Here is a 132363-nt window from a genome sequence, read left to right as displayed (position 1 = left end):
TGTAGCAGCTAGCGTGGAAGCTAACGGGGGCCTAACGCAGCTTAACATCCAAGATTCTATATACTGTGTTTTCATGCATGCTACATTCAGATTTCAAATAGGGATATGTTCTGTGTTTGTTGAAATATTGTTGAAAATGTTAATTTTCTAAAGGATAAAGTATATGCGATTAAAATGCGATTAATTTCGATTAAGTAATTTCAAAGCCTGTAGTTAACTCGATTAAAAATTTTAATCGAGTCACAGCCCTAATTAATATACATGTCAAGTGCATCTCTTATATGTGCGGTGCACTTTCATTCGGTGCACGTGCTATATCAGTTTTCCTTTTCAACAAGAATTTGTGTGCAGACAAGTTTGTTTGGAGTTGACTGGCACTGTGGATGTCTTTAAATCATTATATCATCCAGCATAAACTGGAACCAAAATTCTGACTAAAATGTCCCCACAGTAAATGACTTTGTTGCGTTTTCAGACATGAAACAAGTGTGACCTCTTTAGTAGAAAAAATATTCATAGAATTGGAAATGAAAAATTCAAATAACCCAAACAGCCAGTAAATTAACATTCAGTGTGAAACAGTGCAAAATTATATTAAAATGTATGAGTTAGTTCTCTTTTCCATTGTTTCCACTGACCACTCTTGTTGGGACCGTGTTTCCTGTCCCATCAGCCCACTGCAACAGTTCATTAAAGCTGCTGTCGGCAACTTTTTTTTAGTCATATTAGCTTGAACTCTCATGGGATTCTGGAAGTAGAATATTAAATAGGCTGTTTAGGAAAAATCCCGAATTCTGTAGCTCCCTCTAAAGCCTGTAATCATGCTTGCAAAAATCGAGCGCTCCCGGCTGTTTTTAACCAATCACGTTAGGGTGGAGGAATCGCTACCTGTCAATCACAGCTTGTGCACACGCTGCTGAGCATGAGTCTGCCCCAGCTTGTGTGCGCGCACACTGGTGTGAACTCATGTGCACAACCTCGTCCACAGAGGGGGAGGGACCTGAAAGTTGTATCAGTTCGAATTTTCCGACTTTAGACTCGGAATTTTGAAAACCTGCCGACGGCAGCTTTAAGCTCTGCAGACCCATTGACATGTTTAGACTTGTGAAATAGGTGGTTCCATCATTTTTTTACTCTTATACTCTTTAAAAAAAAGAAAAAGCAAAATATATAATTGTAATATTTTTCATAGCCGAAAGAAGGTTCAGCTGTCGAATAAAAGATTTTTGTGTCTGAATAGCTGAGTGAACATTCTCAAAGTGTGAAGATTCCATTATTTTTGCCAATTGTTTGTGTTTCTGTGCTTCTTTTTCCTCTCACACGAGGTGTGTTTGGCTTCCAATATTTTTCTAACTGTGATTTTGCAAATGATTGTGTGTGAATTGGACCGAAAGCAGCAGCTAACTGGCTCTGTTTGATATCCATTCAGAGTATAAAAACCAAAAAAATGTCAAATAGAATTGTGTTGGGTCACAAAACAAGCGGTTGAGAGAGCCTTGAGGTGTTGGCAGACTTTATAAAGTCACATGCAGGCCGTCTCTACGCTCTCTGTGGCATCCAATTTGCGATTCTGGCATAATGTACGAAAATCTTTTTCTTTTTCTCCTAAAACTCAAAGAAAAGTAGGCACATTCCCAAATAAATGATTCTGGAGCCGTTTTCACAAGTTGAAGGTGTAATGTGCAAACTTAGAAAGTCCCTGAGTGTAACTCCACAACAAACACAGCTGAGGATGGGCAGAGATTTTTCATGAGAAATCAACTATTGTCTTGATTTAAGACTTATGTTAACCAGAACCTTGTTGTTATGACATACACATCCCAAAACAAAGCCAAAACCCAAAAGATAAACCTCAGAGGCCACTTAAAAACGGTGCTAAGTGTATATTTTGGCTGAAGAAGCTTACCTGTAAAGACACGGATCGTATCATTATTTATAATAGTAGTTGTTTCTTGAATGCAACTGCTAAAGAGTCTGAATGTGGATGAAAACAATAACATCTTCTTGCCAGCTGAGGTGCAAATCGTCCCTCAGGTGCTTACTTACTGTGCTTCGTCCAAACGGGTGTCTGAACGCTTCCAGCACTTCACAATCCTGTGTCCCTTGACGGCTCCTCGGTCTGTCTGCGCCCTTCTCGCAGCTATGGCCACAGAGCTGTGCTCATCACCAGCCCTGAATGAGACTCAGTACACCTGGCTGATTCCTTCCGTTTTCCCTCCAACCCTTTGAACACACCTCACACCAAATCTTGCCAAACTTCATTTTGAAGTGTTGTCTTCCTGTAATTTCCACTCTCACCCATCTCATCGTCTTATACGTCGGCTTATTAAGGAGTAATATGCCTCTTTAACACGATCCACCTTTCCGTTGCTCACACATAAGCTTACATGAGAGGAACTGGCTGCGCTCCCTGGTCCAGACAAAGGACAAAGAGGTGAGGCGGGCGCAGCATGGAAAGCCTCTCTCATCAGGTGACTTTAAGCACGGGACTTCCACGGGAAGTTCCCTTTAAAGTTGAAGCCACAGAGAGTCGAGGTTGGTTTTGTGAAAATACTTGATTTTTTATTGATGATGTGAGCGAGAACAAAATACACAAAAGACTCGGATGTAAACAGACACATATCACCACACTGATGACACTTTTTTGTGTGCTCGTTTGCCCTTTTGAGTTTAACTAGAAGTTGCTTCAGGGGAAGATTGTGTCACAGACAGAATGAAGACCAGTAAAGCAGACTCAACTCTCGACTCCAAACACTTAAAAAGGCAGAAACAATACTGAATATCATTGTTCTGATCTTATTTCAGGCTAAAATGAACAGCTTTGGTTAATAATAATTAAATCTGGATAATATCCCTTAGTCATCATCACCTGTCACAGCAGCAGTCATGTGACATTTGAATCATATTAAATCATGATAAAAAATGTAAAAAATACTACCTTTTATCACAGTGGACCCTGGTGTGCAAACAGCTAGAAATGTCAGTCAAGCTTACAGTAGCTGGGACATCATGCAGGGACATTTCTCTGCCTCATCCCTGCAGGGCCGGAAGGAGGTCTGCGATGCTCTCCACGTAATAAAGCGGCACCATCCCCTGCCTCTCCACACACCCGCTACTCTGATGGCCCTCGGCCTCGGCGCTGACCCCCTCAGGGTGAGGAGGGTCTTCAGGCCACAGTTGGAGCCCAGCATGATGTCCGCGTCCAGACGGTCTCCGACCATCAGGCAGCGCTCCCGTTTCACGTCGAACTGAGGGGCCACGCAGTCGAACACGGCCTGCAGCAGGAAGCCCGTACCTGAGGGGCAGAAGGCTTTTATTTTTGATAATTAAGATTGGACCATGTTTAAAACACTGTATTAATAAGGTTATTTCTTTTAAAGATTGACTAAACTCCTCCAGAGCCACAGAACACAGGGCTTAAGTAAATAATTTGCATGACAACAAGAGTAAAGGATTGGTGACATTTATACAGACACATTAACTTTATAATACTGACTCTCGTTTCATTTCTTGATGTGAAAAAGTCACATATAAGGTCTTTAGTTCAGTTTGCTGCAGTGTATTAACCAGCTTAAAGTGAAAGAATTGTACATCCTTGCCTGGGACAGCCTTTCCTCCCTCCAGAGGCAGCCTGCTGTCTCTGTTGGTTCCCACAAACAGACAGTCCTGCTGGATCAGCTACTGCAAGGCTCGGTTCAGCTTCGTGGAACTGAAGTGTTCGTCGAAGCCGACCACCACCGCCTTCACCTCGGGATCCAGAGGCACGCTGCTTTCTGGAGATGTGCTCAGGTCCCACCCCGGTGTGCTGGATCCCCACGACCTCCAGCTCCTGCTTCATGGTGTTGCGTCCTATCAGGTACACTTTGCCCTCCAGGTTGCAGACCATCTTCAGGTACATGGCGGAGGATTACGCGGTCCCGAACACCATTGTATCCACATACATCTTCCTCGTTTTGCTGCTGTTGTTAGTGACGAAGAAGACATTTTTACCGTGCTCCTTGAGCAGTTTTATAACTCGGGGAGCGCCGGGGAGGCTTCGTCCCCTCCAGATGACCCCGTCGCAGTCAAACAGGATGCTGTCCACCGACTCCAGCAGCTGTTTCACCAGCTCACCCCTGTGCTTTTTGACCCGGGCATCGGGGAGTTAAAAGAGATGTTGAGCGCTGTTTGAGTTAAAAACCTAAACTAAATGAAATGCTTTCAGCACCCGAACGTTACGGTTAGTGTACCGCGAGGAGACGAGCTCTCTGTGATTCGTGGCAGTTTAAAAACAGTTGAGACAACACTTTGGGGAGTGTATGAGTGGTGTGTTGACACTCTCCGGATGGCCAACCTGACCTTACGCAACGGCTTAAAGCGACAGGAGCAGGAGCCGGTGACGTAACACGTAATCCGCGTGAATTCGATAAACGTGTGAACCATTCTATCTCAACGGGTCACGTTTTGTGTGGCGTAGCATTTGCGTCACAAACATCATAGAATTGACGTTACAGGCACAACTAACTAAGGCTAATATATTAACTGGCTTCTCTATGGTCCAGTGTAAAGTATTCACATTACAGAAGAGCCAAATTGTCTTCAAGTGTGAGAACCATGGACAATACCGTCCTGGATGAAAACCCAAGCACAGACAAGCTGTGAGCACAGCTGTTTATTTTTTTGTTGCTCAAGCCTACTCAGAATCAAATTTGGAACCAAATCTAGAAAAAATTCACAACATCGAGGATCATTTGATCCAAAGTGTTTGGGCTGAAGTTAAGGACTATACATTTGATACATCCCCTGAAAGGATGATAAAAGTTGGCGAAAAAAACTTTTGAGAAGTTTTGCTCCAAAGGGGGCTGTCAAAAAAAAGATGTTCCGAAATTAATATATTCAGAACATGAAGAGATAGACTGCCAGCTTATCTCCCGTTTTAAAAAGAACCTTTTGAAATCGCCATGGACGCTCAGCCGTTTGGGAGGTTTCTTTTCAAAAGCAGGCAGAGCTTTCTGCCATTTAATAAAACCTACCTGTCTGGTGTCCCAAGATACAGCTTCAGAAGAAGCTGTGGTTACGAAAAAGAAAAGAAAAAGAAAAAATCAGGTCGCACCTATGGAAGACTTTGAACCAGATGAGCAGCCCACACCTGAGAATTTTTTTTTATCCAATCAATCGCTGCCAGAAGATAACAAGACGATTATTGAGGACACACTGAAAGCAGTGATAAATCGAGCTGGTTTAAAGCATACCGGGAAATACCACCTGAATTATTCGACAGAATCTATAATCATTATTTTGATCAAATCTGGCCTCTCATTGAGGGAAAGGATTTCGACAAGTCCCCAGAAAAAATGATGAGACTCCATAAAACCATTTTTAGACGCTTTGATTGGAAAGCTGGACAGCGACAGGAACACGTGTTATATTTAATGCAGTTACACTACGTAAGAGTAGACAGCTGGTTCATCTCCGTTTTCGTTGAGGAAGTTATGAAACCCTACGTAAAACTAAGCCCAGTCAAAGCTTTTTTCAGGTCTATCGGAGTTTCAATCATTAAAGCTGCAGTCTGCAAGATTTGTTGTTGTCATACGTAAAGTCCTACTTTTTGGCATTTTAAGAGTTTACATGATCTATCAGAACGCTTGAAGTTGAAAACGGTGACCTCCGTAGTCGCAAAATGCAAGAAATGCTTATTTTTTAACCGAAAAATAAAAAGTTATTCAGCTTCCTGTCCCGCCCCATCAAAACACATGAGAACTCGTGCATGTCTACGTGCACGCCAGATGCGCCTACACGACTCCTCATTCATCAACTCACCTGTCATTTGCGATCATGGAAGACACAGTAAGTAGACTAGCCCGAAATGAAGTTCAATAGTCCAGATAAATAAGCGTGGGGACGAGCCTACCTTGTATCGCGCGTGCACAATCGGTGATTGACAGGCAGCAGAGCCCAGCTCGTAACCTGATTGGTTACCTTTTACCGGTCCGGTCTGCAATTTTGTAAACAAACCTGCTGGCTTTGGAGGGACCTAGCGGGACATATAGGGGACCTAGAGAACTCTTTTTTTTTTGTATTGGGGTATTTAATGTACTACTTTCAGAATCCCCGGACAGTTCCAGGCATTATGCTTGAAAAAGAGTTGCAGACTGCAGCTTTAAGTGGCTAGACGTGCACAACCTCGTCCACAGAGGGGGAGGGACCTGAAAGTTGTATCAGTTCGAATTTTCCGACTTTAGACTCGGAATTTTGAAAACCTGTCAATATATATAATATATAATCTAAATATATATATATATATATATATATATATATATATATCAATAAACACTGGGTAATAAAATGACTAATATTAGATTTTATGTTTTAGTAGAAAAAAAAAAGGCTCTTTTGGTAAAACACTTCATTATATCTACTTCAACTTGTGTCAAAAGAAAAAAAAAGATTTTAAAAAAGAAAGTAACCACTGCAGATGAAAAAATAACAAAGGAATGAATATGTTGGTAAAAATGAGTTCAGACTGACATCTTCGGTGGAAGGTGAACAGTTCACTCTCAAACCGAATTAAAAATTCAATATTAAAAGGTGAAAACAAAAAAAAAACTAAACAAAAAAGTCATTAAAAACACTTTTAAAATGACACAAAAAAAACACATCATAAAATACAAAACGGACGTCTACTGTTGCTAAACAGCCAGAAGCTGCAACTGAGGAAAGACTGAATTCAGTATCTACACCGCAGGCACATGACGCATTTTCCCCCTTTAAGGCGAGACACGGCAGGAAAAAAAAGTGATTTTTTATGCAGTGGTCAATTTTGAGATTTTTGGCCAGTCTACTCCTTCTATATGTGTTCTTTCAACCTGCTATAAAGAAAACATAAATTAAAATGTTTATTTTATTACTTTTTGTTTACTCGCGGCAGTACTTTTCGCCCGAATTTACCAAAAAGTTAGCATTCCAACGCGCCATGCCGAGCTTCGTCTATTTACTGAAGTCTGTCAAGATTCAAGATTCAAGATTCAAGATTTATTGTCATTTGTACAGAGAGACACTGGGTCATGCTGTGCATTGAAATTCTTGGTGACAAGGCGTCGCCAACAGCATTAAATAAAGATAGGTAGAAAAAAAAATGTGCATAAAAAAGACATAAAAAAAAAAGACAAAACAAGTATAACTGTGCAAAAAGAGCTAAAGTGGCTGAGTGCCAATGAGTTACTGGTTGAGTAGCCTGATGGCCTGGGGGAAGAAACTGTTCTTTAGTCTGCTAGTCCGAGCCCGGATGCTCCGGTAGCGTCTACCAGATGGCAGAAGCTTGAACAGTCCATATGAGGGGTGGCTATGGTCCTTGGTGATTTTCCGTGCTTTTCTCAGGCATCTAGTGTGGTAGATGCCTTGCACGGGGGGGAGGGAGGAGCTGGTGATGCGCTCGGCTGTCTTCACCACCCTCTGGAGGGCCTTACGGTTTTCAGCAGAGCAGCTGCCGAACCATGCAGTGATGCAGCCAGAGAGGATGCTCTCGATGGTGCATCTATAAAAGTTAGTGAGAGTTTTTGTAGACATGCCAAACTTCTTGAGTCTCCTCAGGAAATAAAGGCGCTTCTGGGCAGTTTTCACTGTCATGTCAGAATGTCTACTCCAGGTTAGGTCATCGCTGATGTGCACACCGAGGAATTTGAAGTGGGAAACCCTCTCCACCTCAGCCCCGTTGATGTGAATAGGGGCGTGCCCCTCCTGCTGTTTCCTGTAGTCCACAATCATCTCCTTCGTCTTGCTGACGTTGAGAGAGAGGTTGTTCTCTTGGCACCAGGTAGCTAAGGTACTGACCTCCTCCCTGTAGGCAGTCTCGTCGTTGTTGGAGATGAGACCCAGGACGGTGGTGTCATCAGCAAATTTGATGATGACGTTGGAGCTTAAAGTGGCCACACAATCATGTGTGAACAGGGTATAGAGGAGGGGGCTGAGCACACAGCCTTGGGGGGCTCCAGTGCTCAGGGTAAGTTTGGAGGAGGTGAGGTTCCCCATTCTCACCACTTGGGGCCTGCCCGTCAGGAAGTTCAGGATCCAGTTACAGATGGAGTTGTTAAGGCCCAGGATCTTGAGCTTGGGGACGAGCTTGGCAGGCACAATCGTGTTGAATGCAGAGCTATAATCCACAAACAGCATCCTCACGTATGTGCCCACTTTATCCAAGTGGGAGAGGGCGGTGTGCACCGTCAGTGCGATGGCGTCATCAGTTGATCTGTTTCGCCTGTAGGCGAATTGAAGAGGGTCCAGGGTGTCGGGGAGGGAGGAGCAGATGTGTGTCCTGACTAGCCGCTCGAAGCACTTCATGATGGTAGAGGTCAGTGCTACAGGACGGTAGTCATTCAGGCAGGAGATGGAGGGTTGCTTGGGGACAGGAACAATGGTGGTCTGTTTGAAGCTGGTGGGAACCACAGACAGACTCAGGGAGAGGTTGAAGATGGAGGTGAATACCCCCCCTAGCTGGTCGGCGCACGCTCTGAGGACTCGGCCTGGGATGCCATCCGGCCCTGCTGCCTTCTGTGGGTTAACTCTTTTGAAGGCTCTCCTCACGTCGGTCGTGGACAGGGTCAGAGTGTGGTCGTCCTGGTCCTCAGCTAGCCTCACTGCAGGGTGTCGTTGCTCGCCTCAAACCGAGCGTAGAAGGTGTTGAGCTCGTCTGGGAGAGAGGCGGCGGGCGGGGCATCACTGCCATTCCTTCCTCTGTAGCCTGTGATGGTGCGTAGTCCATTCCACATGCGTCTGGGGTCAGGGTTGTGGTAGACAGACTCCAGCTTGTCCCTGTAGGCTCTTTTGGCATCTCTGATGGTCTTCTGGAGGTCGTATCTGGATCTCCTCAAGGCCTCCAGGTCTCCTGAGCTGTAGGCAGACGACCGTGCCAGAAGTTTGGCACGTACTTTGCCGTTTACCCAGGGTTTCTGGTTGGGGAAACACCTGACGGTGACCTTCGGAACGACATCATCAATGCACTTGGAGATGTAGGCAGAGACAGAGTCTGTATATTCGTCGATGTCTCCATCGGCTGCATCACAGAACATCTGCCAGTCTGTAGTCTCAAAGCAGTCCTGGAGGATGGAGGTCGATTCTTCACTCCAGCGTTGAACTACTCGAGTAACCGGTTTCTCTTGTTTGAGGCGTTGTCTGTAGGCGGGGAGAAGCAGTATGGAAATGTGGTCTGACTTTCCAAAGGCAGGGCGGGGGAGGGGTTTGTAGCTGCCCCGCAGTAGGGAGTAACAATGGTCGAGAGTCTGGTCACCGCGAGTAGGAAAGTTAATGTGCTGGTGATATTTAGGCAAAACTTTCCTCATCATAGCTCTATTGTAGTCGCCTACCACAATAAAAGCTGCCTCAGGATGAGCATTCTCAAGTCCAGTTATAATCCTATGCAGGTCCTCAAGCGCGCTGTCTTTGTCCGCCAGGGGGGGTATGTAAACAGCTGTTATGATGGCGCAGCTGAATTCTCGTGGGAGGTAGAAAGGGCGCGCTTTTACAGACAACAGCTCCAGATCTGGTGAGCAGTGTGTTGCTAAAACTGCTACATCCGTACTCCAGCGTGAATTAACCATAATACACACACCCCCACCTCTGCTTTTGCCTGATTCCGACGTCCTGTCCTGACGAAAGGTAGTAAATCCAGTCGTCGGAATCAGGCAAAAGCAGAGGTGGGGGTGTGTGTATTATGTGTGTGTATTATGGTTAATCATGCCTTGTCATGACCGGTATCGTTGTAAAGCTCTGAGGCTATGTACACACGTAGCCGGGTATTTTTAAAACCGAATATCCACCCCGTTTATAAAATAATTTGTATCCACATTACCTCGTTTTCGAAAAAAAAACCTCTCTCACATAACCGAACATCTGCGTTTTTTGAGCACACTGACAGGTGATCGCATGATAGTGGAATGCCCCTCGATATGAGGACGTAATAATTCCGACAGCGACAGGAGTGAGGACCGGGACATACGGAAATTGTCACGCCATTCCTCTGGGAGTACGACTTGCAAAGTACGGCTTTCTCAAAGTTTTCCCAACAGCTGGCAGTTCGTCCCGGTCTGATCCAAAACCGGCGTCGACGATTTCGGCGAAGAACATGCCTACGTGAAGTTGTTATGAGGGAGTAAATCACCGACCGCAATGTTGCCCGTCGCCTGTGCTCTTGGAGCAGTAGTTGGGCATGTAAAATCAAGGCAGTAAACAGCACCTGCACAATAATAACCACCACAGTTCTCAAGGCATCCATGCTTCTTCAGTAAACAAAGGTCGCACGTTTGACGTCAGAGCAGATTTGTTGTTGTTTTGGCGGATATTGTAATGTTCGAAAACGCAAAACTCCGGTTATCTCTGTCTACACGCAAATGCATAAACAGAGTTTTCAAAAATCTTCACTTTGCCCGGAGTTTTTAAAAATATTCGTTTTTAGCAGATACCCGGCTACGTGTGGATGGGGCCCCGAGTCTCCTGCACAATAGCCGCATTCGGACAGAGCAGTTGTAAGAACGCAGTTCTAAGAACGGTCCTCCTCGAATTTCGTTCTGATAACTGCCCTTCCCCAGGGGAATTGGTTCAGTTTGCATTTGCACATGAGTTGGGACCAGGTCGGGCCTGATGCGACGCAACCGTCTGCGACAGTGACGTGTTACTTTAGCACCACATTCAACAACAAAATAAAACAAAACAAAACCCGCGAAAAGTAAGGATAAAAAAGAAAAAAACACCACCAAGAAGCTAACATGGAGAGCGGGGAGGCCACCGTGTTCATGGTCTGCACGATGGTTATATTAATCATGGACAATCACATCGGGCGTCTAACATCGAGGCTGGAAGAGCACACAGAGAGAGTCAGGCTCGAGTGCAGGTGATACTTCTTCGTTTCATGGAGGAAGGAGAGCAGCAGAGCGCCACAGACAAAGGAGACGACGTTTAAGTTTAACTTGTGAAACACGCGCCGGTTGTGTCCGTGTCCTATGAGTAAATATTTCAGACATTTCATCTCTGACAAACTGCTCGCTCGAACGGCTCACTCTGCCCGCGCTCGGCTCTCTCTCTGCCAGACGTGACAACATGACAAGGGGCGTAGCTCAACTCTGACAAACTGCTCGCTCGAACGGCTCACGAGCACGAGCAGTTTGTCAGTTGAGCGCGTGTCCGAGCACTCACTCGGCTCACTCTGCTCGCGCTCAGCTCTCTCTCTGCTCGCTCGCTCGGTTCACTCTGCTCGCTCGTGTATGGAAGTTTTTCTGTGCCATCAGTTTGAATACGAATTTCTAATGTTGAATTTTTACAGCATCAAAATCAGACTTTGAATTTGAAAAACCAACAGTGTAAAAAAAAAAAAAAAAAAATCTAAAAACAAAAATCAGTGTAAAAAAATTCAACATTAAAAAAAAATTCAGTGTAAAAAAATTCAACATCTAAAAATTCAGTGGAAAAAGAACTAGGCTATGTTCGAAACCGCCTACTACATACTTGCAAACGGCATACTCATCGATGAGACAGTATGCAGAGCGTTTACACACAGTGCACTTCGCTCCTGCCCGAGCCGAAATCAGCCCGCCTGAAGCTGATTTCGGCTCGGGCTATAAACTCTGTAAATATATAACTTTAGCAACATTTGAAACATTTTCAGGCGAGAAAGTAGTCGTTTAGATCCCCAACGTGTTGAAAATCTGATAAAATACTGGCTATTTAGAATTTTCTTCCCACGAATTCGGCGCTACTAAAGCTAGCCGCAGTGAGTAACGCACTTCTGGTTATTTTCACAAAATAAAATACCCGTTGCCTTTTATCATAGGGAAAGCCATTACCATAGATTTGGTGCTTTTGTTTTGAAAACAGGAAGTGAACCTACCCTCATTGTAGCTAGCTTGAAACTGCCGTTTTGACAGGAAATGACGATCGGCGACGTCAAGTTACGTTGCATCTTGGGTAGTTTGAGTATGACAAGTAACCTCATGATGAATACTCAACATTTCGGCGAATCTAGTATGCATCTAGTATTTAACTTAAAAAAGTTAAAGTTAGTATGAGTAGTAGGAGTAGTACGAGAATGCGGTTTCAAACACAGCCCCAGACTCAACATCCGGGTAAACAGGGAGAAGCAATCGATCCCTGTCTCAATTCATCTAACAGCAGCCAATCAAGTTACGCTCCATTGGCCAATGCAGGTGATGGTGCTTCGGTGAGTGAGTTTACTTTATTTACCTCACAATAGCTTGCGTGCTGTGTAGACCGAAGTGCAGACCGAGCAGTCCCCTGCTTCCGAGCAGCAAACACCGTAACAGTTGCGGCTATCGGCAGGTGGCTGAACGCATGATATGAAGGGAGAGAAAATACTGCCAAGCGATTGTGAGATCTGACTTTGTCCTGTAGAACGATTTTGTGATGCAAATGTATTACTCTTTTGAACGCATATTGTTTTGAGAAGCAAAACGCTTTATTTTTTAAGCCCCAGGCAACTAGCCGGACTACCTTCGTCAACAACAAAACGAGGCTGCAACTCGGCTCACAGGACGCAGCGGGGGTAAGAAAATGTTCATAAATTATATTGCTAATATGGGATGTCATACAGCTTCATGTCAAAAGAGGCGAACTTTCCCTTTAAGTTTTGAGTTATGTGTTGATGTTTCAGTTCTATCAGTGAAAAGTTCAGTTAAGTGCACTTTGAACTCCTGCAGATTGTTACAAGGAATACATTAAGCTGCCAATCAAAACCTGCATGTAACTCAATTTACCACATATTTCTATGAAAACTGAGCTTGAGATGTTTTGTAGAAATTTCAACTGTTTAACACTGAAAATAAAATCAGTGTAAATCCACCTTATAGCAACTTGAATATTTTTAATCTCCCAGTACATGTTCTGAAATCTGTGGGTTACAGTTCTACAAAATACAACAACTCCATACTCTCAGATGAATCTGAACAATTGACAGCTAACAAGCATAAAAACATTTAACTTGAACAATCTTCTCTGACGAGTGTAAATACAGGCCCACTCAGACAACGCCAAATCCTGTATGGCAGGTGCCAATAAATGCCAGGATGTCATGTTTAAAAGAGGTGTAGTCATTGTAATGCCCTGGGATTCGCAAGGTCTCAAAGCAGGTGGAAGCTGTGAAGTATCTGCCCTCGACGACTTCTACAGAGAGACTCAGTGGTAGGACCTCCCATCCGGTCCAGAATTTGACCAGGTTGGTCAGTTTAGTTGGTGTTGCTATGGAGTAGATTCAAATGGATGATGATTAGTCATCAAGATAAATAGCCAACTATGGCACTAACAGTTTACATTGAATAGAAGATCAGTCAAACCCTTGAGACAAGTAAACCTACCATCAGCTATGAATTGTCGGAGATAACCTGACATGCGACATTTGGTTTCCACCGAACAATCCTCATCATCGCTGTTATCCTGACGAGGCCATTTTATGCGCTGAAGAAGTACCTGCATTGATAAAATAGCATGAGAAAGACTTTGATAATTTTTTATTCTATTGCAGACAGTAATAGATGCCGACCAGGTATGAACCATAATATTTACTATGAATGCAACGCTACAAGACCAGAGTAATTCAAATTAACCTCAGCGCTGACATTACACGCCGTGTCTTTAGGAAAAAGCAAGGCCACTGTGTCAGGTCTTTGGGACACCAGTGTCCACATTGGGGTTTCTTTAATACCTCGTCTCAGCTGCTTAATTTGTCTCGTGACACGTCCTATTACCTGTTAGTAGTAATAAGACAGAGAGAATAGAACCCATAAAATTCATTAATCTAAAAGCAAGCTTGAAGAGTAAAATATAATTAGAAGAATTCCATTTTAATACACTCATTATGCTGCATTCCACTGGTGAATGAGGAAATAATCATACTACTGTCCTAGATACTTACAGACCACCCACTAAACTTGTGAATCAAATTAATCAGGAAAAGGTGCAGCATTTTAACTTTGTCAGACATTTTTTTTAGAACCATATCAATGTGTATTTATAACCAAAACATAACCCACAGGATAAAAAAAAATTTAAAAAAATACATGAATTATAGGGATGCACCGAAATGAAAATTCTTGGCCGAAACCGAAAACCGAAAATGAGGAAACCCAAGGCCGAAAACCGAAACACCGAAATAAATTATTATTCCAGTTATTAGTACCATTGCATTTATGGCTATGACTGTGTTGCTAAAAATCAAGGCATTGCAATTCAAAGAATAAATAAATCAAGAAATTATGAAAATATTTATTTAGCACTGACATTACAACAATGCACAATATAAAATAAAATAAAATGTTTAACTTGACCACACTCATGTGTACATTAAATGATGATGTACAGGCCTGTAACTGACTGGCCTGCTGAAAGATTGTAAAATTAAATATGTTCTCTCATAAAAACACAAAGTGCATTTAAGTCAAGTGCATTGAGAACTTGAAATCTGTGTCGATCCACTGTGCAGTTAGACTGAGCATACTCGTGATGCTGACGTCTGAGCTCCATATGTCGGTCGTGAAACTGATTGCTGAAATATCAGATGCTATAAGCTCATGGACGTGAGTTGCAACAACATTGAACAGCTCAGGTAAACATACGTCTGAGAAATGTCGTCTGCTCAGTATGGCATAACGGGGCTCAATGTGCTCTATCAGCCTACGAAATCCCACGTCCTCTACGACAGAGAACGGCTGATCATCTAAGGCAATGAATTCCGTAATTTTTTGTGTAATGCCCTTTGCCTTGGCACCATCACTGGAAAACTTTTTTGCCTTTTCAAAAACGTCCGCCACAGACGGAGTCGGCGTGCTCGGATTGACTTTCCTTTTCTGTGCCACGTTCTTCTCATATTCTGAATGGCGATCAGGATGTTTAGATTTGAGGGGATAAATTAAACCCGACGTGGAGAAACTCTTTGAAGATGTACCCCCTCTAAAAATTTCAGCTTTACATGATTTGCAAATTGCTATCCGTTGGTCTTTCTCAGATACACTGAAATACGTCCACACCGCAGACATGTTGGCTGTTCGCGGTTTTTGCTTGCGTCATCACAACATTCTGTTTCGGCCTTGTTGTTTCGGTGATAAAAGTCTTTCGGCCGAAAATGCACTTTTGGGCCATTTTCGGGCGAAAATTTTCGGTGGCCGAATTTTCAGTGCATCCCTAATGAATTGTGACTTGTGTTTTAAGACAGACATTTCTCAATCTTTTACTCACTGTGTGTATCAATAGCTTTTCAAAAAGCCACCTCCTGTTTTTGTAAGTTAGGGAAGGGACGTCCCACGCATAGGCCAAGTCCTGGACACTTTGTTTATCCTTATCTGACAGTATGGCTCCCTCCTCAAGCTTCAAGACAATGAGACACATAAATGTCATTCATAAAGGACAATGGATACACAATAAAAGGGCGCCACATTGTACATAACATATTCCTGAAAGAAAAAAACCTTTTTAATCAAACATACAAGCCTGATGGTTTCTCTAATGTCCATATCTGGACAGTCTTCCAGTGTCACTGTTGCAGTTTCGGGACTTCCACCAAGCAAGACATGAATAACAGCAGGGCTGAAGGGCGGATTATACTTCTGCGTCTATCGTCTTGACGTGTTGCTTTGCTCTGGTCGCGAACCACTTTTCATGTTATGGTTCTGCAACCTCGGTCTGGAATTTCTCGGGACGCACAGCAGTTTCCCTTCGCGAGAATTTCGGTGGGCGGTGACGAGAACTTTCGGCGGCGCCGGCGGAAGTGTTTATCTTTCAAAAAAAAAAAGTGTATGCAAGATATGGATCTGGAGTTGCTCGACATCGAAGAAGAACAGCTTCTTTTATTGGAGTTGGCGAAAATGCAAAGGAGGAAGCCACACAGACAACCGGAAAGGCACACCGAGGACCAATCACAGCCGCTTTTGTCTGCGCACTTCCGTTGGTGGTCTGCGTGCGTCCGACGTGTAGTCAGGATTTTTCTGAGGTGCACGACAACGCGCGCAGAGCCTCTGCGTGGGGGAGTGGTCAAGATTTTGACGCTGGCAGAGGCTCTGCGTCCGAGCGTCAGAGGCTTTGCGCCTGAAGCATAAATCAGGCTTAAGTCCCTGCAGACATGGTCCTCCATGAAGAAAGGAGTGGCCTATCATTCTACCCGCCACCATGAACATGTCACTTTCCACGAGAAAGTGAGAGGCTGAGGGAACTAAATGGCCAGGCTCTCCTTCAAAAAGCCATGTAAGACTCCGTACACACACGTCGCTGCTATTTACTCGCTACTCGCTCACTCGCCTACTCGCCACTCGCTTGGGTGCTTTTGCTGACTTGGTTGTCATGGTTCCCGCTGTTTGCATGTAACGCCAACATACAGTTCGTTTAACGTCGGCTACAGGCAGAACATCATAGCAACAGTTAGCGGCGGTAATTCCGCAAATATTTATAACATAACATAACATTAAAAAGATATACTTACCAGGTAGACCGACAATTGCTGCCACCCGGGTCCAAGCATCGTGCTTTTTGTTTTTGTGCTTGTACGCCTCGCAGGTCTGATCGTACAAGCTTGGCTCGTTTGAGACAGCTATTATTATTACTTCATCTGACATGATGGCAATGATAATGTATGTGGGAACCAACGTGTGATGGTGTGTAGAAGTTGGGTGGCCACTGTTTGGAGAACACTGGGGGAACGTCACCTGTCAATAATCTGTATTCTGCATTTTAATTGGCTACTCGCTTTTACTCGCTTTACTCGTGTCGCTCGAAGTTGAAATATGTTCATCTCGGAATCCGCCCACATCGCATCGCTTGTACTCTCCTCGCCTCCTCGCCTCGCGTGAACACATAGACATTCTATTGATTTCACTCGCTGAGCGAGTAAATAGCAGCGACGTGTGTGTACGGGGCTTAAGACTTGAATTTGCTGTCAACATATCAAAACTGTGAATTAAGAACAACAAAGAAAAGTAATAGGCCCCTTTCCAGGGTACAAAGATCAATGTGAGAGTGAATGGTTGTCAGAAAATGCATTTTAGTTTTATGATGGACTGGAGACAGATATCATTAATACAGGCATTATACATTTAGAAGAACCCTTTGAACTTTCAGGATAAAGCAAACCTATCAAAATACCATAAACCTTTATGGACAGAATAATAAAAAAATATAGTAAAACAGTTTGCATTTCAAATGATTCCATTACATACATACCAAAATTGATGCAAAAGCCTGACCTCAGCTTATACACTACTTATTGACTGTAACGATAGCAAAAAATAATTTAACATTTAAACAGTGTATCCTTACCTATGCCACTGCTAAACCTGAACAGCACCTACCATCTTGAACAGCTGCAGAATTTCTGGATGGTCCAGGCATTGCTGCTTGCTCTTCTCAATTACAATGCTTCCATGTATCCCCTCTTTTCCTGCCCTACACTCATAAAATTATTTGTGTTAAAACTGCACAGTATGTAAAACAAAGACCATTGCTGATTAGAGAAAAAAACATTAACAATAAAAAGTTAATGGATACCTTTCAACACATGAGGAAGCATGTACCTCGATGAAGTCAGTAGGAAACATATTTGTGCAGACAGGACATTCCTGCATATCTGCGGTTAAGGGGTTACAGGTAAGGACAGTGTTATTTTATACTATTTAGTTTTTAAATACTATACAATATACTCTAAAAAGCAGAATATTATATTATATTTTATTATACTTTTTACATTTTCTCTCTTCAGGCTCACTGATATCAACATTAGCCAGGTTATCGTCACTGTCAACATCTATGACATTACAAGACTTGATGTGTTCTGTCAGGAGCGGAAGGGGAAATGCAATTTCACACTTCTGGCATGCGGCTTTTGGCATGTTACTGAATACTTCATCAGTTAGTGTTAGAGGATATGTACTCAGTTCTTCTTGAATTGGGGCTATGAATAAATTTTTAGCCCCTTTAGTTACAGACTTCAACATTATGCCTGTATAGCCAGTATCACCGGAAGCCATAAGAGACAGCTGTCGGCTACCCCATCCACCTATAGGAAAGAGGAGAGGAAAATAAGATTGTAAACTTTCAACAGTTAAATAGATATAGATTATATCTAGAAGTTAAGTCAAAGCAACTAAACTTCTTGTCTGACAACAGACCAAGCTAAATAAGTCACCTAAAGCAAAACAAGTCAAAATTTTTTTAGGTGACTTTTACAAATATAGTGACATAAGGTAAATTGGGCCACTTTTTGGTAAATCCCTTGGGACACAAAAAAACCCCACCACCCATGTATTATCAATGTGTATATGATTAATGATGACTCTTTTTTATCATTTTATGTTGAAATTATTTTATAAAGTTTCAATATGTAGGCCCTAGAAGTCTTTAAACATTCATTGTGCCAACTTTTTTGAAGATGCACCGCTTCAGGTAAAATGGGCCAGCCTATCAGGTAAAGTGGGCCAGCTATCAGGTAAAATGGGCCACTGAAATGACAAGACAAAATAGTAATTCATCATCAATTTTAATGTTTTAAAAACTTGGTTCAGACAATGAAATCAAACACAGTCTTTGCATATAAAGCCATCATCATCACAGATGCCATTTAGTTCACCACAACTCTCATGGAACCAGGCAGAACATGGTCCACACTTTATCCATTCCTATGTGACCTTTGGGTCATTGGGGTCACCGTACTGGGCTTTGCAGGCCTTGCAAAGTGATGCGCTTTTTGTCTTTTTGTTGCCTTTCAGCCGTTTGCCTCCCGGGTTGTTGGCTGGCTTTGCAGGCTTCTTGTTAGATTTTTTTGCTTTAATGTATTCAATGTGTTCTTGTCACGGTGTGTGGGTGAGTGATCCAAAAGCGACAGGAAACTCCTCGTTGTGGAAAAGGAATGTATTTTATTAATAATAATCCAAGGAAAAGGGAGCAAACATACACCGAACTGAACTTAAATACACATGAGGGTAATCAAGGGAACTCAAAACATCTGGGGCAAATTAACCAGGGAAAACCAAAAACACAGGAGAGAACAAGGTGACCAAAAACACAGATCCTGACAGTTCTTCACTGGTAAGGTGATAGGATGGTGGTTTTGCTCTCTTTCTGATGGCCCTCTCCCTTTGTGGCACTGAGATCAAGTCAGTGAAATTGATTGATCTTGCAAACTAGACAGGAATTACATAAGAAGAACATGTTAATGCAAAAATAGGATCATTACATGTGTGTGTGCGTGTGTGTGCGTGTGTATGCGTATGCGTACGTGCATGTGTGAGTGTCCGTGTACGTACATATGTGTACGTACATGTTTATACATAGGTCTACATGTGTGTGAATATTCCTGTACATGCATATGTCTGCATGAGAAAGCAATGCAAATGTAACATATATAATGTAGCATTTGAAAGTATAAAAATGACACTTACTGTGGAGGTGGAGGGTCCCTCATCCGGGGGGTGGGCTTCGTCTTGTGGTGTGAATGCACTGAAGAGGCCAGCGTCTTCCTCAGCTATGTCTTCGAACAACACCTCTTCAACCTCATCTGGGAAAAAGTACATGGGCTCCACAGGTTCCAAGGGTGTCAGTAGGTCGGTGGGCTCAGGTCTGGGCTCCACAGGTTCCAAGGTTGTCAGTAGGTCGGTGGGCTCAGGTCTGGGCTCCACAGGTTCCAAGGTTGTCAGTAGGTCGGTGGGCTCAGGTCTGGCCATCTTGACGACAGGTGATTGGAGTGTAGCTGGCAGATGGAAGGTCTGCTGCTCAGCGAGCAGGCTTGCTGGGGTCAAGGTGACATGGGGCATCACTGGTGCAGTGGGCAGTAGTGGCGGAGGTTCTCGTTCTGTGGTTTTGCTCGGGGCATACAAGGTTTCAGGGATGATGTTTTTATTGACGGGGAACATTCCTGTCGCCCGAAACCCGGCCTGTGCATTCTCCACCGTGGCAGCCTTTGCCCAAGCCCTGCTGAACACAACAAAAAACTCCATTTTGGTGAGCTTCTGTCCAGCCATCATCCTCGTCCACTTCCTCCCTTCCACATCCCAGTGATGTTTTAAGCTTTTGAAGAGAGCCTTGTCAGCTGGTGTTTCGTATGTGCAGGGTAACACATAATGTACACATTTTTCATCTTCAGCAGCTCAATGAATTCGAGGTTGTAAGTGTGGCTACTGTGGCCATCAAGGAGGAGAAGGTGGGGCATTTGACCCCAATCCAAGAAGAGGTCAGAGTTAATCCATCCATTTTCAGAGCACCTAACACTAATATTCTCCGAGCACCCACTCAGCCACTCAGCACGAATGCGCTTTCCCTTAAAAATGATCATACTCTTAATGCAGTAAGTTCCTTCTGCATTAAATGCAGCCAGACATGTTGTTGTCTCTCCCTTCTCTCCGGCGCACACCTCCACACATGGCAGGCCAACTTGCCCAATCACCTTTGATGAACTGAACTGTTCATCATATATATACACCTTACTTCAAAAGTACACTCCTTCGGGTAAGTAAAATTCTTGCGCCTTGTGCAAACCCCTGTGCCAGTGAGGATGCTCGGAACATCCTAGAATCATGAACTGATCCCGGCCATTTAGCCTCAATGCTGGAAATGAAATGACCTCCATCACAGATCATCTGTATGCACGGAGGACAAGAGTCAATGATGAGGTACTTGGTTTCACAGGGCATAAATGTAACATTGCTCAGCATTACTCAAAGGGGTTGATGTGGTATTTTTCAAAATGAGAAATCCAGTTCAGAGTCTATGGACAATTATCCCCAAGTATATCTGTACATTTGGGATATGGAAATATTTTCAGTTTACGTAGTCAGCCTCCACGGGTCCAGCAGGGGCCTGGACAATGTGACAATGTTTAAATCCAGGCTGAAAACAGTTCTATTTAGATGTGCATATGACACCTGAAAGTATTTTATCTGCACTCTTTACTTTTAAATTAATTAATTAATGATTTTTTTAGTTTTTTGGAATGATTTTATTGCCTTCTTGTGATTTTATGTAGCTGTAAAGCACTTTGAATTGCCTTGTGTACGAATTGTGCTCTACAAATAAAATTGCCTTGCCTTGGATGCGTACATGGGCACAGTGTAGTGCACCGATAACATTGGGGAAGCCTGAGGGAGATGATGAACTTAATGCAAATACTTCAGCCAGTAGGTTGTTTTACATTATCGGCTACTGTAAATGTCGAGCAGCAGCCTGAAAGGACAGAGGTCCGCCGCCCGACCCCCCACCCCCGACATTCGCAATACTGACACTCACCCTCTGTTCAAGTCTTAACTCAAAACCCATCTATTCAAGTGTGCTTACCTCCATTGATTGATCCGTTCTGTGTACTTTTAATACGGTATGATGTTTTAATTCCTGTATTTTTATCTAATATCTTGTTTGTCCTTGACTGTTTTGAAAGGAGCTTTCAATAATTTGTATCATTAACATTATTACCTGTTCTCCATTTTTCTGAGTCGGGTCCTACGTGTGTGTAGATCGGATGTTTGTTAGGTATTGATTAGTTTTAATAAATACCATGTTCCCTCTCATTTAATTTCATGTTCAATAAGTGAGTATAGTTGCGTTTCTTTAGTTGCACTGGCACCGACTGATTGATTTTTCGAGACAGTGAAAGTGGTGAAATGATAACCACTGTTTTTGTTTCGTTTTTTAGACGAGACATGAGTTGCGGGAGCGCAGAATTCTAGGTGAACATTCCTATCGGGAGTCTGTTTCAGCCGGTCGGACATTCTTTGAGATGCACCTAAGCTAAGCTTCAACTTTAGCCTGCCTGGGACCAGGCTAGTTCAGCGGCATAAGTTACCATGGTTACTCAGCGGGCATTCAAATAAGGCACGTTCGTGGAACTGAACTCTCTCTAAGTTTAGCCAGAAGAAGCGAGTAAAGACAGGCTTTCCGCTAAGCCAGCTTCGTGGAATACCCTTCTGGTCATTTCCATTTGAAGTGATTCTGTCTGTATCTGTTCTCTGCAGGATTGTATCCAAGAACATTTATCAATCATCAATACATCTACAATGTATAAGTAAAATAAGCCATATGTACATGAATTAAAGTTTAATACTAAACCTCTGATGTTGATTTGTGGTGCCACCACTGACAGCACCTTGTTGACCAGACAAACTGAGTAAATGTAATAAGCGGCAGGCTGATTGCAAAATATTATCACAGTGACTGCCCTGTCATCACAAACAACACAGAAATAGCAAGAAGGGTATTACAAATCAGCAGCAAACCAACAGCACAAATATTAAACAGCTAATGTTACTGGACTTTAATTAGGGTGACTATATTTTCATTTTCAAAAAAGAGGACAAATGAATGCCTCCTCTGTACGGATTATACAAATATTTTATACAAGATACACAACAAAATAATCTCTCTCTACAGGCAAAGACACACATTTATATATGGCTTAATCAACATGCTTGACTGTGCCTATAATCTCTCTTCAACTCTCAAGTCTCAATGGTACAAACATAAAATTAAAATAAAAACCTTTAACAAATTTGTCCCGTTAAGTGAGAACGAACTCGAATATGGACCACTGCAGGAAGCCAAACCCCAAATGACATTCCGCCCATTATAAACCCTAAATCGTCAAAATCGATATTAAAACTCATTTTAAAACTGCCATAAAAAACAAGCCACATATAGGAGCTGAATAAAAATTGAGCCGCTGGCTTCTCCAATCCCTTGTGGCGCTCACGGTTAAAGAATTATTCGGATATGACTTTTACTATTCGAACAGCGACTGTTTGTTCACGGACTACCAAAATTAAGAAAATCCTATACCCAGGGGGCAAAACCCCAGTTTTTGGGATAACAGACACGGCGCGTTGTAAAAGGTTTGACACCAGAAATAATATCTAGGACCTTCAAGGATCACAACCTGGGTGGACAACCTCGTCAACTAGCTGCTGGAAAGCTACAGGGGGCCAAAGACCCTCTTTTTGGGACATGTTCCTGGCGGAATTATGTAAATGCATATGTATATAGGCACTACAATGGCATAAATAGTCACACACCTATAAAATTTGGCAGAGAATATCCTGACACATAGGGGGAATCAGGAAAAAAAGATTATGGGGCTTGCTGCCACTCTATTTTAAGATATCACCCTCAACATCCCAAAAAAGACAAAAAAAAGTACTGTTCGTCTGACAAATTCTCATGAAAGTTATTATTTTTCAGCGCTTTATGGTGAATATCTATGCCTAATATGTATATAGAAAACTTCCCTAATTCATAAGCTTCCATTTGAGTCCAAGATAGCCTTTCTATCTCAAAGATTGCACTTAATGATGCCAAAAGTCTATATCCCAAATCGAGAATTGTACTGAAACAGAATTTCCAGTCAGTGTTCTACCAAATGGGGTTCAGTGCTATTTCTTAATTTCTTCTTCTATCATTTGTGCAAATCAATGCCTCAGTGTTTATGAAAAATATCCTATTTTGATAATGAAAGAAACAAAATTCTTGGCAGCGAAACATTTATTTTCATTTAAATTTTCATAAATTGAACATAAAATAACCATCTTCTTGGCCAGAACTAGAAAATAGGATTGTGATTAAAATAAATAAATAAATAAAAAGTAACCTGACATATACATGTCCAAATTACAGCAGGTAGAACAGGTTTTAGTATTAGCATCTAGCTCTCTGATTCACTACTGCTGTCACTTAACTCCAATGTGGCAGTGTTTAATCTGTTGTATCTGGTTGACAGTCCCTGGCAACGGCACCCTATGTAGTAGTGTTGCGTGGGTGAGGGTTTTTTTAACACCCACCCCAACCCGATCCGCGAGAATTTCCAAACCGCCCCGCCCGACCCGTGGGAAATTCTAAAGCTGCCCGCCCAACCCGCAAAATATGACCCGCAAAAAAAAAAAAAGCCAGGGCTTGTAGAGAGGGTAAATTTAACACAAACGAGAAGGATTTGCGCTAGACTCGCATTATTGTGAAACTTCAACGGCAACAACGACAGCAAAATTCGATTTTACGCCATTCTTTATTGAAGAACTGTTATGAACGACTTAGCGCAGGTTTCTCTAAAACAAAAGTGGAGCAGCCACTAACAAGTAGCCTACTCAATAGTTCACCTGACTACTATAGGTTCCTGCAAAATAAAAACTCAAAATAAAAAAGGATACATATACTGGTCGACTGTATTTAGCCTATGTCAGCTGTTTAGAAGCACTGTGGAGAAAGAGAATGGAATCCACGGTGTCTGAATTTAACCTATTTGAAACTGTCGGTCCACATATCGGTTGTGATGCCTATTCCATGGCTTTTTGAATCTGCTCTATAAGCCTCTCCTTTTCAGTTTTGGCACGCTCTTTGGCTCTGTCGCAAATGGTTTGCCTATGAGATAGGACAGAGTTAATGTGCACCTGTCCAAACCGTGCGCCTATATTTACAAGCCCCTGTGCCACCTGCATAAAGCCCTTCCCAGAGACAATGTCAAATGGGCGTAAATTCGCGCAGCAGAATTCTACTAAGTCATCCACTAATTTAGACTTCGCATGGAGTGGTACTGTGCCTTTTAGGAAAGATGACATTAAGGACTGCACTGCAGAGGCGGGTGTGGGAAACTTGTTTGCCTGCGCAGCAGACCCACGGCATGAATGTCGTAACAGATTTGATGTACCTGTCTTATGTCCATCATACTTGTACAGCGCCTCACAATGTGTAACGAACAGGCTTGGAGACTCAAGTGCAGAGATCAAACACAATTTAATAAAGGTCATACACAGGTAGGCAATCCGCGGGGCAAAAGTACAGGCAGGGGTAGGCAGAGGCAGAGTCAAAAAACAGTCCAAGTCAAAAATCCACTGGCAGAGGTAACAAACTGGGCAAGGCAAGAGCAGAGTCAAAAAACAGAAATAAGGATGACAACGGTTAACAAAATAAAACAGGAAATGAATAGAGTCCAGAAAATGTCTATAAATCCGTGAGCATGACACAATGCCAGCACATGACGTAGTCTGCAATGGTGTCATCGGACAGGACGACTTGTCCAAGTTTATCCCACACCTTGCTCTTTTGGTCGCCTTTTCGCACAACCTTTGCATCGCCTTTTTTTTTTTATCTTATCTCTTATCAAGTCAGCCATCTTCATCCGAGTCCTCCTAGAAGTTTGGCGTGTAAACAAAAACTACTGATAGCTGTTGGGATAAACAGTTCCAAACGAGCTGAAAAGCTCTTAAACTACCGTTTTAAAAGGTAACATTTTACAGAATATAAAGTATAGAATAAAATGTGAGGTGGACACCCAGGTTATGTAATTCAGAGGACAACTGCACGAGTGAGAGCTTTGAGTGCAATGACTTTGTGACAGCGGGATGTATGCAATTGATAAGTTCTGTAACTCAAAATTGCAATTTCACCCATATTTCCAAACTTCCGGGTTGCTGGTTTTGACTATTTTGACCCGCCCCGCCCGCAATACTTAGAAAAAACTGCTACCCAACCCAGTCAATGGGTGACCCACGCAACACTACTATGTACCATGGAACTCTGGCAACCTTTCACACATCCACATGAGATTGTCTAGTTCATTGACACAGGGCAGGCTGGCTTTGTAGAAGGATTGGGAACTGCTTTTCCATTATCCATATGTCAGGTTTGTGGGTTGAAGGTGAAGGTGGGGAAGGTAGGACACGGATGCGGATTTCAAAAGCAAAAACTGGGTTTATTATACAAAAACACAGTAACAACAGAAAGCGCGGCTGAGCCGGATTCGAAAATCTACTGTGGAAACAAAAGGACTTGGCATGGCAAGAATAAATAAATAAATACTTAACTTAGAAAAGACGTGGAACATGGGAAGCATGGCAGGCAGGCCAGGTAACTTGGGTAAGGAAAGGCAATAATCTCACGAAGGAACACAAAGGACTGAGAACTTAAAGGGATAATCCGGAGTAAAATGCACTTTAGATCAATTTTCGGGATGTTGGGAGTACATACGTTGAGTTGACATCAAAATCATGTCATTCGGATGTGTTTTGAGAATTTCGATTTGACCGTTTTTAGCCAAAAGTCGTTAGCCTGGAAGTGAGAGGGGCATATCATGTCACCGCTACAAAACGCTATTTTTATACCTCTTCTACAGCTCCAAACAACATAACACTTACGTGGTAGTGAGTAGAGGGTCCCTAAAGCCAAACCGAAGTGTCCCGAGGTCTTCATGTTGTCGGATATAGAGTCCAGAATGAATTTAATCAAGCCAGTACCTTTCCGGAAATGTTGCTGCTGCAGCTGCCACTTAAGACCGTGGTGAAGTTGGTTTGATATTGGATATTCGACAGATATTCACAATAAGGAAATAAGGTGTCTTTTTTTTTTCAAACCAATATCAAACCAACTTGCACATGGCAATGACGTCAGTGTCATTTGCATGTATGACAACTCTGTCAACTCCTTCATTCTGGACACTGTAGAGGGTGTGGAGTATGATCCTGGTGTCAGCCTTCTGCTGTGTAGACTCCAGAGCAGGAACATGCATAACAGACCCTTCTGCCAGCACCACACTCTAGGTCTCTTCTTTGAAACCACCACCCAGGTAGAGATGAGTTGAGCCAAGAACAGGCTCCAGTTTCTCATTCTCACACCATTTGTCACAGAGGAAGCTCAGAAGATTTGCTTTGTTAGCTGAGACTGCAAAAAACTCTTTTGGGTCTGGAGCTGCGAATTGCTCACTGACTTCATACACTTTGGCTGGTTTTGATCGGGCGTATCTCTTTTCCTGCTCAGCTGATTTAAGGCTGGGTCCACTGTACCTGTCACAACAGAAGTGTATGATCTGAGTGCCAGAAGGCACATCATTTAGCAGCAAGCTTTTGTATCGCTCAGCAATGGTTCCAAATAGTTCACCTTTTTGAAAAGACCAGTGTCGTATGGCACACATAGCATCAACTACTACTGCTGTCTTTTTGCCATCTTGAAGCAGATTAGGGATGCTGTTCACTTTGGTCTCCTCTTTCAGAATCTTTACTAGGCTTGCCTTCGTACCAGTTCTCATAGTGCCATCTTCCTGGAAGAGAGATGGGGGAAAGTCACTGCACTCATGGTAGCCGATGAAGTCCACAATGTTGAGTTTTCCACCACTGGCAATGATCTGTGTCATGCGCAGAAGGGCAGTAACTTCATTGCTCTTGCCAGATGCAGATGTTTTACTCCCAGACTTCTTTGTTCTTTGTGTTTTGTGTGTGGAAGGTGTTAAGCTTCACAATACTTGTCTTCTTCTGATCACTGGACAGTGACTCTGACAGAGCCTTCAAACCAAGTACTTTCACACTTGTCAGGTTGTCTTTGACTGTGGAATCTGCACATTGTCCATTTGATATGTTGATCAGGTGTGGTGTGGCTGTTGTGAATGGGTTGGTCTCTACTGCTGCCATGACCTTGACTACCATCTCTGCATCCCTGGTGACACGACTCCAACCAGATTCATGGTGTGGGCTGGAGGAATGGAGGTGCAACATAGACTTGAGCTCTGCAGAGATAGCTGCAGTGAGTGGTTTTGTGTAAAGCCACTTCATCCGGGCAGCAGGGTTGAGTGTAATGCCATCTAAACCGCTTCCCTCCTTGACATCTCTGCATTATCTGTCTGCTCCAGAAGCATGCCAGGGGAGACCCCATTGTGATTGCCATCTGCTCTCCTCCCAACAAAGGCACCTGCCATCAGTGCTTCATGTACCTCTGGGGCTGTTTCAGGTAGTTTCTTCATTTCGGCCAAATAAAGAGGCAAAGACTGCTGCCCATATTTATAGTGAACCACTGGCAGATTATTTCACTTATAGCTAGGCATTTTCCCATGTTAAAAGTGAAATCTGATAGTGGAACTAGTACTTTTTTTTAAATCAATATTTAAGGAATTACTGAATTAAAACAAGCTGCTATATTTTTCTGATAAGTTACTTATAAGTTAGTTTTGTCTTATTTAAGGTGTACCGAGATATTTACACTGGAAACTAGACCAAAATACATGGTAAGATTCAGTTTTTTTCAGTGTACTGCTTCCACAAAGGAAAAACAAGCTTAAATTCTGTGGAATCCATCCCCATATCGAACAGCTTCTGTCATGGTCTTTCTAAAGTCTAAAGAGTAAGTGGTCAGATGTTGTACTGGAAAAGTGACTGTACAAGTGCATGCACTCACTACTGGATAACAAGTTGAGTGATCCCCTAGACGCTCCCAGTACTCATGGTCAAACGTCAATGTTATTTTGAAATGTTGCTTTTCGTTTGGAAGAATGGGAATGTGGGCTTGCCCTGTCATCCACTGAAGCACATCCTGGACAGCAAGGGACTCCGGCTTCAGCTGTTGCACTTGTCGTTTCTCCATCTATGAAAAGAATGCATTAAAGACAATTAGTTTAAGGCAATCCAGTCTTTTACTCTTTGAATTTTTATCTAACGAGGTCTATCTTTAATTAAATAAATCATTTAATCAATACTTTATTCATGTGATGTTTAATATTATAACTGATATTTCAATCTCCTCCAAGAAATCTTGCAGAAAGTTAATAATCTTCCTTTCAGTTCTCTCTCTGGATGTTCCCTTTTCACTGTAATGTGGGTGGCAATTCATCATGATGAAGTCGGCGTCAGGCTTATGAATGAAGGGATGTTTGCAAAGAATTAGCAAAGACATGATTAAAAATACATCAAGAAATGGTCTGTTAGAGCAAAGCGAGAAAGACTAATACTAGTTACTTTGGTTATCATCCCTGGAACAAACAGGTCGGCAAGCCTCACCATATGCAATCATCTGGTTTATCAGACCATAGAGTTCCATGCCTTTTCTGAGTTGCTGCAGCATTGGAATTAGTCTTGTTGTGGAATACAAGACAATAGCACTTGGGGGAAAAAAAAAAGAAGTAACCAAAAAGTAGAATGGCAAAGCTTAACTCAAATACTCAAAATACTCAAATACATTTCTTACCGAATTATGGCTTCTTTGTTGTCCATTTTGATCAGGGCGGTGTATCCACAGCTTACTATGTCCTCAGCCAGTATCATAAGAGATTCTCCATCTGCTGCATTATCAACCTAAAAGATAGTTAAAGTAATAAATCCAACAAGTGGTAAAATTATTGTTCAGTTAAGCCCATAATTACTCAAACCCCTAGCTAATTCGCATTTAATTTCTCATTAAAGCACAAAATTTGCGACAGATTTTAAATGCCAATCAATTTTAAAAAAAGTGCATGTTAATGGGGTATAATTTCTCAAAAAATATTTTCTGATTTTCACACTTTTGTAAAATATACAGTGGCGTCAATTCAGCCAAAGCTAAGGTATGGCAAGGTCACTATAGTCACATGCATAGGCGTCGATTACGGGGGGACGGTGGGGACTTGTCCCCACCACTATTTATGATTTGAATTTTGTCCCCACCACTTTTAAAAATGTGCTCTGATGTCCAATTGCGACTGAAAAAAAATCCCCACATACTCAACCGAAATCGTCGAGTCTAAATCACGCGCACTAACATGTGAAAAACGCAATTTGGTATCTAGTCGTTTGATTTGCAGACTGTGAGCCACTGTAGAAACATGACAATGTAAAATGACAGCGGAGTCGGTGCATTCAAATGACGTCACACCAGAGGTCCGTTTCACGAACCAGGTTTAGTGAAAACTCTGAGTTGATTAACCCTGAAATGAGAGAAACTCTGAGTTTATTAACCCTGAAATGAGGGAAACTCTGAGTTTTCCGTTTCACAAAGGGAGGTAACTCAACCCCGAGAAAGAGGGGTAACTCTAGCCTGTGTCACAAAGAGAGGGAACTTAAGCTCTCGGTCAGTTACCGTAGTAACAGACTCTATGAACCTAACCTGGTCGAGACCAGGTTTTATTCAAGAAACCTTGAGTTTCTCTCTGTCTCCGCCCTCTTTAGCCACACACGCCATTTGATTTCTTCATTCATTCAGTCAGCAGAGCGAGTTCTACTTCTAGAGGTCAATTAGGCACAGGAGGAGGTGACTTTTTTCACAACATGGCATGTCCTGACTCAGTAGAAGTCTGTGTTAGTTTAAATAGGCATAATTATTTAACAGAACATGATACAGATGAGAAGACATAGTTTATGTGTGTGAAAACAGCATTATGTTGGGGATAAAATAACTGCACAGTCAAATAGCCACTTAATATTTACTTTACAGTGTAAAACATGATCAAAATGAGGTACCTCCATGCCGAGGTCTCACCTGTTTGAACAATGGGCCTCATGCAAGAACCGTTCGTACGCACAGATTTGTTCTTAAATCGTCCGTACGAGTGATTTAAGAGAATTTGCGCATTCACCAATCTTTTAGTATTTTACGTTTTCTTTCAGGTACGAACAGAATTTACGAGTGATCCAGAGCTGTCGTAGGAGTTTCGTAAAACAGTCCGCTGTTATTCAAATCAAGTTTGCTTGACTAATGGATTGTATATTTAATTACTTTCAAGAAAACATAAATAAATATACATTATACCCCATAATTATGCTGACATTATTTTGTTTGACTTAAATTGTGCACTATTGAAGGTTCATTTGAATCTGTAACGGGAAGCGCAGCGGCTGTCTTGCTACTTTTGGATGCCTTAGTGCGTCAGGCTCTTGGAAGAGACCGTGTGGAGACAGACGAATGGCTGACATCGCGATTAAGATTCCCAAGGACTGTGCTGCTACAAATATGCAGCTTCCTAGAGCCACGACTCCAGAGAGAAACACGCCGATCAAACCCAATTCCACACACACCCACCATCCTTACCGTCTTTGGATTTTTGGCCACGGGAACCTTTCAGACCGAGACTGGAGACAGATCGGGGGTGTCTCAGTCCTCTGTGAGTCGTGCGCTCCCCTTGGTCATCAAAGCGCTCATCAGTTTATCACCCATGGTACATCAAATTCCCACACACCGCTGTCCAACAAGTACAAATTAAGAGGGACTTTCATGCCGTGGCTGGACTGCCAATCATAATTGGAGCACGAGACACATATGCGCATCAAAGCACCCGTGCCGTCGGGAGCGCACTGAGCTGAAGGCCAGGTGGGTGCCAGATTTGCGCAATATTGCCATGATGAACGAGGGTCTCCTACTACCTGAACCAGCCCAGGCAGACAAGAAGCTGTGGTGCCAGAAAACCCCCATCATGGACCACCCCATCAAAGTGCCATCATGATGAGGCAACAACTGATTGCACGGCTTTAGTTGCAGTCATCAAGCGCCTGGCCATGGAGAGACGTTTTTTTAAGCCATTTTCATATCAAACCATTTATTTTTTTATTTCGGTGACATGGTATTAACCGCACTCCTAATTGCTTCCCATTTCTTCGCTTTAGCAGGTCCCGTAATTCCACTGCTGACACTGCTAAAAATGACAGATTTTCATTTTTGGATCTCTGAAAGCAGAACTTCAATCTCAGAGCCCGTAAAGTTGTTCTTTTTGCGCCTTGATGTCATTCTCATGACTCAACACTCAACACTTCCTGGCACAGGAGCGAGGAAGCACTGCCTTATATGGTGTAATTTAGGGCGTGGAGTATGCAAATCTACTATCCTCGTGCACGTGAACTTAGATACGCACAGGTGGGATTCATCATTTACGCAGGTCGTTTACACACTTTTTCCGAAGTTAAGAGCGCTTGTTGAATCTGACGTGGCGTGTTCGTACGAGACCTTCGTACGAAAAAAGTGAGAGAAATTTAGAGTAAAAATACGAAAATGTTCTTGCATGAGGCCCAATGTTTTTATATTTCATCTTAAACTGCTGCCAAGTGCGCTTCTCCCCTGCGAGATTACACCTAAATTAAATAAATGAATGGGCTACTATTCAAGCAGTTTTCCCTGTAATACTGTGATTGCAAAGGACGACATTCAAACTTACTCTTTTGTAGCTGCAGCGGTGTTGCACTTATTTCTAAAAACGTATTGAAAACCGCCGTATGAGCGCGTTAAGAGTTTGGTGAAAAACGTAGCCCCTCCTCTTCCCCGTTGCCATGGTGACTCGTTGAATTGGGGCTCCATTGATGCTGGCTTTTTTAATTTGTGGCACACACGCAAAACTCAAGGTGAAACTACTCAGAGTTGATTAAACTCACTCAACTCAGAGTTTTCTATCTCAGAGTAGATCAACTCAGAGTTCAGGAATAGACTCAGAGTATGTTGAACCTGCTTTGTGAAACGGACCCCGGGTAAACCGCTTTCCGGTGAAACTCATTTAGCGCTACTTCTACACAAACAAAAATGCAGCGTTTCTTCGCAACTTCGCTGGTGGTTCTTCCAAGGATAACTTTTGAGGATATACACAGGATCGTGGAGTCACACTCACCAACACCACAGTCCAGGCTGAGGAAAGGGTACAAGTTCTTTGTGGGGGGCATAGAATGCATTACGTTTTTTGTCCCCACCACTTCTAAAACCAAACTGACGCCCTTGGTCACATGACAACAGTATAAATCAATAAATATAAATGCCCACCACAAAAGTCTGCTATGTAGCTTATCTGTGCGCAAATGCAGTCTCACTCATACAATGGAAACAAACACTTAACTACGCACGTCTTGATCAATTCAGTCAAATGCGCCTTCACACATCCGTTTTCAGCACAATGGATAGAAACCGGCAGGGTAATAGAGCAGTAATAGCCTTTCTGGCAAACGCAATTTCACTCATTCGGTTTACTTCATTCACTATGTAACTGCAACAATTTCACGTGAACATACCAGGTTAACATAAAACTATTAAAGTCCAAATACAAAGAGGAGATGGACAGAGGGAGGGAGAAGAAAAGAGAAAGAGAAAGGAATCATATGGCGCTTTTCCACTTGCTCGCCACGGCTCGGTTTGGTTGTGTTTCCATTACAAACGAGTATACTTCGTGCCTCCTTGACGTGGGCGGGGTCGTCGTAACATGGCTGCGCGTGTTGCTGCTCACCCTGTGGCTTTTTGTCGCACAGAAGGCAAGACGACGGAGCCAGAGAAGACTCCTGGCCGCCAGACAAAACAGTATTGAAAAGTACCGGAGAGTTTTGTTACGAGCTTCAAAAAGACGACGTTTGGAGGTAAGCTAACAGTTGCTAACGCTAGCTTTTATTATCCGTGTTATGATGCTTCCAGTGACGACACTCATCGCACAATCAGTGGAAGGCAGTCGGCTGACGTCACGTTTTAGTAACGCTTCGGCCCGCTTGGAACCATGGCTGAGGTGATACGGAAAATCGTCCCGGTTGCAGGTACGGCGTGCTAGTGGAAACACGCGGGTACATGCTAATTGGAGATACTAATTAATACTGAGAGGGGGGGGGCTGGTCGCGGGGAAAATTGCCAGGGCCGATTTTTTTTTTTTTCCCAGTCCGACCCTGACAGCCCCCAACAAGTGGTATCAAGGTGTCGGAATGGTGGTATCAAAGTGTCGGAACGGTGGTATCAAAGTGTCGGAACGGTGGTATCAAAGTGTCGTAATGGTGGTATCAAAGTGTCGGAATAGTGGTACCAAGCCGAAGCGAGCTACTGGGAAAGCGCCAATATATTCATAAACAGATTTATAAGAGGTTCGGGTGATCTTACCTTACGATGAATTTGCAGACGGTAATTAATCCATAAGCGGAAAGCGCCGTGGCCTCAGTCCATCTGGGTCCAGTGATTTCACGACAGCAGGCTCAACGGCCATCAACATGAGGTGGATAAGTCCCATCGTCGTCCTCAGGTATGTTTTGACTCGTTTTAAAACAGAGAAAAACCTCTCCTTGGATGCAGTTGAGACAGGTATAGTAGCTGCAATTTGAAACACTTTGATTACCTCTGAAAAGGCAACAGACATGGTGTTGAGCTGCGTCAGAGCCAACATGATGGTTTTCTCCTCCATGTCCTTCATCTCAAGTTCAAGGAAAGCTTTTGCTGTGTGACACTGGGAACTGAGAAGGGTGGTGTCGATCAGTTTGTCATACAGTTGTGCAAATTGTTCCATTTTAACTACATCCATGAAATCGGGAGATTAACAAACAAATGCATGGATAGCATTAAGTAGCTCATCATTATCTGTAAATCGTCGATCTAACTCAGAGATGAAGCGATCCAGTGTTTCAAGGTATAGTCTTTTTTATTGGTCATCTCCTGTTTGTCTCTGACCGCTTGATGATCCGACAATAAATCCTGCCAAGGCTTTGGACACACTCCGAGCATGGACTGTGCCTTGGCTCTGCTCAGTGTGTGCTGGTACTCTTTATCTGACCTCATCTTTTCCAGCTGGGTCTTAGTACTCCGTACGAGATTGGAAGCCATCGTGATTGCAATGTCTTTTGTCTGGAGCTGTTCAGACAGTCCATAAGTGAGACTCAAGATTTTTCTCCAGGACATGAAGACGCATAATAAAAGTGACTGTCAGCATATTCGACCTAAGTCCAGCTGCTTCAGTTGAACCCTCTGCATGAGCGTCAATAGTGGCATCTAGCACAGCGAGTATAGCCTCGTAGCGCAGTTTGATTTTCTGCAGAGCCCTATACCAGTACAGCCACCGAGTCGGGCAGGTGCGCTCCAAGTGCAGTGGTTTGTTGTATCCTAAGTTCTTTTGAGCCTCAATGAAAAGCATGTGTCTGGTATTGCTATTTGCAATAAAAGTATATAGTGTTTGAACAACACTAAAAAACTCAGACATCTCAGGTATTTCAGTTATCGAGCTCACGAGCACAAGATTTAGTCTATGTGCATGACAGTGTACGTACGCTGCATGCGGCACTTTTTCACGTATTACAGCCTGCACTCCACGCACATTGCCCCGCATAACACTTGCCCCGTCATAGCATTGCGCAACATAGCTGAATATCTAGACTTGATAACTCCTTTATTATTTACTGGGCCAGGGATTCAGCTGTCAAGTCCTTCATGTGATATGTTCCAATGGCTCTTTCCTTTATGATCCCGTCATGTACATAACGGATCAAAATGGCCAGCTGCTCCTTCTTAGACAGGTCTTTCGTTTCATCCACTAAAACTGAAAAGTACTGTGCTTCTGCTACTTCACCGATGATCATATTTCTGATCTTTTCTCCAACAACTCTCACCATATCATTCTGAGCCTCTGGGGAAGAACAGTGCGCATACCTGTGTTCCTGTTTGCTTTTCACGTTCTTGTCATCTGTTGCAACAACATCCAAAAGTTCAAGGAAATTTCCTTTATTTTCAGCCTCATCTTGTTCGGTGTGGCCACGGAAAGGTTTGGGCCTGTCTTCCCAGAAACGACGTGATTTTGAACAAGGATTTGAGGTGATCCCGGTTCACCTCATCTGTCCTGTTTGCGTCAATCCGACTTGCGATGGATTCCTTTTGTTAGACCACGCTATTGCAGCCCAATTGTGTCTACTGCTCCCTTGATGATCCCGTAGATTTTTTTTCATTCCAACATGTGTATTAGGGATGTCCCGATCCAGGTTTTTGCACTTCCGATCCGATACCAATATTGTATTTGCACTTCCGATACCGATACCGGCCTATCCAAGCATGTATTAAAGTTTAAAGTTATTTAGCCTACTAACTTAGTTGTCAGACTCATGTTGAAAAGGGTTTTCCTGTTTATTCAGGGATAAACACAAAATTGACAAAATTGTAAATAACAAACAGAAATGGCATCAGTTAACAGTAAAAAGTGCAAATAATACTGTAAACTGTATTAAAAAAGCAAATCACACAAACAACCCGAGTAGAAAATACTCTATTAACTCAGCATCAGTACTCTGCTCTTGAACAAGTGTAAACCAAGGCATTCGCATTCGCTGTGTGTGAGCCTCTAAACTCACGCGCATGTAAAACAGCTCTCTTTGGGGTGAAGTCCGGCCCAATCCAATGTGCAGTTAAACTTAATAAAGATAAAGGACGGTGATCACAGCTCCATATATCAGTTGTGAAACTAAGATAATTTGCACTCTCTACTTGTTTGGCAATGTAATCTCTAACATCTTTGTGAATCTGGGGGATAGTTTTCTCAAGGATGTAATGACGGCTGGGCATGTTGTACCGTGGTTCCAGGTGCTCGATGGTGCGTCTAAATCCCACTTTACTCACGAGAGATAATGGCCCGTCATCCAGAATTCTTTCCTCGGCAATGACTCGTCTTATTCCCTGGGCTTTAGCACTGTTCAGTGGCAGCATGTCACGCTTCGCAAACGTTTCTGCTAGAGTTAGTTGTGTTGGACCTTTCTTTTTCTTGTCTTTGGTTTTCTTTAGAAACTCTTCATGTTCTTTATGTTGGTATTTCGCTAAATGCTTGATAAGATTGGTTGTATTGAAATGTCTTACAACTCTACCACCACGCTTGACTTTATTGTGGCAAGTTTTGCACTCCACCTCTTCATCTGTTTCGTCTTTTAGGGTAAAATAATCCCACACAGCTGACATTTTTACCGGTAACTTGGCCAAGAAGGAACAACACAGAAAAAAGTGGAATGGATTATTTAAATCGGTGTATCCAGTGTCTATGAACACACACAGTCCATGCCTGTCACCTGTCACAATTCAGGCGCCTCCAAAATGACGACATGCAAACCAATAGACTGCACCTTCTTGCATAGAATATTCAATCCAGTCATATTCCTGTAATTCCATAAATTTTTTCTTTTTTTTTTAAAGAAAAAAGGAAAAACGAACATTTACATTTTCCCCTGGAGCCATACCTTGCCATACCCAATTGGCACATGAAAATATATATCTTAAAATTAAAATACAGGGGCTGTCGGTGGCGTAGTGGGTTAAGCAGCCGCCCCATGTACAGAGGCTAGTCCTCGCTGCAGCGGGCCCTGGTTCGAGTCCCACACCGAATGGCCCTTTGCTGCATGTCTTCCCCCTCTCTCTGCCCCCTGCTTCCTGTCTCTCTCCAACTGTCCTATCATTAAAGGCATAAAAAAAATATTAAAAAATTTAAATACAGTTTCATTTCCAGAGAGTTGAATAATTTTGGGCTGAATCGTATTTCTCATTGTGGTTGACAGGCTTACCCTGCTGACGATTTCCCCAACAGCTCTGTATGAACACAAATGTCTCACTTAACCCATTGAAGAAAAACAGATAGTACACATACAGTTACTATGAGTAAGCACTACATCTGACCAACCTGAAGTTTTCATTGTCAAGGTCTGTCAGAGAGAATTTGGGATTTTTTCCCTTGCTTTCAGGCCCTTCGAAGAACCTTCTCTCTATACCTGAGATCATATCTTTCAGCAGAAAAACACTCATTCATTTTAAGGTTAATTGTTGCATATTTAGAATGTGAAAAATTATGGATTACTTACATGTTAAAAACTCTTTCTTTAGTGCTCCTGTGCTAATACCTGGCTCTCCAATAAAGACCACCTTGAGAGCACCTGTAGGAGGTGCATTTTTTTTCTCTTCCACTGGAGAATGCTCCTGTCTGGAAGGTCTTCTCTGGCCACACATAATTTAAACGCTTTTGTTGTGTCAACTTGTTGTTCAAGGAAGCACAATACATCTTCCATGCTTAAAGAAGCAGATGAAAACAGTACAAATTTACATTCCATAATACATTCACTGTAAACAGCCTTGTTTATCATAGCCATTTAACAAAGGGCTACGTGATAAATTACAATGTGGAGTGTCAAAATTTCAAATTTCATTGGTTACTTTGTAACTCAGAAAATGATCAATATTTCACAAGCAGTTATTTTTGCAGATTTTGACTATACATGTGAAAACATACCTTTTTGGTGTACATTCAGGAGTTTTAGCAAAACACATACCATTGCCCTAAGCTGCAGGGGCAGTAGAGACAAAGCTGTTGATGGAACACAGTTCAAAAATAAACATATATGTTTTCAAGGTTAGTATTCTTTTAGAGACCTAAACAGAACTAATATTATATTTACCTCTCCCCACACAGACTAGCATGGACTGTGATTTCCTCTTCTGGAAATTTGCTGTTGCAAATTGGACAAACCACCTGAAATTTTAAAAAAAGGTGTACAACAGAACAGGTTTTTATGGTTTCAAATATTACCTAGTAATTTTGAAATTAAGAGATTTAGGCTTTGCCTTTTTCTCTAAAATCAATGAGTCGGAGTCCTGCAAATACACAAAAGTGCTACAATTACACTCACCTCACACTCGCTTTCATCAGAATCCCCCTTCCCTGTGCATCTCTTAATATGCACTGCAAGCATATGCAGAGGCATTACTTTACTACACTGGTAGCATGTCGTCTTTGGCATCTTTGAAAAGTGCTGAGAGTCAAGAGGCAAAAGACACATGTCCAATGTCTCCTGAAGGGGTACAATGTAAAGGGTGGCTTTCCCCCCTCCTGAAACAGCTTTCACAGCCCTGACAGAATAGCCCTCTGTTTCAGGTGGAATTACTTTGAGCTTTCGTCGACCACTGCCACCTATTTTGGAAAACAAAAATATGGCCAACATACATTGGTGCAAGTTATAAAACGCCATCTTTTCAATTTGACAACTCTTCAACATACCGCTATAGCCACTGATAATAAAAATAACATATTCAAGGGATGTCTAAATCCATTCCTCAAGTGCTACCACCTTGCAACTTTTAAAGACACTTGGGATAGCTGAATTCCCTCACCGGAATTCATTCAGTTCTGCAGAGACCTGGTAACAAGCCATTAATTTGATCCAGGTGTGTTAGAGAAGGTACGCATCTAATAGTTGCAGGGTGATAGCGCTCAATGACTAGTCTTGGGCACCCTACATCACAGTATACTATAATATCAGAGTCATACGGTATACATAATTACAAAAAGATGAAATAATAAGAGTAAAAAAAAATGGCAAAAATCGATGTTTTTATGGACAGTAGATTTTGATTTCCTAGGAAATGAAAGCAGATATCCTGAAATCCCTCTGTCATTTTCTTTTCATTTTGTGTGTAAACAAAATGAAAAAAGAATTTTGCCCCTGGCTTTATCATATGTTCAGATCTATCTTCCGGAAATATATGCAAATGTGCGCATATTTAATGAGATAATGCCTCATTTGCATAATTAAACATACACATTTCTAAAACTTGTAATACATTTTTTTTTCATACTTGTATAACTAATCAACTGAGGAAGTTTCATGGTGAGATCTATTATTTGTTGTTGTCTGCACTGCAGGGCATCCTCATTGTTACTGGCCTCCGTTGAACACTTTAGGACATTAGGTCACACCCGCTTGCTGCACATCAGTCTCCAACAATACTATTAAGAAACCTGTGGATGCCCGCTATGTACCGAAGGAAACGACATTTCCTCATTGTAGAATAAATGCAATCATGTAAGTATTCTGTTTGTGTCGTCGATGTGAAAAAGAACCTGGTGATGATGACCACAGCTCAGCTTTAAGACCGGAGTCAAGATAGATAACCAAATATTGCCTCCAGCTCGATTTCTGACAAACTGAGCTGTCCTTGCTTAAGAATGTTCGCCCTTTTGCACCGCTCTGTAACTGCTATAGAACAATTACTGTTAATTGAGCTAATTATGAAGCAATTTACTGTTCCCTCAGGTTTGACCTCAGAGTCCCCCCCTCCTGTAGAGCCTGGTGTTTCTTGGCCTCCAAGCTCACCCACTCTTTAGGAGCCCCCATCCTTTATTCTCTGTGTGCCAGAGCTTCGGCCAGTCTACTCATCAACACCTCTGAAAGTGAGCTTCAATAAACATCGCGGTTTAATCAAAAATGTGAAGAAACACTGAAAACAGATGAGACTGGGCTCTGAGAGTTCTGCAGACACATTCTGATGTAACATAAAAACACCCCACATTCACCTCCTGTCTGTTTCTGACCAGCAGCGGAGGGATGTGCATCCGCTGCATGCTCCTGGATGCCATGTCGCTGGGGTCCCTCAGCAAACCCACAGCTTTTTGGATGCATGATCTCACTAAGGACAGGCTGTGGAGGTGTGCTCTTTCCACCTGGATGCAAACACACTCCAGATGTGTCATTTTCAATGCATTATCAATTAATCTCGCATTACTACCACTTCATAAAACAGCTCACGTGTCTGTCTTCCTCTGAGTCGTGTCCTGTCCTCATTGCTTCATTGTCTGACTGATTTTCCGTTGAAGACAAAGAAAACTGTTTATTTACAGCAAAACATTGCAGTCCAGAATTTTTTACTGATTTTGAATGAACAAATAGAACATTTAAATAACCTACACAATAGTGCAAAAATAATAATATTCTAACATTCAACACTGCACTATTAGAATAAAATAATTATGTACAGAATGAATGAACTCCCGCTTCCTAAAATAAAGCCGGGAGGAGGAACTGCGCTCACGCCATCTGCGCTTCGCAGAGGCACGGTCATATGAAAGTGCCCGTCTACATCGCGTCATACGGTAAAGTGTGTGAGCCCAATGCATGATGCATATGGCCAGATAAAATAATTTAAAAAAAAGAAAATCAAATTGTTTTCTGCAAACTCCACCAGATTCTTGTTTTACACGTCCCCAGCTACCTCTGTGGTGATTTTAAAGTTATTTCACCGCATCATTTTCTAATGATCTGATGGTGAAATCATCGGGGACCCCAAAACCCATGCTAGAGTGATTGCCGCATTTTTCTCTAGCAGCGTACTGTTGGATTTGTTTCGCCGTTTGTAGCGCGTTTGCACGTGTCGGCCACCGTACATCTCAGATCACACAGCAGTTGCCGAGGAACAAGCGAAAACAAATGTCACGTCTGGCAGAGTGACTCCAGGCAGAGAGTCTGTAAAAGGGCTGTGCCCCAGGCTGGCAGCATTTCGACATCCTGCTGGTTTAACAACAGACCGGGTTACACTACTTTTGGTGGCTTCGTGGTGTGCAGTTAAGTTTTCTAGCTGGAAAAGTCCAAATGTGCTCTTTCCTTGTGGTTGATGCGTCGGATAAAAAGCTGGTACGGTGTAACAGATTTACTGGCACACTAAAAACAGAACGATCCACTAAAAAACGTAAAGCCTCTGCTAAATATTTGGCTGTGTCATGGAACATCGGGTGATAATGTTGCAAACAGTTGATCTGAGGAGAAAGGTAAACCTCGGCTTTGTCTACAGTTACGGCTGCTTGGACTGCATCCTGTAACTTAAATCTCGCATCTAAGTTACACGGTCAACTCCACTGTCGTCTCTGAATACTTTTAACTACAGACCTCACCACTGTGTCCTGTGACTGTTCGGCGTGTCCTGCAAGTGGCATGGCCAAGGGAAAGAAGACCAGCGGACAGTCAAAGACTAAGAAGCTCACCTTAAAGACGGTGCAGAACTGCGTGGAACTGACGCTGGACGGGAAGCGGCGACTGGACCTCAGTTTCAAAGGCATCGACGCGGTGCCAAAGAGCGTCCAGAAGCTCTGTGACCTGAATGAAGTGGACCTGAGCAGGAACCTCATCAGAAAGATCCCAGATTTCATCGATCACTTCACTCACATCACTGTGTTGGATCTGCACAGCAATTATGTGAGTATGACAGGCAGCCGAAGTGATTACACTTTAAAGGGATAGTTCGCTGACATCCCATATTAGCAATATCATTTATTAAATTTGACTTAACCCCCGCTGCGTCCTGTGAGCCGAGTTCCAGCTGAGTTTTGGCGTTGATGAAGGTAGTCCGGCTAGTTGGCTGGGGCCACAAAAATAAAGTGTTTTGCTTCTCAAAACAATATGCATTCAAAAGAGTAATACATTTGCGTCACATAATCGTTCATCCAGAAAAAGTCAGACCTCACAATCGCTTGGCGCTATTTTCTCTCCCTTCGTATCACTACGGGCTGTGTAGACCGTGCAGACCGAAGTGCAGACTGAGCAGTCCGCTGCTTCCGAGCAGTAAACACCGTAACAGGCGCGGCTGTCGGCAGGTGGCTGAACGCATTGATATGAAGGGAAAGAAAATAGCACCAAGCGATTGTGAGGTATGACTTTTTCTGGATGAACGATTTTGTGATGCAAATGTATTACTCTTTTGAACGCATATTGTTTTGAGAAGCAAAACGCTTTATTTTTTAAGCCCCAGCCAACTAGCTGGACTACCTTCATCAACACCAAAACTCAGCTGGAACTCGGCTCACAGGACGCAGCGTCTTTAAGGTGAGCTTCTTAGTCTTTCACTGTCCGCTGGTCTTCTTTCCCTTGGCCATGCCACTTGCAGGACACGCCGAACAGTCACAGGACACAGTGGTGAGGTCTGTAGTTAAAAGTATTCAGAGACCACAGTGGAGTTGACCGTGTAACTTAGATGCGAGATTTAAGTTACAGGATGCAGTCCAAGCAGCCGTAACTGTAGACAAAGCCAAGGTTTACCTTTACCTTTGATAAATGATCTTGCTAATATGGGATGTCATACAGCTTCACCACCATGCAGCCCGCACGGTGGTGTGGTGGTTAGCACTGTTGCCTCACAGCAAGAAGGTTCCAGGTTCAACACCCAGCTGGGGCCTCTCTGTGTGGAGTTTGCATGTTCTCCCCGTGTTTGTGTGGGTTCTCTCCGGGTACTCCGGCTTCCTCCCACTGTCCAAAAAAAAACATGCATGTTAGGTTGATTGGCATCTCTAAATTGTCCTTAGGAGTGAGTGTGAGCGTGTGAGTGGTTGTTTGTCTCGTTTGTCTCTATGTGGCCCTGCGATGGACTGGCGACCTGTCCAGGGTGTACCCCGCCTCTCGCCCATTGACTGCTGGGATAGGCTCCAGCCCGCCCGCGACCCAATCGACGGATTCAGTGGTATAGATAATGGATGGATACAGCTTCATGTCAAAAGAGGGGAACTATCCCTTTAAATCAAATTGAATGGGCGGGAACCACCACATCACATTCTGAGGATCCCTCTTCCGCCACCAAAATGGAGCCGAGGTGGTGTTACGTTTTCAGCGCTGTTTTATTGTATGCCTGTAAAGAAGATCGTATGAAATGTATTTGTAAGAAACAATTCAAATGAAACGTAAGAGATTGTGTCAAAAGAATGGTTTCTGGTGAAGGATGCTCTCTGTGAGTGCCCCTCTAGTTCAAATCTGTTTGTCAAGGTGCCAGAAACGTTACAAAAACCTTTAGTTTTTTAGTAAAATATGTTGAGATGAGTTGGGATGGAATGACTCATAATGCTACTGCTACTTTTTCTTTAGCCTTCAATTTAACATCAGCCGTAAGTTTCAGAAAGTTACATTTTCCAGTCACGGCGACATGTACATTTTCCCTTATTTGGGAACAAAACGTTAATGAGGACAATATGGTTAATCCAGTAATTTGTTGTTTAGCCGTTCCTTTTACATTTAGTCGTTCCTATAACGTGAGCAATGCAAATCATGATTTCTACTCTAATAAAATGCATAATGAAAAGGAAGAGCGTTTTAACACAATGGTAAACATATCTATCCAAACTTTTGAATATGCTGCTGGTATCAAATAATGGATTTATTTAAACAATTTAAACACTTTGTAGTCGGCGGTGACGGTTAAAAGTTCAAACTAATTCTTTAAAATTCCAGGTATAAGATCTTCTTGCATTTTACGAAACATCTCAACTTTTCTAGAAATGGGATTTCTTCACATGTGCAATAATTCTATCCCATATTGGGAATGATGGGGCAATATTCAAAGTCTTTGCATTTTATGTTGCTCTTTTTGCAGACTGCCTAATCTCTGCTTATCTTCACTTCTGAGAGACTTTGCCTTACTCGGATGTTCTTTTAACACCCGATCATGTTACTGACCAGTTGTCAATCAACCTCATTAGTTGCAACGTGTTTTTTTTTTTTTTTTATAGTACCAGTTACTTTACAAGTCAGTTGTGGCCCTCATCTCAAGAGATTTAAGATTAAATACAAGATGATCCAAACGCCCAACTTCGACATTTGACTTGTTTTCTATGTTCGATTGTGATTTATTGTTTCAATTTTGGTACACGTGAGTGTTTCTTATTAAATGTGTAGCTTCTTCTGCAACAGTTGGAGGAGCTCCCCGTGAAGATCGGCCGCCTCCAGAGCCTGTTGGTTTTAAACCTGTGCAACAACCGTCTGACAAGCCTTCCCGATGAGCTCGGCCTGCTGAAGAACCTCCAAACCTTGAACCTGGGACTCAACCAGCTCGAAGCTCTTCCAGCATCCACTGGTCTATTAAAAGAGCTCCGCCACATTGGCCTCTCTGACAACCGATTCACCCGCTACCCCGGCTGCCTCTTGAAGTTGGACAAACTGGAGAGGGTCAACCTGGACAGGAACCCCATTCTTACTGAGCAGACGAGCTCACTTATGATGATGGAGAGTTTTTACCTGGTCAAAGAAAGTGCTCTGTGTGACGACTGTCTGTATAAGTGCCAAACTGAGAGGAAGAGGATGGAGAATGCAGAGAACGGGGAAGAGTATAATTTACTGGTATTGCGCTAGTTGAGGATGGAACGAGAAGGGAGATTGTGTTTGCTTTCATTTAAGTCATTCGTGCAAGGCAGATATGGACATTCAAAAACACCGACTGTAATTTGTGTTAGGTGTTTCAACTGAAGTGAGGCTTTAACTTGCACTACAGCAGCCTTTGTTGTTTTCCATTGCACACTACATTAAAAAGATTTATGTGCATAATGTAGTTTGGAACTCAGTTGAGTAACGTACCCTGTAATTGCAGCCTGGATTCTAAATAAATTGTAACACTGTTTAAGCAAACCAACCGAATAGCTAACAGCCATCTTTGATTCATTTGTCATTTCTCCCTCATATGTAAACAACTAAGCTTAAAGGGATAGTTCGCCTCTTTTGACATGAAGCTGTATGACATCCCATATTAGCAATATCATTTATGAACATTGACTTATCTCCTCCTGCGTCCTGTGAGCCGAGTTCCAGCCGAGTTTTGGCGTTGACAAAGGTAGTCCGGCTAGTTACTTCATATCAATGCGTACAGCCACCTGCCGACAGCCGCACCTGTTACGGTGTTTGCTGCTCGGAAGCAGCGGACTGCTCAGTCTGCCCTTCGGTCTGCACGGTTTACACAGCACGCAGTGATACGAAGGGAGAGAAAATAGCGCCAAGCAGTTGTGAGGTCTGACTTTTTTTGGTGAACGATTTTGTGACGCAAATGTATTACTCTTTTGAACGCATATTGTTTTGAGAAGCAAAACGCTTTATTTTTTAAGCATTATTAGCATTATTATCTAGCTTTGTCAACGCCAACACGAGGCTGGAACGCGGCTCACAGGACGCAGCAGGGGGTAAGTCAAATGTAATAAATGATATTGCTAATATGGGATGTCATACAGCTTCATGTCAAAAGAGGCGAACTATCCCTTTAACGCAGAGCCTCAATGCAATTTGAGCAGTTCTCACAGTTTACTATCCAAGAGGTCCATTGCGTTGGTTTGAACCGCAGTGTGTTCAACCAGAATTCCTCTCAATGCCAAATACTGTGTACAGCATGCATTAACAGCCGCTCTGGCCTAGAGGGCAGCAAATGCTAACAGAGGCCAGAATTGCTCTCCAAATACTTAATACAAATGCCACCTTCCTTTCTCTGAAACGAAATTTGATTTCAGGAAAAAAAAACTTCGAATGTTTCCCTGAACTATTCAAATATCTGAAAGAGTTCAATTCTGTGTTCACTGTCAAAAGTTTTTTTCTCAATCACATTTGTTATATAACCGTTGCTTGTAAATCACATGAATCGAAATTCAGGGAATGCTGATTTATTTTTTTGTGGAGGGTAAATTCACTGTGTAAAGGTTGCTAAAAACATGATTATTTTATGAAAAGGTCAAATAACAGCGTTTAATGTCAAAGAGGTCCATACAACTGTTACTACTGTAAACATGTGTGTTTTATCTGCTGGAACAAATCAAAAGTTTATTGGTGGAAAATATCCATCCATCCATTTTCTATACTCGCTGAATCCGTCGGTCGGGTCGCGGGGTGGAAAATATGCCAGTGTTATATTTACACACTTTCTGTTATATTTACAGACTTTCTGTTATATTCACTTTCACCTGAAAAAAGAGAAAATACAATCTCAGCAGAAGCAACAGAAAAAGGGGGGAAAGTAACGTTCCAACACAGCTCTTAAGACCATTTATTTAAAGAAACATTGGGGTGGTTTTGCTAACAACTAGTGTTGGCGGTATGTTGGGGTTTTTTCTGTGATTGCTTCTAAAGCGTATTGCTTGTTTAGGCTTTCAACCCAAAAGGTTTCCCGTCTTTCTCCAATATATCCATCTTAGCAAAAAATCCCATTGCTCTCGTAAGATGATCCCTCAAAACCCTGTGTCTTCGTTTCTGCTCCGGTCGGCCGTAGCTCAGTGGTTAGAGTTGGCCATCCAATAACCGGAAGGTTGGCACTGCCACTCAAAATAAGATTGGTACTGACAGCTGGAGGGGTGTCAGTCCACGTCCTTGTCACGGCCGAGGTGCCATTGAGCAAGGCAATGCTCCCCAGGTGCTGAATGGCTGCCCACCGCTCCAGGTTGGCATCTGTCTGAGTGTGTGGCCCTGTGCATGTGTGTGCCAACCTGGATGTGTTTAAAGCGGAGGACAAATTTAGTGTGTATGCATGACCAATAAATCGGATCTTAATCTTAATCTATTCTGTCTGTCAAAAGACTGAGATTTAAAGTCCTACTCCAGCGATTATTAAATCCCTTTAAAAACTCAAAATTGTACATAAAGTGTATGCCACAAAATGAAAAAAAAAATTAAAAACAGAATGGTCTTAAGATGCTTTGACGCTGACTCTTAAGCTTTTTTCTCATTCAGTGAATGTGGATATATGAAATATGATTATGTTGATTGGGCCCGCCTTCCCCCATTGTAAAGGTCGGCCAAGAACAATACAACTCCATCCTGCAAGTAGTCCCTGAAAACAGTTTACATGGAACACATGGGCTGTCTGACCTTGGCTTTCTGAGCATGTAGGTGATGTTCAGGAGATTCAAAGCAGAAATCCTTCATCGTGGTTAGCAGGTCTGACAACACTGGTCTTCTGTGGCATAGTTTGTTGGTTTGGATACACCGCTTGGATCAGACTCGTAGAACGATCGCATTTTTGGTTGAAATCCTTTTTTCGGTTTCCTCTTTTTAAGTTTAAAATACAATAATATATTCATTACCAAACAAAAGTAACATCAGGGCGAGATGAGTCGTTTAAGTGGAGGAACATTTCTAAGGCTAGAATAGTATCAGAGAAGGGGAAAAAATATCTATAGCATCTTACCTGATAATAGAAGAGAACAGCAGTCCTTGGTTTCCATAGTGATACTAACAAACATAAAGACTGCTGATAGGACGCAAGAAGCAACCCTCTAAAGTTAAATCCAGTGATTTGATGATTAATTCACTTGCAACTTCTTACCATGAAACGTCAAAATAATCCACCATCATAAAAACCTCTGGGGTTTTGGCTGGTTTTTAATGCTCAGTCTTACCATTTTGTGGTTCAGTGTACTAAAGAAGGACACTAAAGACAAGTGCTGTCCAAAAGAATACTGTTGGCGAAGAGGATGAATTGTTTAGCTCCTAAGACTTGGTTTGTTCCAAACATCTTGAGCGAAATCAATTCTCACTTTTCTCCCTCCGTTCTAACCGCCACTGTGCGTCCACGCAAACAGTCAATACCACCTGAGAATAGGGAATAACCCTCATGGGCCTGTGTCCCTCAGTTCCTATCACATCGCTGAGCCGAGGAGAGCTGAGTGGACTGAACTGAGATATCAGCAGACACGGTCATTAAGAGGCAAGCTGCATGGTATTGACTCAGCCATATAGTGATACTGTGCAAAATGACAGCAAAAATGTAGGGATTAAGTAAATAAAGGCCTTAAGATGCTTGCAGTACACTTCTGGTGCCTCCTAACGTACATCTTAACAGGTATAAGATCTATTAACTATCCGTCCGTGTTTTAGGTTTTTGCTTCCATCAACTGTAACGATGGATACCTTTTTGGTATGGCTGAAGATGACAAAGACAGAAGCAGTTTCTTTACAATGAAAGCCATGACTGTGATTAGAATAGAATAGAAAGAATAGAAAAATACTTTATTTATCCCCCAATGGGGGGAAATTCAAATTCGTCAAGTAGCTCAACATTTTTTTAAATATTTACAATGATTGAATTAACAACAATAAAACAACAATACTAATAATAATACTACTAACTAAATAAAAAAATTTAAAAAATAATAAAAAAAATTACTGGGATTTTGAAACATCTTTTTCATGCCTTTTCATGATTTCCCGTGTGCTTGTTGATGTGATCTTTATATATAACGTTAGATATATGTTAGATGGCGGCCAGTCATAACTCAACAGTCTAATGCTCTTTAGTCACACGGACGATGTCAGAGCTACAGAAAAATCAATTCGCACCCATTCTGTTTCTCTTTGCCCCCCCCACCCCCACCCCAACCTAATCCATTCCAAGCGCTTCTCCACCTCCAACCTCGGTACCTGCGTGCATCAATCAATTTAAACACACACAGACAGGCTGGTTGAATGAAAAACAACTACTGCGGAGGGGAAAAAAGCATGTGGCCTGAAAGAGAATCTAATCAATCTGTATTGCACAGCTCTGGCTCCTTTATTGGCTAAGATAGAGGGCACATGGACTTTTTTACATTATAAGAAATAAATCCATGACTTCGAATTGTCACTCAGAACTTTCTATGAGCTGAAGGTTTTTCTACAACTGACTCCTTTTTATATATGTCTTAAGAAACCTTTGTGATATATGCAATTTCTTTTTTGTAGTTTCTGTAATTTTTTTCTGTAATCTTGACATCATCACTGATGCACAAAACAAGTTTTCCCTGTCATTTTCAGATTGCAGTGTATGAGTGTGCCATGTATTGAAATCAAATTGCTTCAAATTATGTCCGCATGTTCACGTTCACGACCACATACATCTTATGAAATGTTTCGAAAACTAATTAAAATTATGGGAAAGACAAACTTGTTATTGAATTCTTCAGAGCCTGGAATTAATGGAAATTGAACATAGAGATTTGCAGTAAGCCCACTCACTGGTTTGAATTGTTTTTTTCTGTTTGTACTTAAATGCAACACTGGCTGCTTTTCAAAAGCTTTTTGCAAGAGACAGAATAAAATGGAAACATTGAATAAAATACACAATCGTAAATCATCAGTTCTACTCTTGTTCTAATGAAACAGCAGGGATATCGATGACTTTTCTTTCTGATGACAAAAACATGAACGACGAACACTAAATTTATGTGCATCAAATTAAGTACGACTCAAAGTATTAACCAGGGAAAATAAACCAAATTCTTTCTTGACAAACAACTGGTTTGACACTTATCTTTGATAATTATTTTTCAACCACGTGTATTTCACTTATTGAACACCTAACATGGATAAACTCCATGTTGAGCATCTGTCAGTGATTACTGAAGACCAATTTTTTGTTTTACATCAAACTCTTGAATATTAAAACCACAATTGGATGTGAAATGTAAAACTTGGCCAGTATAGCGGCCATGTAGATGTATCTATGTACATCTGTTCTTGTTTTTGCTGGCACTTTTAATGATTATAGGACTGTTTAGGTGAGTTTGCCTGCTGAATCTGCTAGTATGTCTTGTCCTGCCTCCACCTCTGGCACTCTCGATACTTTTATTACCCCTTACCCGAACCAGAATTGAATCCTATTCCTACTTATTTGTGGGAATAGGAACCTCTTCTATTTCTACCCCCTTCCCGGACCAGGGTTTGTATCCCCACCCCGCTATAACTATTGTGCAGTTGGTGAGAGAATGGGGTAGCTTGTGCTTGTGGAAAAAAAGATCGGTTGTTGTGGTATGAGGAGCAGTGATGGCTGGCATTAAGGGAGTGACTCTGGGACGCCAGTGATCACTGTCTAGCCTCCTGGAGGTGTCTTGGGCCCAACTAGACGAAACACTGATGTAAAGAGGTTCCTACCTGATGACCCCAATGACATGTTGGTCAGCACTGCTCACTGGTCTTTATAGGGATTATAGGGAATTATTCATTGAGTCTGGTCCATTTTTTCTTTAGCACAAGTTTCTTGTGTTCACCCTGAATGTATGTATGTGTGTGTATGCTGTTACTTTCAGTTTGCTAGAAATAAATGGCTGTGGTCAGCTGATCCAACTCCACCAGTGTAACATGAACACGTGTCTTCAGATTTGGAAAACAGAGTTGTTAGCAGAGTTGATAACCAGGGTCATAGTACTGCTTAGCAAAGATTATGTTGGTTATGTTGAACCTACTACGTAGTATGAGCCCATATTACTGAACATTCATACTGGTACAAATTATACACTATCCTTTTAAGCAAGACAGTATTGTCACCTTTGCTACTTATGCTAAGTAGCTAGTTGCTAACTTTGTCTATTACCCATTTACCATCGGCACTTCACACTGAGCTTTACCAGAATCCTATTCTCACTCATTCACTATGTATAATAGTATACATGTCAGTACTTTACATACAACTGATGACACAAAATTAGTCATTTTGTACCATTTCAACCTCTTGGAAGTATTAACATGAACGCTACTTTTTGACCAATTGTAGTTGTAATTGTTATTGCCCTGCCGCTTTCCATGACTAAAACACTGAAGGGGTGCGGTGAAGTAAATTAAGTGTGTTGTAAAATGGAGTGTTTTATGTGTGAGCCTGGATTGTTTGTGACTATTGATAGAGTTGTAACAATTATACACCAATAAATATAATGGAAAATGTCAGGAGATTTGTCCAGCTGATTCTAAAGAGAAAGTGGATTGTGATGCAAGTATCTCCACCACAGAATGATTAAAGAAGAAAGTTCAAGTTTTGGAATGACCAATTCATAGTCCTAACATTAATTCAATAGAAATGTTGCAGAAGGGGGGCTGCACGGTGGTGTGGTGGTTAGCACCGTCACCTCATAGCAAGAAGGTTCCAGGTTCAACTAACAGCTGGGGCTTTTTGTGGAGTTTGCATGTTCTCCCCGTGTATGCGTGGGTTCTCTCCGGGTACTCTGGCTTCCTCCCACTGTCCAAAAACAGTTTATGTGAGGAAACCAACAAACATTCCAAAATACAAAAGTCTTCAATCTAATTAACTTTTCACACACAAAAATGGCAGCAGGTATATTAGATAAGACAGTGACAGGTTTCGTGACACTGACACCACACGAGTAGCAGTATGTATGCCTGTATGCAACAACAAGTATTGCACAAAAGCCAGAGTAGAAAACAAGAGAGACAAAAACTCAGTTAGACAGGCAGAAGGCTGCCATCTATATTGCACACACCACAGTCTGGAGCCCTGTCTGCTCCTCTTACAACCGTTAGTGGATGAAGTCATGGCCCCATGCTAATTGTCAGTGACAGAGTGGTGAGGGAGGGTAATGGAGGGGGCAGAAAGTGGGTTAGAGAGTAAGACAGTAGCAGACAAGGGACACACCTCATGGGAAAACACCTGTCCTGTGTGTCCTCAGACATTCACATCCCTCTCTTAATGGGCACTATTTCAATATTCTGTCTTTTAATTAAAGATGTGAGATGAGCTTCAGTCACTCATCTGTTAGTTATTAGAGAGAGTGAAATTTAATGAGCTAAATTTCAGTTGAATTTGACAAGTGAACTGCTATCTATTTTGCATACAAGCCAAGGCAAAATGAAAATTTCCCAGACGTATGTATATACTTTCCTCCATAGGCATTCTCCTTCTTCCACATCATTATTTTATGGCCGCGACTGGGACAGATTAATAAGATAAATACTCAACAAAATATAAGGAGTAGAGGGGGCACTTGCCAGTCGCCCAAAGAAGACGTAGAGGAGTTGGTCCCTGCAACCTGGTCCTACATAAACAGAAAATGGATGGATGCTTGAAAGGTGATCCCATTAAAGCAGTATAACCTCAGGCAGTTGACAAAATAATATCATTTAAGGGTATGTCTTGTCATTTTGCCCAAAACGAACCCAGTTATAGGAGATGTTTTTTGAAAAACAAAATTACTTTCGCAGAGCAAAGGTCGGTGCAGCTCGTTTGTCATTGGTTGGTGGCCAACTCTCATCTCAGTCAGTTGTGATCAATAAGTAATGCAATGTCAACAGTCACACCTTCAGCAGACACCCTGCGGCTAAGTTTTAGCTCAGCCCACCGGCGCAGATATGAAATTTTAATCACGGTCAGTATCAATATTTTAAAAGGCTTTCGAAACACTGTGGATTCTGAGGGGCTTATTGGCATTCTGAGCATCATCCCTGGCGACATTACGTGACCTCAGAAAATCATAGACTGATGAGGTGGGGGTAGTTTTGTCAGCCTAACTGGTGCCAGAAGTGAAAGTTCCAATCATTGGTAAAGAAACCTTGAATTGCCAACAAGGAGCATTTCTAACAGTTGTTCTGTTTATGGTTTCTGTTCCGTTTTTTCAGGCATCCATCCATCATCTTCCGCTGGTCCGGGGATCGGGTCGCGGGGGCAGCAGCTTGAGCAAAGAGACCCAGACGTCCCTGTCCCCGGCCTCTTCCTCCAGCTCTTCTGGGGGGACCCCGAGGCGTTCCCAGGCCAGCCGAGAGACATAGTCTCTCCAACGTGTCCTGGGTCTTCCCCGGGGCCTCCTCACCGGGGAGGCGTCCAGGAGGCATTCTCACTAGATGCCCGAGCCACCTCATCTGACTTTTTTCAGGCAATGACCAGTAAAACTCCTTTAACATTAGAACCCCTTCGCAAAATAGTCTGTAGGCGACAGAGGTGACTGGATATTAAAGTGGTACGATTGCCGCCTTTCATATGGGTGACCGGGGTTTGGATCCTGAACCGAACCCACATGAAAGGTAGGGGTCCTTTGGCAAAACCTCCTTACGCTACCTGGGAAATGAGTATAAGTCTCACGGTAAGTGTCTGCCGAATGTATAAACTGTCATTTTCACATGAAGGGTGGATTAAAGAAAATGGATGCTGGACTCGAAGGTGGTGCCCAATCACTTGTGTGGTTTCTGGCTCATCCAAAAACGTTTTACAGATTCTGGGTTCGCTGTGGTGTTATGCCCCGCTACAGCTGGCTTTCAAGCTAATTCTATGTTCTCTAAACTTGGCGTGGGGCAAAATCTTTGGTTTTCGTTTCGGGTGGTTATGCATCTCCCTAATTTTGCAACCTGTCGCGCACTGTAAGGGCGGCACGCATAAGTACCAATGCAGCAAGCCTAATCGGTGCTACAGTTTCCACCACAGATCTCATCCAGTTCCCGGTTCTCGACTTCATTAAGTTATGATATCTCCAAAATAAAGCTAAGTTTTCTGAGGCAGTGGGCAAGTTTAACAAAAATATAATCAACTTTTTGCAATTGCACCCATTTATTTTAAGTGTAAAATTTGTACATTTAAACAGTGGGATGTGCTGTGGATGTAGGAGATTTTTGAACAAGGAATTGATTAGGAGGATCAAATGGATCCATTAAGTCTTTTCTACAGTCCCAGAGCCCACTGTTACCATGGACACAGATATTCTAGCAAAAATGTATCGTGTCAAACTTGTATTAGAGTAATGAGCAGCAGAAGCACTGTGGCACAACTGAGCTCGTGCTGCTAACAGTCCAAGATAATATCATGTTTTCTTTTTTCTTTTGACAGTTTTTTCTGTTGCTCCAGTTGAGGCTGTTTATGCATGAACATACGTTTTTGATTTAGATTCAGCACTTGACAGAACCAGAGGGAAGAAAAAAAAAGAAAACTTCTATCTTGAATCGAAGAATATTCCATACATGCCTGGTAGAAAAAGGAGAGGAGTAAAAGCAAATTTAAAAAAAGTACATTTCAGACATCGGTCACATTGCTGCAGCCTAATTTTCTTCATGTAAAGCAGGTGATAAACCCTGACATTTGAGCAAGCTCTAAAATAGCTCAGAATTACAGTATCAGTGAGCTGTATATAGACGGTCAGCCTGTGGATTAAGGCGAAACAAAAACAGAAAACTTTGGATGTGGGCTGCTCCGTTGGTTTGCAGCGCTGCCACTGGTCTCCCTGTGTGCACTTTCCACGTTCCCTCCTCTTCCCACCATCCTATTTCTTCCTATTTTGCCCGACATTCCATGCCCTGATAACACAACAACACGAGGACGAGCTGGGTGATAAATTTAGAGGGAACAAGGCTCAAAGCCACACCCAGCATGGTGTAGCCACAGTGCGTTCACCCAGCCTCTGTCTTAAACCAAATACAGGCACAGAAGGCTTTCTTTTTAAAAGGCTTTCTCGTACTGCCAGTATTGGTGTGTGTGTGTGCTTGTGTGTGTGCCACACCTCCTTTGCTGTGTTTCATCTATGTTTTTGTTGGTGTGTCCCCTCCTTTTCAGCTTGTGTGACCCCATCTCTGCTTCTGTCAGAATAAGTTTGACTCCATTTTGCTCTGCTCTTTGTGTGCTTGTTAAATCTATCTGTGTGCTTGCTCTATTTCAGCAGCTCGTTATCTTCTGAGTGTGTGTGACTGTATAAATGCTTATTTATCATGTGTGAACACACAGGACCCCCCCCCCCCCATTCTTTTCTCTGTAATAAGAGCAGCTGTGGTTGACGTGAGGCCAGCTCTGATTCAATTGCAGAGCAGGACTGAGGCCATTATCCTCTGTACGCTGGAGGAGGAGGGTAGAACAGCTGCTACAGCAGCGACAGGTTTTATGCTGCCTTCCAGAGATGGCTTAGAGTAGGAAATGTTATCAGCCAGAGAGCATCCAAAAGAAACAGCCATTAAGTGTCGGATATCTGCCAAATGTCCATGGATGGAATAACATTAAGTCTGAAAAGTGTTTTTTTTTTTTCCCCCATTCAGTAATCATTTTTCAATGAAAAATGAAAGAATATATGTTCCTTTAGCATTTTACTTATGTTCCTTATGTACATCTTTAGGTAAATTGTACACAGTGCACAATATAGATTATGCAATTACACGTAATACTGAGTGCAGATAATAAAATTGAATGTAGATTATGCATTATGAAGTATAGATAGACATCACACATCTGTATAAACCTTTTTTTTTTTTTTACATCTTAACACAGACATTTCAAAGCACTAAGACGTGTTCTGAGTTAGACCACAACAAATGTTTGTTACTGACCTCCCAGGCTTACAAGAATGATTCAAAAATATCACCCAGTCCATAGAATTAGGTTTCAATGACTTCATCGTAATAAATATTGTTCTCTGCCCTCATATACTGGAAGTGTGGCCTAAGCACACTGGGTTGTATCAACCACGCTAAACAGGTAAAGTGACTTGAGCTTGTTTGAAATGAGCCAAACAGCTTAGATGTGAAATCTAAAATGCACCCTGGAGGTGCAATATATTCTGTCCACTTTCCAGCTGTGGATTAAGTCACCTACAATGTCAAACTAAGCCAACAAGGCAACGTTATGTAATTACAGGGCACTTTTTATCAATGATGCAGCCAGGGATGTGAGGATGAAGGCAACGAACATACATTTGGGCATGTTCATCAGGAGTAGGCTACCAGATTATTCAATTCAATTCAATTCAATTCATTTTTATTTATATAGCGCCAAATACAACAAATGTCATCTCAAGGCACTTAGATAGTAAGTCCAATTCAAGCCAATTGGAATTCAATTAATTAATAATAATCATAATTCATAAAATAATCCAATTCGTTCATATAGAGCCAATTCAAAAACAATTTCCTAGCTAAGAAAACCAACAGATTGCACTGAAAACTTTTTGTTTTTCGGTCCAATCTCCCGGCCTGAGCGGCGTGCCTGAGGCGACTGTGGAGAGAAACGACTCCCTTTTAACAGGAAGAAACCTCTGGCAGAACCAGACTCAGGAAGGGTGGCCATCCGCCTCGACCAGCTGGGGTTTGAGAAGACAGAAAAAGGGGGGGGGGAGGGGGGCAGGGGGCCACCGCGACGGCGGCACTGTAACACCATTCAAAGGATATCTGTTGGAACAGGGAAACACGAGTTAATGACCACAATAATATCACATATACATAAAGAGAGTAAAGTGAGGAAAGGTGTGTCAGATGAGGCCCCCCAGCAGTCTAGGCCTATAGCAGCTTAACTATGGGATGTTTCAGGATCACCTGAGCCATCCCTAACTATAAGTTTTATCAAAAAGGAAAGTTTTAAGCCTGGTCTTAAAAGTGGAAAGGGTGTCTGCTTCCCAGCGGTCTCTGGTGACATGCAAAACTACCAGGATTAAATTGTTCACTGCAGTGTTGCTGATGATCATGTCTCATTTTGTGGCTTTCTAAAACATAAATTCCCTGAGAGCAGCTGTAGTGGCTCCACTTCCAAGAGTGCGTGTTGTCCTCCAGCAACTGCAGCACAAGCTCTTCATCTTGGGCCTTCTATCCACCATCTGTGACTCTGGTTCTCTGAGTATGTGAACAGTTCTCTCACATCTGCCGTTTGGCTCTTTAATCCACCTGGGTTTTTTTTCACCTCGTCACTCCCGATCAAACTGAATAAAGAGCCTGAGCTTTCATGGCAGTGGATGTAATGTCATCAGGCTTTCACTCTTTCATATCTTCATCAGTGAGAGGAATTTTTAATGATCGTTAACACGACAAATCAACCATTTAAATCTCCCTTTGTATCTGGTAAGAGGTTATCCTTGCTGGTGTTATGACATGTTGGCTTCTTGTCCAAGCTAACTCAAAATGAAATAAATAGAGGCAAAGCTGAGCTAAGCTAAGTGAACGAGAGTACTAGCATGTAGCTTAGCTGGGCTAACTGCTGAGCAGAATGGCCGCTAAACTCAAAATTTATTCCATTACAAAATACTGTCTTTTTATGAAAATAACTCATCATAATTTATCAAACCTAAATAACATATTTTATATTCAGACTGGGTTTCAGACTGGACGTGTGGATCTGGCTATTGTTCAATGTAAGATTTCTCAATTAGGTCAGCTAAGTGTTCTCTTCCTTTATTGTACTGGTACATGCCGCCTTGTCTGATGCACTGGTTGAAGGGTTGAACACTACTGAGCAGCTCACAGATCTGTAGCAATAAGAGCAGAATGTGCCTGTCCTGCCCACGGTTGACACTCTACTGTTGCTGCAGACACATGGTCTTGGAATGATTGACATTGGTTTGCCTACATCTTGCATTTCTATGGCTCAGTTCCTCTTTTAGTTCTTTAAAGGAGCCATGGCATGAAATTTTCACATTTTAAGGTTGTTTAACATTAATATGAGTTCCCCTAGCCTGCCTGCGGTCCCCCAGTGGCTAAAAATGACAATAGACCTAAACCATGCCCTGGAAATTATTCTCCGCCTTTGGTAATGTGACCATGCAGGTGGCCTGATCGGGACAACTGCCTCTTATGACGTGGCGCCTCTTATGACGTGGCGCCTCATATGACGTCGAGGTTGTTTCCCCCCAGAGCCCGTGTATGGCTATGCCAAAATTGCCTTTCCCCGGCCACAGCTCTTTGGCGAGCTCATTGCGTTGTACATGTAAAAAATCTGTTTAGAGCTCCTGCATCAGAACCTCTAAAGAGCCAGTGGACAGATTTTGTTTTTTTCTGGGAAAGTGATGACAGAACTGAAGAAATTTGTGTATGTGTGCGCCAAACATTTCACCGACGAATGTTTCCAGAACTTGGGCCAATACCGAGCTGGCCTTGCGAACGTCTGAAAATTAACCCTGGATCAGTACCAACTCTCTTTGGCCCAACTACAGACCTCGGACAAGTAAGTAATTTAACGCTCTATAATTGTGTTGCTTTCCTGTATGTACAGTATAGTTACATAGCTTGTTACCACAAGAAAGGGTCTGTATCATTAGCTATGCAGCTAATAGCATCAGTTATGCGTGTGTCATGTTAGCAAGCTCTTATCTCTGCCAACTGGGCTGTTGGAGGTGTTTGCATGCCCATGAGATGGTTAGCTCGCTCATTTTAGACCAAAACCCCCTACTTCAAGCTTCCTGAAGAACAATGAATCCGCAAATTCAGTGCATTTCATCAGGATAATGATTCATTCATGGTTCCAGCGCTAGCGCTACGTGCATCTTTGCAAACCAGAGCAATCCGATGAGAATGTCAAAATCCTCACTCCTGCTTTCCCCTTCACGCACGCCTTTGTCGTCTTGCTGTGTTTTGTGTAGCACTTGCTTGATGTTTGACTGTGTTAGAAAAGTTGTTCACTAACTCGTTCGTCATATTGTCAAAGTAAGCTCATTTAAACAGGTTTCGCTAGTTTTACGGCATAGGGCTGCCGTGCCATCTGCGTGCCATAGCGATTCACAAAACATTTACGCAAGGTACCACGGGCATAAGTAAGGCCACACCCCCACCCTCCGCTTTGCTCCGCCTTTCTCCTCCTAATTTGCATTTAAAGCTGCAGACCCTAAACAGCTCATTCTGAGGATCCTAAGGAAAGCTCGTTTTGGGGAAAAAAAGCTCAGATACAGTATTAGGGGACCACTAAAGCCTAAAAAAATATATAAAAGCCTCCATTTATTTTCATACCATGGCACCTTTAAGCCGTGGCATTGTGAAGATGCGCAAGACTGATTTCATTCTGTGGTTCTTTTATAGTCCATATATGGACCATACAATCTTATGGTCCATATATGGACTAGACATTAAAAATGTCAAGCAACTGACATTTCTATTTGCTATTTTACAAAATGTGCTGCCACTGTGTCCCCTTTATGGAGTTATTTACGTGTCAGGTAGCATAAAAACAGCTAAAATAGTGTCTGTGAACACAAATCAGTCAACAAAGTTTTGTGACACTTTCCCATTTTTCTGTGAGTGCCGGATCGTTGCCTCAAGTGGCCCACATCCGCATGCTATTTGGGCACGGAATAGATTAATAAAAAACATATAAGAGTCCGCGTGCAAGCCTAAAAAAAAAAATCCTTTAAGGCAAATTTTCTTAAAAACTAAAACCCAAATTAAAATCTAATCCTTTCTTATAGTTCATGTTAGACAAACATAATTGCCACACACTTTGATTACAGGCCGCCGCAGCTCAAGGCGACAGGACGCTGTTACAGGGAGCCCTGCATTCTCACTCCTCCTCGTCTTTCCGAGCTGCACCACTGGAATGCCTCGAGGGTGTAATTACAACCTATTGTATGAGCAGGAAATTTCACATGTTCTGAACTGAGGGCAGCGTCACCCCTACAAAGTAAAAGATACGTCAAACTTAAAAAAAGATTAATACTAGTAGTTTTTCTAAATAAAAAAAAGAGAGAGGGAGAGAGAGAGAGGCTAGAGATGGGCAGATAAGGTTGGCAAAAATTGGCTATAGTTGAAATGTAATTACTTTTCAAAACGACCATAGTGCTGTAAGCTTGATGCTGCGACCAAAATACAGACACGAGTGAGGTTGATGACATTTTTCAAGAAGAAACACGGCTTGTTCAATGTTCATTCGTTACATGAGTCTGAAGTTGTTGCCACAGTTCCAGACCACTAGGACTGGAGGATTTGCTTTCTTTTGTTTTATGCGGCCGAGGACTTCCGTTATGTGTTAGCTTAGCATGCTATGTTATTGATGGACGTGTGATTCGGGGGATTTTTTTTCCTCTTCTGTTCGCTTATGATTAAGCAATATTGAAAAATATAAAAAAAACAACCCGATTGAACTGTAAATGTACAGAGATGTTGAATAGATAGAATATGCTGAGTTTTGCATTTAAGAGAAGTGTTAGTTTTCATATGAAGAAAGGCAGTTGATCGCGTCCTTCCGGGCGCCATTTTAGATAAGGACCTGTTTTACGTGAGCTAATGGTAGCTTGATTGGTAGCTGAGCAGGGTTTAGGCTCAGGGCTCCAGATTGCCACTATATGGTCGCATTTTGCCCCTAAAATTTGAGACAGTGTAAGTAAATTTTTCATCTGCTAGTGCATTACCAGTAAATTTTCGGATTTAATTTAATCTTACACGTATGGCCATTTTCTTGGGGTAGCTTCAACTCAAACAATATAAATATAACATGCCCAGGAAAAAAAACAAAACATGTTTTCTATTTGTCAGCGAAATGGGAATGTGTCTTTCTTTTTGTTTGTATGAATTTATGTGTAATTACAACCTATTGTACGAGCAGGAAATTTCACATGTTCTGAACTGAGGGCAGCGTCACCCCTACAAAGTAAAACATTTACTTTGTCAAATTTAAAAAAAGATTAATACAAGTAGTTTTTCTAAATAAAAAAGAGAGAGAGAGAGGCTAGAGATGGGCAGATGTGTGCCACAGCAGAGTGGTGATGAAATCGAATCACGGTGAATGGGAAGAGAACACTTTAAAAAGAGGCTGAAATATTGGTACAACGTCTCCTGAGAGAAAGCAGGGGAGGGGTGGGGATAAATGAGTGATTAAGGTGAAAAGAGGTGGAGACAAGCTGAGGACCTCTGCAGCCTAATTGGGTGCAGAGGGAGGGAGACACCTGCCAGATGAGCGCCCCCCTCCATCTCTCCTCCTTATGAAAAAGCATCATTGCAGTGAAGAGAAACGCCTCAAATCTGCCCATTTGGTCAAACCTGTGTTTCGATGGTGGGGGGCCCTTCCCATCTCCCACAGGCGGATGTACCGCTATGAATAATGTAAAAAAGGGAAGGGTGGAGGGCACTGGGTGTGTGCGCAAAGAGAGAGAGAGAGAGAGGGGGAGAGAGAGATGTAGTTCCTCCCCCTCCTTCTCCCTCACTACCTCTGTTCTCTTTCCATTCTCCTCCTCTCCCATGTTCACCCAACCCCCTAGCTGCCGGCCGCACTGCAGAAGGTCAGAGGGAGAAGAAGAGGAGCGAGGCAGAGGGAGACGCAGGGGTGGGGTGCTTGGATGTACACGAACATGCCGACAGGAGAGCGCGGCGACGAGCGATGACAACCATGCTGAGCCCAAAGATCAGACAGACCAGGAGAGGTAGGTTTGTTTGCCCTCGCGTGTACAGCAGCAGCAGCAGCCAGCTGTGGCAGCCTCACCTCTGTGCCAGCACACCACGCTGACAGGATGAAGGAAAAATAACTTCTTTAAAGAAAATAATAACCTGCTTGAAAAGAAGTTTTTTTTTATTTTTTTTTATTCTGTAGGGTTCAGCATCCTGGTGCCTCTGCACTTTTTCTCCGCTCTTATTTTCCTACCACCGTCTCCCATTTCTGAATGACGCGGTGGATGTGCCCACGCAAGAAACCTTCTGCGTGCATTAGCATTTTACTACAGTGGGGGGGGGGGGGGGGGGGGGGGGGGGTTGCTACCGGTGGGAATTCTATTACGAGGAGCGATCAGCATCTCTAGTTTCAGCACCATCAGGCTGCTGTCAGCTGCTGTCCCGCATGTGCGCTCACACTCGTGTTTGAACTGTGTGTGTGCGTGTGCGCGTGTCTTTGTGGATGGATGTATTAATATGAGTGCGAGCATGTGTGTCATTTCTTCCTTCAAGTCTTGGCACTAATCTCCATGACTGCAATTATACAGCTGGATCTGATTAAGGAGAAATGAATAGGTCCAAAGAAAAGGAGCGTGATGTTCAAACCCCGTCGCTGGAGAGGCATTAAATTAATAGCAAGGTGGATTAAATCTGTATTTCCATTCATTAAAAAGCACAGAGCAGATTCAACTGGATAAATTAATAAAGAGAGATTATTTGTACAATATGGGCATCGTTACTCAACAGCTTATTTGCATTATGCTTAGATACTAATAATTTTGACTAATTTTGAAAGCAGTTAGGTCATATATTTGATTTAAAATGCATTTACAGAGGAGACCAAACAAAATAATCCAAAACTGGGCATACCACACATCCCAGCTGCATTTCCAAAAGAGTGAAAACGACAGGGATTAAAGCGCCTGTGTGATTCTCCACGGGAGGCGTTCTCTGCATACCTTCTGCAAATTGGTGCTCCGCTGCTGACAGCATCGGGTGCATGAGGCGCATGAATAAGCGGGTATGTGACAGATGTAGTGGAGTTCTACGTGCCGAGCCAGGGTCAGCGCGGGTCAAGAGGGGACAGAGCGCGAAACCACTGCGCATGTGATCGCGAGTGATTGAACCACTTGTAGTTTAATGTCAAAGGAAAAAGCAATAAAAAAAAAATAAAAAAATCACTCGGAACATGATATAATGATAATTCACACTGGGATTGATCTTATGTGGCAGTGACGGCCATGATGCCAGGCCAGTTTAACCAGCGTAAATACACCACACACATTGTTGGAACACACAAGGCCCTGCTTTAATACCAATTTTCATCCCACAGGGTAGCAAAAGGCTTTGTGGGAGTCGTTGGTCTTGAGGGACTCGTCACTGTGGTAACTAAGGAAACGGAAGAGAAACGCAAAAGGGAGTAATGGCAGATGGTCCGCACTTACAGCGCATTTTTAACGATGAGCGTTAAATGCGTTTCTTATTCACTCATCATCATCTGAGCCAAAGCCGCGCTTTATAACAAGTAATAAGTTAATAATGTCAAGTGGTGGTTGTCATCCAAAACCACAGTTTCCTTCTGCACCCCAACCAAACAGCAACTGAAAACTAAAGTAAATTCAAGTGTTAACAAACAGTCCCACAAAACTTTGGAAATCCCCCCTTTCCTGGATGAAAGTCATGGGTTTTATTACGCCGCCGCTACCCTTTAACATCTAAATGTTTGACATGTCTTTTGCCAGCTGGATTACCCTTACATTTAGTCATTTAGCAGCTCTTTTTTAATTTTATTTTTTTTTCATATCCGGTGACTTACTGGTGAGGAACAATGTTCAAGCTTCACTGATATAAGACATCCTGTGTGTTATCGGTTTCGTGTGTTAAGTAGTATTAGTAAGTGCTTAGGGTTAGGGCAGGGTTCCATTATAGGGTGTTAAGAGATGGGTCTTCAAAAAGGTTCTTTGAGTCGGGAAGCTCCACCGCTGTGGAACCACAGATGAGAACGACTGGTAGGTCTTTCTATATTTGAACGCTCTTTGCTCTGTGGAACGATTTGATATAATCCTGAAAAATGAGCACAGCACCACCAAACCTCCTTTATATTGATGGAATAAAAATAAAATAACTTGAGCTCCTTCAGTAGGGGTAATCAATGCCATCTCCCTTGGACCTTTACCAGAGTTCAGTCACATATCGTCAATCAGTGGGGTTATATGGCACTGAAAGGATTGGATTATTGGCTAAATTACAATAGGACTGAGTTGCTCCTTATTTGAGCAAGGGTAATTATCCTTGGATATATGGCGGTGAATAAATCGAATCAGAGGCACAAAGCATGTCATACTCCGATACGATAGGTGGCGCTGTACCCATTTTAACTATTGCTAATAGAGCCACTGTTGTTGTTGACCGCTTCAACAACAATAACAACAACAACAACAAACTCAGGCATTCGAGAAAATGGCGTACGAAGAGCAAGATGAAGCTACGTCCCTCTACATTTAGTTTGTGATGAGCTGCTTGTTGCACAAACGCGATGCACAACGGCGCATTCTCCATCGTGTTGTTTGTTTCTTTCCGACGGCAGCGACAACGACAGTAATATCGTCTCTTCCGACTTCCGGTTCACGACCCCGGGAAAAAATCTCGAGCAAGTCTAATTCACCACGTGCTTCACCGTCAACAGGCACGTTTAATTTGACTTTCAACCGAGTTATCTCAGGGTCTTAATCCGATCCGATCCAATTTCTTAATAACTCAGTCTTATTGTAATTTAGCCAATTATCCGATCCTTTCAGTGCCATATAACCCCACTGAGTGATAGTCGCAATTTGCTCGTTTCTTCACGCAGACATCTTTATAACGTTCCAGTGCACATTACAAGGCGATTCCGAGCTCTTTTACTGCACTTCATGTGAAAAGAAACACATCTTTTTTATCCAATTGTTTTGTAGGTACAGTATGTGTTACAAAGCCGTGCTCTGCTGTTAAATAAAGGAGTTTTGCGTCACATCTGCGATTTGTCCACGGATAAGAGAGACGATTCCGTCCTTTTTGCCAGGGGCTGTTCATGCGCCAGTTAAACCACAAGTGTAAACATGACATGTTGTCGAAAAAAAAAAAAAGATGACAACGTAACAAGAAGTTGGCAGTTGTTGATGGAAATCTGTTTTTGATATGGAAAAAATGAGGCCAGTTGTTCAACACTGCCAACCTGGTCCAATTTTCCTCTCGCTTTAGTCAGATGTTTTGGACTGAGACAAACCTGTAATTTCTCCTCATCTAATCTCCTCATCTTCCAGTTTCGGATGCTGTTCGATTCGTCCAATTCGGAACAACAGCATCAAACTGCTTTTCTTCGGTAACGACAACAGCCATCCACACATTAAAACTACACCAGCACTGGCTGTCACCAGAAGCCAGCTTTAATTGCCCACATATCGTCTGCTTCCCTGTACTCTTTTAAATCTGCGTTACCATGGTGTTATGATCAGAGCCCTGCAGTGCTGCAACACACTGACGTTCTGCCTTTTCCAAGGCAAGCGAGAGAAAAGCCCACGACTGGAAAGCGTGTACGCGAGCGAGGATAAAACACAAAGATAACGCACATGTGGAGATGATGAAGCGCACACACTCGCTGCAGCAGATCACTTCCACTGTATACGGCAGCTTTTAAATAACAGGCTTGTATGTCATTTGCCACACATCAGTCTGCCAAGGAAGGCAGACACACACGCACACACACACACACATTATTGGAAAACACATTAATCAGCCGTGAAAGGCTTGCTGGAAGTGACGCACTGCTGCACCTGTAACTCTTGCTGCCATTTTCCAAGAGCCATAAATCACTAAACAACAACCAGATTAACTAAATTGAATTCCTCCTCCGTGCCTACATATGCGCCTGTATGAACGTGTGTGTGTGCGTGTTTGCGTGAATGCCGTTTAGCCACTTTGCCGTGCCTCTCTGATGCACATGAAATCTAAATTTCTATTTGCTGCAGATGATAAATATACGTGTCCAAGCTGTTTAAAAGGGGCACCAGAGGGACCTGGAATGTGTGTTCAGGCATGTGTGTAAGAATGTAGTGTCACATTTCATAACAATTGGGTTTTGTTTTAGGTTTATAGACAACCATTTGTTCACTTTGTAACATTAGAAGTCTGACTTTAAACACGCATGTGTTCCTGCACTGCTTCCAGCACTTTATTCTACTGTTGTAGGGAACAAAGGAAGCAGACTAGAACTACGCTATTCTTGGCTATTCATCTGATAACGTGGACGTGTACAGACATTTAGTTTGGTTTCTGGCTTGTGATTGAAACGCTGTGATGTCCTGCTTTTGTTGCGGTGCTGGAGCGTGCAGCACTGCAAAGATGACACGTTTACCATTCATCAGGAGCAGAAACTTGTGTATCAAAGGCCAAGGCTGAATTTTAGATTTATTAAAAAAAAAAAGAAATAGGAAAAGGAAACAAAGCCCAAAGACATGAGAGAATCCAGTTTAGATGCTGTACCTCAGATCTCTTCAGATTTTTGTTATCTCTCCGTTGTCTCTATGCTAGAGCGGAGTGGGAACCTCAACGCGACGTGCTCGTTTTTAAGTACTCTGACCTTTGCTATGCACATTCCCAGACCTGAAACCGAGATACTGCAGTTCACAAAATCACAAAAATCTGATATTATTCTATTGCTAGAAGGAGAGCTTTGAGGGGAAAAAAAGGACGACAGATGCAGAGTTACCTTTTAGTAAGCTGTCAATAAGTAAAAACTGATTAACTATCTTGTTCTGCTTCGTGTCACGTTTGTTTTACTTGGCTTCTTCAGTCAAATTGCCGACCTGTTGGTCAACGATCGTGAAAAGAATACGACCATTTCTCCCTCTGCTCTGTGTAAGTTGTAAAGCGGATGGAACTGAAGCTGCGGTTGATTCCGATAATAAAACCAAATGTCACATATGTAACATTTTATGAAACTACGCAGTGCTGACGTATCTTTGTCAGCCTCTTCATAATGACGACAACTTAAAGTCTACTGCTGTGAATGTGCGGGGCTCACGCGGGAAATGCGTTCTTTTCAGATTCGCTGACATCTAATGGTGAAGCTGGAGGTTGCAGGAAAAGCAAATGTCCTATGCCTCGTTAAATATATCGGAGAAATGATATCAGCTGCTAAAACCGCACAAGGCAAACTCTGAAAGTTTGTGTCGCCAAAGAAAAAGGGTGAAGCAACATGGCAACCCACAAGAAAGAGGACCCACGCCATCTGTCGGCGCAAATTGCTAAGATAATGAAAGCAATTTTTATTTTTGTGATTCTACCAATAGCTAAATGGTATACACTAGAAATTAGACTTTTATTTTTTCCTTGAAACTGTATGCCAAAATTGAAGGTCTACAAAATCATCTGCAATACACAACATCATTGTACTGCACAGACCATCTTGTATTCCTGGATGTTCAGCAACATACCCAGAATTATTCACCCTGGAATAACGCATGCCCCAATTTACACAAATTACCATGGGTGTACGTCATGATAAACAAATGTGGGTGTCCATAACATCTGCAGACACACACAGGCATGATGCAGAGCCCGTGTTTGACTCAGCCCTTCCTTAACTGCTAGCTGTTCCAAATGAATGAGCTACAATTAGGGATGTATTTCACTGAACTGCAGTGACTGTGCATAAAGTCTGCCTTTACAGAAAAAAACTGCCTCCTTTCAGAGTTGTAGTTTGATTGTTGAAAGAAGCGACCACAGAGCGGCTCCACCCAAAACCAAGGAAGGTCTGAATCACTCTTAATAGAAGGTCCAAATTGGTGCAGTGGGCAGTCTTTCTTGGCACAAATGGACACAAAGACATACACACAGAGTCAAAAATCCGTTGTTGTGAGTCAGGCGTGAATCATCCAGTATGTTCCACTCGGTCTACGATCCAGGCAAGTGATGTGTAGAGCAGCCACCATTTTATACAAACACTTGACAGGGTGAGGAGAGATGGAAAGGCACGAGAGGCGTGATGTGGTGAAGAGAAACCGAAGGGTGAAGCGGGACGGTGAGTGCCTCGATCAACGGCATCACCACTGAAAGGGCAGATGCCATCCAGCAACTTTAACGATTCTGTTCCCACTGCTGCCGCTAGACACAAGAGAGTCCTGTTTACATGAAACATCAGATGGTTACTGACTTCAAACAAGGAAAAAATTCGGAATCAACCCTAGAATTCATTTGAAGGAACAGTTTTAAAGAGAAAGCAGTTGCAGAACACTGGGAAATTAGAGGGAGTGCATCCTGAATTCATTGGAAAGTTTTAGAGTTGAAAACGAATGAAAAGACCCCAGATGTCTACGCGTCTACAATCTAGATAAGATAAATGAAGTTATAGTATCCAAACTGAATTATTACAATAACTAGTGCTTGTTAGCATCAGCAAATACAGCTGTCCATGGAAAAAGCCACCCCCCCCCCTCTTTTTCTTGATTTTTACCCTAATGCCACGTGTGGTTTCCGATGACACACTCAAACCTCCTCGGCATGAAGGGCAAAGATGTTGCACATATTCCTGGAGAAATTCCTCAGCAACAGCTTCTTTCTGCAGTTTGATTCCACTACGGTACACCGGGGTTTCTGTTGTTCTACTCCAAAGGTGTTCTATTGGACCGAGGCGTTTTTTTTCCCCCCATAGGCTCGTGCATTTAGCCCTGAGCTGAATAAATCTCTTTGTATTGTATTTGGAGTATCGTGCCTCATCAGGCTTCTTTTCATGTTTTGAACTAAAGTTTTAATCCCTGCAGACTTGCTTTCAGTTTTTCTCTGTTCCTCTGGTGACTTCTGCCCTTGTGGAGCACCGGTGCAGACCCCGAGTTTATCCAATACTGGCGTTCTTGCTGTTATTCCGATTGGAAATCTCACATGTATTCAGATTTGGATCACAGGTGTACTGACTCATCTTCGACTTTGAGCCAGTATTTTCAATGCGGCCTTTCTGAAGTATTTGTTTTTGATTGTTCATTAAAGGAAACTCGTTAACGCGGAAATAATTGCAATTATCAAGGGGTGACGCAGTCTGGAATCATTTGATAAATCATACTGCACAGGAGCGCTGCTACAACTGCTGTATGCAAGTATGCGGGCATTGGGGCAGAAACAAAACTAATCTAAATGTAAATTAGCAAGAACAAACAGCAGCCGAGACTGCTTTGCAATGCCTGGAATGAACAGAGTTCTCACATATAATGCTAATTATACATTTTTAAAAATGCTCGTCCACAACATTCCTCTGATCCAAAAACTCATTTATTAGAAACAAGTTCAAATGTAAGGCTAGTTGTGACAACAAGAATGGCCTTTGTGAGCAAGTGCTTGTGTGTGTAACAGAGCTTTGATTCTACAGGCCCACTGTGGCTGAGCATGAGGGAAAAGAACTGGTCGAAAAACAGGAGAATGACGAGGGGTAACAAAACAGAACTGGGAAAGATGCCGTCATTAGCACGTGCAATAACAGAGTCCTCTGACATTTAACTCTCGGAAAGAGCCTGAACAGTTGCCAATACTTGGCCATTGGGTCAGTAAGTTATAGTGCAATCACTGTTGAACCTAAGAATAAAGCAAACTGAGACACACGCTCAGAATCTAGAGGAGTTCAGTAGCTTCCACAAAGAGCACAAAATGATTAAAAGATTCCCTTCAGGTCAGAGTACCGTAAGTGTCTTAAAGAGCATTGCATTTCTTTGAGAACCTCTTAAAGCTACAGTTTTGAATCAGCGACCCGTGAACCCTTTCATTTACACAACCTCTTTAATGACCAAACTTCCCAGATTAAACAATGCCTCTGTGCCACATTTCTTAGCATCAGCGGGCTTTCTCTGCAGCCTTGTTGGGCTTTGACACGCTTTAAAAAAATTACGAGCCATGAGCCATGTCCCTTAAGCTCTCTATATATGTTGGAGGAGGCTGGATGGGACAATAAAAAAAGAACAAATATTGATTGTCTACCCCTGTCCATTCTTTAATTTCCTGCTCTCCCTCATCGCCATCAGAAAATTGATCATCCCTGAGCGTGTCTATATATATATATATATATATCTAGGAATACACCAGCAGGGACGATGTCTCTCCAATCGATTTCTATAAATTATACATGATCATTTAATAACACTGGCCAGCTTACCTGTGCCAAACCTTAAAACGTTCACTCAGACCCTGTAAGGGTGGAAATGTAACTTATTCTATTGTCTAAGGCACAAGATTCTTTAAACACTGATTTCGTGCATGGACAATCTGAGCAGTTCGGTGGGTATGACGCTGCCGTCCCCTTTAAGCCCGGCTTTGACCGAGCTCAGATTACACACATTTGCTAAGAATCAGTCAGTCAGCCACTCATTTATCCAGCCAGTCCCATGTGGTCCTATTATCTGTGTGCAAAAGCCTCTGCTGTTCTGTTGGGCTGTGGCAACACACAATAGGTCTTTTCCAAGGACCTCTGAAATTGACGGGGGTGGTATTCCTGTCACCTGAGGCTATGAGTAATGTGCGCCTGTGTGTGTACGTTGCCCCTCTACACAATCTGCTCTCTGTTATGTCAGTATTTATGTCTGCTGCCTCTTTGCAGTCCCACTGCCCCTTCATGTAGAGATGGAGCAGCCTGCAGCAGAAAGTTGTGAGCCTGCCGGAGAATGGATGTGCATACAGCATACAGAATGAAGGACAACACAGGATTCTACAGTATTAGGGAGCAAACAAAAAGGCATGAGCCAAAACCTGAAAGAAATAAGATATCAAACGGACCAACCAATTACCTTTGACTCATCCTGCCCCTTTAGTTTGAGCTCACAGCGTACATACTGAATCAAAAGGTCTCGTATGTTTGTGTGTGCGATTACAGCCAGGTCAAAGAGCATGGTGATGGGCGAGGTGTCTCGAGGCTCATGCCGACCGGGCTCCCCCAGCCTCCAGGAGGGGGCGCTGAAGGCTGGATGGCTGAAGAAGCAACGCAGCATCATGAAGAACTGGCAGCTCCGCTGGTTTGTGCTGCGCTCAGACCAGCTCTACTTCTACAAAGACGAGGAAGAAACCAAACCACAGGTAACAAGTCAGCCATGTTTGCTCACAACAGCAAACGTCCGGCATAAAAGCATGAAAGAGACAGGGTATTACAGGGTGAAAAACATTAACGTCCACGTGACACTAAGCATCTATGTTGCCATTTTCACTCGCTGCCTGCTATGATTTACCAGGTATCATCATCGTGTGCACGCATAAAACAGGTCATAGCCAAGTTCTCCTGATGCCTGTGAGTGTCTCACAGTGGACTTTGGGATGGCTCAAATAACACAGGCTCTAACTGCCTTGAGAAAGAAACTAAACGATAATAATAAATATAAGAAGAATCATCTGCCTGTACCTTCTTTAGTCTTTTATATCCAGACTAAGAAATCCAACGAATAATTGACTAGTTTATCAAATGTTTTTCCCAGTCAGAAGGTGGAAATTTAAATTTCTCCTTTACCGTGGATGCAAAAGTGTTCCTTCTGCCTTTGCCCATATAAGCAACAGCCCCTAAAGTTAGCCTCTAAAAACCTAAAACAGAGGGATGGACTGATTGTGACGTCCAGGGTGTATGGAGCTGATTCATGTAAGAAGAATTACAATACATCTTTCCTGATTGGTGTATTAATTTGCCAGCCGACCAGCCTGCATGACTTCAGCCTTCCTATTAACGGTGCGGTATTTCAACAACCTGGTTTAGTTCAGCACGTGATTTACAATTAAATTGTGTCTCAAAGACGAACTGGTACCAACTGTATCTGGCTGAATTGCAAATGAGGGAAATATGAGTATCGCAGAATAAAACTGCCAATCAAGTGTTTTTCTATCAGTTTGGGGTGTGGTAATCTGATCTTGGCTGTCAGGGTGTGTTAGTGTGAGCTCTCAACAGTACAATCACTGCACTACCCGCCAGTGAGAGTGAGAGCACTTCCTCCCACACAATGTGAAGGAAAGCTTCAAGGTACTAAACAGCTGCGTAGTCTTAAGAAAATCACTTACCTTGAGGTTAATCAACAAAAAGTCTCCAGATTTTCTAGGACTCGTGAAGAATTTTTCCTGTCCCAGAGTGATGGGTACATCATTCCTAGTGTCTACTGTGCAACCTGTGGAAGCAGTGTTATGACCTGGGGTTGCTTCGCTTTGTCAGGTTTGAGTTCGATGGGTTATGTCTCCAAAGATTCATTGATTCAGTGATTACAATGAATTGAATTCCAATTGGCTTGAATTGGGCTATACTATTTAAGTGCCTTGACATGACATTTGTCGTATTTGGCGCTATATAAATAAAACTGAATTGACAGAAAACGAGGTCGGCTGACAACCCGATTACACTGAACATGTTTTCTATCAATAGATTTCTTCTTCTCTTATTGCACGAGCATATTCCAAGTTGACGACGCCATGATTCATCAGGCTCGAATTGTGCTGTACTCAAACCCATAGGTTGCTCCAGCAAGCAGCGCTACAGTATAAAAGTGTCGTTGCCAAAGTGAAAAAGCATTGCCTTCCTAGTCCCTTTTCCTCAGATGACAAAGGGTTGCTGTTTAACTGTAAACTGACGATTACAGGAAAAGAAAAAAAAAACTAAATTACATGCTATATATCGTGTAACTGCGTGCACACGGCTCTCTTCAAAGAGTATTTTAAAAAACTGGGAGCAAACCGCCAGAGTAAATCAATGCTACCCGCAGATCTAATGTCTCTGCTTCAGTTTTAACAGCTGAAGTTGCAGTAGCGATGAAAACTCATCATACTTAAAAAGATATTTGTAAGTAGCAAAGCAGCATAAGCTACTCCATTCATAAACCATCATAACAATATTCATAATCTTCCAATCAATCCAATGACCGCTATGTTGTCCTTTGTGGCCAGGTGCCGGCTCACATCTAACCACTCTAAGTCCTAATGTGCCCCACGCGTAATGATTCCAGGATGCACATTCAACAAAGCTGAGCAGTCTGGCTGTAACTGTAACAAGAGGTGATGATGTAATCCAACTGCACACATATGCTCCTTCAAATGTCCGTGATAATCACCCTTCCACATTCCTGCTGAAATCTTGACAAGTATCGATTTCCTCTGTCTGTGCATGACCGCTGGCCGTTTTAATGTATGCAGCAGCCAGCTGCCATCACCGTCTTTCAGTCCCAATCATCACAGACACACGCGCACTCGCACTCGCACACTCAATGATTGAAGGCTTCGACAACCCGGCTTTTATCAGAGCTTGCCAATACTCATTCAGCCTGAATTGATGTGCAAGTCCCAAAGGGATTCCACTTGCACACATGGCTGAATGCACACTTGTGTGCATAGACGCACACACACAGACCTCCCCCTCTAAAAGCGAGATTCATGATAGTGTTACTGTTGCCCCCCCCTCATCTTCGAATCGATAGGAAATCCGAGGTCGGTAGTGTGTGTGCGAGTGAGAGAGGGATGGGGAGCAGGATGTAGCCCAATCACTGCAGCAGCAGAACAAGACTACCCCCCTACAGAGATGAAAGGGTGTGCCATGATGTGATATGGAAATGCAATACTTAATGAGGATCTATGCAGCTTTTCCCTTCCTTTTCATCATCATAGGTGCACTACTGGACAAATTGACTTCAGTCATCACAACAGATTTATTACCAGTGTACAAAAGGTGGCATGTCCTTTTCTCACCAGTTGACACAATTTTCTGATGTGACCATTTAATGTCTGTCAAATACCACAGAGGTACAGCATCACTGCACTCTCATCAACTTTGTTGTTCTGTTTGTAGCCGTTTTTTTTTTTGGTATTTTAAAGCTGCAGTCTGCAAGATTTGTTGTTGTCATACGTGAAGTCCTAATTTTTGGGATTTTAAGAGTTTACATGATCTATCAGAACGCTTGAAGTTGAAAAGCAGGGGGGTGGTGGGGACGAGCCTACCTTGTATCACGCGTGCACAATCGGTGATTGACAGGCAGCAGAGCCCAGCTCGTAACCTGATTGGTTACCTTCTGCAATTTTGTAAACAAACCTGCTGGCTTGGAGGGACCTAGCGGGACATATAGGGGACCTAGAGAACTAATTTTTTTTTGTATTGGGGTATTTAATGTACTACTTTCAGAATCCCCGAACAGTTCCAGGCATTATGCTTGAAAAAGAGTTGCAGACTGCAGCTTTAAGAGATAAAGTAAGGCCTCTCTTCTGCAGGGTGTGGCTCTAATACATCTTTACAACATACAATTTGAACCTAAATTGGAAGGCAGTACCTAGACCGAGAGCTCACACTAGCTCACACATCAAACTGAGCTCAGACTAGCACAACCCAAACTGATAAACACGTGACCATCAATGTAATTTCTGATATACTTATATTTCTCTCATTTGCCACATAAGTTGTTGCTGATTCCTCTTTTGGACACAATTTTATTGTGAATCGTGTGACTGAGAAAATGCCACACCACAGGAAAAAAAAAAGAGGAAATGTAACAGCTTTTCTTCTGGTGGTATCGGAGAGTCATATTTAGGTTCAATTTAATCTCATTATAGGCTCAATAAACCCTGGGAATCACTCCTCTGCGTTTTGCTTAAGCTCTTCAAAGCTAGAGTTAAGAAATGTCTATATGTACAATATTAACTGAGGTATACAAGCTTTTACGAGGGGTTACACTTATATGTGCTTATGGAAGCTGCTATCAATCTGCTTCTGCATTTTAAGTAATTCCTATGAAAGACATCTAAAAAAAAAAAAAAAAAAAAAAAAGCTACAAGTACTCTACTGAAAAAGATCAGGTCATTTCTTTAAGTGAAAATATTAAGAAATGAAAATAGGTCCATCGTCACAGGTCAGAGGCCGCGCTGGTGTTCTGGTCCTGGATGAGGACTGATTAACCTGGGTAAACCAACCTGGGTAAACCAACCTGGGTAAACCATGCACAAAATACAAAAAAAAAAAAAAAACCTGTAGAAAAACGTGTAAAAAAAAAAGGGTAGAAAAGGCCTGTGCACCTCTCCTCCTGTGCTCTCGAGGTACGTGTTGCTTTCCCCTATTCATTCATCTACAGCCACTTCTTTGTGTTATTCTCAGCACGTAGCACCCTTGGGACACCCATCTTGCCCCGCCTCAGTGCTCCATCCGTCCACAGCTCCCACCCCTCCCATTTGTTGCCATGGCGACTAATGCTGGCGACAGCCCGGACCACAGGCTGAGGCGGTTTGGCAGACTCCTCTGCCCGTTTGATGGAGGATGCCAGTGTGGAGATTAACGGGGCCGACCCACAGACGCTGGCATCTCTTCACAGCTCACTCGGCCTAAGTTCTTTGGGCTAAATGGGTATTGATCTGGATAATGTATTCAGATAATCTTTGTGGGTTCCTGTTCAATCACAGGAGTAGCTGCTTAAAATGTTCAAGGGGGTTATGAGGTGGGTAATAAGAAGGAAGTAAAGACAACAGAGAAACGTTTATTCCAGTTACATAAACTGTGAAAAGAAGTTAGAGCAGAGTAGGTAGAAAGAGGAGTGAGCAGACTGGAAAAGAGGAAAGTACGGACATCATTACATCGGAGACCAATGACATAGAAAATGCTTCTGTTGACCTAGACAGATGGAATGTACTCCCTCTTTCTCTATCTTGTAGAATAGAGTGTATAAGGATGAATGTACTTCCAAAACTTTTATTTCTTTTCCAAGCCCTGCCTCTTGTACTCCCAAATAAAACATTTACCACCTTAGATCGTCTCATTTCCAGATTTATCTGGCAAGGGAAAAGGCCAAGAGTCATAATTAAATTGTTACAACTGCCTAAAAAATACCTGAAAAAATACTGGTGGGCCTGTCAATTGAGGGCCTTAATTGTATGGATAGCAGACAAGACAGACACCAGATGGCTAGAGATTGAGAAGAATTCCTGCTCTTCAATGCAATTATCAGTAACACCTTTTACAAGTAACAAGGACATTGATGATTCACTCAGTAGATGGTCCAAAACTATACTTAAAGCCTGGAGGGAAGTGCAAAAATCATATAGTCTCCCTGCAACATCAGGTCTTTCCAGCATTGCCCATCTGAAAGATTTCATTCCTCTCAAGCTAGACTCAGGATACAAAAGGTGGAAACACCTAAATCTTAACTTTGTACATCAGCTTCTTGGAGTCACAGAGCTGAAATCATTTGAAGAATTAGTGGAAGAGTTTAACATACCTAAAACAGACTTTTTTCGATATCTTCAAATTAGAAGTTTTCTGACAAAACATCCCGACTGGGATAAGATACATAGAGCTGATAATAGCATAGAGAAATACCTGGCAAAAGTTCACACAAGGATGTATAGTAAAGCCTATCTCTATTTTATACAAAATATTTTCCAGTATGGATCAGGCAAATAACCTCCTTGTCAAATAAAAATGGGAAAAAGAGTTTGGTATGTTAATCATGGAAGACATTTGGGAGACTATCTCTTTGGAAATACATAAAGTCACTAATGCCAATATTTGGAGAGAGTTTCAAAGGAAAATAGTTCATAAGTTCTTTAGAACACCCCACATCCTCTCCAAATTTAATCCAAACCAGTCAGGGGCCTGTTGGAGAGCATGTGGGGAACAATGTGCCAACGACCTTCACATATTCTGGAGCTGCCCGGTCTTAAATGATTTCTGGAAGGAGATATTTGACTCTATGGATAACATTTTCAGCTGTACAATAGTGAGGGGTCCGCTCTTGGCCATTCTGGGCGCAGTTCAGACTGAAGCCCTTTTTCCATCAGATTCTGTAGCGAATTAAAAGTTATATCGCATTACTTTGTTGCGATATAAGATGCGTTCGGTTGGTTTTCCATCAAACAGGACGATTCTAGCGAAATAAAATGAAATAACCGGAACGTGCTGATCCGCATTATTCTGACTCGACCAGATGATTTTCCATTACAAAAGTGGCGAATTGTAGCGAATTAGAATGCTTGGTAGCGGGAATTTAATTGCTCGCGCTGTTATTGTCAGCCTCCTGTTATAACAGTTGCTATAACTTTCAAGGCTACGTACCTTTTCACCACCGGCTTTCGTTTTATTTATTAGGCTAGTTACTTATTTAGAGTTATGGACCATAGGATAGGACTAAACATGCTGCTAGTGCTGCTATGTCAGCTTATAATAGCCGTCAGAAATTTCAGAAGGAGGATGAGAGCGAGGCGAGAATTAATTATGCTGCTCCAGGACCTCCCGAATTGTGTTTAAAAAAAGCAGAGTCTCTGCTCTCGACCAGTTGTTTCTTTTATCATCGGACATTGTTGTTACTAGTTGTTGCTGCTGTTTTGATACCGACAGGATAGGTGAAATGGGGCGGCTGAGCGGCTCAACAACAACATTCGAATCCTCGCGCTTTACCAATACCATCTGCGCATGCTAACTAGTCTGAATCGCATTAACCTTTTCCATCACTTCTGTAGCGATACAACTTAGCCCTGAACCACCTATTTCGAGCGAATTGATTTAATGCGACAAAACAGGCGTTCTAGCGATTTAACCGTTTTTCCATCACATGTATCGCACTAACTTCTTGATGCGCATCAAATTAAAGCGAATCATGTTGTTGATGGAAAAAGGGCTTGAGACAATGAGCAAAAAGAGAATATACTTGTTACATATTCTTCTTGTTGCAGCTAAGAAGGCAATCACCCTTAGTTGGCTTAAAGTGGAACCACCAAGATATGAAACCTGGCTGGACATAGTTAGGGGAATATACACAATGGAGAAGATAACATTTCAATTAAGACTACAGGAGGAACAATTCCAGGAACGGTGGGCTCCATGGTTGAAAGTTATTGAGGGGGAGAACTGTGCTTCTTGATGATGGGGTTTCTAGGTGGGACTATTTCATATATTTCATACATTGCTTACAGCAAGATGGTGTATATAGTGGTTGGACGAGACCTATTATGCATCTGCTTATGGTGTGTGTATCTTGTTTTGTTTGTTTTTTGTTCTGTAATTTTGTTTCCTTTTTTTTTTATTTCTTTTTTTTTATTATGCTTTTTTGTTCGTTGGTTTCATTGCTGTGATTCTAATCTTTAATATGGGAATTTCACTGCGTGGGCATGTGGTATTTTATTATGTCCAAAATCCTAGAGGAGAACTTTTTGTGAATGTTGTGAAAATCCTCCCAATAAAAATTTAAGTTGAAAGAAAATGCTTCTGTTTTTTTCCAGGGTTGTATTCCCCTGCAGGGATGTCAGGTCAACGAGCTCACAGCCAACCCAGACGAACCAGGGAGACACCTGTTTGAGATCGTACCAGGTGGGACCCCCCAGCCTCCTTTCTTCCCCCCCATTCACTGCACAGTTTGCACCTAAAGAAAAAAACAACAACAACAACTGTTTCGATCGTTCTCCCACCCTGGATGTAGAACCGCTGGTAAAAACAAAAAAAACAAATGATGTAGTGTGCCACATTTGAGGGCGTTCATTGAGATATTTATTTTGCAAACATTTATAAGGAATTGGACTGAATGAAAATTCCGTTCAGAAGTTTGAAAAAAAGGACACGACAAAACTATTTCATTTACGAAGTGAACATCCTGGCATGGACTTGACGAGAAAAGTGTCCAAAAGGACTAAATACACCTGTGCGTATACTGCAAGGGGAAATAACATGAGCTTGTTTTCTCCAGACAGTTATCTTTAAAGGGATAGTTCGCCTTCTTTTGACATGAAGCTGTATGACATCCTCATACGAGTAATATCATTTATCAATATTTTCTTACCCCCCGCTGCAACCTGTGAGCCGAGTTCCAGCCTCGTTTTGGCGTTGACAAAAGTAGTCCGGCTAGTTGGCTGGGGTTTAAAAAATAAAGCGTTTTGCTTCTCAAAACAATATGTGTTCAAAAGAGTAATACATTTGCATCACAAAATCGTTCTCCAGGAAAAAGTCAGACCTCACAATCGCTTGGCACTATTTTCTCTCCCTTCATATCACTGCGTGCTGTGCAGACCGAACTGCAGACCGAGCAGTCCCCTGCTTCCGAGCAGTAAACACCGTAACAGGTGCGGCTGTCTGACTTTTTCTGGATGAATGATTTTGTGATGCAAATGTATTACTCTTTTGAATGAACATTGTTTTGAGAAGCAAAACGCTTTATTTTTGTGGGCCCAGCCAACTAGCCTGACTACTTTTGTCAACGCTAAAACGAGGCAGGAACTCGGCTCACAGGACGCAGCGGGGGGTAAGAAAATGTTAATAAATTAAATTACTCGTATGGGATGTCATACAGCTTCATGTCAAAAGAGGCGAACTATCCCTTTAATATCACTTTCATCCAACCATCCACAGTCCATTGACAACTTCTCTTTAACCCACCGTAACCTCGTATCCTTCCGTCGGTGTTAGTGATGGTTTTCTTTTGGCTTTCCTGGATGGAAACTCAGCTGGTTACTTAGATAGATAGATACTTTATCTATCCCGAAGGAAATTCAAGAATTCAAGAATTAGAAACTTACAAACATACATAAACAGACTCGGGACATATTGCTTTGAGTTTACTGTCCTGACGTCTCTCTTGGTCGATCAGTACGTTTCCCTTTTTACAACCCTTCCACTTCGCGTGTACTCGATCCAAGTTTTAGACACAGCTGACTGAGAACAACCAACACATTTTGCCACGTTCCAAGTCGAATCACCTTCTCGAAGGAGTTTTATTATCCTTTCCGCTTTTTTTTCTCCACGGACAGCTCTCTTGCTGGGGCGTTTCCTGTCCATCAGCCAGCTACAACAGTTTAGACTATGTTTTAGAAATGCAAAATTACAAGGTGCTTCCATCAGTTTTTTGCTCTTAGTTTGAGAGAGAAAAAAAGCGAGTGATCAGGCAAAATGAACATCCTTCAAGCGAGACGATTCTATCATTTTTGCCAGAGGTTCTAACATCCTGTTCTCTCCCAGCTGCTGTAGTCTGTTACAGTCCCTCTCCCCAGTGACCACTTTAACATCTCATATATATATATATATATATATATATATATATATATATATATATATATATATATATATATATATATATATATATATACATATATATATATATATACATATATATATATATATACATATATATATATATATATATATATATAATGTAGCTGCACTGTGGTGATCAGATTACCTGTCACTTTATCGTATTAGGCAGTGATTTGTAAAATGCTGAAGGCAGAGACCAGGTAAACCTCATCCTAATGAATTACATCCGAGTATCCTAAACTGTAAGCTTCCAGTCGGGATAATGAAAATAAAACAGTGCTTCAAAAACCAACTGTGGACGAGGATGAACCAGTCGCACTGATTTTTAAAGTCATTCTGCACGTTTTGTCAAGGAGAAAAGGGGGAAAATGGGAACGTATTCATTGCTGCGAGTCTGTTTTTCAGACAGCAGGGGATGCTGTAAGCCAATCTCCCGGAATGTTCCGTCTCCTTGTTTCACGGCCCTGTGACCGCGGGGCTGGTGAAATAGCAGGCTCTTATCTAACTTCTGGGTTAATAGTGTGAAAGTCAATTTCAGCGTTTAAGCAACAAAATGAAACGGGCTCTCCCTCCATCATCCCGAGCTGCTCTGAGGCGGCAGATCGGAGGTCTTTAGGGATCCGTCACGCTTCACAAAGCCACAGCTGAGACGCCGCTTTGCCTGGAGCAAGAAGTTGGTCTGATTAGATGGACCTCACATGGCTTCCCTGAATCAATACAACACTTTCTTCGAGTTTATATCGAAGGTTGTGTTTGTCACAGTGCGTAAAACAAAATATTGCGAGGACATAAAAGGAGCTTTCAGTTACAGAGCTGTCGTGAACATTTCATCATGTCAAATTCAATGCTCGAATGAGCCCGCTGCGATCCAACAGCAGACGTGGCTGCAGCCTCGCTCGCAGGGCTTCAGACTTAATGAAAATAACGGCTGAACAATGAATGCTTAACGGGGGCTTTAACCATGTCGTCCCCTCTGCATCAATTATTCAGTCAATGTTAGCTCAGTGGTCTCTCCTCTGTGTTTAAAATGGCCGACGGGCTTTTGAGCGTTTGCGTGTTTCGTTTACGGCCGTCAACATTGCAGAGGGGTGTGAGGCCCCCGCGAGCCTCAACCCAGCCTGCAGGCCGAGAGGAGAGGGGACCGAGGGGGCCGAGGGAAGAAAGGACAACAATGCAGACAGCCGGAGAGGGAAGCAGTCAGGTGTAGAGAGACGAGATGGATGGAAGGCAGGCAGGCGGGTTAGAGGAAGGCACACGTCATAGCTCGGGGAGAAGAGCTGCAGCAGAGACGGAGGAGGTGATCACAAGTGTATCTGGTTCTTTCGAGGGGGAAAAATCACACTTCTACACCCTTCAATCCCAGCTCTTAGGAGACGCAGACTACATCTCATGCTTTCACCTGCTGGGATTGTTCACGTTTCAGGGAAAGAAGCACGAGTTGGTCTCCGGTTTCTTCCTCCTCTTGGAGATTTCAGACATGCATTGAGCATTGAGTGGAAGAGATACTTCAAGGAGGTGTGTGCTTCCTTTCATGTCTCAAAGCAATCGTTGGGATTTCTGGTCATGTCTCCACACAACACACGAAGAAGCTCAGCGAGCGTTGATAAGTCCCCGGACATCCTTCATTCCACCACCAGAAGAGCAGAAGCCATCTAGAGTTGGAGCAATTAGTAAACTGATCCATTCACCTTTAGAAGTGAACATTTGGGGGTGGTCGGACCCCGCAGGCATGAAGGAAACAGGCAAATAATTGACATCGTGAAACATTTTTTGTATTCAATAGCTGACTCAAAGCTGCAACCCCTCTGTTGAGGGAAACCACGCACAAACACAAAAGCAGTTCAGGCCGATTCATTATTGTGGAGCAGCAGTTCAGACAGCAATCGGTCCGTTTTCGTCAAGAAGCAACAACACAAGAAGGGAGCCCCGTTTTCTGACCTGAAACAAAACAGACACGGCTTTGGCCTCTGATCTGAACCATTGACAATTAAACAGTGATCCAAACTAGTGCGGTCCAAGGCAACTACTTCTCCTTTCAGATGAACCAAGTGACCCGCTAGGCGGGCACCAAGCAAATGTCTTAATTAGGGATGTAAAAGAAAAGCTGAGACTGCCAACAAGGCGTTTTCACAGTTCAGTAGAGGTGCCATTTGTGGGAAACTGTGGCTTTCTTTGCTGAGGACATTTCTGTGGATGGATGGTGTTTGCTCTTGTTCGTGCATCAGGTCAGAATACATACCTTCAAGGTTGAACAAATAAATGCTTGGTCCAGATCTAACTCGACATCAAGGATTAAAGCACCTCCAAGTCGGCCGACGCCCCGCCTCTTCTGATGTTCTGGCAAATCCGTCCGTAATTTTCTGAGCAGTTCCCGCCAGCCACAAAACATTGGAGGTGGACGTAAAAAGCTTTATAAAGCGCCATCCTGTTTACCCGCCTCACTTGTTATTTCCCCCATGCTTTTAGTGTTGATGCCCATCTGTCAGTTGCTGGCTTCCTCGAAGGTTCATACAGACACGAGTGTAGTATTGATTATTTTCTTGACGCCGCGTTAAAGAAAATAACTGAAGATTCCTGTCTCTTTGGCAATGTGGCAAAGTCCGCCGAAGAAACGTAGCTAAGGCCGGCTGAAAAAGTCACCAAAATGTTGCCTGATGGTGTCCTGAGTTCATCGCCGACTGACTGAAAGAATGCATGTTAACAGCAGACGCTTTGAGGCCATTTCTAAAAAAACAGCGGAAGGATCGGATTTCGGCCTGGGATGATTTGGCTTCACCTGCCATGTTGCCAAGAAGAAAAAATAAATGATATATATGTATGTATATACAACGCTGCAAGCCTTGAACTTGTTCTAAAGTGTGTAAAAGTTTCTAGGCTCCATCACACTCACAGGAGCATAAACCCTGTGCGACTTCAGAGAGAATATTAAGTCTTCGCTGCTTGTGTTCGCAGAGCTTGATTGGCATTGTCTGTTTTCCCTCTGTGTGTGTGTGTGTGTGTGTGCAAGAGTTTGTTTGACAAAGACTGGAGGACAGCCCATCTCCCAGTTACTGCTCTCACACACACAGAGAGGTACAGAGAGAGAGAGCCTTGTTACACTCCTCCTCAGGGATTTGCATCTCCCCAGGGGGGCCGAGGGAACGGACCTGCTGCCTGTACTGCTGAATGAGAGAGACAGGAAGGGTGAATGAAAAGACGGAGTAGACGAGTAAGAAAAGAAAAAAAAAAGAGCAACCAAGTTTCCGCCGGCGTCGAGCATGCCTCACTGGCAGGTTGGGACCATCAGTGCTACCTGCGTGCTGCTCTGCTTCCAAACGGACGCCGTCCTGTCAGAGGAGCTTCTTCATGCTGCAGCTTTAGGCCGGAGCCGCTCGCTCGCTCAGACATGGGGCCGGTCTGCTGCAAGCCGGACAGACTGAAGAAACGACATCTCCAAGGTAACGGGAAACAGATGCTGGAGATTCTTTTTTTTTTTTTTTTTTACAAGAGGCAGAGAGGTGGAGTAGCTCCGAGACTGCTGGAATCTCTGATTTACAGCAGCTTTAGCCTCTGCTTGCCCTGCTCGTGCCCGCTTACGCGTCTCACAAAGAAAACTTTTAGGGCACGACGTGGTTTCAAATCTTCTACGCGCAGCAAAGCATTAACACTTTTAGTGTTGGTCTCGCTGCAAAATGAGTAACTTGTTTGCACATACACGAGTTTGGGTGGCCAATTGTTTCATTATTTTCACGTGTCTGTACATTTTAAACAATACCGACAGCCATCCTTCATTCTCCCTTCTGCTTTTTGACCAAGTTTCTTTCAGACAAACGAGTCTCTCTTGGCGGTGACTTGCCTGACTGATGGGTAATGCTGTTCTGTACAGTTGGTGCTGCACACAGACAGCAGGAGCTTGTCGTGTACACTGCAGTGTGGGTTGGATTGAGCCAACAGAACATTTCTCAAACTCGTGTCCTCGTTCAGTCGCCGATGCTTCTTTTTTGTCTCCTTTTCTGTCTCTTAATGGCTTGAAGATATTTTTTTTCCAAGAATTCTGACGCTTCAGCGGACTTTAGAAAAAAACAAACTTTCACATCTGGTAGATTTTGTCGAGCAAAACTAATCCCTCCTTGCATGCTGTTGCCACTGAGTAACAGGGCTTGTGCTCTAATCTTTAATGCTATTAGTTGCCTTCAAATTGTTCTCCCTCAATCTCTCGTAGAGCCAACAACAAGTAGCACAGAGGTCTTATGTAAAGTTTATCCCCAGCCACTTTATCAACAAAGTAGTAGGCCTGATGCACGGGGCAACACACTGTATCCATGACATGGTGCTGATAGCTTGCAGCCTCTTTAAATCAAAAATATAAGTAAGGTTTGACATATACCCTGGAAAGATTTAAGTCATCGGTTCCCAACAGAGGGGAAAAGTGCAGTCAGAGTTAGTTTCTGTTCCACTTTCTGAACAGTGAGAACTGTCTTCTATGGCTGGGAATCCTGCACAGTTCCAGTACTTTCAGGTGATGAGACAAAGCTTCAATTCCAGTCACTTTCTGTAAATGCTCGTTGTTGCTTTGAGCATTTGGGCAGCTTTTTTTCCATGTTCCACAGTGGGCTAAGCGTGAAAGGAGGGTCTGTGGATACCCAGAACCAGACTCCCTCTCGCTCTTTCATTACTTGTTCTGAAAAGCTGCGACTGCGCTCGGCTGCCGCAGCTCTGCTTGGTTCTGATGGGTAAAGCTACTGTTGCAGCTCACTTTGTTGGTATAGATGCATCCAGACGGATGTTCCAACTGTTTGGTCTAGGGATGCACCGATACCACTTTTTTTCAAACCGATACGATACCGATACTTGGATCTGAGTACTTGCCAATACCGAGTACCGATGCCGATACTTCTACCACAAAAAAAAAATGCAATGAATTGGAAGACAGGTTTCGGTCTCACTAGCCTAACCACACTGTTCCTGATTAGCTCGGCATCTCCCCCTAACCGCCAATCTAAAAAAATACAATAAAAATGACAAGCCATCACGGTCTTCATGCAATAAATTGGTATCGGTTCATGGTATCGGTTAACTTTAACGAGTACGAGTATATTAGAATAGGATCAGCCCGATACAAGTATCGTATCGGTGCATCCCTAATTTGGTCCATTGTGCTTTCAACAACACCTGTACTCAACCCAATCTGTCGCAGTGCTGGTGCTGGAGCCAGCTCTGAGGTGTAGAAAGACCATCCAGAGCGGAGAGCTGCGTCACCACATTTATTAATGCCACTTTAAACATTCGTTTGTGAATGTTCAGCAATGGCACCTGGCATTTCCATTCGCAGATCAGAACTCGTGAACAGGATTGACCGGTATACACACACCGTTTCGTGCAGGATCTATAAAAGGTGATATTAAATGTGGCTGCGAACGTGGTTACCAAATCAAGTTGAACACAGCGACAGGGACATTGGCAAGTGTTCAAAAATGCAACTGCCAAAATAAGCTTTGACGTGACATCCATCATGCTCAGTTTTGTACAGTTTTTTTTTTTTGTTGCTGTTGCTGTTGCTCAAATTAAGCGGAATTGACGCCATGCTGGCTCTGGGCAACATCTCGTCATAGCAGGTCCCGCCCATTCCAATGTTTAGCTCACTTTTCGCTCTGCAGCCTGCCTTCCTCTTCCTCCTGTCCATCCAGCCGCCACTCAGATTTTCACACACCAATTCCAGCATTTCAGCCAGCTGAGGCCCCACCTTGAAAAATACCTCAATCTCAAGAGTAAGAAGAGCAACACGAGGTAGCGAGTGAAAGAATGCAACTTCAAAACAACCAGCAACATGCTTTGCCTATCAAACGCCTGAAAAAAGAAACATTGTGGAAAGCACAGCTGTGTTGGCCGAGGTCAGCTACTTTATAGGTGTAATCCCTGCACAGAAAAGTCGTCATTTCAATACTTTAGATTCAACTGACTGGCCATTACCCTCCAATAGTGTCTTTTATAGCCCTCTTCTGAAACCAGCTTCTATTCGCCTGCCAACTTTCAGTTTCTGTCTGACGCTGCGCAATTTTACGCATTTCTATAACCAACGTGATTAGCGGGTTTCATTTATTAAATCATCTCTTCATCTTCTTTAAAGCGGCTTACAGTTTCAACATATGTATGAGGGGATGATTGTGTCTGCAAAAGTGTTACATTACTACACTTTTTAACTGAAAGAATATATAACAAGGAACAGACATTTCTTCAGTTTTGCTCAAATATCAATGAGCTAACAACCGTTGCCATTTAGTATCTTTGCTGCTGAAAGGAGTTTCTCTGTGGGAGGGGGTGGTGGCGAAGGTAATGATTGCTTCCCATTACTTTTGCCATTACTGAAATTTCTGTGAGTTTTGCAATGACTCGACTCTACGCTGTTACCTGGCAGTTCGGCCTGCTTCTTCTTGGGCTGGCTCATTACAGACTACGGCGCCTCACATCCGAACTAGTGGCCTAAACGGGCACCGCAGGTCGATCCCCAAAGGATTTTAATTGTTTTATCCTGGCTGCACAGTTCATAGGGTGGTTTATAGGCTCAAAACAGATCCGAGGTATTTCTTTTTCCAATTCTATCGGACAATCCAATGGTTTTACAGTTTGCACCTGTAAAACCAAAAAGCCGCTCCGTCTTTGCTGCATCTGTAATGACCAAACCCTACACGGACCCATTAGATTCTGGTAACATAACATTCAGGGATGAACTTGCTTTGAACTGGCGAGGTGGATGTACAACACAAGTTAACCTGATGGGACAGCTGAGCTCTACATGTAATTTTCAGGTCTAACCTTAAGCTAGCGGATTGTCAGTAAAAGCCACCAAAACGTAGGCCGACTGCTAACGTTGTTGTGCACCCAGAAATGGAACCGGTACTTTTGCAGTTGAGTAATGGGCCGACTTTCTCTTCAATCCATTGATGCTCAGCTGCCTCAAACGTGCAATATTTCATCTGACAGCTCCATCAAGCCATCTTTGCAGTTTAATGTTCAAACTGCTTCAGCGAGGAAAGGATTCCACCTCTGCGCCAAGAGAAAAAGAAAAAAGAGAACCGCCTTCCTTCCGTCTTCTCTTCGGTTCCACTCATCTCCCATTCAGAAGCATCCGAGCGCCCGGCTGACATTTAAGAGCAAAAGCAGGGGTGTGTGTTCAGTGAAAGCAGAAGTGCGCGTGCTGTAAACATTCATTCTCCTCACAGCTTCAAATGTCAGCCTCTGACTGCTGTGTGGAGGGACCACGATCAGATTCATCACAAGAGCTTTGAGAGGAAAACTCAGTCAAACGTGCGTCTCTGTAAACCCTGCTGTCAGCGTTATCTTAATAAGCTCCAAAAGGGATCTTTGTACGCCCTGTCAATCCAAGCTTGGATGTTCCCAGAGTTCTGATGCCCACTGGCTATGTTAGGATTGATTTAAGTGGCTCAGTCTGTGTGTGTGCTTGTGTCTCAAGAGGGCATTAGATGTATTGGATGTGTCCAGGCTTCTTCATGTCCACATTTCCAATATATTTTTCAATACCGAGGAGGCCTTCTCATTCCTCTCTTTTCCTAAAGTCAAGTTCAAGAACCCATTTAAATGCAACAGCGTAAATCAATCGTTTGTAGTCATGAAAGGAGATAAAACATCTAATAAATGCAAATCCCCCTTTTTGTTATTGCCAGACAGCAGAGCACCGTTCGTCAGGACAGTGCGACTTTGAAAAGCTGGGTGACAATGGCCCTGAGCTTAATAGCACTGCTGTTGATATTTGGTTTCGCCTCTCACAGCTAAATGACTGGGACAACAATGACTGCAGCAACACCCCCATCTGACACAAACTGCCCAAATGAAGCAACCAGAGAGGCGGCATTCCCCAAATAACTTCAATGTATGCCTAAAAGAAATCCTGTACGCACAGTAAGAGATGATGATGATGTCATGATAATGAGACGCGTTTGCCATTTGTTGCGTTTTGTCATTTTTCCTAAACTATTTGCAAAACAAACTCGTTCAGTGTTCTTACCTCAACTTCACGATCCACATTGGTCTTTTTTAAATTGTAGCGTTTGATACATTTCACATGCTTTACATACAACTGTTTCATGCTAGAGTGTGAAGTTAAACAAACCAAGGGGGGGAGGGAGTATGTAAGGACCATTTCTGCATCTCCATTTCAGCTTGTAATAAGCTGATCTGACACTGAAGAAACAAGAGCGCCCCGCAGCAGATCTTCAGCACCATCTTGTGGTCAGAAACCGTTACTGCACGTTGATTTAAACTGAAAGAAAAAACCCGTTCAGAAGAATTGATCAAACGTTCATTTAAAGGAACAGACCAATTACAGCTGGCGTAATCCAGGCGATTATTTATTAATGTCTTTGAGCAGTTTCAACTGTCTACATCTAAAACACTGCACTAAGATGACATTAAGGTAAACTGCCATTACAGAACACTGCAGGGTATCTGCAGGCTGTACTCACATCACATGCTCCTCTTGTTTGGCCCCACAGGTGGAACTGGAGAGAAAGACCGGGCCCCCATCAGCCATGAATCCTTCCTGCTCATGGCAAACTCCCAGACGGACATGGATGATTGGGTCAAGGCCATACGGCGGGTCATCTGGGCGCCGTTTGGAGGAGGTAAACCTATCAGATCCTCTGAACTGAAACATAAGGAATGTGGCGACTGCTACATTCGCAAACAGATTACCAGCCTTCAATGATTTGTGTGTCTTCAGTGGGCAACTATTAAAAAATTCAAAGTTCAAATGGACTGAGATAGCTTCTGTTGAGCAATTTCTGGGTAAAGGACAGAGAAAAAAAAAGAGCTTTTCTAAAAATACTTCTATGCCAATTAAGTTTGAAGGCATACCTTCATAAGCCAGGAGGTCTTCATTTCCTATCAGCCCTGCAGGCTCCAGACGTCTCCCAACTATATTTTAAATAAGATCTTGCCGTTCAAGTAGAAAAAGACAACAGCAGACCACATCCCCGGCCCGTCTCTGTTCTACTTTATAAAAGTCCCAAACTCGTAGCACAAGCAGCACTGTGTCGCCATTCTTGGTCTTAAGCATGTGTACCTGACTGGAGAAACGTGATCTGTTCCAGTAAGGTGCGGCTGTGAATTCAGAAACAGGACAGACGTGGGGGGGTGGTTTGGCCTACAAATCGGCCTGCACAGTAGGGAGCTTGTTTGTCATTTGTAATTTTAATCCTCAACTTAATTCCCCACCAAAAGTCAACTTCAAATCACACATCTTGAGCTGTATACAGGATGTGGGAGGTCAAAGCTAATCCCGTTTTCCTTTTTTTAAACAAAGTCTTCAGTGTTTCGAAACAGCAGCTGACCTCTCGTTAATTGTCACCCGTCTGCATGTCAGACGGGTGAACTTGACAGAGGGGCAGAAATAAACCCAGGCATGTCTGGCTGGGAGCTCACACGGAGCAGCTGAACAGCAAGGTGTGGGGTTACCAATAAGCACTATATTAATAGGAGCATAAATGCAAAGTAACACACCGTTTACAGAGCGTGTGACATCACAAGTCTGATCTGGACTTTTTGTTGTTTTCTTTTTGTCGGGTTTAAACTCTCCAACAACTTAAACATGCATGTCAGCTTAATTGGTGTCTCTAAAATTGTCCCGAGGAGTGAGTGAGTGTGAGCGTGTGTGTGTGTGGTTGTTTGTCTCGTTTGTCTCTGTGTGGCCCTGTGCTGGACTGGCGGCCTGTCCAGGGTGTACCCCGCCTCTCGCCCGATGACCGCTGGGATAGGCTCCAGCCCCCCCGCGCCCTGACCAACGGATTCAGGGTATAGAAAATGGATGGATGGATGGATAAATGGATATTAGCCCATTAAAGCCTGAGGTTCCATATGTTGTATCCAGCCTCAACAGCTGAAACTGCCTCTTAACACTCCAAAACTAGGTTGTAAACTCAAACTACCACGTGACTTATTCGTAAGTGAAATTAACATTTCACACCTACTCAGTTTAGACATTTTGTCCATTACCAGCTTGGCCTTTTGAAACTCGAAGCATGTTAATGACAATGAGACCCCAACCGAAAGCACTTTTCTTTGAGATTTTAAACCGGCAACTTAGACTCTAAGCTCATTTGGAAATTGTTACATATTTAATAGTTTTTTTTTTAATAATTTAACAATTTAACAGTTCTTTTGGTAAAACAATGGAGTGGGCATTCTCAGGTCATTAGGAAGTACACCTGCACCAGATTGGAAGGTTTTATACTTAATTTATATGAAAAGGCACGCTAATACTTGATAAGTTATAGGGCGCTCAGACAGAAAGCGACTTGAACAATGGTTGAGGGCATTGACCTTTTATGTTGCTTTAGAAAAGATAAGCTACTCAACAAAGAACACACTTGACAAGTTTTGGAAAATATGGAATATTTTCTATAATTTTCTTGAGAATAACAATATGGATGTAGATGGTTGGATGGATGACAAATAGGACTTAGTTGTCTTTATTTGATTTATTTATTTAATCTCTGGTCTTTTTAGTTTTGTTTTTGTCTTGTCTTTGTTTTTTTATATTATAATGTAATCTTTATTTATGATAAAGATTACATTATTACATTACATTATGGATTTGTGTGAGTACAAACCATATGCTTGCTTTATTTATGCTTTATTACAAGTCCCCTTTCTCTATTTTGTTTTGTTTTATTATATTTTTTATGTACCATACTATGCCATTGTGCTGTTTTGTATTGATCTCTGTTTGTTTATAAAATTAACAAAATTCTTAATAAATAAATTAAAAAAAATAAATAAAAGTGACTTGAGCGACGCGGCGGCCAGCTGCCATTCATTTTCAATGTACGCTGGTGATAATGCGCGACCGGCGTTGTGAGCGACGTGAGCGACGCGTCAAAAGTTGATAGGCTCAACTTTGTGCAAATGCGCAGCAGCCATGAGCGACTGCAGGCGACGCGATGCGAGCGACCACAGGCGCTTTTGTCGCTTTTGGTATGAGCGCCCAGTTACATGGGCACATGACAAAGAAAAAACACTTTACGCATATTACATGTTTAATTTTTGGGTGGTTTAAATTTCCTACTCGATGTTTTACAATAGCTTTAAACCTTTTTTTTTTTTTTTTAAACACCTTAAGTTGGCCTGTCATTGATTTCTGCTTTATAACGTGTAAGCAGTTAGAGCTACCAAACTTGATATAAAAGTTGCAACTTGACAATTGAGGTAGAGATAAAAAGAAAATAACAAATTTTTCCCTATCCAAACAACTTGAATCCTCTAAAAGAAACCCCCGAAAATCTGAAAATAAAAACAATGGTGTCACGCAAAAAACGACACTAGCTAGCAAGCTGTTCAACATTGGCTCAATTTAGCTTTATAGACTTCTTCATAACCGTTCTTAATCTAAAATATGGTTTGCTTCGTTTAAAACTTTTTTTTTTTTTTTAATTAGAAGGGAATGCACTCCGTGATCTCAGACTGGCGTTGTGACGCAGTTACTAAATTACATCAACGGTTATTCACTGTTGCTCGGGCATACAGTATTTCCAGCCTCCCTCTCAGATTCACAGGCCTGAGGTGTCTGTAACTCTTCTATGTCCAGAATAGATATGTCGCCAACTTGCAGACCTGTCATTAACAGCAGCTCTACAGTCAGCACACTGACCCCCTCACCCTACCCGTCTGCTACCGGACACATTTTTCTCTGCTCCCTCTCTTCGCCTCTGTCTTTTTCCTCCACTCGTCTATGCGCTGGCAAGGGTTTGGAAATAAATGATTAATCTGCGATATCCCAAAATCAAATGCCAGACACGGAATGGACTAACTTGGTGAAATGTGGGTTGGGTATGTATGAGAGAAGCTCTCTGCTGCTGTGCAGCTCCTGTACGGTGAAATACTACGATTACTGCGAGCTGTCAGCCAGCTGTGACTGTTGCAGTCAGTCAACAGGTAATTAGCAGCGGCCAATTAACTTGGTTTAAAGATGCTTTTAGGGTGCCGTGTTTCGAATGGAGTATTTCTCTTTGATAGTCTCTGATAGTCTTGTAGTGAATTCTATGTGAAAATGAGGAATTAATCCATGCGATTGGCACTAATACAGGATACTATCTGCTTTTAAAGGTGACATTTAATGTGACAAACTGGGCAGTGTCATACAGCAGTCTTGCTCGTGCTCTAATCACACTAAAGTAGCATGTCTCAGTCCAAGCAAAAAACATATATTTGTACTCATCATATTTATATAATATTTTCTTTAAATATTTCTATAGGCTCTCTGTACTTAGAAGACGAAAAAAACCTTTCTCTAACACAGTAAAGCTTCAACCCACCAACCCTCTCTGTGTTTTCTTTGTTCATCCTCAGGAATATTTGGCCAGCGTCTAGAGGACACGGTGCAGTATGAGAAGAAGTTTGGCCCCCGCCTGGCACCCCTGTTGGTGGAGCAGTGTGTTGACTTCATCAGAGAGAGGGGTCTGGATGAGGAGGGTCTCTTCCGGATGCCCGGACAGGCCAATCTGGTCAAAGAGCTTCAGGAGGCCTTCGACTGCGGGGACAAGCCTCTGTTTGACAGGTGGAGAGAGCATCTATCGAGAGTTTCTGATTTTTACAGTCCTGATGCCCCGTCCTTTGCTGTACTGTTTCTTTCCATTTATTGCGTGTATTCACTTGCAGTAACACAGAAGTCCACACGGTGGCATCATTGTTAAAATTGTACCTGCGAGAGCTGCCTGAACCAGTGATCCCCTTCTCCAAATATGAAGACTTTCTAACCTGTGCACAGCTTTTGGCCAAAGATGAGGAAGAGGTTTGTGCGGACTCCTTCTTTGTCGGTGTATCATTTGGGCGTCATTGTGTATAGAATAAGTGCTACAGTGTGTTTTGTGTTTTATGCCAGGGGGTCCAGGAGCTTGAAAATCAAGTTAGCACTCTACCTCTACCGAACTTCAATCTCCTCAAGTACATATGCAAGTAAGTCCCCCGCCCCACCTTTTGTTTCGGCTTGATGATTTTTCAAAAATGATGTCTTTTTCTGTCCCAGTCTTCACACGATTATCTGTCTGTAGGTTTCTAGATGAGGTCCAGTCCCACTGTAACGAGAACAAGATGAGTGTCCAGAACCTCGCCACAGTATTTGGACCAAATATTCTTCGTCCCAAGATGGAGGACCCAGTTACTATCATGGAAGGTATGCACAACTTAATAATTATTCAAATTTAAGTGTTTAATTCAACACATTACACGCTGTAGTAGTCCCATCTGATAACACTATTAAACATACTGTATGTGCAGATTGAACCTGATAAAACTGGCTGTACCTTTCATGACATTCTGCCTGAATGTGGTCTACATTGTCTAGGGACTTCTCTGGTCCAGCATCTAATGACAGTCCTCATTAGGGAACACAACCGATTGTACTCAGGGAGGGACCAGGAACGAGCCATATTACCTCAAACTGAGGTACCTGTCCAGGGGCATCAGCTCCAACACCGCAGCCTGGGAGCGTGGATCTCGGAAGAGGACCTGCAGAGCTGTCCCGTCTCCAACCCCGACCAAGAACTTCACAGTAGTGCCTCATCCCTGGATGCCAAACTGTGCGCAGCTGTCACTCCCACACAGGGCCCTAACCCGAACCCTGGAACAAAACTTGGGTCTTCAACAGGGAAGGGAGAGCTAGTGGTCAGCCCTAGTAAACAAGCCAAGACCATGCCTTCCTGGAAATACTCATTTAAAAGCTCCTCTGCGCCTCGTTCGCAGCCTCAAGCAAAGCAAAGCGTCACTGGGGGCTCAGTGGCAGATACAACCAGTGGTGGTGGAGGAGGTAACTGGCTCATGAATGGTCTATCCTCCTTGAGGGGACACCGGCGCACGTCATCAGGTGAGCGGTCCACCCGCGATCGTGACTCCACCGGCTCCTCCCAGAGACTGTCCACCTATGACAACGTCACCTGCTCCTCTAGCGTGGGGAGTGTTCCGAGTGTCTCCAGCACACCGTGGTCTACGTCCTCCTGTGAAATCTCCGTGGCTGACTCTGGCGGGGATCCCTCAGCACACCAGAACTTTGGTGGTGGTGTAGAAGGTGGTGAGAAGGGGGAGTGGGTGGAAAGCCAGAGGGAGGCTGAAATAGAAAGGGATGGAGGGATGATGACAGAGCCCAGCTCTGAGCAGGACAGTTATGAGGCCATGGAACTTTGCACTAGCAGTGCAGCCTGCAGTGAGAACGGAAACGTGGCCTTGGCAGCCGGAGTGCCGTCCATTATCATGACCGAAGATGGAGATGCCAATAACTTAAGTTTGAGCAGCCTGGTGGAGGGACTTAAGGACGAGTTGAGAAAGCAGAAGTCCACATACGAGGCCAGGATTCAAAAGTAAGTCTATGTTGCAAGATCTTTTTAGTCATGGGCAATTAATGTTGATTTTCTCCTTTTTGTCGTTGATACAAGTGTCATGTCTGTTATAGACTTCTGCCCCAGGCACACTTCCTTGCAGACTGTACGGAGTGAACTATGGCATCACTCTGTCGTGATTTCATTTTACAGTACAGTAGTGCTGCTGTATATCAAGCTTTTGTGGAGGTAAACTTCAGAGGTGTAATGTTGCTCTTTTCTATTCTGTTGGGGACCAGAAAGAATTAAAAAATCCTCTCCGAACATGAGGCATCCTTCTTAACACAGGTTTTGAATTTTGAAATAGACATCCTGTGTTTTTTAGATCTACATCTAAGTGACTTGTATAAAAAATGCAGGTTTGAATCACCATGCTCATAAAATCTACTCAGATGCTTTATAAGCAGCAAAAATTACTTAAAAGCTACAAAACGTGGTCCTCCTTTTTTTTTAGGTGGAGGGGGGGGTCAGAAAGCCCCTTTGTCAGGAAGTCCTGACATCCTTAAATCCATTCATTTGGGCAAGCTGCAGAAAGATCCAGATTTTTATTGTTTCAAGAAGATCTTTGCGAGATGTTCGTTTTGCGATGATTAATTCAAAAGAACAAAGACAATTGTGAACTACCTTTATGTGTGTTGTGCTCCATCCCCTCAGACTGGAAGAGTCCAGTGCTGCTCTGTGTGCCCAGATGGAGCGTTTGGAACAAGAAATGGAACAAGAGAGGAAGAAACAACGCATGCTGGAGATCAAACTTCGAAACTCTGAGCGAGCACGGGAGGATGCAGAAAACCGCAACCGACTTCTGGAGAAAGAGATGGAGGATTTCTTTTCCACACTGGGGGATCTGGCCCTGGGTGCAAGAACAAGTGACATTTGATACAACATGGTATTTTATTTGTGTGAAACTGTCAGTGTTTCAGGGGCTACCATTCTCTTCAGTGCATCAGAACGTTCCTTAGGAAGAAGATTAAAACAAGAGAAATGAAAGAAGCATGTTGTTGCACATTCCCTACAAGCTTGAAATTGAAATGTGGAGATGGTAGTAAATGCTAAAGGTAGTAAATGTAGTCCCTGTCTGGATCGTCTCCACTTGACGATTTTGACTCCTGCATGCTTGAAACTGAACGTTAAAAGGGCGCTTCTGTGATGAGCCAACACTCCTTGCAAATTATCCAGGGTTTATCTGATGAAGGCAGTGTTTTAAACATTTCAGGTGCCTGTACAAGACTGATATAAAATAATGTAACATCCCTGACATTCTCTGTACTGGTTAGCACTGTCTTTTTGAACCACTACTTTACATGGACGCTAAGTTAATGGATTTTGTGCTTAAACTGTAGAGTTATTAGAAATGTCACTGTTAATGCAGATAGCTGATTAATATTAATCTTCATTGGATATTTATGTTAAAGCAATAGTTTGACATTTTGGGGAATATTTAATGTCCCACTGAGGGTTATATGTTGAGTTTGATACCACTCTGAACCTGAGGAAGTTCTGGCTAGTAGCTGCTAGCCTAGCTTAAGACAAAGAGAGGGGAAAAGGAAAAACAAACAAGCAAAAATTCACCAGTAACACCCAAAGGTAAGTAATCACGCTATATCATATTTGCATATTAATGGCCTACTTTTAAAAGTCAAACAGTACAAGTACACATTTTTGATTTACTTATTTTCTTTAACAGGAAATGAGTCTTTATGCAAATCTAAGCTAACTGTCTTAAGCGCTTGAATATTTTGTGGTGTCCGACATCTCAGCAAACATTCAACAACATGGCAAATAGTTAACATTGTACCGAGTCAATTAATCTAGTGGAGGAAGCTATGAAATGTCCTTCTTTTTTGTCCAGGCTTTGAAAATATGAATCAGTTGCTAAAATGTAAATTTACCAAAGTGCTATTGAGTGGTAATGTTGTGACGCCCAAAACTAAATTCTGACCAGGATGGCGACTGCAAAAAGTCCCATTGATGTGCAGTATTTCTCCAAAACTAGGCTTATTGAAGTGTTTTAATAGTGAGGAACCACTAGTTACCTTTATGTAATTTGGGTGAACTGCTTCTTTAAATACAGTGAAGGTTTTAGCAGCAGTTCCTCAACTAGTACCATCCTCCATATTTTTTTTTTATTGCCAGCGCTTCTATAGTTTTCTGTAGAATTCAGTTTGTATATCGTAAAAGGAAAAGCAGGTTTCAGAAAACAAGATTTCCCAAATGGTTTCTTCCATAGTAACTGAAGCATCAACAGATGGGACTCCCGCCACAGCTGCCTCAAACTCTTCTTTGTCCTCAGGCCCTTCCAGTGCCTCTCTCGTCACCATCGACATGGTTTCCAAGTCCATTTGACGGCAAAGTCTCGATCTTCAATTCATTCTGATCCTTGCTGATGTAAATAGACCTTTGATGTACATATAATATAACAGGGATGATGAAAACCATTCTGAAAGCATTTTTCAGCCTAGTCCACTTGCAAGTGGCTCATTTACAATACACAGTAAATACCAAAGCTGGACTGCCTCAGCTGTTCACTCACAAGAGATCAGAATGGCCTGCCTGGAAGCCATGTTGATTTTGGCACATGAAGCTGAACACTGCCCTCAGAGAAACAATGGAGTTTCCTGGTTGTGCCTTCAGGGAAGTGTTTTTAAACAGGAAATAAAATGTAATGTTGCTTGCTTGTCTGGAAACGTGCATATATTTACCCCATAGTATACTCAGTGGCTGCATTGTTTTTTTGTTTTTTTTTTAATACAATGAACAAACTGCTGATGCTGATAAATCACTTGAAGGTGCCAATTCTTGTGAAAGTCAATTGTGAATTGAGTGGAGGTTTTGCATTAAGAATGTATCCTTGTAGTGAATGTGTTATTGATTAAAAACCAGCCCTATAGAAAAGAAAAAGAGAGAAAAAAAAAGGAGTAAAAAAAGGAAGCCTCTCCTTACGTTTAACCTGCATTTCTGGCTACAGTGTGGCGTAAGACACAGGGTACTGCTGGTCATGTTAGAAAATGTGTCGCAATAAGAGTCTCTTTTGTTACAAAGTGTAACTGTGAAGGTTTTTGTTTTGTCAAAGGAACAAAGGAAGTTTTGTCTCGATTTGATCATAATTCCATGTGGATATCAGCATCATATTACCAACTAAAAGAACGTCCAAAGGTGTCTCTGGCGACAGTTTTTTCTCAAAAAAGGGCCCAATGATCATTTATAATTTTCCATGCAAGTGTGCTTTTGGTCGGATAACTTGTTTTCTAAAGAACTAAATCACAATGAATTATTCTTTTATCGGTTAAAAAGGTAACGGTCCTTCATTGACTCATCTCTTTCACACATAATGGTCAAAACCAAAAGCAGGTTCTTTCATTCCAACAGAACTTTTCTTTCGTCTTATGTGCGTCTCATGGCTAAGGATAACTGTTTTGTATTACTCTGCTGATCATCTATGGTGCTTATTTATTATGGATTTCCACTGTTGTAATAAATGGCCATATGTGGGAATAAAGGTGACTAACATGTGAAATTGTGTGGTGCACTTGAATTTCTGGAGAATGCGAAATTGCCCAAATTTGACAGGATTCTAAAAAAATGCTGTGAAATTTTGTGTTGACCATTAAACGGTTTTGGTTATAAGTACTTTCCTCTAAACTAGACCAACAAAATATCAATACAGCACGTATTTAAAAAAAAATAAATAAAAAAAGAAGCTGTTTTAAGCAGCTGGCTATGTTGTACATAACCAGACATTAAAGAAAAACAAAATGTATATTTCCAATTTATTTTGAAGTGCCACATCATGCTACTCAATAGCAGTACACAACACTTTAGCTCGTAAAATCTGCAGTATAATTTCACTCGTAGAAAATGACTGAATGTTCTTGGGAGGAGTTTATTAAACATTAGCTGTGAGTATTGGGAAAGATCTGGGTCTTGAAGAAAGAAAGACCACATCCCTCAGAGGCAGTGGAGCCTTTCAAGTACTGGCCGACAAAGATTACCCAACTCCATGAAAGCACTGAGCAATGAAGACAAAACATTTGTTCATACGGAAAGAAGACGTACAATCATGAACCAAAGTGTATTTCTTTTATTTGCAGTACATTTTTTTTTCTTTTTTTTTTCTCATTTCCAGGAGGTGGCATCATGAGATCCCAGTGCATGTATTCTAGTAGTGCACTTCTTCACTGGTTGCGGCTGGGACGCGCAGATCCAGGAATTCTTAAAACTAGTTGCATGGCTGGATTCACTAGCAAACATTACAAACCAGCACCAGACATATAACGATTTCTTGTAGGTATTTACTCAGCTTTTTTGTGTTTATTAACATACGAATACGTCCCGTATCCAAAATCTGTCAGCAATGTGCGAATCAAAGAACTTTCGGACTCTACATCAAATTACGGCCGACAGATATTTTGGTGGGAAAGACCGATTACGTAACATCATGACTAAAAAAACAAGTCACAGAAATAACAATTGATCTTATTTGTAAAAAAAAAAAAAAAAGAAGGAAAAGAAAGAAAGAAATAAAGAAGGAAAACATGGATTGACGGTACCAAAACATTTTCTTTACCTTCAGAAGACAGCTATGGCTAAGCCCATCACATATTACTAGCACAGTTTGCTGAAGGTATTGCACATTTAGTTTAAAAAACAAACAAACAAACAAAAACAAAAAAACCAAGACAAACCCCCCCAAAAAAAGAAAAAAATATTTTATATAACAATTCTCTTACTTCTGGGTGAAGTATACATAATGTACAAAACTAGAAGTCTGCTGAAACTGACAAATAGTACGCGTTCAAATAAATAAATAATGGAATCTGTTATTCACACATCTTCGATAGCTAATTCTGCAGGTGACTAAATATTTGCACGAACAGGCAGAAAACTCAGCGTGAGGTAGTTCATCAAAGCTGACTTAAATTAGAAGAAAAATTGTTTGGAGAGATGTCATAATATTACTAATAAAGCAACAACAACCTAAGATGGAAAAAAAAGAGAAATTAATAAAACTCAAATTAATGCCCCTAACGTTGGGTTAAGAAAATTAAGAGCACTTTCAAGGAAAAAAAAAACGTTTTTTGATCGACTTTTTTCTCTTTTACCCAATATCATATTTGGATACATTCCTCTGTTTTCTCCTGATTACTCCTGCTTTTCATACAGATGTGACACTGTTTATTGATTAAACAGTACTACCATACATCCATTATTGGAAATTTAGTATTTTTTCTGTTGGAAACTATAATAATTACTGCAGTTTAGTTACGTACTACATTATTGTTGGCTCTACAGCTGAATACTGATGCACAATATTGATTAAAAAGCATTTCTTCAACATTACGGTGGGCAGTGGCACCAGCTGTTTGTTACAATGTAAGTGTTAAGTAAGTCCATATTTATGCATCACCGAATTAAAACGGGTTGCACCAGAAAAACTGATGCGAGTGTAGATATTTTACACCCCTGGAAAACTTAACATTAGCTAGCCAATAAATCTAACCCCAACTGTTGCATATCATTGGAGCAAAGCAAAATATTTTTAATAAAATTTGTATAACTGTTGCGTGGCTGATTGACAAGCTGTTTGCTTCTTTTGTGTGATACTGTGTAGCAAACTGGCATGGTAATATGTCCTTTTTGATATGCTTTACAATTGTGTAACTGTTAAGATCGCCTTTGTCGGCTAATATGAATAATATCAATGAGCTAATTGTTTGGGTAAAATTGATTAGTTAACTGTTGTGCAGCTAGCTGACTAAGCTAATGTTTTATTTTCAACTACAGTTAATATAACAGTTGCGTAACTAATTGCCAAAGCTAACGTTCGCTTGTTAAAATAAGTTGTGTAATTGACCAGCTAACTTTTTTTATTTTATCATGCACTTGCAGCTAACTAACAAGCTAATGTTGAAGTGGTGCGCAAGGACTTAACAAAGCTAACATTTGCTTGTTAATATAGTGAAAATGAATTGTTGTGTGGCTAACTGACAAGGTAACATTTTACAATTGTACTAAATACAAAACGTTGCTTAGCTAACTGACAGGCTAAATAATTGTGTGTGTATATATATATTTATTTTATTTCAAATAATTGTTTATATAAATCCCCTTTTGAGAATTAATAAATCATTTTATTCCAACTATTTTTTTCTTTCAACTTTCCACTAACATTTAGGGATAAAATATCAGTATCTGTGCATATAATTGAAGCAGCTAAACTTTTACATGTTTTTTTAATGATAAAGCTCAAGTTTTCTTTTCCAATGAACTATTGATGGTTGTGCAGCTGTTTGAAAAAACTACAACTACATGTTTAGGCTGAGAATTAAAAAGGAGGGAGATAATGTGATTTAAGCTATACTTTGCAGGGGCACTTGTTGATGTTTTCTAAAATTACAACTCAATTTCACAAAAGGTTATGTACCGTGAGTGAAAAAAAAAAAAAAAAGGGTGATGGTTCCTTTTAACAGACTAAATGATAAAACTGATTGCATTAGTAGGACATATTTCAATTTAAACATATCTATCCTTTTAAAACAAACAAACAAAAAAACATTTATAAAGGACTATAAAATGTTTCTTTTGGCCTGCAACAGAAGGCATTTGTTATACGGACCTCTTTTTTACGGCGCCATCTGCTTCCAATCTCACTACGGGTGTTCTACAAGTATCAAAAGGGCCTAATGTATCTTTGGCTCAGTTTTATTTTTTATTTTTTTACCTTCAAATATATTCATTAAGTTTTAATGATGCAACCCAATTTTTCAAATCGCTCATTTTCCAAACTCTCCAGTTGTTGGTAGCACACTTTGTAACGGATTTACGAATAGCTGGTGCCTGTCACAGACTTGACGTGTTAAGAAAGAGCCATAGTGCAGCAACATCTGAGATACATGCCACTAGATGGTTCAATCTCTTTAGCTTGACATATTTGGCAGACAAAAAGCTACCCAAGCACATCATAGCAAAGAGCTACAGTGTACGCTACACTCTGAAGATAACCTAGCCTCTTTGTTGTTGTGTGCTGGTGTGTTACACAGACAATCCCAGCAGTTATTTGAAATCTCCCACTGTAAGCATCCGTTTGTTATATATACACAGGAGAACACCACTTCTTAACTGTCGCAGATAGGTTTTCTTTATGCAAACATTTCGTGGCAGCCTTAATAACTGCAGGAATTCAGGAGAATAATGATGGTTAGGGGCCATTTTCTCTTCGTACCACAAGGTTTGCACACTAAGAAACACTGTGGTAGTTTGGCTCTGCCTTTCTGAGGGCTTTTTCCAACTAAACCTTGAACCTGGCTTCCAAACAGTAAACTTTACCCAAAATGCTTTATCCTTAAGTAGAACCTTTTAGTTCATTTTTCTCTTACTCTTCCAATCAACATATTTGTCAAAAGAGTACTCAAAAGGAAATATAAAAAATTTTAAAAAATAAAATAAAAGGTTATGAACCTATAATCCGGTTGCTGTCACTGCAAAGAAAGACTTTTATACTTTGATGAAAGACCTTGATAAAACTGCCTTTTCTTCTCAAAACGACTCAAACGTGCTCACGCACCTGAACCCCTCAACGTGCGCCATCACTTTCTTACCCTGCAAGACACCGCAGTCTTCTGCTGAAGGGTCAAAATCGAAACAAGTAGAAAAATATACAATACATTTGTGAGAACTACAACCCCACCATACATTACTGTTTGGACATGGAAACTACCGTTGTTATCAAGACGCCATAAAAGCCTACACATAACCGACACGCTCCCTTCCACAGACTCAGGAATGAACGACAAACAACAGGCACTTTTCCTTTCAAAAACCAAAATCAAATACACTCAAGAGGGCGAAAATTATTGCATACAGTAAGAATAATTTGTTTTCCTTGCGAGTCTGGTCGTTGGCGCTGCTTGGTTTTTTTTCTTGAATTCATAATTGCAGGCAAGTCTGGTATGCAGTGCATGTCCAACGCAGATAAAGATCAAATCGCTTTCGGATTCCATATTTTTTTTTTTTTTTTTTTAAATCACAACGTACAGATGGCAGGTGTCCTCGTCACACTGCTTCAAAACGACAGAATTGCTATCCCTCCAAGACACCGAATACAATAAACGTCCGCATGCTTTCTTAGTATCACGATTCCCTACTTGCACATTCCATTTTCGCCATTTTCCATTGACGACTTCACACAATCCCACAAAAACAAAAAAAAAAAAAAAAAAAAAATCCCTCTCTAAGCACATTAAAGAACATTCTAAAGACCCCGAACCGTCACCGAAAAACTTATCCCACCTAACCGGGTCCATAACGTTGCACCACTTTCTGGACATAAGAGGTCATTTGAAGACAGTCATTGAGGAACAATCCCGTGGGACCAGTAGCCTAAATGTAGAAGGTAAAAAATATATCTAATCTCAGCATTTTGACTGAACAGGAAGTGAAGAATTCAGGCAATCATAAAGCTTTCGTAAATGTGACATTTAACAACGTAGGAAGTGGTAGTGACTGAAAAGAGAAGTCTTTTTACAAACGAATCTACATGATCGCCGTTCAAATAAATGGATATCTCAGGAATTAAAAACAACATCCGTATCATGTCAGATTAAAAACAGATAAGGGAATTTCTAAGACCACACATTTGTCAATTAAATTAGGTTTCGATGGCTCACTGCAAACTCGTATCGAAGATAAAACTACATCTACCATAAAATCTGTACAAACTCGGTCTACATTTATATGGCAAGTTGTGGGTGAAACGGATGACTTTCAAAAGAAAAATGGATCACATTAGAACAGTTTACAGGTATTTCTTTAAATTCGGTCACTGCAAACCGAAACGTAGTGAAACAAGGATTCGATCATCTCCTTAGGTTTCTGAAAAATTAAGAAAATGACACGATAAATTACAGCTAGAAATGAAAAGAAATGCTAATAAAAAAAATGTTTAAAAAAAATTCTAAAGGTCATTGAGGGAAGGTGAAAAAACAAAACAAAAGATCTGTCCTTTCAAAAATGTTTTCTTAAACAGCTATCTGGGCTGGAGACGAGCATGGAGAGGAGGCAAATACGAGGGCTGGGGGGGACCAGGAGCCGGCGTCAGGCCGGTGGGTTCGGGCATTACCAGGGGGTGTGACCCAGGACTGGGTCCAGGGGCCGGAAAAGGTGAAGATGATAGTCATCTGCAGCAGCCCACAGGGCCACTGGCCGTAGCAGCGGCGGCAGCGACGGAGGCGCCGCCGGCCGTCTCCAGGCTGCTGTCGCAGTCGGTCAGGGTCTGGTTGGAGGAGACGTCGTTGGCGGAGGCGGACGAGGAGGTGGAGGGGTCGTGCTGGTGGTGCTGCGAAGGGCTGCTGCTCACTGTTGCACCTGTGCTATGAGAAGCAGGAAAAGGCTTGTGGTCAGTTTCTGAAAGCCACCGCTTTTAATTAGGGACCGAGCAGTGAAACTGCAAGGAGCCTATTGTATCTGTAAGGTTTCTTCTTTCTTTCTTCTTCTTATTCTTTGCACAATGTGCTCGAAAACTCTTGAAATTTTGCAAGCACTCGACGACATGAAAAAAATCTAAACTTTATATTTTTGGGAATCGCTCATTGACTCTGTAGGGGGCCTACGATGCTTAAAAATGGTCCCCGCATTGGGGTTAGTTTCGCGTGGGACGACAAAATTCGCTAACCTCATTCATCATGCCCAGACGCACAAAAAAGTCTCATGCCGCCATGGTCCCATGCCCACAGGAAGGCGGCCATTTTGGAAGGAAAGTGCGTTTTCATTTTTGACCAATTCCACGCCTTCCATATGATCGAACTTGTCCTACATATTTTCATTTTAAAAAAAATACTTTTTTGGGTCTTTTTAGAGACAGGAAGCAGGGGGCAGAGAGACGGGGAAGACATGCAGCAAAGGGCCGTCCGGTGTGGGACTCGAACTGGGGCCCGCTGCAGCGAGGACCGTAGCCTCTGTACATGGGGCGGCTGCTTAACCCACTACGCCACCGACAGCCCCTGTTCTACAGATTTAATGCTACAAGCTTCAAACTTGGCATGGTTACTCTTAAGACATAGGGGGAAAAATTCATGGGGAAACTTTTTCAAAACTTAAAGGGCGTGGGCATGGCGACGCCTCAAAGTTCGATGACTCCCCATCACTCGTCACAAAAAATGAACTCGTTTATAACTCCCACATACATTATCCAATCTGTCCCAAACTTCATACGGTGAATGCTGGACCCAGCCTGAACACGCACATATTATCATAGTGACATCCACCTATAGCGCCACCTGCTGGTGGGTGGAAACGTAGTTGTAGATGAGCTCAAGTCTGAGTAACAACACCGTTTCCCGATCCGTCTGTAGAACATGTGAATATTTGCCACACATACTGTGTGTGCACACGCTGTGAAGAAGTCCTGCAAGATTCACAGCAATTCAAGCAGGAGCACAACAAACCATGACATCAGATTTAAGACAGTTTGGCAAGTTCAGTCATTCTGCCGCCCACACATGTCATTCACACAACTGTGCTCGGACACTAAAGAAACTCCACTAACCTATGGATGCGGGCTGTCCCCTGATGACGCCATTCTTCGTCCGTTCCTCCCAGTCCAGCACCTCTTTATATATCAACTCTGAAACAAAAAAGTGGAACCATTTGTTTCAAACGTCAGTCACCACATTTGGACAAGACGGTGAAGCTGGACAGCAATTCTTAAGAGTCTGATTGGACAAAGGTCTTTCGAATGAGAGTTATGGCTAACAGGACTGTGAAAAGCACAAAGAAAGCAGACTTTCTGCGGTTTGTTTGTTAGCTTGAGGCTGCTTTAGCTTGATGCAGCCACAGTCCCCTCTGGGCTGAATGCCGTTTTTTTCTTTTGCCAGATTTCTTTCCGACTTCAACCCCTGCTTTTACTTTTCACCCCGGCAACGACTGCGAGCAGACGGGGAAGAAATCCACACAAGATCAAACTCCCCTCTCAGCCTGTTGGGATGCGCTCTCGTTGTACAACTCCACATGTAACAGTGATGAATTCCGAGTTATGACTGTGCGGAAGAATAAAGCGCAACTCCCTTAGGGAATGAAAATTAACTGGCTGCGGATCACAAAGCCAGGCCAACCTCATGCAACCCACTGCAAAGTACCGAGTGCTTTCCATCAGAGAAAAGAGAGGACCTCTCCTACCTTTCCATTCCTCCACTGTGTGCTCTCTCTCATCCAGCTGCTTGTCTGTGATCGCAGGTGGTGGCTTGAAAAAGGCAGAAAGACAATGGTCATTATCAACACAGAACAAGTTCACACACACCGACACACATCAAAATGGCTGAAACAAAGAATCTTTAAATATTGTGGTCCAGGCTATGCTGCTCGCAGCTGTAATTCAGTAGAAGAGAGTGGAGGAATTTCTTTAAATCTCTGGGACGCGGTTTTAAATAGTTGTTTCCGTCCTTCCTAATGCACAAAAGCCTGATTTGAAACAGCCAACAATAAACGGTTCTGTGCATGAATGGAAGTTGTTTTTGTTGTTTCCATCCACGCTTTTCTTATCCAGACCTTCCAAATGTAGGACAAAACAAACAAAAAAAAAAAGCCAATGGAAACCCAGCAAGTCTCAAACTAAAGGGGTTAAAAACTGCAGACTTGCTTACGAACTGGCCAGTGAAGAAAACTGCTCTCATCTTCATCTTTCTCTCGACGCTGAGAGGAGCTGGAGTGAACAACCTGAGAGGCAGCAGAGACTTAGAGGAACTGAGGATCTGATGCCTTCGTGATGTGTCGCAGCACACCATCGGTATACAAAGCAGCACTTGTCAAGGCCGACAAGACTGTCGGCTCTGAGGGATCCGTTCATGCCACTGAAGGACGAGGAGAAAAGCGGCGGCTCGCCTCATTTGCCGGATTACAGGCAAAAATTTAGCTGGCACTGACTGAGCCTTTGTGTTTCCAAGGAGAGTCTAAATGTTTGTCAGCAGAAACGAATTCAGAAATTCAGGCTTTTGCAGCATGAGCACGCAGAACACAAAGAAAGAGTTGGACCCCTCGTGGTTTACGGGGAGCACTTTATCTGTAAATGTAGTCATAATTCGCACAAATGCGCTCGACTGTCGCAGCGCAGCCTTTTTGTGCCGAGGCTGGAGCAGTTTTGGTGGAGAGCTCCACGGTCCGTCTCTCCTGTGCTTTCTCGAAGGTTCTGCCACGATCGAAACAAAGTGTACTTACTGCTTCCACTTCAGTCGGGTCGTACCACACGTTGATATAGGGGTGCTGGAGAGCCTCGTCCACGGAGATCCGCTTTGAAGCGTCTATTACCAGCATCTTGGATAGCAGGTCTCTGGCTTGGCTCGCTGAAAAGGCAGGGGAGCAAGAAACACACACAAATGAACGCTTCGTTCCAGCTGGGACAGCCCGGCTTGGTAATGCGATGCCCCTCGAGGCGACACGGGACGCCGGGGGAGGACACAATGCAGGGTGTTCCCCCAGCAAAGATTCCGTTTTAAAATCTTAAATCTTAGGTGGAAATGAAAAACAAAACACCTCGCCTGGCGAAACCATGTTTGTGGCCATCAATTCTATAGATCCTTGAGCATGTCTCCACTTGATAAAATTAGGACCAAATGGAAAAAAAAACAAAAAAAACAAAACAAAACACTGCTCTTGAGTCTCATTTGAGGTCACAAACTCCCCCGGGTGTTTGCCTCCTAAGGCAGAGACATGCAGCCACCTTAATCATCACTCATTCTGTATGAAGCCTTTGCCAGCGTGAGTCATCGGAGCTTTCAGAGGTGCAAGCAGAGGAAGAAGATGCAGTTAAACCAACACTCGGCTGAGTGTTGTCACATAATTCTACATCTTAATGAGGACAGCAAAAAGGTGAGCTACTTTATATATAAAAAAAAAAAAACTAAAACATTTCTACACATGAAGACGCACTCGAGGTAAATTCCTCCCCACAGTAAACAAGTTGATCCTGAGCTGTCGGTTTCTGGGAGAGATGCATAATGATCCGTCTCTTAGCTGTCAGCAGATGTTTGATGGGTGGCAAACATCTGGAACAACACTAAGTGACGCCATGGGGAGAAGGCACACTGGATTTTATCAATACGCTCTTACAATGGTCACAACTCTTCACGGACACTACATTTGAAAGGGTCTTAACAAGACCCCGGCACTCTCACCTTTCAGCTTGTTGTGTTCAGAGTCAGCAGGAAACAAGACATCGGGGAAGAGCTTCTCGAAGCTGTAGCCAGCGTACCGCGGCCGGTTCTCCACGTAGGTCCTCACCGACTGGTTGAGCTTCATCAGGAACTCCAGAGACGGCGTTCCCAGCTGCTCGATCACCTTGTTCCACTGGTCGATATCTTGCGGTTGCGGTGTTAAGAAAAGCAGTGGGCAGCGTTTGGGCTAAAGGAGCCTGCTGAAGTCTGCTGTGTGTTGCACCCATATCTGATTTGGATAGGTTTGTAAAATGCTCGTCTAAATTTCATCTGCACATAACCCCCGTGGGGAAGCGGCGGGATAAATACACTGAGAAAAGAAAAGTTTTAAGCATCTGCACTGTGCACTGCAGGTCAGATGATGCTCACCTTGATGTAGTCCAGATACTAGAACTACACATAGAGCCGTTTTTTTCTTGAAGACGAACACACACATGTATATACAGATGTAACACATACAGAAAATGCTCCTGGACGTCTTTGTTCAGTCTTTACAAAATAATAAAAAAAATGTTTTTAAAAATTTAAAATCAAGAGGGAGAAGCTTAGTGCGTCTAAAAACTGTCGCGGATTTCACCAATCAGCTAAAAACTGCTAAAACCAGCCAGATATTTAAAAATAAATAAAATATCTGGCGATTTAAGGCGAACGTAAAAGCCGTGGGTGTGACAATTCTGGCAGCCGAGCACTACGCCGTCTTCTCCATCATCTGCTCGAGCATGATCCTGCAGCGTTCCTTCAGAATAACCAACTTTACTTACAAAACGAAGACTGGTGCATCTCCTACAGAACGCTGCACAGACGTGCCGTCACCCAATTGGAATAGAGCGACATCGGCGTTATCCTATTACGCCTGGACTTTACCAGCTGTACGGAGCAGGACCTGTACACCCCCACAAATGTGTCGCGATGAATGCCAACGCCGAAAATAACGTCGCGGCTCCTTAAGCTGCCACAGTAGCTTTTTTCCCGCGTGCACAAAGACGTGAACAAAGACATGAGACAAATGATGAGACAGCACAGTATTTCGGGGGGGGGTTGGGTTGGGGTTTGGGGTTGGATGGCGGTTCAACTTAAGGATACGATCAGTGCCTGGAAACAACACACTACCCCGGACCATTTCAGCCATGATGCAGCCAACAGACCAGACATCAACTGAAAAATGAATTGACAACCACCAAATTAGCATGCGGGAGTGACAAAACCAAAACCAAACCAAAACCAAAGTGCACACCAAAAGGGAGGATTATGATGGAAAAAACCATGATGTGAGCGAGGGGGGGGGCATGTGAAACAGGACCAAACGTTTGCTGCATGCGGCGTAGTGCATTCTCACACCGAGGCAAGGGTCCCACAAGCCTTTCACTTGACATAACCAGACAAAACTGCTTAGTCATCATTTTTGAAAGGCGAGACATTGACTCTCGAGGTCTTGTTTCTTTGCATGGACACAGATTAGAACGCCCCCCGTGTATCCTCACTGCAATTCACGATGGAACCGATACGTTCTCAGGCATTGCAGCCGACCAAAATGTGTGACGCCGCAGATTAGGAGGCTCACTTTGCGTCACAAAGCGTTGGTTTTCTCAGCACTACAGAGAAAGAAAAGAAGAAGAACGTTCTTTTTTTTTTTTCGGTTGCGTGTAAAGCAGTTCAGAGGATAGACGAGGGGCTTTATGTCCACGGGAGAGCAAACTATCAAATTCTATTTCAGCTCTTTTTCGTGCGACAGTCATGGCACCTCAAGGCAGTCTGTGTAGGGAGAGCAGGTGGGTGGTTGTGAGTCGAGGTGTCAGGAAAACCAGAGAAATAGAATTTTAATAGTTGCATTTAATGGTGGGGGTGGGGGTATGACAAACTTTCCTTTCTTTTCTTTCTTTCTTCATGTGTGTTAAGTTTCTTTGAGAGAAACAAATGCCAGACACTGCTGCAAGCAGCTCAAGGATACAATCCCTTCCTGGAAAAAGGATTTTGTGGCGCACCATTTCTGCCATAATGCAGCCCACAGCCCAAATATCCACTACGTAAGCGCAGCATAAAAGGAGGGAGAAGAGAATAAGCAACAAATGCAACAAGTCAGCAGGAAAAATTTGGTTTCAAGTTTTTGATTGGACCCTTAAGACTCGTTTGGACCCACCTCGTGATGGCTGAAAGGTTGTTTTCGGAGAACCGCTTAGAAAAAAATGCGTGTGAATGGCTATTGGTTACATGCTTTTATATCCAGCAGTCCATCTGTTAGACCAAGACACGCGTCTATCGAGTTAGAGAAGAGAAATTGGTATTTTTTCTAATAAATGTTAAGAAGCACAGATTGAAATGGCCTCCCCGCCTGTGGGCAGTATGAAACTAGAGCCTGGAGCTAGTTAGCAGAGCTTGGCATTCAGAAAAGGAGGGCTCACCCTTATACCAGTCCTTTCTTGGCCCTTTCTTCAGGTGAACAGTTATGGGCAATGTGTTGAGCTTTTATTTTTAGTTAGGTCTACCATCTAAAAAAAAAACAGTGATAAATCCAAAGCAGGAGCGCAAAGCTAAACTGCTGAAGCATGCACACGGGCCTGTATTCATCCTGGCATTTTTCGCCAGGCTGTGTGGAGCTCAGGACCAGCAAACCTCTTAATAAAACATCAAACACATGCTAAAGCACTGCTGGGCACCAGAGTCCTCAGACAGGAGGTTCCCCACAAAGCACTGATACCCCACATGCCAATTTCCCCCCCTGAGCGCAACCTTTGCAGAAACAGGGAGTGTGTGTGTGTGTGTGTGAGGCTGTGTTTGGGAAGTGGTCTTAAAACAGCTCAGGGGGAGGAGGGGGTGAGGGCCATGCAGCAGGCCGGTCAGCAGCAGCAGCTCCTCATTGGCCGGGTGCTGTCAGGGCCGGGGGCTCCTCCACTCACCGTTGGCCTGGTAGCCCATGCCTAGGATGACTTCAGGGGCGCGGTAGTAACGGGTCACCACGTACGGCGTCATGAGGAGACCTGTGGCGGCTGTCCTGGCCAGGCCAAAGTCCAGGATCTTCAGTGTGCAGTCAGACTTCACTACAATGTTACTGGGCTTTAGGTCCTGTAACCAAAACACAACACAGAAAGAGTTACCGAGCTGAGTGAGACAATAAGGACGGACTATATTCCAGCAAATAGGGCTGAAATGTTTTCAGCATCTCTGGAGCTGTAATACACAAACATTTGACTTAGCTCGACTTTCATATATTGCCCCCCCCTACCCCAACCCCCTTCTGAGGATAATCCTGATAAGCTAAACTGACATTATCTCTCTAGCTCTCTGGATTTCCAACCCATAAGGCATCCTGCTAAAAAGCTCATCGCCTGCGGCTTTAATCTACAAATGACTGCGGCCCGTTACACTTCACTGCCCTGAGAGATGAGAAAACTTTGTCAGAGCAAGTCATTTTCATCTTCTGAGGCAACAGAGCAATGAGACAACACACACACAAACACACAAAAAGAAGAGAAGAAAAAGAGAGAGAGAGAACAAGAGAATCTCTGGCGAGCCGTGACTCATGTTGCATCCGTTCACCTTATGAAAGCTTTGTGTGTTGAGCCGTGCCAGTGCAAACGAGGCTGGTAAGTTCTGCCAGCAGCTCAATTAGTTCTGGCTGACAGAGCAAGATGAGCTCTACTGATCTACTGCTAGATATCTCACCGAGGGTGATTGACACAGGGTTGTCACTCTGTCAAAGTGTATCCAACTGACTGTGGGTGGTTACTGCTCTTTGTTAAAGCCGCAGAAAAACTGAAGTGCAGAAACAGCAGTTTTACTATCGACTGTACGAAATGATGTTGAATGTGAAGTTAATGTGGAAGTTTGTGTGCAGTACCACTGATGCCGCTTCTGGAAGCACTAGCGCAAAAAACTCCAGCTGTGACCACTTCTTTTACACGAAGGCTCAATCCCAATTCCACCCATTGGCCCTACCCCATGTTCCCACTAAGCTGCGCGCCTGCGCAATCGCGCACTGCTCGCACATTCCCAACGCACAAGAAAATCTATCAAGTACATAAAATAAAATTCACCATGAACGTATTAATTAATATCTAATACTAAAACCTAATCTAATCTAATTAATTAGACCAATAATGTGTTTTTCTGTACCATTTTTCAATGTAACGCAGTGAGTGCCAGGTGTTCAGCCAATGATACGATACGGTTTACTTACGCTATGCAGCCAATCATAGCATTGATAGTGCTTGCATACGTGCCCTCCCCATACGCGCCGTGCAGGTTAGCGAGCTAACGATAGTGCGGCGGAGTTAGGAGCTAAGAGACGCCCCCTATCATGGTGAAACGAACGGGCAGCGCCAGCGACACATCCACTCACCAAGCCAAAGTAAAAAAGAAATCTGGTTCTTTTAGGATGGAATGGCTGTCTGAGTATGTGCAAATAGAAGAACAAGCGGTGAAACTGGGTGAGATTTTTCCTTTTTCGAGTGAGAAAGGTCTACTCTGCAAAACATGCAGGCTGCAAGCATGACTCTTCCCATGGCCAAAGCATGACTCTCACACATAACATACTACACATCTCATGAAAAACAAGATTTTTGTCTTTTTCATTTTAAGTGGGCCAAATCGCTTATATCAAAAGTAAACTAATGGAAATTGCTGCTGTGATTTGATTCATTTAATAAGCCGTGTAACTTGCTATGATCCAAGCTTTTGAACAGGTGTGAAACTGGTGTGATACCAGTGTGTGGCCATAGCGTGCACATCTGATGTTGCTCACAGTGGTCCTCAGTGTCCTCAGGGAGCTTGTGTGTATGCCCAGACACATGAAAAATTAGAGGGAACATTGGCCCTACCCCAGCATTTTTTAAAGAATTGCCGATAGGGTAGGTGCCAAAAGCCCAGCTGAAGGGCGACATAACCACTGCAGAAAGGGGCCACCTTACCTCTGAAAGGATGGAGGGGTAGGGACACTTACATGTGCCTTTTAACTTTGCTTTACGTTCTAGAAAGCACCTCACAGTGTGTGAAGTGGGCGGGGTCGTCGTAACACGGCTGCGCGTGTTGCTACTCACCCTGTGGCTTTTTGTCGCACAGAAGGCAAGAGAAGAGAGCCAGAGAAGACTCCTGGCCGCCAGACAAAACAGTATTAAAAAGTACCGGAGAGTTTTGTTACGAGATTCAAAAAGATGTTTGGAGGTAAGCTAACGGTTGCTAACGCTAGCTTTTATTATCCGCGTTATGATGCTTCCAGTGACGACACTCATCGCCCAATCAGTGGAAGGCAGTCGGCTGACGTCACGTTTTAGTAACGCTTCGGCCCGCTCGGAACCAGGGCTGAGGTGATACGAAAAATCGTGCCGGTTGCAGGTACGGCGTGCTAGTGGAAACACGCAATAGCGCGCCAAGCCGAGGCGAGCTGGTGGAAAAGCGCCATATGTTGGTGCTCAGCAAAGGAACGCCTACATTACGGCATTTGACGGTATCAAATATATGTGGAACAATCTGAGCTGTGGGCTGCTCTTGGTTGTGTTGGTGCTGTTGTTGGTGCTTTAGCTTTGCCCTGCTGTGGTAAAGACAGAAGTCCAAGTGGAATAAGATCTGCTTTGTGGTGGAGTAAAACTGTCATGCAGCTGTTGTCTGTACATTCACTTATACTTTTTTTTTAGCCATTTAGCATTTTTGACAATTCATCTTCTTTGTCAGGAACACACCGATACACCTCCTTGCTCCATCAAATCGTTAGCCTAGAAATCTAGAAGCCCCTAGCGGCCGCAAATGGAATTTGCTCCGGGGTTAGTCTAGTCACTTGTGGTCGTTTTGCGAGGTTCCAAATCAAAACTTAATCGAGCCAATCAAATCGTGAGGAGCGGGGTCGGAGGCCGGGCTACCTAGTGACGACAGAGGTGCGACGTTTCAGTGTGCAGTTCCAGAGAGAAAAGAAAAAAAAAAAAAAAGTTCCAGAGAGGTAAACAATGGCTGCGCCCGGCGAACAGGCTTTCCCCAGTCGATTGCGAGCATGATGTACCGAAGACGGCGGGCCGATCTTCGTCTCAGAGCTGACAAAACTCTCCGGTAAGGCATTTGAACGGTGAAATTCCGTTAACGGGACGAGAGCAGTCAAAACGGCAAAACCGGAAGTGCGTTACTCACTGCGGCTAGCTTTAGTAGCGCCGAATTCGTGGGAACAAAATTGTAAATAGCCGGTATTTTGTCAGATTTTCAACACCTTGGGGGTCTAAACGACTACTTTCTCGCCTGAAAATGTTTCAAATGTTGCTAAAGTTATATATTTACAGAGTTTAGAGCTTTTAGAAATCAGCTTTTCAGGCCATAGACTACAAACCACGTCGTGTTGACTACGTAAAACTTCTTCATCGCTCTGATTGGTTGTTGCGCCATCCTATTGCGTGGCGTTGAACTTGACAGACAGATCTTGTTTATCCCGCCCACACTGCTATCCAGCGTCACTAGACCCCTGTACAGCTTTTTGCTGTACGGGTCTGGCTTGCTAGGCTATCAAATCGTCTGAAAGTCTGACAAAAAATTTACAACAGAGATTGCAGATATCTCATTTGTGTGCATGGATCGCATACTGTGTGAATGACTAATGAATACATGAGCATGCCGACGCATTTGAATTTGCAGAACAAATTTGTTTTCTCTCTCTCTGATGACCAAAGCTGAGCTCGGTAGCGCTTTAGTTGTTATCTCTCCCACAAGACTTTCAAACGCTTCTGAAATTAAAAACTGTTGCATACTTGAGTGCAGAGACTAACGTATACCCGGACGATAAACTTTTAAAATCCATCTGTATAATAGATCCTCAGTCTGTTGATGCTAAGTTGGCCTTTCCAATGTTGGGGGTTTCTAAAATGTTCATTTAAAGTTGCATATCAGTTTGAACCAGCATACTTGCAAGCATTAATACTGCCGAACAGTCTTTCTCAAAGTGATAAGTGCTACCGATTGTGCTCATCTTACCTCTGATACGTTTATGCTTTAGCACAACTTACTCGGTGTATGATGCCTGCGGCGTGCAGGTGTTTGATTCCACACAGCATCTGGTAAAGCAGGTAGGACAGCCTTTCGTGGTCCAGCTCCATCTGAATCACCTGACAGAGGTTGGCGTCCATCAGCTCCATCACAAGATACCTGCAGGGAAACCATAGGCGTTAAAAAAAATTTGCATAACCACCAATTATTTCACACGGGATGCCATTTGCACTTATCTTGCCTGGTATTTGGGAAGTCAAAGTAGTTGTTCTCCTTCCCAAAACATACTACTATATACTCCCCTCCCCCACTTATAACAGAAACATCTTGGCAATGGAGTTAGAAGTAGAATATTTGTGCATAACACTCCTAATGGATAAAATACACCGTAAACAAGTCTTTTTCATGGCAGGGTTCAGTGTATGTGCCCATTTCTGTCGGCTTAAATCCACACTTTCAGAAATTTGAACAGTGTACCATGATGCATCCCGTAATGCACGAAATGCATTCAAGTAAACACACAAGCAAATGGAGAGCTCGTCCTCCAACTCCGAGTCGGCCCTTCTACCCTCTGGCAATGATTTGTCCGGTTTCCTTTTTAGCTCCAATCAGGCATACAGAGCAGTGCAACAACACACAAACTCAATCATCTCTCACTCACATGCACACATAACTACACACACACACACACACACACACACACACACACACACGCTTCCAGAAGATGGCATTAATCATGTACACGCCATGCTCCACAAAACCATCACTTCCCCCACATCTCCACGTTTCCACTCACACAAACGTCTTGTCAACTTCAAGATATAGAAAGGACAAACAATGTTGCTCTTATGTGAAGGCAGATCCCACACAAATGGAGGGTTTGGTGTATACAGCCCTGTTTTCAATAAAGGCTGCAGCACTAAAAGTAAAAGAAACTACCTGACAACAGTGCAATGACAACATGTCAAATGTTGGAACTAAGAGAATGATAAACTTGTTGGGAATATGACGCCAGCAAAATAGCGGCAGTTTTTTTTTCTTTTTTAACAAAATGCGAAAGTGAGATATTTTCCTTTCCTTGCTTATTAATGCATCATTTCAGCCGCTCAACATTCCAGGGCCTTATTTGTTGTGTTTTTCATCTCATAAGACGCCAACATAGTGCAATGAGTCTGGACTGCAGGCAGGACAGTTCAGCACCCAGAGTGTGGTTTGGGATTATTTTGCTGAAATAAGCAAAGGTTTCCTTGAATAAGACATGGTCTGGATAGCTGCATATTTTGCTCCAAAACCTACATCAATGCGGCCTTTACGGATGTGCAGGTTACCCGTTCAGCACGCACTGATGCACCCGAATTCAAGTCGAGAACATTTTTGTGTGTCAAATCCTTGACGCCAAGTCTGGTCAATTGTTTGGCTTTGTTGGCTGCGAGTTTTGATCTATGTTGTCCACCAAAAGAGTTCACCTCAGTTACCTACTGACGACGTCATTGGTGACATCATTAGTTGTTGCCCAGCTACAAAGACAACACCCCAATCCCACAAACTATCAGTTATTTCACAAACATTTCCACTCGGTAACCTACTGACTGAAACACTCATTTGAGTACCACACACGCGTCTAAATTACAAAACGCTAAGCAGAGCTCCAACTAAACCGCACAATTCCAAAAAATCATCTAAGCCCCAAGAATGACGTGCCCCATAGTGTTTTAGTGTTTTTTTTTTTTTTTCTTTTTGGCTCTAATACTCACACATCTTGGAATTCCTCCAGTGTCTTCTGTGGTGTGAATACATTTAGCAAGCCAATGATCTGCCGAAATAAAAAGTTAAGTTAGAGAGATGATTATGGGTGTAAGTGGTTGTTTAGTGCTTCATTGCAATACGGGTGGTGTTCTGGACTTCAAAAAGATCACATATGTTCCTGCAGTAGCATTTCTTTTTATTACTCTGAATATCAACCCATATCAGTACTTAATCTATCGCTAGGAAGCTAGAAGAGGCAGCGCCAATTCGTGCACACGGCTGACTTTGCACGTTTGCAGCAAGATTTACACCAAACCTGCAGTCATAGGAACCACATCTGCGCGACAAAATCCTAGCATTTCCAACGCTAAGTGACACCGAGAAACAATCGGACAACGAAAAATAAAACTGCAGTTCTTACGTTCTTGTGGTTGACACATTTCATGAGCACCAGTTCTCTGTAGGCCCGTTTTGCATGAGTCTGATTCTGAAAGGGCCGGCTCAGCTTCTTGATGGCGACGTTTCTCTCCAAGTTGTGGTCGTACGAAGAACTGAGGTGAAAAACCAAAAAAAAGAGAGGAAAAATATCAACAGTCATGCATGTCATTAAAGTCCCGTCTTCCCTTCTTTTTCTTACCCTTCCCTGGGCACCACAGGTTTATATGTTGGAGTGCTCAGATACTTCAAAGGAACTTAAAAAAAGGTGTGTACGAGTTTTGGGTTTACCAGCCAAAATTTCCCCCTAAAAGGTGACTGGTCACCACCGTCCTTTCACCTTAAAAACAACAGATGAAAACAGCCGAAAGAGCTAAAATCGGGTTGTTTGCTTGATGGAGACCAATAATTTGACCCTTCTGAGACAGAGGAACATTCGCTCCAGGATGCGGCAGTAGTTTCGTTTCGGAGCATTGCTGCGTCGCGTTGACGTCACCGTCGAATGAAACAGGTTTAGCATGTAGCGAGTGGCTATTCCTCAATTCGCTCAGCAGATGTTCTCGTTTAAAAGCAAAAACAACCCAGCCAGAACAGACAGACAAGCTTGATAATAAAACTAAAAACACATGTTCCTGCACAGAGCCGACAGCAGATGTTGGCGTTTTGTGACTATCCCTCACGTGGCAAACTGAACTCTCAACTGATGCTTGTACGTCTCACTTTCTTACTATCCTAAAAGACTAATGACAGATGAGTTTATAACAGTTAGTTTGTGCTGAAAGAAATGGATCTGGATGTCTTCTGACTGCCCCCATTTGGCAGTTAATCTAAAAAAAAAACAACAACAACATCAATAAGACTTACGGTGCGTTCACACCAGACGCGGTCGGGCGACGCGATTACATACAAAGTCAATGCAAAGACGCGATTAGACGCGGATTCGAGCCGGCGGCGCGATGAGGCGGCGCGGTGGGGCGCGGTGAGGAGCGGTGAGGCGGTGCGGTGATGCGGTGGCCGCCGCGCGAGTGAAAATATGCGATTCGCGCGAGTTCAAAAAAATCCAACTTTGGCGAAATATTCGCGCCAGACAGCCTATCAGCGTTGAGATTCTGGACGACAGTGACGTGGAGACAGATGGACAGGCGCTGTCTGTGACATGCAGATGGGACTGCAGATGGAAATTAGCTTCTAAGCTACAATCTGGTGCAGGTCATCTCTTTACTTTGTAATTAATGTACTTTGCACATGGTCCCTGACAAAATAAAAAAAAATAATTAAATCACCGCCTTCTCCAGGAGTTCCGTCTGGATGACGGCCGCCTCCAGCGGCACCCCAGGCCCACCAGGACCCAGCCCGACGACCCGCTCGGGAGGACCGGCGCCGCGATCTCTCGGCAGGACACCAACCACAGGCGCCCCGCAGCTGAAACGGAGCCGTGGCCCAGCTGCGGAGCGCCTGCAGCCGGCGTCCCGCCGAGAGATCACGGTAGCTACCGATCCTCCCGAGCAGGCCACCAAACTGGGTCCCGGCGAGCCCGAAACACCGCTGGAAGCGGCCGCCACGGGAGGATCGGTGCCGTGATCTCTCGGCGGGACGCCGGCTGCAGGCGCTCCGCAGCTGGGCCACGGCTCCGTTTCAGCTGCGGGGCGCCTGTGGCATGGTGTCCTGCCGAGAGATCGCGGCGCCGGTCCTCCCGAGCGGGTCGTCGGGCTGGGTCCTGGTGGGCCTGGGGTGCCGCTGGAGGCGGCCGTCATCCAGACGGAACTCATGGAGGACCGGCGCCGCGATCTCTCGGCCCAGCTGCGGAGCGCCTGCAGCCGGCGTCCCGCCGAGAGATCACGGCACCGATCCTCCCGTGGCGGCCGCTTCCAGCGGTGTTTCGGGCTCGCCGGGACCCAGTTTGGTGGCCTGCTCGGGAGGATCGGTGCCGTGATCTCTCGGCGGGACGCCGGCTGCAGGCGCCGGTCCTCCCAAGCGGGTCGTCGGGCTGGGTCCTGGTGGGCCTGGGGTGCCGCTGGAGGCGGCCGTCATCCAGACGCAACTCCTGGAGAAGGCGATGAAATTATCCGAGCTGAATGCACCACCGGATGATGTCACTGATCCAGACACGACGGCGTGTGCGTTTCAGACGAATCTCGGACTGCCACAGCAGGTACAAGGACGCGATCAGCCATGGATAGCCCCTTGAGCTATTCACTCGTTTTTTACTCGCGCGAAAGAGGCGTTTGAGGCGATGGAATTTAATTTACACCCGCGGCAACGATCGCGCGATGAAGGCGGTGCGAATATTCGCATCGCGTTTGGTGTGAACGCACCGTTAGGCTGTGTTCGAAACCACATACTTCTCCTACTACTCCCACTACTCATACTAACTTTTTGAGTTAGTATGCGAGTTTGAGTAAGCGAGAAGTTCCCGGATGCATACTAGATTCGCCGAAATGTTGAGCATGCATCATGAGGTTACTACTCATACTCAAACTACCCAAAATGCAACGTAACGTGACATCGCCGATCGTCATTTCCTATCAAAACGGCAGTTTCAAGCTAGCTACAACGAGGGTAGGTTCACTCCCAGTTTTCAAAACAAAAGCACCAATTGTATCATAATGGCTTTCCCTATGATAAAAGGCAGCGCCGATTTCGTCGGAACAAAATTGTAAATAGCCGGTATTTTGTCAGATTTTCAACACCTTGGGGATCTAAACGACTACTTTCTCGCCTGAAAATGTTTCAAATGTTGCCAAAGTTTACAGAGTTTAGAGCTTAAGCGAAATCAGCTTCAGGCCGGCTGATTTCGGCTCGGGCAGGAGCGAAATGCATTTTGGGTAAACGCTCTGCATACTGTCCGATCGATCAGTATGCTGTATGCAGAATGGAAGTATGCAGTTTGCAAGTATGTAGTATGTAGTATGCGGTTTCGAACACAGCCTAAGGAAATAATGCCATTTGTGGCACACTGCTGAGATGGCCGAGGATTGTTAGAATATTGTTTTGACTCTCTACTCACCAGACTATTCCCTGTGCTCCGGATCCAATGGGTCTGAGGTTCTGGTAGCGCTTTAAGACCATAAAAGTCGAATCCCCCACATCTATACTGTAGTACTCCTTCTCACGCTTGTTCCGGTTCATGGTGAAGCCTTGGACGAACACTGTGGCTGAGCATCCAAGTGGAGGTTGCCTCTCAAAAACCTGTGTGACAAGGAGGAAGAGATTACGTTCTCACGTGACACGCCACCAGTGTGTTTTTCACAAAGAAAACTGGAGCCCAGAGTGAAGTGAGCCAGACGTCACCGTCAGCCAACAAAGTCTAGAAACAGTTTCTGCGTGTCAAGCGCCGGTCATCAGTCACAGTCATTAAAATGCGTTTCCAACCACCTGTTTTAGCACGTAATATGAAAAAAAAAAAAAAACCCTGATTGCAAAAAGCAAGAGAACTACAGTCCCTGACAAAAGTCTTGTCGCTTAGGTACAAGTTGACCTTAAGTGCCCCTCAAATATATGTCTAATCAATTTTTTTTTTTACAAAAAATGGCTAATTTCAATCCCAACAGCTTTTGAAATAATGTTTTGGAGCCAAATGAAACTGCTGAAAAGCATTCTAACGTTTACAGCTTGGTAAAGCCCACTGAGTCAGTTTTTGCAAAGACAAAAGTCTTGTCACCTTGTCATATGATGTCCCCAATCCTAGATTACAGCCACACCCGTGATCAATAAATGATAAATCAATTAGTGGGTGTGTTTTAAAAAGAACCCCAGCACACCAGACCTTCACATCAACTGCAACTTGACCTCTGACAACATGCCTAAGATTCACCCTGAGACCAAAGCGTTGATTATCAAGAGGCTGAAGACCAGATCCACTGCTGAGGTGGCTGACACCTTCAATGTGTCTCAGCGTCAAGTACAAAGAATAAGAAAAAGATTTGAAAAGACTGGAGATGTTTTTGACAAGTCCAGCTCCGGCAGACCCCGCAAGACAACTGCTCGGGAGGACCGTTTCTTGGTTCGAAAATCCAAGGCCAGCCCCTTTCCCACTGCAGCAGAGCTCCACCAGGCCTGGTCACCTCAAGTCCCTGTGTCAACCAGAACAGTTTGTAGAATTCTGTCTCGAAATGGCCTCCATGGTCGAGTCAGTGTCCAGAAACCAGCACTAAACAAAAGGCAATTAAAAAAACGTGTGGCCTTTGCCAAGGCCCACAGCCTGCTAAATGGATGGACGCTGGAAAAGTGGCAGAAGGTGGATTTCTCAGATGAATCTTCGGTTGAATTACATCACAGCCGCCGCAAATATTGCAGGAGACCTACTGGTGCCCGCATGGATCCAAGATTCACCCAGAAAACAGTTAAGTTTGGTGGCGGAAAAATCATGGTCTGGGGTTACATCCAGTATGGGGGTGTGCGAGAGATTTGCAGGGTGGAAGGCAACATCAATAGCCTAAAATATCAAGAAGTACTAGCTACCTCTTACATTCCCAACCATAAAAGGGGTCAAATTTTGCAGCAGGATGGTGCTCCATCACATACTTCCATCTCTACATCAAAGTTACTCAAGGCGAAGAAGATCAAGGTGCTCCAAGACTGGCCAGCCCAGTCACCAGACATGAACATTATTGAGCATGTCTGGGGTAGAATGAAAGAAGAAGCATGGAAGACCAAACCAAAGAATCTTGATGAACTCTGGGAGGCATGTAAGACTGCATTCTTTGCTATTCCTGATGTCAGGTTATAAGCTGTTGTTTCTACAAAATGGATAAGTGACAAGACTTTTGTCAGGGACTGTATAAATAAGTCACGTTTATAGACGTCAAAATGACGTCCTCTTCTTCCGTTAGCTCAGATGCATTCATTTGGATGATTAGCGCCACCTACTGTTTACCTTAAAAACTTGCACTGCATTTGAATGGAAACTTCCCTGTAAAACAAAAAAAAAAAAAAAAAATATGATGTTTTCTGAGTAATTTCACTGGTTTTTCCCTGTTTTCTGAATATGGGGAGAAAAAAAGAATAACTAAGATCAAAGATAAAGAATTTACATGTCAAAACAACACCGAACGGTGGAAATACATCAAATTAACGTCAAAAACTTTGTTTCATTTCCCTTAAAAAAAATTTTGTAATACCTTCTCAAATTCATCAGAATTTCACTCAAATTAATTTTGTATTCGATTACTGACGAGTTAAATTCAAGTGCAATACGGTTAAAGCTGCGGTCGGCAACTTTTTTTTAGTCATATTAGCTTGAACTGTCATGGGATTCTGGAAGTAGAATATTAAATAGGCTGTTTAGGAAAAATAACGAAATCTGTAGCTCCCTCTGAAGCCTGTAATCATGCTTGCAAAAATCGAGCGCTCCCGGCTGTTTTTAACCAATCAAGTTAGGGTGGAGGAATCCTACCTGTCAATCACAGCTTGTGCACACACTGCTGAGCGTGAGTCTGCCCCAGCTTGTGTGCGCTCACACTGGTGTAAACTCACGTGCACAACCTCGTCCACAGAGGGGGAGGGGTTTGGGGGGCGATTCGGAGCTTGTTCGAGGTTGGGGGAGGGACCTGAAAGTTGTATCAGTTCGAATTTTCCGACTTTAGACTCGCAATTTTGAAAACCTGCCGACTGCAGCTTTAATACTAGAGACACTGAACTCAAGACCCAGAGTGCAAACCAAATCGCTGACCATGCCCACCAACCAAAAAGCCCAATAAAATAAAAAATTTTTTAAAAAAATGTAAAAAACACCCCTAAGCCCAAAAAAACCCGGCATACACAATACTAAAATGCACAGGATTAATGCGCAAACCTCCAAACTGAACTTTAAAAACAAAAACCACACATCTTACCCACTGCAAGGCTTTATGGGTAATGCTAAAAATGTGCGAGTAGGGACGCCGAGGGAATTTCAAACTAATGCGTAAGCGTTCTATCAGGACTTGAGCACATTTAAATGAAATTTAATTGTGATCAAACATGTTAACATAAAACACAAAATCCCATGTAAAAGTAAAGGTAACCATTACATTTCTATTATGGAAAATGAATGTATTCTTTTTTTTTATAGTGCAGGCTGGTGAAATTATAAACCGCAATCAGTGAATGAAACACTCACACGGTTGGTGTTAACTGTGGACCACTTGTAATAAAAGCTGAGCACAATTATCTGCATTAAGAGCCACTCCAAGCACTCCTTAAAGAGAGCTGCTGAGTCAGTGGCTGGGAAGAATCAAACTGTCCGTGCATCCCTCGCTAGAGGCAGGGTTATCAATTATAATGACTGCTGCGACTGTGCAATCCGTCATACGAGCTAGAGGAGCGATCTGAAACCCAAGAGTGGCGGGATGGAGCAGCGTCCCGGGCGCAAAGGCAGCAGGAAGCGGGGTTTAGCGTTGGGTACGAAGATGGCAAATCATTAGTGAGATTTGGAGCATCGTGCTGAGGAGGTAGGCTCTGTGCTGATGAGCTGTACGTGCCACGATGGGATTCCTCCCCCTTTCTGGATCAGTTCGCTTTTTCCCTTTTCTCTCACCTCTCTATTCGTAGGTGAAACCACTCCTCAGATCGTGCCCTTTTTCTTTTTGCTTGAAGCGGCATCTTTGATGCGAGATGATAACCCGAATGGTCAGCCTGCCAGAACCTGATGTTTGCATCCAAGCATTACAACCACACCTCCCTGCCTGTCTGTCTCCTCTAAACATAGTTCCCCCTGTATCTACTCATTTCCTCCATTGGTGTTTCATCCCTCCTGATTCTCGTCATCTTTATTTCTTTTGCCCCGCTTTCGCTCTCCCGGTGCAGAATCTGCAGCTTGAGCGACAGTGCTGAGGGCGCAGGGACGAAGAAAGGGTTCTACATCACAGACGAGACTGAACACAGATACTTTATCCTACAGCCCAAGTGGATCTGTGTGAATTCAGCTCGAGAAATGACACGAGCTCATTCTAACTTGAAGTGACAGCGGCTGACAGTTTACTGGCACCCCTTTCTGGAACAGTCCTATTTGGCGCCTGCGTCGTGCGTAGGCCTGTCACGATAACAAATTTTGCTGGACGATAAATTGTCTCAGAAATTATTGCGATAAGCGATTAGATTTCATCTAATACAATGATAATGGTATAAAAATGCAGGTACACCTCTTCAAAGAGAAATAAACTTTTATTTTTAAAGAATATCTGTCAAATGTTTGCAGCATTCGTTGAAATGCTGGCTTTTCGACGATGCTAAAGGGCAGCACCTCTTTAGCAATGAAGCGAACTACACTGTCTGTGAGTGTAATCCATTTCACACGGTCCTGTTTGTACTTCGTTTGTCGACTAAGCGCCCCAGTGACTGTGCTCTGTCGGGAAGAGGAAGACGGCACAACTTGTTGTGTTTTTTTTCCCCCAACTGGGAAAACTGCAGCGGATGATTGTGTTTTAGATGCATATGCATGTTTGTTGTGTTGCCGCTTTTGATTGCGACTGTTTTCCAACAAATGCCACACACCCGACTCGCACACGTTCAGTGGTTCACCATGGGCATTCGGTTTAAATCCGAAATGCCACACTGTAGCTGTCGCGTTTGGCTTAGAAACCAGTTCCATCTTTTTTGTCTTTATTAGGCGTAGCCTACTCGAACTCGCAACTAGCTTTCTCTCTGCCTAGAGCAGTGATACTCACTATTTTTTTCACAAGAGCCACATTGCCAGAGCAAAATCAAGGGAAGACTCACTTTTACGACAACATACTAAGTCCCCTTTTGCAAATATGCATTTCTACATATAAAACATCCCACAAAAAACAACAACCAATACATTTTCAATTAAGACCACATTTGCCTTAATACTGGGATGAGCTGAAGCTGGCATGCATGTCCTTGACTTTCTTCATGTTGTATTTGTATTTTTTTTTATTAAAAACCGATCCATTGTCCATGCATCTCGCGGTACACCCGACGTTTGCCTGCTCTTCCCCTCTCTGGCGTCTTCATGCTGATTTTCGTTTAGTTTTTGCCATTTTTTAATTGAAAACCATGCATTGTGCCTGCATCTCACGCTGGCTAAAGGAGCTAGCGTGCACTGCGGTCAAGTGTGACGGTGGTTTAAGCGGGCTGCGTTGCCAGGTTTAACAGAGCCCCCTTTAGGAAACACCATTAAGCCTTAATTAATACTTAATAAAAATACTTAATATTACAAAAACACAAACTTAATTAAAATACTTAATACTGTGCAGTATTCGCTGTATGTTATTGTTACCATATTGTTATAAGCTACTATGCGAGTGTGAGCCACCAATTCAAGCTTGAGGAGCCGCATAATGAGTATCTCTGCCCAGTGCCTACCGGTATACTTCTCACACGGGTCTTTAGCTGCACTCTGTGGTAGGCTACGCCAGTAGTCCCGCTTCCCCACACACCATGCGACTGACAAGTGACTGACATGAGGGTTCACTCATCGTTACTCTTAAGGACCCGAGTGGGAGAGAGAGAGAGAGAGAGACGAGGAAAACAAACAAGCATGCAAATGGCATTTATCGCGGGCAGAAAAATTATCGAGTTAATTTTATTATCATGCGATCAATTGATTTATTGAATATCGCGACAGGCCTAGTCGTGCGTAGCGAGAAGAACGACCTCCAACTGGGTGCTGGACCAGTCAGGGTGCAGCAGCTCGTCTCTCCATCATCAAAACTCTCCGAGAAGGAGTTCCCCTGCAGATAGTTCTTCCATGTTAAATCTGCTTGAAGGTGAGGAAAGGAATACCTGGGCCAGAGGTACTCCATGTAGAGGTCCAACATTTACGATTCCTTTGACTAAATGTGTGCACATCAACATCAGTAAAAACCACCAAAGTGTTTCATCTGCAGGGGAAATCGTCACGACTCCCTGCCTGTTCCATCACTCAGCTGTTTGCACACAGCGCCCCTGAAGTAATTATCCTTTCCTTGTATAAAGTAACTTCCACCCTTTTCATGAAATATTTAGCCTTACTCAACAAGCAGAAGCTTAATTAGCCAGAATTATCCGGCTGCGGAGGGGACAGAAATAAAATGAGGCTACTTCTGACACGCTTTCTGAAACCGTCACTTCAAATAAAGTCAATGTTAGTGCGTATTTGTCCCCTGTTTCCGTACGCACCTGCACCTAGACCCTGCAGAAGAAGAACAAAAAAAAGGTGGTCTAAACTCATCACAGAGCAGCACGGCCACGTCACTGCGCCCTGAGCAAAGACAGTTTCAGGATCTGTGGCTGACTGCGTGTGAAAATGGGGCTCAGCGATCTGACAAGAGAGTGTCAGGCTGTTAACATCAGCTGTTAGAGGGCTGAGGATCGAGTTGTGGCCCACCGTTAGACTGCAAGCCAGGGCGGAATGGTGTTTCAGTTCGCAGGCTCAGTATTCTAGTGCATTTTACATGTTTGTCAAAAAAAAAAGAAAAAAAATTAAATCGTAGATACAAATGACAGGACCACAGCAATCATTCATCTATCACACCACAGAGCACCAACCGGAGTCGAGGGTCTTTGAGATCAACAGCACCGATAAACCTCCGACATTTCACACAAGAACACACGATAAAGTCGCATCGGAATCACTGACGTCCCATCAACCACCCGAGAAACTGACTGTGGGGATACTGAGTCTCTGACAGCCACATGAAAATGAACAGATAGCTGCATCAAAGGGAGCCAGATATGGCTTTTGAACTGGCAGCCCTGTCCAGATCCTCGCCCCCACAGCTGTCCATCACAGTCTCTCCTGGGAGACGATCTATCTCCAACTGGCTGTCTCCCTCTGTATGCAGCAAGATTCTTGCAGACATCAAACAGCTCCGAGTTATCAGGGCAACCCTGATTAGAGTCCACCGGCAGCTTTGGATTTTCTCTGCAAAGTGTGCACCTTCAGTCAGAGTGATAGCGACTGGGGCCTATAAGGCCATTTCCAAACAACATGGAGATCATCATTCCACAGAGGAAAAGAACGTTCACGAGTGAAAATGAAAGGCTGCCTTTCATTTTCTTCCCAGCAAGTTCACCCCAAGGTCAGACTGTGTTACTGCAAAAAAAAAAAAACAAAGAGCTACATCTCAGACTCAACGGGCCTCAGTTAGCATGTTGAATGTTAAAGTTTATGACAGTATAATTAGAGAAAGACTGAACAAGTATGGCTTGTTTTGGAAGGGTTGCAGGAGAAAGGCACTTCTCTCGAAAAAAGAACATGGCTGCACAGATTAGGTTTAAAAAGTTGTATCTGAGCAAACTGCAACACTTCTGGAACAATGTCATGTGGACAGATGAGACCAAAGTGGAGATGTTTGGTCGTAATGCACAGCGGCACGTTTGGAGAAAACCAAACACAAGATGGCCGCCCAAACACCTCATACCAACTGTCAAGCACGGTGGTGGAGGGCTGATGATTTGGGCTTGTTCTGCAGCTACCGGAACTGGACGCCTTGTAGACATTGACCGTGAAGTCCTAGAGCATGAACTTCCAGACCATGAATTCTAGAGTCAAATGTGAGGCCATCTGCCTGACAGCTAAAGCTCGGCTGAAACTGGGTCATCAACAGGACAATGATCCCAGACACAGCAGCAAAGCGACAAGAGAAAGTCTGAAAAAGAAAAGAATCAATGGTTCAGTCAAAGTCAAGACCTCGAACGGGTCTTACATTTGATGCTGTAAAGAAATGTGAAAAGTTGAACTATTCCTAACTTTCCACCAAAAGCTACGCTAGCACAGCTAAACAACAGAATCCAGAGTTCAATTTGGCATTGCAAGAGGGTCGCCCCATTCACCATGAATAAGAAGCGAGAGCGATAATGCCCGAAACGTGTACTGTTTGAACCCTAACTAAAAAAAAAAATTAAAAAATGTGGCTAAAGGGCCTGCTAGCTCACTGGTAGCTTTGCTAACTGTGTATCGTATGAAGACAGGGCATGAGTGTGAGCTTATGAAGTACACACAAGTCGACACACCCACCTACACTTTCCCAACTTGCATGTACACGTCACCTGACAGAATAGAACTAATATTATAGCCTTTTTTTGAATATCATTCTTAGACTCATTTATGCTTGAACTAAAATCAATCAGGTCATGCAATGCAATGGTTTACTCTATGTGTAATCCAGGAATTAGATTGTGTTCGAGGGGGAAACATTGTTTTTAATTTAAACATGTAAAAATTCATTAGAATTCCTGTAGTTTTTGCCCACAAGTAATATTTAAAGCTGTTCTTGAATTATTTGGAGTAGAAGAACGGTCCGACGGAAATTTAGAAAGTTTCGAAAGACTCGTGGACTGACTATTTTACTGGAGCACATTAACTGGATCCTTGCCAACGTAACAGGACCGTCTTTGTTGGAGTCGTGTCTGTTCTTAGAATACCGAGAGGCTCCATAGGCTAGTTGCATAATTTTTTGTATTTGCGACTGGTTTGACACTGTGTCTACAGTTATGACTGCATCCTGAAATGGCACATGGTACATCATTTGAATCTCGGGAACTTTAGCTTTCCAACAGTGTAAAACACATGTAGGTACATAGAAAAGAGGGTCTGTTTTTTTGTCGTGAAATATGCAACGTTGAAACGCTAAGGGGTTAAACGCATTTTAGACCCATTTTTACAACACCACGATATCGTAAAACAATTATATTTTTGCTTAAGGCGATAATTTGCAGTTTCAAATCAATTTTCTTGGAAATATTGATTTTGTCTTTTACTTCCACCACGTACGTATACAATAGCCACCTTTCATCTGCAAAACATGTTAAGATTGATCATAGTCATGTTTACAGATACTATTTTTGTAATAATGTCCAATCCGGCATCCTAACTTTAAGTGTTATCAAAAGCGGATGCTGGAAATATTACGTACGTTGAAATTGGAACACTGTTAAGACTTTTTTTTTTTTTCCTAAACAGCCAATTTTCTAAGCTTGTGTTTGTCTTCAACTTTAAGCCCGAAGGGAAATTCAGTTACATTTTTGTTAATCCCCGAATGCGGAAAAAAATACCTTTGCGGTTTCTATTTTTAATTCATTGTCAAAAAATACAAACAAAAAGTGGGAAAATGTTTTGTTTGTTTTCTACCAACTCCTTTGCCAATCATTTAGGAACCCTTATTCACACATTTTAAATGTGTGCGTTCAATTTCTTAGTCTCACGTCAACAGAGACGTGGGTTGCGCATGCAAAGCGCATCTGCGCAGGCAAAGCGCATCTGCGCAGGCAGGGAGGAGCAACGGGAGAAGCATCCCACCTTACGGGGGAGGACCTGAACCCGAGAGTGACCCTCGCACAACCGTGACGTGCTGTTTCCTTTGTTTTACTTGTTTCAGAGATGGCTCCAGCCACCAGTTTAGAGCAGGACAAGCTGGGCATGCTACCAGGCGATGACTCCACCCATCCATCTATTCTCTATTGCTGCTGGGGGGGAATGGAAACTAGCTAAACAGCCTTTGGACGAGAGGTGGGGTACACCTGCGGGTGGGTGAGAAGACTAGCACGGTCCTTTTAAAGGTCAACATGGAGAGATTCAGAAATGAACAGAAAGATGACAATGCGCAAAAAAATAAATAGGCCAAAGTAATCTGTCAGTATCGACGAACTGCTTGCCCACATACTGCATGGGTCAGCCAGAACTCACAATCCCACCTTTCTCTTCTTTTTTTCTTTTTGGTGCAGGGGTCAGATTTCTTGGTGCACTCGATTGATCACCACTGTTCTCTTGGCAGGCTGCTTCCAGCACCTCAGTAGCAATTGAGCAGTGCAGTCTGGGTGCTCCAGCGCCCAAGCAGGACTCCTGAAGCAGTCGAGATCGATAGTGCAAGTGAAATGCATTTACTGGGAAACACACACACACACACACACACAGGCTGAACTCTGGAACAGTCGCACTCTGCGTGCCCCAGTGATGACCAGATGTAAATGATATCACTAATAATAACCTGATGGAACATCACGCTTCACACTCCTCTGACCTGATAGGTGAGCTCACCATTAGGTGCAGCATTATGCAATTGCCAAGAAAAAGGGAATTCACACTCTTGATTCACACTCCAGGTCTGTAAAACCAGTTGAGACCTTTGCACACGAAAAAAAATACACAAAAACACAAAGCTTTGCCGCCTTGGAAAATGCCGGGCGCTTCTATCCCATCCACTCATAGTGTTGTTGCTGTTTACATGCAGTGTAAACCCACCAATGCAGCAACTGAGTTAGGTGACAGCCGAAGCTAAAATAACTCCACAGCACTGACTAAACGCAGCAAACTTGATGCTAGCTGGAAACAGGGTGTATTCAAAGGCGTCAACGGTGCTTTCTGTTTACATGGAGGCTGTTATCGTAGTGAGCACAGAGTGGAGGTCACACCGTTCTTGTTGAGATTTTTTTCTTTTTACAAGTTCTATGACACCCAATAAGACCCGAAGCTCATTCACGGTGTTAAGCTGCGCAAAAGTGTGTGTAGCACCGACAGAGATAGGTTACAGTAGCGTGCTTCCCTCTGTAGCCACTCAAGTGTGGCTGCCTCGTACCCTTTTAGGCCAGACCTGTCCTGCCTGTTGTGGTGGTCACCGTAATTGTTATAGCAACTTCTATTTAAAATTACACCGTGTGGCCCACATTCGGCTGTCCCCCATCCCCCAACACTTGACAATAACACGTCCCAGAGGGAGAAAAATCCATGTGCAGAGCTCACCCCTCTCCGGTTAATTCCAACAGTGTCGACCCACTGTCGCCGCTCGCTGCCTGCCGGACACACAACCTGGACGGGTTTTGGCTTTTTTTTGTGGTGGTGGGGGGTCGGAAAAACTGGTCTTTAATCCTCTTTTTTTTGCTCCGGACACACTCCCGTTTCCTTCAATTTAGTAAATCAGGATCACCGCCAAAAACATGTGTAGCTTCTACGTAACCTAATCTCGGTGCTTCCGCGACACAGTCAGTTTCTGCCATTTCATACCGACGTCGTCGAAAGCTTCCGACGTTTCCTCGGCTGCACAATGAGAAGCAGGGGGGGACGTTCAAGACCGCCTGCGCGTTCCCGGTAGCAGGCGGAAGACGTGCTTTCGCAACGTTTTTTAAATGACGTCGAATTGAACCGGAACGTGCTGATATTAACATTTAAACAGGTCGTGTATGTTACGTTTAAAATGCGTAATATACATACAATGTGCAAAGATACGCATATTAACGTTGCATATTATCATTACTGCGAATAAATATTCAGTTATTTTTATTTATTTAGATTTCCCGTTCACTGTTGTACGAGATTAAAGCTGCAGTCTGCAGGATTTGTTGTTGTCATACGTAAAGTCCTAATTTTTGGCATTTTAAGAGTTTACATGATCTATCAGAACGCTTGAAGTTGAAAACGGTGACCTCCGTAGTCGCAAAATGCAAGAAATGCTTATTTTTTAACCGAAAAATAAAAAGTTATTCAACTTCCTGTCCCGCCCCATCAAAACACATGAGTACTCGTGCACGTAGACGTGCACGCCAGATGCGCTTACACGACTCCTCATTCATCAACTCACCTGTCATTTGCGATCATGGAAGACACAGTAAGTAGACTAGCCCGTAATGAAGTTCAATAGTCTAGATAAATAAGCGTGGGGACGAGCCTACCTTGTATCGCGCGTGCACAATCGGTGATTGACAGGCAGCAGAGCCCAGCTCGTAAACCTGATTGGTTACCTTTTACCGGTCCGGTCTGCAATTTTGTAAACAAACCTGTTAGCTTTGGAGGGACCTAGCGGGACAAATAGGGGACCTAGAGAACTATTTTTTTTTTTTGTATTGGGGTATTTAATGTACTACTTTCAGAATCCCCGGACAGTTCCCGGCATTATGCTTGAAAAAGAGTTGCAGACTGCAGCTTTAACTGGCAACTTAAAATGGTATCTAGTCACTTGAGTATGTTAATTGAGTTGGCTAATGTGGCTTTCAAGCTATTCAAATGAATTACTGTATAGTTGAAAAAAAAAACTGTGATAAACTGAAATTGTAGACAATTTAGCAATTGTGTTTAGACCGAGGCCTTCTGTTATGCTTCTTCATGCTTTTACTCCACTTCCCTGAATACACATTTCAAATGTGAAACAGAAAATATAAAACTGGTGAAGCAGTTGCATTTTTCTGTATGTTTGTGTTGTTTGTGTTATGTGGTTTCTGTCCAAAGCACGGAGCTTTAGTGAAATATTTACAAGAGAAAAACAAAAAAGAATACTGTATTCAAATGTTTTTCCTGAAGTTATTTTTTTCCTGAATTATAAAACATTGAGAAAAACCTTTTTTTTTTATGAGAAAATATTGCAAAAACAAGTTCTTGTTTCTTTGTTTGACCTTCGGAAACAAATCTACCGAACTCTAAGAGTTTTTTTGGGGGGGGGGGGGTTTGCAACTTGACAGTCGTTGCTGAGTCAAAATTCATCCATCCATCCATTTTCTGTCCCCTCCAGTCAAAGTCGAAGATGAGGACTGGAGCCTATCCCCAGCTGCCATTGGGCGAGAGGCGGGTTTCACCCTGGACGGGTTTCCGGGCCACCGTAGAGTGACACAGAGACAAACAACCATGCAGTCTCACAGTCACTCCAAGGGTCAATTTAGAAACACCAATTAACCAAACATGCATGTTTTTGGGCGGTGGGAGCAAGCCGGAGTATCCGGAGACTGATTTTTCCCAATAATTTATTTATTTATTTTCTGAAGCATGTTTTTTTTTAGGAATTATATAGAATAGAATGGAATGGAATAGAAAATACTTCATTCATTCCCCGTGGGAGAAATTCAAAACATGAATACACTTATAATGAATTGGACTGAAGTGGATTATAACTGGACTGAGATGGTTTGAATTGCTTTCTTTTGTTTAAGTGCACTCAAGTTACTTTTTTTTGGTGATTTGGCATTATATAATCAACTGAAATTAACTAAATAAATATGATAAATGTAAAGATGTTCGTTACTGTCATCATTAATTCTTTAAAAACTGGAATTAAAAGTGGGGAAAAAAACTTTAATTTGGCTAAAATACAACGTTCATTGGGTTTAGTTCATACAGAAATATTTGTATGTGTGTATGATTTAAAGTTTTCTGTTTCAGTGTGAGACCCACACACCCACCGACCACTTTATTGCGTAATAACCGTAATAACCTATCCGCTAGAATGCAACACAACAGCTCTGCTCTCTTTGAAGCTTCATCAAAGCGGAGTTTACAGCAGCTATTAGTCGCGAACAATTAAGCCGCAAATTAGGGTTTCAGGGGTGTTTGAAGCAAATTTGAACCAAAACCAGAGAAAAATGACAGCTTGGTGAAACACAGACAGAATATAGAATAGCAAAAAGAATCTCTGACGTTCTAACTTCCCACATCTGGACATAAAAAGGTGCTTTGAGAATTTTGTATATTTTTTGTAAAGAAAAAAGAAAGAAAACCCTGGCAGGATTAGGTTGGTTATTTTTTAAATGACACCACAGCTGACACTTATGAAAGCTCGCTATATAACTATATAACTGTACATATGACATTTATAGTATATATGTTACTTTGTGTGTATGTGTGCATGTTTTAAATGGGGAACTAAAGATGGCTGATTCATTATCAGTTGGCCTTACACAACAGATGTCACAGCCATGATACTGGTTATATCACAACTCACTGTTACATCAATATGAATTTTTCCGAAAAGAACTGAACTTATAAGGCCATTTTCCTTTTAAATGTGTCTTAGACATACTCTAAGATTCTTTCCCTTTTTTAAAAAAAGAATAAAGTCTTCATTGTTTTCCATCACAGTGACTGACAGAGAAGTCTAAAACACTCTTTGATTCATTTAGAAAGCCACAGGTAGCATATATATTTGTCTTTGTGTTCATCTGTG

General features: G+C 42.9%; 3 protein-coding genes across 7 annotated transcripts; 2 read left to right on the top strand and 1 right to left on the bottom strand.

The window, feature by feature from the left end:
* Positions 1 to 40598: 40598 nt before the first annotated feature.
* lrrc18b (leucine rich repeat containing 18b) lies at positions 40599 to 44610 on the top strand. Its single transcript, XM_075457490.1, has 2 exons — positions 40599 to 41417; positions 43896 to 44610. Exons 1-2 carry the CDS (start codon positions 41157 to 41159, stop codon positions 44331 to 44333), a joined length of 699 nt encoding a protein of 232 aa, XP_075313605.1. The 5' UTR covers positions 40599 to 41156; the 3' UTR covers positions 44334 to 44610.
* A 16012-nt stretch (positions 44611 to 60622) lies between these two features.
* On the top strand, positions 60623 to 96678 carry arhgap22b (Rho GTPase activating protein 22b). The gene is made up of 10 exons (XM_075457902.1): positions 60623 to 60790; positions 69685 to 69884; positions 77022 to 77109; positions 87312 to 87440; positions 91162 to 91369; positions 91471 to 91603; positions 91694 to 91767; positions 91863 to 91984; positions 92156 to 93164; positions 93837 to 96678. Exons 1-10 carry the CDS (start codon positions 60748 to 60750, stop codon positions 94057 to 94059), a joined length of 2229 nt encoding a protein of 742 aa, XP_075314017.1. The 5' UTR covers positions 60623 to 60747; the 3' UTR covers positions 94060 to 96678.
* Positions 96679 to 97237: 559 nt separating this feature from the next.
* On the bottom strand, positions 97238 to 129468 carry mapk8b (mitogen-activated protein kinase 8b). 5 transcript variants are annotated; one of them, XM_075457891.1, is made up of 12 exons: positions 129180 to 129468; positions 118524 to 118705; positions 115503 to 115632; positions 115090 to 115148; positions 113356 to 113494; positions 109276 to 109441; positions 108330 to 108401; positions 106343 to 106525; positions 105387 to 105511; positions 104352 to 104415; positions 103723 to 103800; positions 97238 to 102542 (listed from the first exon to the last, which is right to left on the bottom strand). In XM_075457891.1, the coding sequence occupies exons 2-12, from the start codon at positions 118643 to 118645 to the stop codon at positions 102352 to 102354; spliced, it is 1329 nt and encodes a 442-aa protein (XP_075314006.1). In that variant the 5' UTR covers positions 118646 to 118705; positions 129180 to 129468; the 3' UTR covers positions 97238 to 102351. The 5 variants fall into 5 exon arrangements, 4 of the variants coding, with proteins under 4 accessions (XP_075314006.1, XP_075314004.1, XP_075314005.1 ...); XM_075457889.1 differs by lacking the exon at positions 108330 to 108401 and adding an exon at positions 107465 to 107536; XM_075457890.1 differs by lacking the exons at positions 108330 to 108401; positions 129180 to 129468 and adding exons at positions 107465 to 107536; positions 128135 to 128299.
* Between the last annotated feature and the right edge of the window lie 2895 nt (positions 129469 to 132363).

This window comes from Odontesthes bonariensis, chromosome 23 (assembly GCF_027942865.1).
Source record: "Odontesthes bonariensis isolate fOdoBon6 chromosome 23, fOdoBon6.hap1, whole genome shotgun sequence".
Lineage (NCBI taxonomy): Eukaryota > Metazoa > Chordata > Actinopteri > Atheriniformes > Atherinopsidae > Odontesthes > Odontesthes bonariensis.
The sequence above is the reverse complement of the archived record's forward strand: the minus strand, read 5'-3'. Positions and strand labels throughout refer to the sequence as shown.

What these genes read in the sequence shown, in the direction of transcription:
- lrrc18b (XM_075457490.1), top strand. Translation starts at nt 41,157, where the DNA reads ATGGCCAAGGGAAAGAAGACCAGCGGACAGTCAAAGACTAAGAAGCTC. An exon ending in TGGATCTGCACAGCAATTAT is followed by an intron (nt 41,418 to 43,895) that starts GTGAGTATGACA and finishes CTTCTGCAACAG; the next exon opens with TTGGAGGAGCTCCCCGTGAA.
- arhgap22b (XM_075457902.1), top strand. Translation starts at nt 60,748, where the DNA reads ATGACAACCATGCTGAGCCCAAAGATCAGACAGACCAGGAGAG. An exon ending in AGGAAGAAACCAAACCACAG is followed by an intron (nt 69,885 to 77,021) that starts GTAACAAGTCAG and finishes GTTTTTTTCCAG; the next exon opens with GGTTGTATTCCCCTGCAGGG. An exon ending in TACGAGGCCAGGATTCAAAA is followed by an intron (nt 93,165 to 93,836) that starts GTAAGTCTATGT and finishes CCATCCCCTCAG; the next exon opens with ACTGGAAGAGTCCAGTGCTG.
- mapk8b (XM_075457891.1), bottom strand. Translation starts at nt 118,645, where the DNA reads ATGAACCGGAACAAGCGTGAGAAGGAGTACTACAGTATAGATGTGGGG. An exon ending in CTGGAGGAATTCCAAGATGT is followed by an intron (nt 113,495 to 115,089) that starts GTGAGTATTAGA and finishes GTTTCCCTGCAG; the next exon opens with GTATCTTGTGATGGAGCTGA. An exon ending in CCTTTTTCCAGGAAGGGATT is followed by an intron (nt 106,526 to 108,329) that starts GTATCCTTGAGC and finishes CGCAACCGCAAG; the next exon opens with ATATCGACCAGTGGAACAAG.